At 31.8% G+C, this 138357-nt stretch overlaps 22 protein-coding genes across 30 annotated transcripts; 13 read left to right on the top strand and 9 right to left on the bottom strand.

Annotated features, from left to right (window-relative positions):
• The first annotated feature begins 5487 nt into the window (after window positions 1–5487).
• LOC114188015 (G-type lectin S-receptor-like serine/threonine-protein kinase B120) lies at window positions 5488–9474 on the top strand. 2 transcript variants are annotated; one of them, XM_028076492.1, is made up of 7 exons: window positions 5488–7068; window positions 7394–7501; window positions 7629–7858; window positions 7949–8159; window positions 8259–8496; window positions 8590–8737; window positions 8905–9474. In XM_028076492.1, exons 1-7 carry the CDS (start codon window positions 5760–5762, stop codon window positions 9205–9207), a joined length of 2547 nt encoding a protein of 848 aa, XP_027932293.1. In that variant the 5' UTR covers window positions 5488–5759; the 3' UTR covers window positions 9208–9474. The 2 variants fall into 2 exon arrangements, with proteins under 2 accessions (XP_027932293.1, XP_027932292.1); XM_028076491.1 differs by having other exon boundaries at window positions 5489–7068; window positions 7617–7858.
• Window positions 9475–12565: 3091 nt separating this feature from the next.
• LOC114187945 (receptor-like serine/threonine-protein kinase SD1-8) lies at window positions 12566–17835 on the top strand. The gene is made up of 7 exons (XM_028076381.1): window positions 12566–14213; window positions 15926–16078; window positions 16169–16356; window positions 16436–16646; window positions 16763–17000; window positions 17089–17239; window positions 17330–17835. The coding sequence occupies exons 1-7, from the start codon at window positions 12950–12952 to the stop codon at window positions 17639–17641; spliced, it is 2517 nt and encodes an 838-aa protein (XP_027932182.1). The 5' UTR covers window positions 12566–12949; the 3' UTR covers window positions 17642–17835.
• Window positions 16762–22263, bottom strand: LOC114187943 (G-type lectin S-receptor-like serine/threonine-protein kinase At4g27290). 3 transcript variants are annotated; one of them, XM_028076380.1, is made up of 8 exons: window positions 21879–22260; window positions 20785–21756; window positions 20333–20464; window positions 19817–19953; window positions 19536–19746; window positions 19164–19401; window positions 18898–19054; window positions 17756–18780 (listed from the first exon to the last, which is right to left on the bottom strand). In XM_028076380.1, the coding sequence occupies exons 2-8, from the start codon at window positions 21671–21673 to the stop codon at window positions 18475–18477; spliced, it is 2070 nt and encodes a 689-aa protein (XP_027932181.1). In that variant the 5' UTR covers window positions 21674–21756; window positions 21879–22260; the 3' UTR covers window positions 17756–18474. The 3 variants fall into 3 exon arrangements, with proteins under 3 accessions (XP_027932180.1, XP_027932181.1, XP_027932179.1); XM_028076379.1 differs by lacking the exon at window positions 17756–18780 and adding an exon at window positions 16762–17180 and having other exon boundaries at window positions 20785–22263; XM_028076378.1 differs by having other exon boundaries at window positions 20785–22262.
• Window positions 22264–29746: 7483 nt separating this feature from the next.
• LOC114187967 (G-type lectin S-receptor-like serine/threonine-protein kinase At4g27290) lies at window positions 29747–33602 on the top strand. Of its 2 annotated transcripts, none has more exons than XM_028076421.1 (7): window positions 29747–31312; window positions 31529–31651; window positions 31758–31915; window positions 32084–32294; window positions 32409–32646; window positions 32737–32887; window positions 33044–33602. In XM_028076421.1, the coding sequence occupies exons 1-7, from the start codon at window positions 30025–30027 to the stop codon at window positions 33350–33352; spliced, it is 2478 nt and encodes an 825-aa protein (XP_027932222.1). In that variant the 5' UTR covers window positions 29747–30024; the 3' UTR covers window positions 33353–33602. The 2 variants fall into 2 exon arrangements, with proteins under 2 accessions (XP_027932222.1, XP_027932221.1); XM_028076420.1 differs by having other exon boundaries at window positions 29750–31312; window positions 31755–31915.
• Window positions 33603–33755: 153 nt separating this feature from the next.
• On the top strand, window positions 33756–35584 carry LOC114187968 (U-box domain-containing protein 8-like). The gene is made up of 2 exons (XM_028076422.1): window positions 33756–35110; window positions 35354–35584. Exon 1 carries the CDS (start codon window positions 33790–33792, stop codon window positions 34924–34926), a length of 1137 nt encoding a protein of 378 aa, XP_027932223.1. The 5' UTR covers window positions 33756–33789; the 3' UTR covers window positions 34927–35110; window positions 35354–35584.
• Window positions 35585–37449: 1865 nt separating this feature from the next.
• LOC114189080 (NAD(P)H dehydrogenase (quinone) FQR1-like) lies at window positions 37450–39923 on the top strand. Its single transcript, XM_028077788.1, has 4 exons — window positions 37450–37710; window positions 38916–39009; window positions 39123–39385; window positions 39478–39923. Exons 1-4 carry the CDS (start codon window positions 37688–37690, stop codon window positions 39707–39709), a joined length of 612 nt encoding a protein of 203 aa, XP_027933589.1. The 5' UTR covers window positions 37450–37687; the 3' UTR covers window positions 39710–39923.
• Window positions 39924–41661: 1738 nt separating this feature from the next.
• LOC114188841 (NAD(P)H dehydrogenase (quinone) FQR1-like) lies at window positions 41662–42882 on the top strand. The gene is made up of 4 exons (XM_028077498.1): window positions 41662–41785; window positions 42028–42121; window positions 42279–42541; window positions 42627–42882. Exons 1-4 carry the CDS (start codon window positions 41703–41705, stop codon window positions 42865–42867), a joined length of 681 nt encoding a protein of 226 aa, XP_027933299.1. The 5' UTR covers window positions 41662–41702; the 3' UTR covers window positions 42868–42882.
• Window positions 42883–48616: 5734 nt separating this feature from the next.
• LOC114189217 (transcription factor bHLH112-like) lies at window positions 48617–51846 on the bottom strand. Of its 2 annotated transcripts, none has more exons than XM_028077932.1 (7): window positions 51254–51846; window positions 50480–51074; window positions 50256–50366; window positions 50045–50110; window positions 49841–49900; window positions 49622–49672; window positions 48617–49230 (listed from the first exon to the last, which is right to left on the bottom strand). In XM_028077932.1, the coding sequence occupies exons 1-7, from the start codon at window positions 51604–51606 to the stop codon at window positions 49075–49077; spliced, it is 1392 nt and encodes a 463-aa protein (XP_027933733.1). In that variant the 5' UTR covers window positions 51607–51846; the 3' UTR covers window positions 48617–49074. The 2 variants fall into 2 exon arrangements, with proteins under 2 accessions (XP_027933733.1, XP_027933732.1); XM_028077931.1 differs by having other exon boundaries at window positions 49835–49900; window positions 51254–51845.
• A 10427-nt stretch (window positions 51847–62273) lies between these two features.
• On the top strand, window positions 62274–64026 carry LOC114186760 (multiple organellar RNA editing factor 9, chloroplastic). The gene is made up of 5 exons (XM_028074763.1): window positions 62274–62683; window positions 62863–62960; window positions 63048–63113; window positions 63218–63391; window positions 63632–64026. The coding sequence occupies exons 1-4, from the start codon at window positions 62343–62345 to the stop codon at window positions 63388–63390; spliced, it is 678 nt and encodes a 225-aa protein (XP_027930564.1). The 5' UTR covers window positions 62274–62342; the 3' UTR covers window position 63391; window positions 63632–64026.
• A 2680-nt stretch (window positions 64027–66706) lies between these two features.
• Window positions 66707–68111, top strand: LOC114186555 (uncharacterized protein At5g39570). The gene has a single exon (XM_028074490.1). It carries the CDS (start codon window positions 66985–66987, stop codon window positions 68005–68007), a length of 1023 nt encoding a protein of 340 aa, XP_027930291.1. The 5' UTR covers window positions 66707–66984; the 3' UTR covers window positions 68008–68111.
• Window positions 68112–70577: 2466 nt separating this feature from the next.
• On the top strand, window positions 70578–71742 carry LOC114186875. The gene is made up of 2 exons (XM_028074931.1): window positions 70578–71155; window positions 71405–71742. Exons 1-2 carry the CDS (start codon window positions 70711–70713, stop codon window positions 71458–71460), a joined length of 501 nt encoding a protein of 166 aa, XP_027930732.1. The 5' UTR covers window positions 70578–70710; the 3' UTR covers window positions 71461–71742.
• A 357-nt stretch (window positions 71743–72099) lies between these two features.
• LOC114186874 (transcription factor ABORTED MICROSPORES) lies at window positions 72100–76698 on the bottom strand. Its single transcript, XM_028074930.1, has 6 exons — window positions 76350–76698; window positions 76061–76234; window positions 75808–75984; window positions 73350–73523; window positions 73083–73259; window positions 72100–72904 (listed from the first exon to the last, which is right to left on the bottom strand). Exons 1-6 carry the CDS (start codon window positions 76635–76637, stop codon window positions 72833–72835), a joined length of 1062 nt encoding a protein of 353 aa, XP_027930731.1. The 5' UTR covers window positions 76638–76698; the 3' UTR covers window positions 72100–72832.
• A 4920-nt stretch (window positions 76699–81618) lies between these two features.
• Window positions 81619–85092, bottom strand: LOC114187267 ((3S,6E)-nerolidol synthase 1-like). The gene is made up of 7 exons (XM_028075468.1): window positions 84993–85092; window positions 84625–84901; window positions 84129–84507; window positions 83831–84049; window positions 82586–82724; window positions 82239–82487; window positions 81619–82156 (listed from the first exon to the last, which is right to left on the bottom strand). Exons 1-7 carry the CDS (start codon window positions 85002–85004, stop codon window positions 81860–81862), a joined length of 1572 nt encoding a protein of 523 aa, XP_027931269.1. The 5' UTR covers window positions 85005–85092; the 3' UTR covers window positions 81619–81859.
• A 15075-nt stretch (window positions 85093–100167) lies between these two features.
• On the bottom strand, window positions 100168–102259 carry LOC114188902 (BTB/POZ domain-containing protein At3g22104-like). Of its 2 annotated transcripts, none has more exons than XM_028077568.1 (2): window positions 100924–102255; window positions 100168–100751 (listed from the first exon to the last, which is right to left on the bottom strand). In XM_028077568.1, exons 1-2 carry the CDS (start codon window positions 101884–101886, stop codon window positions 100374–100376), a joined length of 1341 nt encoding a protein of 446 aa, XP_027933369.1. In that variant the 5' UTR covers window positions 101887–102255; the 3' UTR covers window positions 100168–100373. The 2 variants fall into 2 exon arrangements, with proteins under 2 accessions (XP_027933369.1, XP_027933370.1); XM_028077569.1 differs by having other exon boundaries at window positions 100602–100741; window positions 100924–102259.
• Window positions 102260–106875: 4616 nt separating this feature from the next.
• On the bottom strand, window positions 106876–108768 carry LOC114188789. The gene is made up of 2 exons (XM_028077434.1): window positions 108548–108768; window positions 106876–107397 (listed from the first exon to the last, which is right to left on the bottom strand). The coding sequence occupies exon 2, from the start codon at window positions 107362–107364 to the stop codon at window positions 107080–107082; it is 285 nt and encodes a 94-aa protein (XP_027933235.1). The 5' UTR covers window positions 107365–107397; window positions 108548–108768; the 3' UTR covers window positions 106876–107079.
• A 1345-nt stretch (window positions 108769–110113) lies between these two features.
• On the bottom strand, window positions 110114–111900 carry LOC114188783. The gene is made up of 2 exons (XM_028077422.1): window positions 111114–111900; window positions 110114–110897 (listed from the first exon to the last, which is right to left on the bottom strand). The coding sequence occupies exons 1-2, from the start codon at window positions 111613–111615 to the stop codon at window positions 110215–110217; spliced, it is 1185 nt and encodes a 394-aa protein (XP_027933223.1). The 5' UTR covers window positions 111616–111900; the 3' UTR covers window positions 110114–110214.
• A 1080-nt stretch (window positions 111901–112980) lies between these two features.
• LOC114189095 lies at window positions 112981–114124 on the top strand. Of its 2 annotated transcripts, XM_028077805.1 has the most exons (4): window positions 112981–113029; window positions 113317–113333; window positions 113429–113634; window positions 113709–114124. In XM_028077805.1, the coding sequence occupies exons 1-4, from the start codon at window positions 112993–112995 to the stop codon at window positions 113932–113934; spliced, it is 486 nt and encodes a 161-aa protein (XP_027933606.1). In that variant the 5' UTR covers window positions 112981–112992; the 3' UTR covers window positions 113935–114124. The 2 variants fall into 2 exon arrangements, with proteins under 2 accessions (XP_027933606.1, XP_027933605.1); XM_028077804.1 differs by lacking the exon at window positions 112981–113029 and having other exon boundaries at window positions 113075–113333.
• A 5431-nt stretch (window positions 114125–119555) lies between these two features.
• On the top strand, window positions 119556–121104 carry LOC114187181 (putative 4-hydroxy-4-methyl-2-oxoglutarate aldolase 3). The gene is made up of 2 exons (XM_028075345.1): window positions 119556–119822; window positions 120307–121104. Exons 1-2 carry the CDS (start codon window positions 119603–119605, stop codon window positions 120819–120821), a joined length of 735 nt encoding a protein of 244 aa, XP_027931146.1. The 5' UTR covers window positions 119556–119602; the 3' UTR covers window positions 120822–121104.
• A 1584-nt stretch (window positions 121105–122688) lies between these two features.
• Window positions 122689–124266, bottom strand: LOC114187180 (GLABROUS1 enhancer-binding protein-like). Its single transcript, XM_028075344.1, has one exon. It carries the CDS (start codon window positions 124188–124190, stop codon window positions 122913–122915), a length of 1278 nt encoding a protein of 425 aa, XP_027931145.1. The 5' UTR covers window positions 124191–124266; the 3' UTR covers window positions 122689–122912.
• Window positions 124267–128279: 4013 nt separating this feature from the next.
• On the top strand, window positions 128280–130812 carry LOC114188729 (thioredoxin-like protein CXXS1). The gene is made up of 3 exons (XM_028077358.1): window positions 128280–128560; window positions 128821–128943; window positions 130373–130812. Exons 1-3 carry the CDS (start codon window positions 128462–128464, stop codon window positions 130523–130525), a joined length of 375 nt encoding a protein of 124 aa, XP_027933159.1. The 5' UTR covers window positions 128280–128461; the 3' UTR covers window positions 130526–130812.
• Window positions 130813–131312: 500 nt separating this feature from the next.
• On the top strand, window positions 131313–133796 carry LOC114188728 (transcription factor ILR3-like). Of its 2 annotated transcripts, none has more exons than XM_028077357.1 (5): window positions 131313–131347; window positions 131843–131905; window positions 132826–132888; window positions 133005–133167; window positions 133410–133796. In XM_028077357.1, exons 1-5 carry the CDS (start codon window positions 131328–131330, stop codon window positions 133653–133655), a joined length of 555 nt encoding a protein of 184 aa, XP_027933158.1. In that variant the 5' UTR covers window positions 131313–131327; the 3' UTR covers window positions 133656–133796. The 2 variants fall into 2 exon arrangements, with proteins under 2 accessions (XP_027933158.1, XP_027933157.1); XM_028077356.1 differs by having other exon boundaries at window positions 131319–131577.
• A 341-nt stretch (window positions 133797–134137) lies between these two features.
• LOC114187344 (sulfite exporter TauE/SafE family protein 5-like) lies at window positions 134138–136796 on the bottom strand. The gene is made up of 4 exons (XM_028075577.1): window positions 135873–136796; window positions 135017–135151; window positions 134766–134927; window positions 134138–134681 (listed from the first exon to the last, which is right to left on the bottom strand). The coding sequence occupies exons 1-4, from the start codon at window positions 136671–136673 to the stop codon at window positions 134373–134375; spliced, it is 1407 nt and encodes a 468-aa protein (XP_027931378.1). The 5' UTR covers window positions 136674–136796; the 3' UTR covers window positions 134138–134372.
• Between the last annotated feature and the right edge of the window lie 1561 nt (window positions 136797–138357).

Raw genomic sequence — 138357 nt, forward strand, 5'->3', positions numbered from 1 at the left:
ACATGTCTACAAATCTAAAATCTAACTTTTAAAAAACAACGTTGTTTTCATCTTGTTTTATTTTTTTTATAACTCGTTATTATTCCATTATAAATTTAATAAATCAAACAAGTAAAGTAATATTTTCATAAAATTAGGAAATAATAAAATGTTGAGTTGAAGAAAAAAACAAATTCATATACGACAAGCAAAATAAGTGAATCGTGGGGCGTGTCAGTTAGTTTAGTTGCTACCGCCCACTTGCAGAATATTTGGACCCATATTTCTTATTTGACTTCTCCAAAGTCAAAGTCAACTTCTCATTCACATTTTAAGATTTCAAGTATATGCTATGGTAATTTTCATCCAATAGAAAACATTCAAGAGTTATACAAACCAAATTCTACTTTGATTCTAATTCTCTGAGTATTGATGTTTGAGGATAATACATATCATAAATGATTTTTTATTTAAATTAAAATATTTTTAATGCAATATGTCATTATTATACATTACTATTGTAATGGTAGGCGTAAAAGATCGAATGAAAAACATCCATTTCTTTTTAAAATTTTGAAAAAAGAAAAAAAAAACATTAAAATATCAATATATGAAGTGGGGGTAATGATAATTAAGTGGAGGATTATGTGTCATTAGTAAGCTTTAAAGTTACATTAGCTTTTTCTTTTCAAAACAAAAAAAGAGAAAGAAACTTGCAAAACTTTATAAGAGGAAGAATAAGTCACTTTATAAGTGTAAATAAATATCCTAAAAGTTTATCCAAATTTTTCTCATCAATTTTTCTTTCATATATATTGTAATAAATTTGTTGGTGTGGATGAGTTTGACCGAAATAGGGATGGAGCATATCTTTGGATGGATGGATATATATATTTCTAAAGCCATAATTTAATCTGTAGACAAAGTGTTTTTTTATTATTTGTTTAAACGTCTTAAATCATTATAATATTAATCAAAATTAATTTTTATTATAAACATAAATTTTAAATTATGATAGAAAATAACCATAAAGAATAATCGACAACATAAAAAATAAATTATTAAAAAAACATTGATTCTAATGGGTTTCTTTTCTTTTTATAATAATTATAGTGTTTAATACTTATTCCAATAGGCAGTATATGTTGACAATCCAATAAATTTATAGTCATATGTATGAGGACTATTATCATATATTTCTTTTATTTTATAATTACAAAAAAAAAAGTCAAAACAAGTTCTCAACTAGTTATATATTATACGATTGCGAAAACAATGTTTTCCTCACGAAATTTAGAATAGTAAAATTAGTTGGATAGGCAAGCCAACTACTAATTTGATAGACTAAACAAACAACTTAATTTGATTTGACCAGTTCATTTATTTATATATAAAATTAATAAAAAAAAACTAAGTTAACGTTGTCCCAGTGATATAAATATAAGATAATATTAAATTTTAAATTATTCATATTTATAAAAGAAATTTAATATGATTAATTATAGTAAAATAATTTTAAATATAAAAGTAATATAATTTTCTTAATTTATCTAATTATATTATTAATTAATTGATTATATATTTTAAATATTTATACAATTACACATATGTGTAATATCTCAAACTTATAATATGATTGTTTTTCCACATAAATTTTTATTTCATTATTATTATTATTTATAATAATTATTATTTATTATTATTACTTATTATTATTATTACTATTGTTGTTGGATAATGTAAATATTTTAATATATTACATTTTTTAATATACTTGTGGTTTAGGTTATGCTAAATCAAACAAAACAAAATTTAGAATGAGTAGTAGGGAATGTTGTGCTTTAAAGTTGATGTCACTTTTTGTTAGAAAATTTAAGTATTTAAGCATTTGGGATTATCTTTCCATTTGTAACTATCATGGTCATATAAGGAGTATCATTTTATATCTCTATCACTCTTAAAAAATATTAAATGTTACAAATATGATAAAAGATATCAGCAACTTACTTTTCTTCACAATATCCTCTAAATTATAAAAAAAAATTAACTTAACTTTTACTAAGCTGACATTTTTAGTTAAAATAAATTTCATGTTTTAATGAGTTTTGTTGGTTTTCAAGTGAGTATTCATCAAAGTCCCACATTGAATAATTTGAAGAAAAGATTAACATAAAAGTATTATAAAAGTAAAGTGTTGATTTTAGAGTTGTCACTCAAACTCAATAAGTTCTTGGGTGTATAAGAGATTTAGGTAGTTGTATATCATTGGAAGTTTTGCAATTTTGGTCCATAAAAAGATGTATTTGCTCTTATTTGTGGATGTGCTTCCACTTGAAGAGATTATTTTCTTAGTGTGTGATTTTCCAACACAGGTATCAGATTTGAGGTTCTAATCAAGGGAGGAAAATGAGCATTTTGGCATACTGACCATAATCAAAATCCTTTGAAGAGAGTGGAGTTAATGTGGAGCTTTCAAATGGTGCTCATGTGGCCTAATGAGTGATGTACGATGGAGATCTGATATGTATGAATCCTGGTTTGCGACATGTGTGTGGAGGAAGTGTTATGCGGCTTACAGATGCTCTGGTTGTTGCATATGGTGGACTGCGATGTTTGGTAACGTTGGATCGTCTGCTCTGGTTGTTGCATTTGGTGGACTACGATGTTTGGTAACGTTGGATCTGCATGGTGAGGGTGGAGCTTGAGATCTCCAATGGTGGTGTTTTGCATGGCTCATGCGATGCTTCGTCAAGAGTGGGTGTTGCGTCGTTGTGTTGTGACATTGTCGTTGCTTGACCAAGGTGGCGTTATGATGGATTCCCCTTGAGTATTAGTGAATTGTTAATGACAATGATATGAAAGTTGCCGACAAGTATGATATGAAAGTTGCCGATGATGGAGGAAAGATTGTCATCATCAGTGAGTCCGTGTAGATCACCAGACAAGAGTAGTTCAAGCAGACATGTTGGATCACTAGTAGCAAGAGTTGTTCAAGCATATCTGTTGGTTGTGTCAAATGTTTGTTCCACGTGAGACTTTTGGTAAAGGGAGGATATGTTGGTTCTCAAGTGAGTATTCACCAAAGTCTCACATTAAGTAATGTGAAGAAGAGAGCAACATAAAAGTATTATAAAAGTAAAGTGTTGGTTTTGGAGTTGTCACTACAACTCAATAGGTTTTTTAGGTATACGAGAGGCTTGGGTAATTATGTATTGTTGGAAGGTTTGTAATATTTGTCAGAAAAATTGCATTATGAAAAGGGTTTGCAATTTTGATCTAAAAAAAATTGTACTATAAAGAGTTTACAATTTTGTGGACGTGCTTTTCGAAGAAATTATTTTGTTAGTGCGTGATATTTATTTATAGAAATTTTTATTTGTCGCTAAACTCTGGTCGTAGGTGCTCAACTGCAGAGTTTTTCTTTTTTATAAAAGTTTTCTTCTTTATTTATCGTTTTAAGCATTCAACTCCACTCTCTTGCTGATTCAGCTGAGTATCGTCTTTAAACTTTTTTTAGTCATCTTTGAGTTTTCCTCTTTGCTGTCTTTAGTGCTTAGTACCACTTTTGGCTCAGTTGAAAAAAATCATATTTTAGATATCTCTAAAATTGTTTTTCAATACCAGGCTTTTAGCACTCACATGGGCTAGTTTATATTTTCATGTAAACAAATTGCATTTTTTTTTTCATAATTTCATTAAATTCACAAATATCTAATTATCATTATCACATTTTATATTTTTAAGTTAAAAGAGTTTGATTTACTCAACAATATATCAACCGGATGAATTTGAGTGTAAAAAATGATATGTCAAATTAAAGAACCTAGACACTTATAAATAGTCAATGAAATAATTTATTCTTTTATAAATTTTAATTAAAAATAATTAAATTCATAATATATTTTAAACTGAATTAAATTATTATTTTTGAATTACCTGTGTTTATTTTGTTTTATATTGAAATAACACAAATTAAAAATTAAAATGTATATTAATAATATTGTTTAGTAAGATGACAAATATTTTTAATAATGGATTCAAAATTGACAAATAAATTCATAGATTTATTAACAATAAAAGCACATCAGTTATGCAATGAATAATAATTAATTTGGTATAATAGTTTATATACAATCTATTGAAAAGTAATTTTATAATTTTTTAAAAGTTTTCAAAATGAAGGTAGAATTGTGACTTTCTTTTAAATAATTATTGATAAAATGAAGATCAAAATTCTGCAAAGTATGTTATGTGAATAATATGCTATTTACAAATTTTTTCGTTCGAACATTCCTACTATGAAAAAATTTGTATAAAGAATGGAGCCTGACTTACGATGTGGAATATGAAGCGAGTGTGATGTGAAGAGAAGAGACCATAAGAATCACATTAAATCCGTGCCTCTTACTATACATAACGCGCAAAACCGGCCATAATAATAATAATGTGACCAAAGCTGAAATAAACAAGAAAGAAATACAAATAAATAACTTTTTTAGTTTTAATAGATAAAATATAAATTCGATAAAAGTAAGTAAATTAAAGCTGAAATAAAGAAGAAAGAAATACAAATAAATAAATTTTTTAGTTTTAATAGATAAAATATAAATTCGATAAAAGTAAGTAAATTATGTGTACATTTTATATTAATTAAAATTAAAATTTCACTGAAAATTTAATATCTGCTCTATTACTTGTAATATGAAATCATTCATTATTTTTTTATGCTATCAAAAATATTTAACTTCTAAGAAAATACAACAAACCTTCTTCATCATTAATTTTATTCTATTTGAAGGAAGAATCTTTTTTTCTGTTCAATCTTACCTAAAAGATTTTTTTTTTCCTTCATTCTTCTTCTAAGTAAAAACAAAAATTTGGTAGTTTTATTTTTTATCCTTCATTCACATTCAAACCACCAAACTGCTGATTTTAAGTAGAAGAGAAGAAAGTGTCAGAGATGGCGACTGTTTATTGTTAAATGAAGAGCTGATTTATTTGCAAGTTATTGAATTTCATTGATGGTGTGTCGTATAGGTTAACTTAGGTTTAAAAATTAAAAATTGACTTAATTATTTAAAGGAGTCGCGTTTAATTTTTATTTTATTTTTGGTAGGCACCAAATGTGAGATGATGTTCTAAATCACTCGGCTGAGGAAAAACTAGTAAAACAGGTAATTATTTCATTAAATTCTATCTCCATTTTATGAAAATTTTCTACATATCTATCAATTTCTCTTAGTATAGATTTTTTCGCCATTGTTTTCATTTTTTTTATATGATCAGTTACTATTATTTTTGTGCTAAGCTGAACTGTGAGAAAGAAAGTGCGGTAATGGAAAGTGAACCTAATCTCTCTCTGAAGTGGAAGCCATTAAAGTCAATTATTAATACGAGTTACTGCATCACTGTTGTTCAGTGCAGTACCTTTGATTTGTTTATTTATTATTCATAATTCACTTGAGAAAAAAAAAACAAAAACAAATGAAGTTATTAATAACCAAGACACAGAGGGTGACGTTGGGTTCCCTTTTCAACCCCTTCTCCAATCTCGGAGCCGTGTCTTCAACAACCACAACACAAACGTGTCTTCTTCTCAAAATCAAATCGGCTCTTATTCTCTCCGGTCAAATAAATACGTTTCGTCTTCTCTATTTTTCTTTTTTTTTTCATGTCACCACAGTCACACCCACTATCTCTTCACCCCAGAGCTAAAAACACAATCATATCCTTTATGCTTTCACCACTCCCATTCCGTCACCGCAACATATTATAGCACTATGGCGGCGATGTCCATCTCCGTCGTCTTTCTCTTCTCTTTCATCTCTCTCCACCATCTGTCTTCCTTGGCGGCAAGTTCAAAGATCAGTATCACGCAGGATGTCGTCATCAGGGACAGGGACCGTGAGACATTGGTGTCTGAAGAGCTCAACTTCACCATGGGTTTCTTCAATTTAGACAACTCCTCTTCCCGCTACGTCGGAATTTGGTACCACAACATTCCCGCGACACCTGTTATATGGGTCGCAAACGGCGACAACCCCATCAACGGCACAGGAGGATCCATAACTATTGCGAATGACGGGAACCTCGTGGTCCTCGATGGAGCCAGGAACCTTGTGTGGTCCACCCAAGTTTCCATCGATAGCAGCAGCAAAAACTGCTCAGCGATGCTTCGTGAAACTGGTAACCTCGTTCTCTCGTGCGACAGGAAAGACATGTGGCAAAGCTTTGAGAATCCAACGGATACATTCATGCCTGGTATGAGGGTTCCAGTGGGGGCTTCAACTGGGAAGAGTAGTGGCTATGTGTTCACTTCATGGAAATCATCAACGGATCCTTCGAAGGGAAACTACACTATGGGGGTGGATCCTAAAGGGTTACCTCAGATAGTGGTTTGGGAAGGAGACAAAAGAAGGTGGAGAACGGGGTATTGGGATGGTATAATGTTTGAAGGGGTGTCTATGGCAGGATATTATCTTTACGGTTTTACGCTGAATGGGGATGGTAAAGGAGGTAGGTATTTCATATATAACCCGTTAAACGGCACTGATATGGTGAGGTTTCAAATGGGGTGGGATGGCTATGAGAGAGAGTTCAGGTGGAATGAGGATGAGAAACGTTGGGATGTGGTTCAGAGAGGGCCTTCACATGAGTGTGAGGTTTACAACAAGTGTGGGAGTTTCGCGGCGTGTGATATGTCCCCTTCGAATTTACCTGTTTGTACTTGCATACGAGGTTTTGAACCGAAGAACAGGGATCAGTGGGATAAGGGGAACTGGTCGGGTGGGTGTACGAGGATGACTCCACTCAAGGCTCAGAGGACGAATGTTACATCCGCTGGCACTACTCAGGTTAGTGTCGGAGAGGATAAGTTCTTGGAGCGTACTTCTATGAGGTTGCCGGATTTCGCAAGTGTGGTTGGCACGAATGATTGTCAGAAAGTGTGTTTGAACGATGATTCTTGTACGGCGTATGCCAATGTTAATGGAATAGGGTGCATGGTGTGGAATGTGGATTTGGTTGACATTCAAGATTATGACAGTGGAGGAAATACACTGCATATCCGTCTCGCTCATTCTGAATTAGGTAAGGTAATTAATCCATTATTTTGTTTTCAAAATTAGCATTTCAAATTTAATTTGCATCTATCAGTACAAATGTTTCATGTGTGGTCTCACATGAAGAAAGCTTGACTGTATTCATCCTGTTTCTATCTTGTTTCCAACATATAAACAAATATACAGTGCGAAAAGGAACTGGTATATCTCAAGTTCTCGATCACTAAGATACGTTGAGTTTTATTGTCTATGAAGATGATGAGAAGCAAATAATATTTTTAAATTTCTGACAAGCTTCTATGACCGCCAAGTTCTAATAACTTGTATGACTTTTGTATCTTCAAATTATACAGATGGAGGTAAAAAAAACATGATTGCGATAATATCTGCTGTTGTGGCGGGGTTAATCTGCCTAGGAATCTTTGTATGGCTGGTGTATAGATTCAAGGGAAAACTTAAAGGTTAAAAATTCATAATTCATCTCCCCAGACTATTTTTTTTTATCAGATATTTGACGGCATAGCTGTCCGATGCAATTTTTGGTATTGATTTGCGTGTTTTTGGTGTTATTTCTAGTTCTCCCCACAGTTTCCTCAGCTTCTTGTTGCAAGAATAGTGATGTGCTGCCAGTTTATGATGGAAGCAAGAGCAGAGACATGTCAGCGGAATTTTCAGGATCAGCTGACCATAGTTTGGAGGGGAGCCAACTAAGCGGGCCAGAATTTCCCCTTTTCAATTTCAGTTGCATTTCAATAGCCACAAACAATTTCTCAGAAGAAAATAAGCTTGGAAAAGGGGGCTTTGGCCCTGTCTACAAGGTAAATATGCTGCTATTAAGCTCATCTTTTTAGTAATAAAATTAGGTTTTTCTAAAATGTAATGGAGAAAACGATTGCTCCATTCACCAGGGAAAGCTTCCAGGCGGAGAACAAATAGCTGTTAAGAGGCTTTCAAGACGATCTGGTCAAGGCTTAGAGGAGTTCAAGAATGAAATGATGCTGATAGCAAAACTACAGCACCGAAATCTGGTTAGACTAATGGGTTGTTCTATTCAAGGGGAAGAGAAGTTGCTGGTATATGAATACATGCCAAACAAAAGCTTGGATTGTTTTTTATTTGGTATGTTTCTTCAACATTAACCCTGTCCATTTCCTTACGCATCATAAATTAACAAGAAAAGAGATTATTTAGTGCACTTTCTGGTAAATATCATGACAGATCCATTCAAACAAACACAACTAGATTGGACAAGACGGTTTGAAATCATTGAAGGCATTGCAAGAGGATTGCTCTACCTGCACCGAGATTCAAGACTTAGAATAATTCATCGAGATTTAAAAGCGAGTAACATTTTGTTGGATGAAAACATGAACCCAAAGATATCAGACTTTGGATTGGCTAGGATATTTGGTGGGAACCAGAATGAAGCCAATACAAACAGAGTAGTTGGTACATAGTAAGTATGCTTTGATTTTACTTGTACGTTAAGTCATCCACTTGTTGATTCTTGTTTGGACCTGGCTAATCTTAATGCATAACTCTGCTGCAGTGGTTATATGGCCCCTGAATATGCAATGGAAGGTCTGTTTTCAGTCAAATCGGATGTATATAGTTTTGGTGTGTTACTACTAGAAATTTTGAGTGGCCGCAGAAACACCAGTTTTCGTCACTCCGATGACTCCAGCCTCATAGGCTATGTGAGTATCTATCTCCTATTCAACTTTTTTAGTTATCAACGTGAATTCTTTGTTTTGCTGAAATATCTGACATGTCCAGAAAAACAAATTTGAAAAATGTGAGAGTTGCAATGCAACATTTTTATCACTAAGTTTATTGAAATGCTGATGTTTTTATGATGATGTAGGCGTGGCATCTTTGGAATGAACAGAGAGCAATGGAGCTAATCGATCCCTGCATTCGTGATTGTAGTCCTAAAAACAGAGCTTTGAGATGCATACACATAGGGATGTTATGTGTGCAAGATTCAGCAGCTCAGAGACCAAACATGTCTGCTGTGGTGTTGATGCTGGAAAGTGAAGCAACAACTCTCCCCACGCCAACGCAACCTTTGATTACTTCCATGAGGAGATCTGATGACAGACAGTTTTACATGGATGGCCTTGATGTTTCAAATGATTTGACAGTCACAATGGTGGTAGGGAGATAGAAATTGAATCCTTCCCTTTCCGTGCCAGTTTTGTTCCCAATTCTCTGTCACACTTAAAACGTAAATATGCCTCGTTTTTCTTCTTTTTTTTCCCCCTTTTTAGCCCTATTTGAATACTCTGTATATGTCACGAAAAAACAAGACACAAATATGCTCTATTAATGTTTATAGAAGTACTTAGGAATGATTGATCATTGAGATTCTCATTTCCACAGAAAGATTCATGTCCAGATCCTTGTGAAATATAAGGCCAAAGTTGATCACCTACATCAATCATTGTTTGCAGGTTAGGCAAGTGTGGCATAGAAAAACTAGTTTCACATTATAAAAAGTGGTGAATTTGGTTAGGGACTTCTGGTGCTAGGTATCTATCATGTGTGTGTTGTGTGCAGGTATAGGTACAATAATCATGATTCTTGTTCGTGTTCCACATGCATAAAATAAATCCGGAATTTGAAAGTAAACGCATGTTGCGTATAATTAATTCATTAAACTTCAAGAAATGCAAGTGGAAATGATTTTAATTTTAATATTAAAATTCTTATCCATTAAATGTCATTTTTGTTTCTATCAAAATCTGAACACTTTAAAAAAAATAAGGTACTGGAATATATATGTTTGAGTCTTGTATGATTATCCACGATTTCTCTAATGGTGATTGATTAGGACATAGCAGCAAAGTGTTTGAAAGGAATGAGTTTATGAATTTTCCCTCGCCATACAACATTATTGAACTTGCTATCACTTTCTTCAAACAAAAACTTCATTGCATAGAACCTTCCTGTGTTCAAGTTTCCTACCCCATCGTGGTCAAGTTTCAATCACTTCTCGTCACGACGATCTAGAACCAAAATTTGTCTACACAAAAGAAATTATTTACTGCATTTCAATTACGTAATCATCGAAATACAAAATATTTTGTCCACACTCGAGAGCTATTTAATGAATTTGAATGACGCAAACTTTACATGTGGTCAAAACAAAAACATAACTTCACTCAACTTTTAACGTTTGAAACTTGCCAGCCTAACTAAAGACGAAGTAAAGAAAATTACACTTGCATCTTTACCAATTCTAAACAAGACTTATATTGAGTAATAATCATTTTAAAACTTTTAAATAAATATTCACGATTTTATACTTTAATAAACTCGCAATAATATCATTTATAATCACTATAAGGTTGACTCAATAGTAAAAAGTAAAAAAAAAAAAATGTAAGATAAAGTATGGGTCCAACTCCACTCACTAAAAAACAATTATATTGTTTATAAATTTTAAATCAATATATACTTTGATTATATTTATAATAAATAACATTCATCTTTCTTGTATTTTTGGTGATATGACATTTAATTCTATTACTTTTTTTCTATTTATAGCAATTAATGTATTTGTTGGATTTAATAATATAATGATGAAGCATGTATAATAGCCCTGTAAATTTTTAATAAAATTATGTATTCAAATATTTTAATTAAAATTAAATATGCGTTGATACAATACATAATAATTACAATCGTGATTTATTACATGATTTCTATTTATCTAATTTAAATTCCTCTTGTAATTATATATAATTTATATATTTGGATTGTGAAAAAAAAAATATAGCACAAAATTATAGTTATAAGTTCAATTTCAATTTCAATGAGAGTGATAACGAAAATATGAAGATATATTTGACTATACAAATATTATATATATTTAACACATTTAAATTTGAAAGTTAAGCGAATTCCACCCAAACAGCAAGTATGATTAGACTAAGTCAAAATTTGTTTATTTCATAAAAAATATTCCTGAATTAACGAAAAATAATAGTAAGAATTAGCGTATTTAAAAAATAAAAAAATGAATACCAAGTTTTTTAACTTACTTTATAAATGAATAATAAAATAAAAGCATACATTTCTAATATTAATTTTAATATTTTTACAAAAGCTTATATATAGTCATTAATTCTTCGAATAATTTAAAAACTAACCAGGTAAACCAACTCGTTACAGTATGATGCATAATATGAAATCTAAATAAATATTATTATTGGTTTAAATTTTTTTGATATTTAAAAAAAAAAAGTATTTCAAATTATATGGAGACCATGGATGAATTTGCTAATCAATAATTCACCTATATACACCTGCGCTCATACAAAAGTAAGTTGTATGAAAGTTAGTTTGGAAACCCTTTTTAAGTATTGTAAGTTATTTTAATCATTAAAAATGGAAAAGATGCCAACTAATGTAAGAAAATAGAAACATGAAACTTAAAGAAAAAAACTAGATGATGGAAAAAGACACAAAAAAGAAGAAGATGATGAGAGACTTATAAAGTTAAAAATAAAGAAAGTAAATAACAACCAAACCATGGTCCAATAGAATCAAATACGAATAAAAAATGTCGACACAGCTTATACGTAATTGACTAATTTATACGTTTAACTTAGTTTGGAATTTCAAGTTGTATTATAGCTTAGATTTAAAAATTTGTTCCAATTCTTTTATACATGATATAGAATTATTTGATTATACTATTTCCTTTCCTTTTTACATAGAAATCTATTAACCCCAATAAATTGATTCCATTATCTTTATTAATTTAGATGGTATTATAATTTTAGTTACAAAATGATAAAAATATAGTTATTGAAAAAATAGAATATAGTTATGATGTTATTACACGGCATAATTCATGTAAAAAATTGTAAATATTAGTAGATAAATTTTAAATGTTTATGCTATCAGGTTAGTTACATTGAAATCAACCATTATGTATTCAATTCGATTATTTTCACTTAAATAACAACAATGTCATGTCAAGTTTAAATTATTTTACTTAGTTGCACATATCATTTTTAGATTATCAAATATTTTATTTTATTCCTATACATTTAAAACTTTACAAGAGGAGCGTATTTTTATGACTTATAAATTTTTTAATTTAATTTAATTTTATTATAGAATTTTAAAAAATTAAATTAAATACCACTACGTTTAAGAAAAAAAAAATTAAGGCTTAATAGTAGTATTAGCTTGCTTTTGTTGGAATCCGCTGTCAGTTTTTCGTGCTATCAAAGAAGTAACACAGATTTGGTGACCTAATTGGGCCGTCACTAGTTTCACATTTGGAAGAATAAAACGTCATCGTCCAACCCAAAACTAAACCATAGTTACCTTTCTGTATTAATTATTATACTCTATCATCCACCCACCCTCTTTTTACACATAAAAGAACGTATAAAGTGAATATGATTAATTCATAACAAATATTAACCAGTATTCTAAAAATAACAGTGTTTCAAAAAAGAAAAAAGTCATTACTTGAGGCAAAAAAAGAATCAAATAATTAATGTGTGATTGTTTTTCATAAATGAAACTCTTACTGGAGTTTGTGGTGATTGATGAAGTGAAAAAGGAAAAACGTACGCAAGAAGCGGAAGTTGTGAGATGAGTCTTTGGATGGCTAAACCATATTCAGACTGTTGACTGAAAGAAAACAGAGTGATTCTGGTAAGACAACAACAGCGACTGCTTCTCTTTTCAAATTTGGGAAAGCAAAAACCTCATTCAAAGGAGAAACAACGTAGACCAACAAGAAACGAATGCCAATGAAAATGCCAATGCCGGGTTCAATTTGCTTTTCTTAATTTCCTCACTACCCCACACAATACCAAAACTATGAAACTTGTATTTCTCTTCCTTACCAAACACTTCATCAACTCTTCCTCTGCAAACATAACATGCCAGGTTTAGTATTCTATCTCTTTTGGTTCTTCGCATCACACATCACAATTTCATTCTCCTCAGACACCCTAACACCAACACAAACTCTTCTAACCAACCAAACCCTGGTATCATCAAACCAAGTTTTCGCCCTGGGCTTCTTCTCCGGGACCAATTCCTCTTGCTACTTAGGCATATGGTACCACAACATCACTAACGGACCCGTAGTATGGGTTGCCAACAGAGACAACCCTCTCCACAACTCCACAGGATTTCTAACCATCGGAGAAAACAAAAACATGGTGCTCACAACTCCATCAGGGGAACCCGTTTGGTCCTCCAATATTACCAAAGCCAACAACCCCATTCTTCAGCTCTTGGACACGGGAAATCTAGTTCTCAGAGAGGAAAACGTAACCGACCCCACAAACTATCTCTGGCAAAGCTTCGATTACCCAACAGATACACTCTTACCTGGGATGAAAATGGGGTGGAACCTAGACACTGGCGTGGAGAAACACTTAACCTCGTGGAAGAGCGGAGGAAAAGACCCTTCAAGTGGAAATTACTCTTTTAAGATAGATCCTCGAGGGATACCGGAAATTTTCTTGAGGCGTGACGATAATATAATATATAGAAGTGGGCCTTGGAACGGTGAGAGATTCAGTGGGGTACCGGAGATGCAACCTGACACTGATTCCATTACGTTTAGTTTTTCCTACGATAAGCATGGTGTGTACTATTCCTTCTCCATTGAGGACCGTTCTATTTTGTCGAGGCTAGTTGTGACTTCGGGTGGTGCACTTGAGCGTCTTACTTGGGTGCCGAGCAGCAACACATGGACCAAGTTTTGGTTTGCACCTAAGGATCAGTGTGATAATTTCAAAGAGTGCGGTTCCTATGGTTTGTGTGACACCGACGCCTCGCCGGTTTGCACTTGTATGAGAGGGTTCAGTCCGAGGAACCAGCAGGCGTGGAATTTGAGAGACGGGTCTGATGGGTGTGTGAGGAACACGAATTTGGATTGTGGGAGTGACAGGTTTTTGCATGTGAAGGACGTGAAGTTGCCAGAGACAAGTATTGTGTTTGCGAACAGGAGCATGAACCTAGAAGAGTGTAAAGATTTGTGTCGCAGGAATTGTTCTTGCACTGCTTATGCCAACATTGAGGTCACAAACGGAGGAACCGGGTGTGTTACGTGGAGTGGTGAACTCATAGACATGAGGCAGTACGCACAGGGTGGACAAGATCTCTTTGTCAGAATAGCAGCTTCTGATGCAGGTACACCTACATACTAAACATTATTTAACATTTTCAACGCTATTTTTTGCTTTTATTATTTTAAACACGGGTTAGGAAAAGCAAACTATACTTAATAATGACAAAAAATTGATGCTTACTTACTAATCTCTTTTATTAAAAATTGTTTCTGTTCTGTCTTCCAATCTTCCATATTCTGTTTTACACCAGTGTGTTTTGTTTTGTCGGTTATTAGAAATTAGGTCAAGGTGTTTGAGTATTTGGCCGAGAATTCGAATGCGATTGAATGTTGAAACATTTTGAAAGGTGATTATGACATCAAAAAACTTTATGAGATTGACATTACTAAAATAGAATTAGAGAATTGTTGATCTTCAATTAGTAAGATACCATACAATACAATGATTTCGTATAACAAAATTAAGCACGAAGATGATTGAACGAAAATAAATTATCTGGAGAAATCTTCTGGTATTTAATTTTAGGAAGATTTTTTGTTCAATTTCTTGGTGCCGCCCTAAACTTGTTTCACGTGTGACATGGCTTCTAACGAAGGAAAAAAAAAAAAGTATTTGTCTACAGGGGGAAATATGAACGGCATTGCATTTCTTCACTCACCTTTTTCATTCCATTGGTTGGGTGACCTAACTGAATGAATTCAAATTCTCTATTTTTTTTCTCAGATATTTTTGGCGCACGCCACTTCATTAAAGTACTTTTTTTCTAGAATTTGCTGGGCCCACTCACTTTTCTCATGTGGGCCCTTCGGAAATGGTGCGTTGTGGGCCGACGTTTTTGACTCGTTACGTTTTGTGTTCTTTTCTCGGTCAATGCCTATATTCACATTTATCACATCCACTTTTCGACAATAATAAAACATTTATGATTTCTTTTTCCGAAATTTGCATTTTTGTGTACGAAATTAAGCACGAGATGAATAAAGAGAATAATACTGTTGATATAGCTTACAAGCATGGAATAATTTTTAACTACATTAAATTTGGCCGCACTGATATTCTTAGTTTAAAACTCTGTACCAAGAAATGTCATTGATTGAATTTATTTCAAAGCTAGATAACTATTCTGCCTATTATTTTATTCATGCTTGAATATGGGAAGCGAAATGGAGAGATTAATATGAATAGGCAATGGGAAAAGAGGGTCCTGGACCATGCTAAATTCATAGGTTGGTAGGTCTTGGAAAGTGTGAGCTGTGAAAATTCAAAAAAGATAAGGATCTGCTTAATTAATGAGTATCATCTGCACTATGGTGGCACTCAGAAAAACATATTTTTGTACAATTTTGGTGGGAGTAGGCGGCATTCCAAAGCTGCATGTCTACATCAAAGCAAGCAAAATTCTCTTACTTACTTTTCTTCAACTTTTTGTGCATTTGCTTTTAATGTTTCATTTTGTAAGGGAAATAAAAAATGTACAATAGAAAGCTAAGCTAATTTCATCGGTTTCCTTGAGCTGAATTTCTATAGCTAATCTGACAAGTTACATTTCTGCATAAGTTTAATTCAGACACACTATTGTTCCCTTGCACATAGTAAATAATGGTGGCACATTTTTTTTCTACGAGCTTGTAGGTTCTTCCAAATTGGTTAAGTGAAAGTGTTACATATAATTTTCTGTTCTTGAATATTTTAGTTATGTAGTAATCATCTAATTTTTAATTTTGCTAGTATCTATTTTCTACGAATGTACTAAAAGAAACCTATGTTTCACAGAGGACACTGCAGATGGGTCTGAAAAGTCAAACCATATCGGCGAGATTGTAGGAATTACAATTTCTGCAGCTGTAGTAATTGTGGGACTGGTTGTGATTTACCGAAAGAAGAGCAAAGTGTTAAGTATATCGAATGTGAAGACTAACCCCAGAGGTAATGTTCTTCTCCACGTCAACTTAAGTAAATGGTATACACGCTGTTGTAGTAGATGGTAACATATTCTGGTTCTTGCCACAAAACCAGGTTCTTTACAAAGTAGAGAATTGCTAACAAGTGACGGGGTATTTTCAACTAATAGAGAAACCTCTGGAGAAAGGAACATGGATGACATAGAGTTGCCAATGTTTGATTTTAATACCTTAGCAATGGCTACAAACAACTTCTCCGAAGCAAATAAACTTGGACAAGGAGGGTTTGGTATTGTTTACAGGGTAGGTTTGTTTGTTATAGCTCCCATAATAACCCATATAGAAAACCATATACTAATACGAGTTCTTGTGTGGCTAGCAGGGAAGGTTGATGGAGGGCCGTGATATTGCTGTGAAGAGGTTATCAAAAAACTCCACGCAAGGAGTTGAAGAATTTAAGAATGAGGTAAAGTTAATTGTCAGACTTCAACATCGAAATCTTGTTCGGCTCTTTGGATGCTGCGTTGAGATGGATGAGAAGTTGCTAGTGTATGAGTATATGGAAAACAGAAGCCTTTATTCCGTTTTGTTTGGTAAGTGTTTTTAACATTCTACACCTGATATCTTTTGTTTTTTCAATGCATGCATGTTTTGCTTAATCTGGTATTGTTTTTATATCTAAGTGCTTTCATGATAAATAACGTTCCAGACGAAGCCAAAAAAGCCATGTTGGACTGGAACATACGCTTCAACATTATATGTGGCATTGCTAGAGGGCTACTTTATCTGCACCATGATTCCAGACTCAGGATTATCCATAGGGATCTCAAGGCAAGCAATGTTCTACTTGACAGTGAATTGAACCCAAAGATATCAGATTTTGGGATGGCCAGACTTTTTGGCGCGAATCAGACAGAAGGAAACACACTGAGAGTTGTTGGAACATAGTGAGTATCACTTCATTGCAAACATTACTCTCTACAAGACCAAATATACATGCTGACCTTATTATTTGTATATTTTTGTTATGTACAGTGGTTACATGTCTCCTGAATATGCTATGGACGGGACCTTCTCAGTGAAATCTGATGTTTTCAGCTTTGGAGTTCTAGCCCTGGAAATTATAACTGGGAAAAAAAATAGAGGATTCTATTACTCAAATGATGACATGAATCTTCTAGGGCATGTAAGTGAGAGTGTTCATTAATTAGAGTGATACTTAGTTGACAATATCATATTCTGTTAATAAACAATTGATGGTACTTTATTTTTGTAGGCATGGAGGCATTGGAGAGATGGCAGTGCATTGGAACTTGTTGATTCATCAATTGGTGATTCATATTCACCTTCTGAAGTTCTCAGATGCATACACGTTGGACTATTGTGTGTCCAAGAACGTGCAGAAGATAGGCCAACAATGTCTTCAGTGATGTTGATGCTGAGTAGTGAATCTTCATTAATGCCACAACCCAGAAACCCTGGATTTTCCTTAGGGAAGAATCCTGCGGAGATTGATTCTAGTTCAAGTAAGCAAGATGAATCATGGAGTGTGAACCAAGTCACAGTCACATTGCTAGATGCTAGGTAGTTAGAAGAAGCATGGCATCACCTAGCACATTTGTACATTCCTTAAATCATAAAGTTCATCCTGTAAATTTACCTTCCTCTGATAGTTGCGGCATCTTTGAGATCTACTTTGATCTTGTTTTGGTGTAATATGCAAGAGATACAGTGAAAACCACACTACTTAGTTTAAGAGCTCAAGTTACTTTTTGCAGTTAATTCCTAGTTCTAGCCTATATTTTGGCGCTTCTAACCTAATGGTCATTAGAAAAATAAACAGCCAATAACTTTAAATAAATTTACTGATGTTACAAACTATACAAGATTGATAGATTTTTTAATATATAATCAGACAATACAACAAAAATTGGATAAGACAATATCTTCAAACATCTCTACAGACGATGTATCTGACAGTATCTTTGAGAGGATGATGTATGGTATGATCAGATTTATATTCAACAAGAGTTAATAAAAGCTCATTCAATTGATTAGCAAGACATTATTGGAAAATGCAAAACCATTTTACTAAATATGAGGACTCGTGCAAACATCTCTGGATAATTCAGAATTCTTATTCTTTTTATATTCGGGGTAACAACATTGTGAAGTGGGAAAGGGTTTTCCTTTCATTAATGAACTGTTTAACTTGAGATTGGACACAGGTCCTTTAATAGGAGTATAAAAAAACACAAGAAAATAAAGTTATTCTGTTGGGACTTTATGTCATGCACCTAAAGACTACATTGGTTTTTCTTTGAATCAACAATGGTTCTATGTGACAAAATACTACCAATCAGCCAAAAACCTTTTTCTGACCAACAATGTTGCCAGGAAAATTGCAATACAAGTTAGCCACTAACTTCGAGCTTCTAATAGAGTTATAGTCATAGCATTGTTACTAAAACTCTCATTCTCGCTGTACGCATGATGATACTCTGACTCTTCTTCAAAGAAGCCAGTTTTCTTTGGTAGGGGAAGTGCAATGCTTTCATTGCTCAACATAAAAACCACAGAAGACATAGTTGGTCTATCTTCGGGTAACTTTTGAACACACAAGAGACCAACTTGCAGGCACCTTAGTAATTCTGATGGAACAACTGTAAGGTCTAAATTAACATCCATAAATCCCACAGCACGTCCATCTTTCCATAATGTCCATGCCTAGTTATTTTAAGAAAAGGTTAACACTGGTAAAGGTAAAGATTTTACAAAGAAAGATCAACGAATGGCTTCTATAGTAAAGTCAACGTAGCAGAGCATGCGGTGAGTTTTGGTTACCTGCCCCAACAGATTGTGATCATGATCTGGATGCTTGACTTTGTAGTGACTACTTCTGATCCCGCTTAGTATCTCTAACACTATAACTCCGAAGCTATATACATCAGACTTCAGGGAAAGAATCCCGTTTACTGCATACTCATGGGGCATATAACCACTGCATACATTATAGCAAACAACTGATTTTAAATTATTTTTAGATAAACTATTTTAGAAAAAAAATTATATTATCCTGAGTAAATCTCAGTATTCATCATAGAGCTTACATTGTCCCAGCAATCTCTTCTGTTGTAATTGAAGAATGATCTCCTTCAACGATTCGGGCCACACCAAAATCAGAAATTTTGGGGTTCAATTGGCTGTCTAGTAGAATGTTACTAGTTTTTAGATCCCTATGAATGATGGTTAGTTTTGAATCTTGGTGGAGATAAAGTAGTCCTCGAGCAATCCCAATGATAATTTCATATCGTTTCCTCCAGTTCAAAAATTTTCCTTGTATAGGATCTGAGAAAGATCAGAGAGAGCTCACTTAGTCATTAAAGAACAGGTTATTTAAAGCAAAAGAGTATATATATGCTAACAGAGCTTTTCAAAGTTGCAAATAACGGGAACCACATAGTCTTGCAGTTGTGTATTACCAAAAATGAAGTGGTCCAAGCTACTATTTGGCATGTATTCATAGATCAGCATTCTTTCCTCTCTTTGAGTGCACCCTCCTAAAACACTCACAAGATTACGGTGTTGGAGTTTGGCTACCAATCCAACTTCATTCATAAACTCTGAGATGCCTTGTTTTGAGGTTTTTGATAGCCTTTTCACCGCTATTTCTTGTCCGTTAGCCAGTTTACCCTGGTTTTAAGGTGACAGTAAGTTCAAGAAGCAAAATAAAACAAGCTTATTAACGGAAAAAGAAGATTACCCTGTATACTGGACCAAAACCACCTTCCCCGATCTTGTTCTCAATGGAAAAATTGTTTGTAGCAGCCAGAATAGTATCTATATCAAAAATAGGTGATGCTTGATCTTCGTTGTGATTTCTGTGACTTGTGATTGTGACTGTAAGAAACAATATGTAACTTATCATAGATATACATTACTCAACCATCATGCATGTGTGATATACTATTTAGTAAGAAAATAGTTTTGTTCTACCGCTCCAGTTAAACTTTGAAACACCAAAAAAATACTGAAAGTCACTAAGTTTTCTTGATTTGTTGATCATCTGAGCCCTAAGCTGAATATGTATTGAACCTTGAAATGATAATCATATCACAGTAAACTATAGCTATTATAGCAGTTTATTTTCTTTCTTCCTCTCAAATATAAATGTCCTTGTCCAACAAAGATACTAAATGAATGGTTCTTGGATGGAAGAATTAGAGGTGAGAACATTTCATGATGTAAATAAACAAGTTGAATTGCTTAAGAATCTTACCCAAACCAGTGCTTGTCCTCCGTTTTATATACTTCTTGAAAAGGTAGAAAATGATACAACAAAGCAGCAGTGCCACAGGTACCGAAATAATCACAGCAATGTTTCTCCTTTTACGTGCATTAGCAGTGGACTCTTCACAAGAATCAATCAAATGATTAAGTTTTAGAACATTTATTTCTTAAGAGAATGCACATGTAAACATAAAATAAAATTTAATCAAGAATACATTCTGTTAAAATGCTAATGAATGAATAATTTGTGTCTTCATTATATGTTGTTGCTGTTTTCCCAGAACGAGGCAACAAATAGTTCAGATGAAGCCTGCATGAAAAAAATATCAAAACAAGACCAAGCACAGACTTCTGAATTTTATTTTCCTCTTTCATACCAAGATAGAGAAATGTTGTGAAGCTAAACATTACATGCCATGTTAAAACAGAACCCTTGCATACCTATTTCTGAAGCGGCTAACCTTAAATAAAGATCAAGTTGTACACCCTCTTCATTTATAAGCTGCCGAATGTCAGTCAAGTCCCCAAACCAGAGCAAGCATCCATGAGGCCCTTCATTCAAGGCTGAATTTGCGTAGGCCGTGCAGGAACAGTTCTTCAAGCACTCCAACTTGCATTCTTCAAGATTCATGCTTTCATTAGTCCAAAATTGCAACAACATGGGTAGTTTAACCCAGCTTAGTTTCTGAAACCTATCACTTTGTGTGCAGTTTAAGGGTGTTCTCCTGATGCACCCACCAGACCAGTTAAACGAATCCCAATCTTCCGGAGAATTTGGTATAAACCCTTTCAGGCAATCGCAGTAAGCAGGAATATCCTTCATATTGCAAATACCGTTCACCCCACATGCTCCGTAGTTATCACAAAAGTCTTTTCTTCCCTCATGCATCAGAGTCCACTTCAAATTTTTGTTGTCCCAGATATATCTTTGAAGGAATCCATCATCCTTCATCACATATCTTGACAATCTATCTCCAGGTTCATCCCAATACACTGCCACAGTGCTGTTCACTGAAAGTTGTGGCTTGAAGGCTGTAATTCCAATAAATGACAACCAATCATCTGAATTAAAACGGATGCCATCCCAAATTCCACTTCTGAATGTGATGTTCATTCCCTGACGGATTACCAACTCAGGAAATTCTATCTGGTCAAATCTGAAGGTAAAGTTTCCAGGAGAGGGATCATTAGCACTCTTCCAAGAAGTCAAATATCTGTCGATACCTAAGTTCTTATCCCAACCCAACATCAACCCAGGTATCATTGTGTCCGTTGGATTATCAAAGCTCTGCCATATGTAACCTTTAGAATCACTCTTCTTGCCATCCATCAACACAAAGTTTCCAGAATCCAACAGCTTTGCAATTGGTTCTTGGATTGACCTTGATGAATTTGTAAACCATATTCTGTTACCTGCTCCATCAAAAAGTACAATATTACCATCAGCAGCAATGGTTAAATTTCCTCTCGAGTCATTAAGTGGGTTATCTCTGTTTGCTACCCAAACTATGGTTTGAGGCTTAATATTCTTGTACCATATCCCTATGTAGCGGCTCTTTGATGCTCCTGGAGTGAAGAATCCAAGAGAAAAATTCTGTCCAGCAGAAATGAGTTCTTGGCCATCTGCAATGGAAGATGTTGGAGTCAAGGCATCGTCTGCATAAGAAGTATTGTGAAGGATTGATATACAAGCATAAGCAAACATAATGATATCAAGTTTGTTCCATCTCACTCTCCTCTTGGTCATGTTTGGCAGCCAATTTGAAATGGCACAAAGCTGCACTTGCATCTCCAGCCATCTTTTAAAGCGAAGAGCTTTGACTTTTGAATAAACAAAAGTTCCAGTAGCTATATAAACAATTTCCTGGAATGGTCTTCTTAAAAATTCACTATGTTATGAATGGAAATGACACGGTTCAAACAGCGAGTAGTTTTGTTGGTGTTAGATGATTAATGGTTTTTATATTGAGAGTCGTTGAAGGCTTATTTACTTGGCGAAGAAGACCTTTGAAGAGTTTTAAAATGAAAACGGTCTTCCTTCAGATATTTCGTTGCGTAATAAATTAATGTTTTCAAATTGAAACTCTGAACTTTGAAGTCTGAATATCTAATATTTTTCTGCATTGTGAAGATCGAACAGAATAATTTTTATACATCTTGTTGAGAGGTCCTGTGAGAATAAGAGATCATTAGTCATTTGCTCAGAGGTCCTTGGTCTATGCTAAAAGATTCTGGTCACTAGCTAAGATGTCCATGATCACTTGCTCAGATGTCCCTAACCTTTGTTGAAAGGTCCTTAGTCTTTGCTCAAAGGTCCTGATAATTTGCCGAGAGGTTCCTAACTTGCTGGTAGGATCATAGTCTTTGTTGGGATATCCCTCGTCTTGTGTCTTGTTTGTTAAGATATGTCAAATATTGTATTAGTTATAATTTAGGCATTATTATCTCTGTGAGCAAATATGTGCACTCATTCCTTTTAATATATGAGGAATTATAGCACTCTTGTATATATATATATGGTACCTTATTCTTTGAAATAATACATCAGAATTATTCTTTAAATCTTTTCTATATGGTATCAAAGCCAGACACCGACATCCTCTACAATATAGGAAGCCGTGCTTCTTTATTTGAATATTTCTGATGGTTCATTCCGATAAAAATCAATCGAAGAAACTTGATTTTCGGACTTCTGCTGCTACCCAGATGCAACAAGCTATTTTCAAGAGTCATAGTTCTACTGTGGCCGGATTTGTGACCAAGTCAGGTATATCTAACTCTGCTCTTAATTTGTTGTTACTAGGGGTGGTGATTTGATAATTGATTCAGGTGTTACCGATCATATGACTTGTGATCTACATAAATTTATTAACTTTTCCCCTAATTGTTCTAAAATTGTTATTATTAATGCCAATGGGATCTCATCTCCTATTGAAGGTGTAGGTACTATATCCCTCTCTCCCTCCCTCTTTATCAATCTCTGATGTTTTATTTGTTCCTACATTGAATTGTAATCTTCTCTCTGTCAGCAAGTTAACCAAATCACATTCTTGTGTTCTTGTGTTGTCTTATTTTATCCAACCCATTTTTTTTAGAACATCCATTCCAAGGAGAAGATTGGTAGTCGTAGAGAGAGTAGGACTGTATTATCTTGAAAATATCTCACAACAAACCTATAAAGAAAGGTTGGCTTGTCTTGCGAATGAACACATACATGATAAAAACAAAAAAGAAATTTGGTTATGGCATAGAAGATTGGGTCATCCCTCTTTTAGTTATCTAAAAAAATTATTTCCATCACTATTTCATAAATACAATATTTCTGATTTTATTTGTGAAACTTGTGTAATTGTGTAATGGAAAAAAGTCATTGTGTTGTGTTTCCTTTAAGCAATAAAAAAATAGATTTTCCTTTTTCATTAATCCATACAAATGTTTCGGTGTGTAATGGCAAAAAGTCATCGTGTTGTGTTTCCTTTAAGCAATAAAAAAATAGATTTTTCTTTTTCATTAATCCACACAAATGTTTGGGGGCCTGCCCCACAATCTACACATAATGGGAAAAAATGGTTTATCAGTTTTGTTGATGATTGTACTCGGGTAACTTGGGTGTATTTGCTTAAACATAAAAGTGATGTGTGTAATGTGTTTCGTTCCTTTCATCGTATGATAGTTACTCAATTTAATACACACATTAAGGTCATTCGATCAGACAATGGAGGCAAATATTTTAAGACTGAGCTAATCGAGTTCATGAACTCCAAAGGCATCTTACATCAAACTACATGTCCTTATTCATCACAACAAATTGAGGTGGCTGAGAGAAAAATAGACATATATTAGAGGTGACAAGATCACTTTTGATAGATGGTAATGTCCCATCTCATTTATGGGGTGAGGCTGTGAGATATGTAGTTTATTTGATTAATCGAACACCTTTTAGTGTGCTTAACTTTCGAAGGCCTTTAGATGTGTTATCTGATCATTGTATCCTTCCTTCCATAGTCTCTTGACCGCCTCATATTTTTGGATGTGTTATATATGTTCACTTACACCCACATCAACGTACAAAACTTGAAACGAGCTTTAGAATGTGTTTTTGTTAGGTATGGATCAACTCAAAAAAGGCTATTGTGCTTACCATTCACCATCAAAGAAATTTTATATCTCTATGGATGTGACATTTAATAAGCATAGTTTTTTATGTTGATTCTACACGGGCGACAATGAAAGTGAAGTGCATAATCATGATGTTAGTATGTTTGATATCCCAGATATCAAAATTATACTATAAAGATAAATTATCGTGTGAGGATCATTCTGCAGGAAGTGAGCCAATCTTAAATATGGAAATTTCTCCTTTGGATAATACAGTGTCTTCTGATCCTAACCAATTGGCTCAATCTTCTCCACAGGTTCGGCTTGATTCTTCAGAGGTACCTTCTGATCCTATCTCTGATAATACTAATGTAGTTGAAACTAATGATGAAATTGTTTCTCTTGATCCTACCATTGATAATACTAATTTAGACGAAACCGATCATGAAATTGATTCTTGTCTGCATGAGATCACCAACACACCAAACATTGAGTCTACTACTCTCCAGTATAATCTTCCACCCCGTTCTAACTGTGGTCAAACTCCAGCTAAATATGAACCTGACCTCCAAGCGAAAGTTAAATATCCCATTAGTAAATATGTGTCATCTCATAGGTTATCCCAGTCATATGAATCATTTATATCTCAATTATCTTCAATTTCTATTCCTAGTAATATACAGGAAGCTTTGGCAGATCCTAGATGGACCAAAGCAATGGTTGATGAGATGGCAGCTTTAGAAAAAAATAACACTTGGGATCTTATGTCCTTACCAAGAGGGAAGAAGACTGTGGGCTGCAAATGAGTATTTACAATTAAGCATAGAGCTGGTGGAACTATTGAGAGGTATAAAGCATGACTTGTGGCTAAAGGTTACACTCAATCTTATGGTGTAGATTACCAAGAAACGTTTGCACCAGTAGCCAAGCTCAATACTGTGAGAATACTTTTGTCACTAGCAGCAAACCAAGATTGACCTCTTCTACAATTTGATGTGAAAAATGCTTTCCTACATGGAGAAATTTCAGAAAAAATTTATATGGATTCTCCACCAGGTATGACAAATTCAATTGGAATGAAGGTTTGCAAATTAAAGCAATGGTTGATGAGATGGTAGATTTAGAAAAAAATAACACTTGGGATCTTATGTCCTTACCAAGAGGGAAGAAGACTGTGGGCTGCAAATGAGTATTTACAATTAAGCATAGAGCTGATGGAACTATTGAGAGGTATAAAGCACGACTTGTGGCTAAAGGTTACACTCAATCTTATGGTGTAAATTACTAAGAAACGTTTGCACCAGTAGCCAAGCTCAATACTGTGAGAATACTTCTGTCACTAGCAGCAAACCAAGATTAACCTCTTCTACAATTTGATGTGAAAAATGCTTTCCTACATGGAGAAATTTCAGAAGAAATTTATATGGATTCTTCACCAGGTATGACAAATTCAATTGGAGTGAAGGTTTGCAAATTAAAGAAGGCTCTATATGGATTAAAACAATCCTCAAGAGCATGGTTTGGAAGGTTTACCAAGTCTATGAAGGCTTTTGGCTATAGAGCTAGTAACTCTGATCACACCTTATTTTTGATGAGAGGAAAAGGAAGAATTACAGCTTTGATTATATATGTAGATGACATGATTGTTACAAGAAATGATCAAGATGAGATTTCCAGTTCACAACAATACCTTGCATCTGAATTTGAGATGAAACAACTTGGAAACCTCAAATCTTTTTTGGGTATTGAAGTAGCTAGATCAAAACATGGTATTTTTCTATGCCAAAGAAAATATACTATTGATTTACTATCAGAAACTGGACTGCTTGGGAGTAAACCAGTTGATACACCAATTGAACAGAATCATAAACTCTTTCAATGCTCAAATTCAACAAACATAGACAAAGGGAGATACCAAAGGCTGGTAGGAAAATTAATTTATTTTCTCATTCACGTCCAGATATTACCTATGTAGTGAATGTTGAGAGGATTTTGAGATATTTAAAGTTCACTCTTGGAAAATGAATTTTGTTCTCAAATCATGGAAATTTAAAAGTAGAAGGGTACACTGATGCAGAGTGAGCAGGTTCAAAAGATGATAGAAGATCTACCTCTGGATACTTTACTTTTGTATGAAGGAATCTTGTAACTTGGAGGAGTAAAAGCAGCCTGTAGTAGCAAGATCTAGTGCTGAAGCAGAATTCAGAGACATGGCACTAGGTGTATGTGAACTTTTGTGGATTAAAAATGTACTATCAGATTTGGGCTTTAAACAAAATGAAACTATGAGTTTGTACTGTGATAATACATTGGCTATAGCAATTGTTCACAATCCGGTGCAACATGATAGAACAAAGCATGTGGAGATTGATAGACATTTCATCAAAGAGAAACTTGAAGCTGGAATAATTTTCTTTACTTTTGTAAGATCAGAATTGCAGTTGGCTGATATTCTCACTAAAGGAGTGTCAAGTAGAGTGTTTAATGAATCTCTATTCAAGTTGGGAATGGGTGATATCCATGCACCAACTTGTTGAGTGGGGGTGTTAAGATATGTCAAATATTGTATTAGCTATTATTTAGGCATTATTATCTTTGTGAGTAAATATGTGCACTCATTCCTTTAATATATGAGGAATTATAACTCTCTTGTATGATATATATGGTAGCCTATTCTTTGAAATAATACATCAGAATTATTTTTTAAATCTTTTCTATATTGTTGAGAGGTTCTGGTTATTTATTGAGAGGTCTCTGATGTCTGCTGAGAGATCTCTGGTATTTGCTGAGAGGTCATAGTCTATGTTGAGAGTCTATATTGAGAGGTCTCTGGTCTCTGATAGAAAATCTCTATTCTTTGTTGAAAAGTCTTACGTGTGAAAGGTCTTTGATCTCTATTGAGAGTTTCATGATTACTTATTAAAAGATTCCTGGTTTGAGCTTCCATTAAACATTCAAAATGGACAATTTTTAGTTTGTTAAGAGGCCCGGTCTTTATATTTATATTAAACTCAACTTTGTGGATTACATATGAAAGTGATAACAATGATTCAAAAGTAATGATTAACGTTCTCATTGGGTTTGGCCACACCAACCTTCCGTGGTTAATCTCCTGCATCAATTTTACTGTGTCGTTAAAATACAGATTGTACCATTTAAATGAAATTATATGTATCAAATTCTTTAGGTTACATAGTGAAACATCATATAATGAATAAGAAGATATAGTAGTTCTTAGGATAGAAATACGTTAAATCACTTAAAAAATTAATATAGTAATATTGATATATAAATAAATATTATCTTCATGTATTTAAACTAAAGTATTTAATGTATTAGATATTTCCAAAAATATATTTGTATGCAAAAAGTAAAAAAATCAGTGATTATTAAACGGGGTGCAATATAGCAACCCAAATCTTGTTCTCCTATTAAACCAAACCCAAAACAACTGATGTACGGGCCCAATAAAAAGTGATGAGCAATCCAAAAAGAGAAAAAAAAAAAGCAAGGAACATCAAAAGCCTGTTGACAAAAGAAAAACAAAGATTTAATTAAGTTTTAAATATTTTCTAATTTGATTATTGTTATCAAAGGGATGTTTAATTATTTTTTCCATCATTTTCATCTCCAACACAGTGGTAAGCTTGCTTTGTTTTTTTCTTTTCCACAAATAAATGTGTAAATTAAGAATTTTCTGCAGAATTTTTAGTATTTCCTTTCTACTCAAAATTTAAAATATACTTATATTAGTATATTAAAAAGTTTTTAATATAATCAGTGTACTTTAAAAGTTTAACAAAAGGACAACATCAGTAAAATGTCCAAATTTGCAAGTTAATCAGTAACTTATAAACATCCACACCATCTAGCTACAAAATCAATTGACAGAGTACTTATATAAACATTAAAATATTTGTTATTACTAATGATAAAATAAAAATATTTACTAAAGACTTAATTTATAAGTTTTTTAACTTTATTAACTGTGGACAATTGTTTAGTTCTGATCAATATATTTACTTTTTTACATATGTTCATAAAATATTTGATAAAGTACGTTAATAATGGAGATGTCAAGATCAGTTTTTATTAGAAATTCAAGTGTGAGTCTAAGTCTCACATTGATCAGAAATGAGAAAGTAGAGCATTATATAAGAATAATGACCTATAAACCCATTGTGGTTTTGAGTTGAGAATGGTGTCAGTGTCTCATATGATTGAGCTCGAGTCTCATTAGTTGGATGCATTGGTTGAATGCACTATGGTCCTTGAAGGGGAGATTGTTAGCATTGTTAGGACTCACCTAATCTATGGGTTGAAGGTGGATTAATCCATCAACATTTTTTTATAATTATAGTTTGAATTTTTAATCGAATTTGTTCATCGCGAATTAGGTGATATAATTCACTAACCCATTTTGAGAAAAGTCCAAATGTAAGTAAAGTTTCACATTATGTATAAAAGATTAAAGGTAAATACTATACAAGATAAAACGTCCATGACCCATTTTCTTAACATTTTGAGTTAAAAATGGTGTGAAATATCTACGATTAATGTTCCTGTAATAAGACGGAGACTTCCAGGTACTATTCTTCTGAATCAAGAGCATATAGTAGTATACCAAGAAACTCTGGTTCAATATTCCGAAGTTTCTGACGTTTTTGGGACAGCCTACACAATTGAATGGAAAATAGAGATTGTAGATGCAGAGAAAGGGGAATGCAGGAAAAGAAAAAGAAGAAGAAACAAACAAGTTTTCGAGACTTCCAACATTCCATTATTTAGAAAGCAGTGGGTTGTTATACATTTGTTTATTGGTAGAGTTTGGTAAAAAGTCTTTGCTGCTATCAACATCTTCCTGCACTCATTGACCAAGAGTCTCTGCAGTTCCTTTCACTCGACATGCCACGTTAAAATATTGTATTATTCAGTTATGGAGCATGATTAATTAAAGATCTGCAATGCGTCGAATAAGAAGGATTTTTGGTAACAAATTTCAAACCATGCCCCATCTTTCTTTCTTGTTCTTGCTGTACCTCCAATGCTGTCTCCACATTAAAGGTTGGTGTTGTTGAGTCTGATGACCTAAACTTGACGTTGCTCTCCAATATTTCGTACTAATTTTACATTTTCTTTGTCAAATGTGAAACATGTCCTATAGCAAAGAACTCAGATATTACATATCACTAATGTGCAAATCCTCTGCTCGAACCGGTGGTATTCAGTACCCAAAGTTCAGACTTTTCACTAATCTGTTTGTGATGTTCAATTACAAATTAGTATATAAAGACTTTAGATTAGAAGTTCATTAACATTGGATTGTGACACTCTTGAAAACAAGAGATCACACAAGATGAATTTCTTACACAGTTGCACGTTGGTTTAGAAAAACCAAACATTTCATGCAACCTTTCAAAAAGAAAACAGGACCCTCAAGGTATACCTGCTCCCAATTATAGAATTCTTTTGCTTAACCAATTAAATTCACAGAGGGGTCAATAATATGTTTATCGGGAACAGGGAGATTAAAGAACCAAAGTTTTCTTTTATAAGTAGTTACGTGAAAGGATCAAATTACTCATGGAGAAAACCAAGTTCACCCTTTTATTTCTTGTTACTTGTTGCCATTTTCTGTCCTTGTTTCCTACAGCTTTGGAAGCAGAGGATGAAATAACTCCTCCACAGACCATCAGTGGCAACCAGACACTAGTCTCACCTTCTCAAAATTTTGAACTGGGTTTCTTCAGTCCTGGCAATTCCACTCACATTTATCTTGGAATATGGTACAAGCGTATCCCAAACCAGACAGTTATTTGGATTGCAAATAGAGACAAACCACTAGTTAACTCTGGTGGCTCCTTGGCATTCAGTGATGATGGCAAGCTCGTTCTTCTAAGCCACACAGGAAGTGTTGCATGGTCCTCAAACTCATCAGGACCTGCAAAAAATCCAGTGGCCCAGCTACTAGATTCCGGAAACTTGGTGTTGAAAGACTATGGAAATGAGAGATTTTTGTGGGAGAGTTTTGATTACCCATCTGACACATTGATACCAGGAATGAAACTTGGTTGGAACTTCAAAACTGGCTTGAATCGACACTTGACTTCCTGGAAAACCACTTCTGATCCTTCTTCGGGAGAATACACCTACAGTGTGGATCCACGTGGCCTTCCTCAGCTTTTCCTTCACAAGGGAAACAAGCAGATCTTCAGAAGTGGACCATGGTATGGACAACAGTTCAAAGGTGACCCGGTTCTCAGTGCAAATCCTGTTTTCAAACCCATATTTGTGTTTGATTCTGATGAAGTCTCTTACTCCTATGAGACCAAAGACACCATCATCTCAAGATTTGTGCTGAGTCAGTCTGGTTTGATTCAGCATTTTTCATGGAATGATCATCATTCAAGTTGGTTTTCTGAATTTTCAGTTCAAGGGGACCGTTGTGATGATTATGGGCTTTGTGGTGCTTACGGTTCTTGTTACATCAATAGCTCCCCTGTTTGCAAGTGTTTGAAGGGTTTTGAACCTAAGCTTCCGCAGGAGTGGGAAAGGTCTGAGTGGTCAGATGGATGTGTTAGAAAAAACACACAGGTTTGCAGCAATGGAGATGCATTTCAGCAGTTTACAGGAATGAAGCTTCCAGATGCAGCCGAGTTTCGTACAAACTACAGCATCAGCATTGATCACTGTGAGAAAGAATGCTCTAAGAGCTGCTCTTGTGTTGCTTATGCAAAACTAGATATAAATGCAAGTGGCAAAGGTTGTATTGCATGGTTTGGGGATTTGTTGGATATAAGAGAGGTTTCTGTGAATGGACAAGATTTCTACCTGAGGGTTGCAGCTTCAGAAGTGGGTAAGAACATGGAAGGTATGTGCTACCAATCCATGTCATGTTTTAGTCAAATTTTAGCAGTCATCAGAAATTTAGCCCACTTGTTTTTTGAGTAAGCCAACAAATACTACTTTAGTACAATAGTATATTATCATATTAAAGTTTTTTTTTTTTCACAACAACGAAAGCAATTTCAATTTTCCTCAAAATATGTTTATATATTGTATGTTTTCTCTTTATATGTGGTGTCAGGTTCAAATGCTGATGGAAGTAAAAGGAAGAAAATCATACTGTTTCCTGTGGCTGCATCTGTAACTTCAACAATTATTGTATCAACATTGTGGTTGATAATTAAGAAATGCAGAAGAAATGGAGGTAAACATAACTAGTAGTTCTAGTTTGAGAAGATATATCTGTCGTACTTTTTAAACCGTTGTCCCTTTATACTGATTAATCCTTGGCTATTTGCTTCTGTCAGCAGCCAAACAGACCGGTACTCAGTTTAGTGTTGGCAGAGTCAGGAGTGAAAGGAATGAGTTTGAACTTCCAATGTTTGAGATTGCCATGATTGAAGCCGCCACCAGGAATTTCTCTAGTTGCAACAAGATTGGAGAAGGTGGATTTGGTCCTGTATACAAAGTAAACTACTCTCTCTTTGTGGTTAATTATTGAACAAAATTATATTTCAAACAGTGTCATATACTACTAGTCTCTAACAACTGTCATACATACTGCACGGTAGGAAAATGCACAGTTATTTAAACAATGATCTCTCTGATTTATTTAGTTTTCCTACGAGATTTGTAGGGTCAACTTCCATCAGGACAGGAAGTAGCTGTGAAAAGGCTGTCAGAGAATTCTGGACAAGGCCTGCAGGAGTTCAAGAATGAGGTCATTTTGATCTCCCAACTTCAGCATCGAAATCTTGTCAAGCTTCTGGGTTGTTGCATTGACGGTGAAGATAAAATATTGATCTATGAATACATGCCAAACAGAAGCTTGGACTCCTTATTATTTGGTTTGTCACTCAACTATTCCAAAATCACATCTACACATACAAACACGTACTATGAGCAAACACATTTCACTTGATCATAATATACTGTGTAACACAAACAATATTCTGAATCAGATGAAACCAAGCGTTCCGTGCTCAGTTGGAAAAAGAGGCTAGACATAATTATTGGCATTGCTCGTGGAATTCTCTACCTTCACAGAGATTCAAGACTGAGAATAGTCCATAGAGACCTGAAAGCAAGCAATGTTCTTTTAGATGGTGAAATGAATCCAAAAATTTCTGACTTTGGAATGGCAAGAATGTTTGGTGGAGATCAAACTGAAGCAAAGACCAAGAGAGTAGTGGGAACCTAGTAAGCACAACAACGACGCATGACTTAACTTTCCACAGTTTTTCTGAACTTACACTGCTAAAATCATTTTAACCTCTGCAATTGTTACAGTGGATGTATGGCCCCGGAGTATGCAATAGATGGACACTTCTCTTTCAAATCGGATGTTTATAGCTTCGGGGTTTTACTCTTGGAACTGTTGAGCGGCAAGAAAAACAAAGGATTTTTTCACCCAGATCACAAACTGAATCTCCTAGGCCATGTGAGTGAAGTGGTTAATGCGTGTCTTTTGTTATCTTCTTATTTTTATAGTGTGGGTAATTTAGTGTTATTTAAGAAAAGTTGAGTAAGTGTTAGTGTAATATTTCCTTAATTAGTATTATAATGTGATTGAATGAATAAGTTGAAAACGTGGTAGGCATGGAAGGTATGGAATGAAGAGAGGGCGTTGGAGCTGATGGATCCATTGCTTGAGGGTGAGTTTCCGACATGTGAAGCTCTTAGGTGTATTAAAGTGGGTCTGTCATGTGTCCAACAGCTTCCAGAAGACAGGCCAACAATGTCATCAGTGGTTTTGATGTTGGACAGTGAGAATGTGTTGATCCCCCAACCGGGAAGGCCAGGAATATATTCGGAGAGGTTTTTCTCTGAGACAAATTCATCATCACACGGTGGACTCAACTCTGCTTCCAACGACCCAACTGTTACTTCGCTTGAGGCTCGTTGATTCCTTAGGAACAACCCTTTGCAAGTTAAATATGCATCATATTTTCTTTCTCATTCAAAATTGAGCAGATAACGGGAATCATCATGGTTAGACTTGTTTTTGTTAGAGCCTCTCTCATCACAGTTACTATTATTTCTTCTTCTGACTAAGCTTATGATCACTCAAGTCCGGAAATTTGTTGGGCAATTTGGCTGTTTTCTAAGAATATCTTAGTTATTAAAAAAAGTTAATTTTTATATTGGTAAAGATTTATTGAATGTGAAACTAATAGTATCCTAATATTTTTGCTAAAATAGAAGTATAAAAAGGTATGTTTGATTTGTGGGAGGAAGAAGAAAAGTTTGTAGCAGTATGATAAATGATTGAGAAGAGCATAACATAAGATACTCTGGCCCATTGATTTTGGAAAGAAGGTAAAAGAAAGAGCACCACCACCTATGGCGTCTGAGGTAGACGTTCCCGACCACTTAAAGTGTCCCATTTCCCTCCAAATAATGTCCGACCCGGTCATTCTCTCTTCCGGACACACCTTCGACCGCTCCTCCATCCAACGCTGGCTCGACGCCGGCCACCGCACTTGCCCAATTACCAAACTACCCCTTTCACAACACTCTTCCCTCATCCCCAACCACGCTCTGCGAAGCTTAATTTCCAACTACGCCCCCATAAACCCTCTTAACCATTCTCACCCACACACCCTAATCTCCACCCTCACCTCTCTCTCTTCCTCTCCCATCTCCAAACTTGACGCGCTCCGCCTCCTCACGCGCCTATCCCACGCTGACTCCCTCTTTCGCCGCCGCCTCTCCGACTCCCCCGCCTTACTCCCCGCGCTTCTCTCATGCCTCCACGATGCCTCCTCCCCCGCCCTCCGCCACCGTGTCCTCTCCCTCCTCCTCCACCTCTCCCTCGACGACGACACCAAAGTCGGCCTCGTCGCCGAGGGCGTCCTCTCCCGCATCGTAGCCCTGCTCTCTGCCCCCTCCGACTGCCGCGCCGTCGCCGCCACCCTCCTCACCAGCCTCGCCGTCGCCGCCACCCTCCTCACCAGCCTCGCCGTCCTCCACGTCAACAAGGCCACCATCGGGGCCTTCCCCCGCGCCATCCACGCCCTCGTCTCCCTCATACGCGAAGGCAGGCCCAGGGAGAGTAAAGAAGCCGCCACCGCGCTCTTCGCTCTCTGCTCCTTCCCCGACAACCGCAGCCGGGCGGTCGAGTGCGGCGCCGTCCCCGCTCTCCTTCGGAGCGCCGATTCGGGGCTGGAGAGGAGCGTGGAGGTTATCGGGGTTTTGGCGAAGTGTAAGGAGGGGAGGGAGCAGATGGTACGGTTTGGCGAATGCGTGAAGATTCTTGCTCGTGTGTTGAGGAATGGAAGCTCCAGTGGAGTTCAGTATGCTCTTATGGCTCTATATTCTCTCTGTTATCATAGTGAGGAAAGTGTTCTTGAGTCCTTGAAAAATGGGGTTTTGGAAATTTGTGAAGGGTTGTTGCAGGATGATAATGCCAAGGTGAAGATGAATTCCTCATGTTTGATTCAGCTTCTCCGTCAACACCCATTGGCTGAGTTGAGATAATGAGTCTGTGAATGGATGTCAGCTGGATCATTCATCGTTAATATAATACTCATATTGCTTCTACGTTTATGCTCACCGGAAAGTGTACAACTTTGTTTCAAAGTGAACTAAAAAAGTTTCCAAACACACCCTTATGGGGTGGAATTGGAATGAAGAAGGATCAACTTTGATGTCCTCTGTGCGGGTGAGTTGATTCTTTCTTCTTCTTTTTTTCTTTTCTCTGAATTCTTATTGATGGTAGTTACCTCCTGTACAAAATGAAGGTTATTTTTTGTTGTACATTGAAAAAAAAAAAAGAGAGTAATGTACTAGTTATTTCTTGTTAGCAGTCATAGGAAGAAGACACTGGACTATAATTCTTTGATGTCTGAAAATTGTCTTAGAATCCAAGTAAATTTACAATACGTGGTTATCATGTCATTGTCAGGTTAATAAGTTTCCGCCATTCTATGCCAATCCAAGCTTTCATTTGAGGAGGGCCATCTCCTAATAACTTACACCAGAATTTGCTACCGGAGCATGTAAAGTACAGAATTTGCAACTGAAGTATGTAAAACTTTTCTCGCAGAGCTTTTGAAAACAAGCTTTTAGCAATCTATTTAATTAATGCATTGGCGAAATATTCCTAAATCCTAATGAATGACAAGTTGGGAATCAATTTGCATCTGTTGAATTGGTGAAGAATCTGTAAAGAACAAGCCAGATTTTACTGCAAAATAAAAGTTATAATGCAATAAATAAATAGTGATTTTACCTTGGAATCTTAACTAAGGATGGGTAACCGGATTTGAGTCCATGAACCAGTTCCTTGACTTGAGTTTACCAACTTGCTGATAAGGAAGTCGTTTTTTAGAGAGTTTTTAACCACAAAAGTTCTTGGCTCGGTTCATAAAATTCGAGAGCTTAACTCATTTAATCTATGACTCACCCACCACTGACTTCTCTAGTATCTATCCAGTATATAATATTAATGTCCTATACTAGACTCAATCAATTCAATACTTATTTAACATCTTCAATTTGGCTCTGATACTAGCCGTATTTTTAGAGAGGAGAAAGAGAAAATTTTAAGAGAAAAATAGTGAGAATGACTCTATTATTTTTTATTTACTTCTATTTATCTTTATCTTTTCTTATTAAATCAATCAATTTCAACATTTTAAAAACATTTTTTCTCTTTTTTTCACCTATTTCTACAGTACCAGAAAGAAAGAGTAAACATTTAATTTTATTTCTTAACCACGTTTCCTTTTTCAACTTTTATTTTTCCAATTTTCACCTCTCTTCTCTCCAAAAAAAGAAAGTTTCTAGATAAGAAACAATGTTTCCGTCGCAAAATAATTTGGAAATAGTATTTTATATAGAAGGATAATTTCGACAGAAGAATCTTTTGAACAACTATAAACAAAAATAATTGAAAATGTCAGTATTTTGTATAGCATCATTATTCTCTACTATTTATTTTGTCTTCCAGTTTTGTACTATGACTTGGAACTAAACATCGAGAATTGCAGGAGAGTTTTTTACTGTGTACTAGACTGTCATTGACTGTACTTCAAATGTGTAAAAACTGTCTCTTTGAATGCTTCTATCATTGGTTTGGTTCAGTTTTAATACGCTGCCATTGCCATTTTACATCAGTATACATACTTTTCTCCATTTCTGAAGGAAAAAACTGAAGTACAATATCTTATCTGTTGAGGTACTTTTTTTATTTTAATTGAACAACAGTATAAAAAAGTATTTAAAGTATCGTACATGAATCTTGTCTTTTTCTAAATTCATTCGCTACTGCGTATCATTGCTGCTTAATTTCTATTTGTGCATATTGGTGACTTGGCATTGTGGTTGCCACCATAGCAACTCATCTCCATCAAATTTTCTCAATATTTAATACAAAATGACTTATATATACATGATTTTTTTAATGGCCTCTCTACATAAATTTTAACTAGAAATTTATAAGTCACTATACTCATATTTTAATAATCAATTTGAATGTTCACTCAAAATTTATAAAAAATTAAAAACTTACAGGACTTATCTAACTTGACTAGTGAGATTATAGAAATGAAAATTAGGTGAAACCGATTAAATGGGTAACCCATCAACTTTGAAAACCAAATTATTATTCATTCATAGACAACCGAATTATAGTAGTTAAATTGAAGGGTTTGAAATCATTTCCGTTCCCACTTATTTAATATCCATTTTTAAAAAAAGTAGAGAAGTAAGAAGTTTCCTTGACACAACTACGGCTCATCCAAGTCGTAGAAGTATGTTAGTATAGTTTGCAATAATACGAATTATAAATGATGAGTGAACAAGGACGTGATTTCAACCACTCCATGTTCTTGTGATGTAAGTTTGAGTTTGACCCACCAATCATGCATCACCCACCATGTCTTGGATTAATTAAAAGATGTTACGCATAATAAAATACAAAATAATTGGCCAAAGACAATAATGATCAGATTAACAAGCTGTTGTACACTTAATTAATTAAGTACCAAGTTGAATAATTCGTTCTAATGGTGTGGATTAGAGTTTTTAATTTCTGGATGAAACATTTGTTTACCGATCTCTTGTTTTCTCTATGTACGCCGTTCCTGTAATAATAATAATAATAATAATAATAATAATAATAATAATAATAATAATACCGTAATAAGCTACACTATAAGACTAGGTACCTAGTTAAGGTTTCATTCAGCTACACCTTCTGGTTTCCATAGAGACAAGGAGACAAGACTTAGCAGTAATGGCTACCAAGGTTTATATCATGTAAGACATTCTAACTCTCATCTTTTTTGTCTTACTTTGATGGTTAAGTCGGGAGCAATACCCCAATTTCATGCCTTGTATTCTTAGTTTTGTCCTTATTAACCATTTTACTATCCATGTATTCTGGTTCTGCTTTATTTGATCCATTCGTAATTAATGATCGATGCCATGGTTTTATTTTCTTTTTCTACATTGTTGATATCTTTATCTTATTTTCCAGTTGTGGAGTTAATCTCCTATTTGCTGATCTTCACAGTTGTTTGTCAAAGTATTAGATTTAGTATTTTTATAGATTGATGAATTGGGAAGTGGTGTTGAATCTTCAGTAATAACAGTTGCTTTAAGCTCTAGACTTTTCAACGGTCTATGTCTTACCTGTGAAGAATTTTCACCACGAAATCAAAAGTCAACTATCGACGTTTACCTGGTCATTTCCTTACGGTATTTGAAGGAATCAAGGTTTTCGTATTGCTGTAGAATAGCTCCAGGATATCTGATGCTGTTTTTGCCGTTTTTATTCCTTAAAAATTTGGGAATTCTGCCGTTTCTGACCAGATCAGTATAGGAACGTGTTTCTTATTCTTGTTGCTGTTGAAATCGTTTGGAATCCAATTGAATCAAATTAGATTATAACGTAAATAGCATAATCCTGAAATCAAAGCTGTTTCAGCGTGAGAAGGGATTAATAGCTTTTCAATTCTTACAATTGCAGCAAAGGAGGAAAAACTTTTTGTTTAGATCCGTTTTCATTTCTTTACCCTGTTCTCCTATTTCAGCTTTTGGAAGAAATACAGGCAGGATATTGGAATTGGACAGGGAACGTTTACATTCTTGAACAGTGTATTCATTATAAAGTGATTTAACATCTCGGTTTTAATCATAACTTCAAAAACAAAGAAAACAAAAAGATATAGAATCTTGACTCTGAAATTTAGGGAGAAGAGGGGTTTCACAGTGGCAATCGGTGAACTCCAACCTCCATTATCCCAGAAATGAATAAGCTGTAAAGTGCAGTAGTCATTTCATGAAAGAACGGGTTAAGCCCCACCCATTTTGACTAACTAACTCCATCAGTTTCTAATAAAGTTTTATAATCAGTATCATAAGACCAATAACAGTGTATGTATCCTGTTCCAGAAGTTATAGTTATCATACAATATATTACTCTATCGCTGATCTGATTGGAATTTGCATTGCATGTTCAGTTATTATTCTACGTATGGACATGTTGAGAAGCTAGCCAGGGAGATAGAAAAAGGTGCTGCATCTGTGGAGGGAGTGGAAGCAAAACTGTGGCAGGTTTGTGAACCTTTTTCACCAGAGTGTTCAAATATTCAATAAGGCAATGTCTTGAAAATGATCTAGCCACGTAATTGGGAAGAAATAAGGAATTTCCGTATCTAAACATACAGGTACCTGAAACATTGCCTGAAGAAGTACTTCAGAAGTTGGGAGCACCTCCAAAGAGTGATGTTCCAATTATTACTCCCCATGAGCTTCCCGAAGCCGATGGCTTTTTGTTCGGTTTTCCTACAAGATTTGGATCAATGGCTGCTCAATTTAAAGCATTTTTTGATGCAACTGGAGGCCTATGGCGGTCACAGTCACTATCAGGAAAGCCTGCAGGCTTCTTCTACAGCACTGCTTCTCAAGGAGGTGGTCAAGAAACTACTCCGTGAGTCACCAAATTGTTCTTTCATTTTCTATATATTATAAGTTGGGATATGAAAGTTTGATAGAAAAAAAGTGATTTGATTGTACAAACAGGTTGACATCTATTACTCAACTTGTTCACCATGGAATGATTTATGTGCCGATTGGATACACATTTGGCGCTGGCATGTTTGAGTTGGAGAAGTTGAAAGGTGGATCCCCATATGGTGCAGGAACTTATGCTGGGGATGGCTCAAGGCAACCTAGTGAGTTAGAATTGGCTCAAGCTTTTCATCAGGGAAAGTACTTTGCAGGCATTGCAAAGAAGCTCAAGGGATCTCAATAACTCTGCATCCATTACCGTTTTCTCAGATGAAATAATATGTTTGAAATACAAGTGTGAGAATAAATCGATACTTCATGTTCAATACTGTTGTTGCCACTTTTCATACCGTATCCTGTATCCCGTAATGCACTGTTTATTGTCAATTCATGTAATATTTGTATCTTTCTCACTTCATCCAATGACAGATAAAAAACTACCAAGAAACTTCATTCCTCATGGTGTTCACTCAAGTATTATAGATTTTTCGCAATGGCGACAAACATATTTATATCTCCAATTCAGAAGAAAAAAGATACCTTTTGAAACATGATTTGGAAGGAAGCCTTTACCAATATATTTTGAAGTTTTTAAACTATGAGCTAACACGATAAAATTTCTCATTAGAATCGAAATGAGTTTAAATAATATTCACAAAATAAGATTTATTTTCCATCTACGGATAAAATTTCATTTAACTAAAAACAAAATAAGCGGGGGATCACATACAATTCCATATATAATGTTGTGTAGTTAATTAATTAATAGCAAAGTGTTGCGTGGATGAGATATTTCATTTCAAAATTTAAATATTTTATAAAATAAATAAACTCAAAAGAAATGATCCAAACTAGAGCTGTCAAAATGGGTTGGAACCCGCGAACTAATTCGGCTCACCACGGATTTGGGTTGAGTTGAAACTTTTTTACAAATTTTAATACGAGTTGACTTTTGATTCGGCTCACCTAGAACCCGGCTCACCCGGATTGAACCCTGGTGAGCCAACCCGCAAATAAAGTGTCATATAAATGTTTTTTGTTAAGTTGGACTTTGCATTTGAGTCATGTTAGGTTATTTTTTTTTTCAGCCAACACATAGATAATTTGTATTTTTGTGATTTTTGTTTGTATTTGGATTGTATTAAAGTTTATTTAGATTTTAATTAGAATAATAATTTAGTTTTGATTGAAAAACAAATTAAAAATTTATATTTTTTTTAATTAAGTCAACTCCAACTCGTTTAAGCCACTAATCCGTAGTGAGCCGAGTTGGATTTGAATTTTTTTGACTCGCTAATAAGTAAGCTGGGTTGAATTGACTCACTAAATAATCAACACATCATAAATCGAGTCAAGTCGAATGAGATTACCTGATTTAATAGCTTTAATCGAAACATGACAAATAGGACAACGATTAAAAGACAGAAAAATATTTGATAATGGAGCAACAACAAGAACTTTCTATAAATAATAGTGAAGTAGCGTTGAACATGGACGGGATTTCAATTACTCCACCGTTAATGGTCTATGCATGTTTCAAGATTCATGCACCAACAATGCCTATTAGCCACCACCTTCCACTAATAAAAATAAGAACTAATTTTTAATATTAATAATTCACAACAGACAATAATTGTAAAATAAATTATTGCATGATAACCAAGCATTGGACAAGAGTTAATTAACATTTTTTTCCAGCTCTTTAGATTTTCAGAATAAGTTATGGAGAAAGGCCGCTTCAGCATATGGCTGCTAATAATATTTACTCCTAAAAAAATTATTTAGTAATTAATAGTATTTATATAACAACCATCCAAGCGCAAGGCGGCTTAAACTGTATATTTAAATTAAAAATAAAAATTTAGTATTTTAGTGTATACATAGCTTTTATTATTAATGCGAATGTAGATAATTAAAGTGTATTTTTTTCTTAGTAAATAAAGTTCGACCCTATCAGAAAAATAAAACCACTCTTGTTTTTAGGGTTCCGTTATTTTTTTGCCACCTAAAAATCAGTCATTAATTATTAAATGGGTTGTTTTCTAATATATTAATTACCTCTAAAATTAGCTCATAAAACTCAAAAGGAAAATTTTCAATAAAATATTATCATTATTATTTTAATGAATATTATTTTTTTAAAATTGTTATAAATTCCAAGAAGATTTCAGGTGAAATTTGATTTTAAACTTAAAATATAGTGGATGTGGTGACACTATAAGAACAGGTAGTTGTGAATGTGTTATCATTCAGTAACACATTTTGGTTTCGAAGGTCAGCAGTACAAATTTTTAGCAATGGTTACCAAGGTTTACGTCGTGTAAGAAATATTCTATCTCTTTCCTGTCACTTTTATGGTTAAGTCTTCAACAATACTCCATTTTCATTGAATTATAATCACTTTAACACAACTTAAGTGGAGAGAACGAGTCCTTTTATTCAGATTGTAACAAATAGATTAAAATCGACCAACTAATCTAATTAAGATATTTTAAGATTTATTAAAATTTCAATTCACGGTATATTTGGTTAATGTGACTGCAATTTGCATGGCATGTTTAGTTACTATTCTACGTACGGACATGTTGAGAAGCTTGCTAAAGAGATAGAAAAAGGAGCAGCTTCCGTGGAGGGAGTAGAAGCGAAACTGTGGCAGGTTTGTAATCCTTTTTCATTTCTTAATTCCTCTTTCATTATTTGCCAAAATTTAGCAGAATTGTATCAGAAAATATGTGTGAGAAAGAGATATTCACAAAGAAAACAAGAGTACTAAAAGTTTTGTTGGAAATTTTGTTTCTGGTCTTGCGACATAGGTGCCTGAAACACTGTCCGAAGAAGTTCTAAGAAAGATAGGAGCACCAGAAAAAGGTGAGGCTCCTATTATTAAACCCCGTGAGCTTGCTGAGGCAGATGGTTTTTTGTTTGGTTTTCCCACAACATTTGGAGCCATGGCTGCTCAGTTTAAAACATTTTTGGATGGCACTGTAAGCTTATGGCGCAGACAGGCACTATCAGGGAAGCCTGCAGGCTTCTTCTACAGCACTAGTTCTCAAGGAGGTGGACAAGAAACTACTCCGTGAGTCACACAATTTTGTATTCTCAACTATCCATAACAATGTTTATTTGGTATCCACTGAACATGACATTGATTGTACAAACAGGTTGACATCTATTACTCAGCTTGTTCATCATGGGATGATTTTTGTGCCCATTGGATACTCATTTGGCGAAGGGATGTTTGAGATGGAGAAGCTCAAAGGAGGTTCTCCATATGGTGCTGGAACTTATGCTGGGGACGATGGTTCAAGACAACCAAGTGAGTTAGAATTGGCTCAAGCTTTTCATCAAGGAAAATACTTTGCAGCCATTGCAAAGAAGCTTAAGGGATCTCCTTCATTTTAATTTATCATATATATATATATATATATATATATATATATATATATATATATATATATATATATATATATATATATTTGTATGTGTGTGTCACCATGTTATGTGTTCAGTGCTGTCAAACAAATAAGATGTTGTAGTAGCAAAAATAAAAGAAAAGTAGGCGTCAGAGAAAGAGGAAAAATAATTGTTTTCACTTCTTATATATATATGTATCTGTGATGCGGTGTTTATTCTCGATAATAAAAATTTGGTGATTATTATAATAATAATAATTATTATTATTACTGGCGTAAACACATATACTATCGCAGGTGTGTATGTATTTTTTAAATACACGTGATATTATATTAGTAAGTGATAATATTATAGTATTATTAGATTAATATATAAATTAAAATTATATTTATTAAAAATAAAGTGAAATATATCAGAACATATGAAAGAATAACCATTAATAAACAAAGAAGAAAAAAAAAAGCAGAGATAGCCAATTTTATAAAAAATTTGTAAAAGTAACGGTCAATCTTTAAAAGTTTAATAAATTATTATATTTAAAAGGTAAAATTGGTATTTTGAAATGTAGATAAAAAAGGAAAATCCTTTTTATATATTGTTATAGATTATTATTAAATAGTGGCACAGAATCTCCGTTTCACTCATATTATTATATCTATGTTTCTATTATAAATTATAATTTTTTTAAATATGAAATTTCTATTGCTAATTCCTAATATTTATTTTAAGACTTATAAATAACAATTCTTACTATTGCTAAATAACAATTTTGAGACTTATGAGAAAAAAAATGGAATCTATTTTCTTAAATTATTACGTACATTGTATAAACTAGTAGCAGAGTCAATTGACCTTCCCTTAAACGTAATATTCCATAACAAAGTCATACGATAGTAGGGAGAAAAGAACAAATTTCAAATTTGAAAGATAAAAAAAAATACAAAACTATAGCAACTAGATTTGAAATTTGTTAATTTTTTTAACAAATTAATTGATAATATAAAATGATTTTATTAGAGCTGTCAAACGGGTAACTCAGCCCGACTCGGCTCGACCCACCACGGATTGATGATTTAGTGAGTCAACCCAATTCAGCTCACTTTTTAGCGAGTCAAAAAAGTTTGAACGCGACCCGGTCTACCACGGGTTGGCGGGTTAAATGGGTTGGTTCATGGGTTCACTTAATTAAAAAAATTAAAATCTAAATAAACTTTAATACAATCCAAATACAAACCAAAATAAAAAAATACAAATTATTTATCTGTTGGATAAAAAAACAACCTAATATCTCAAATGTAAAGTCCAACTTAATAAAAAAAACACTTGTGTAACCCTTTTATCTACAGGTTGGTGAGCTAATCCGGCTCACCACGGGTTCAACCCGGGTGAGCCAAGTTCTAGATAAGTCGAGCCAAAAATCAACCCGTATTAAAATTTGTAAAAAAAATTCAACCCAACCTAACTTAAATCCGTCGTGAATCAGATTAGCTCGTGGTTCAACCCATCTTGACATCTATAGATTTTATTATGCGTTGCGGCACTAAAGTCTAACAAATATTCTATTAAAGAAAGCAACACTACAAATAAAAAGATCCTCTTCTTTGGCAAGAATATCCTGTTGAAGAATGCACCAGCTCTGATATTTTTAATTTATTAATAATTAAGAAAGTGTCACATTGGATTATTCTCTGTTGTTTCTTTCGATTTATGCTATAACTTTATTTCCACCAAATTTCCGTAATTTCAAAGCTTTGAAATGGAGTTGTGATGTGATAGGTTGGAATAAAATAGATATGACGGGAGAAAATTGGCCAATATGATGGTCATACAAAGTGTTCGGAATGATTTAATTCTATGATAGATTTGAATGAAGATTACAGATTAATTTCATGCTACCTTTCTACTATTCCGCATATTATTAGATAAAATTTGAATGGAAACTAAATATAAATAACTGAAATTAGAAATTTTAAATCACTTTATCATCTCTCTTTGACCTTGAAGAAAGCTTTGCGCGCTTTGAAGCCCAGTCTACATGCTTTGCTGGGCCAGAATTGTAACCACGCTCAGCAGATCCTTGCGAGTGAAGCCCAAAAGCAAGTTCCGAGTGGCCCAAACCAATACATATCCCTAACTTAAAATTAGGTTATACGTAAATTAATTTTATAGAATATTTTTTCTCAAAAAAGTATATATAACTTAATTTTAATTTATAAAACATTGTATTTTGTTTGTTTAGAAATTTATATTAAGAGCACCACTCTCCTTTGATACTTGTTAGGTTTTTAAGGAGGGAGTTTGACTGGGAAGATACAACACTAATGAAACTCGAATCCAACTACATAAGGCATTGACACCACTTCTAACCCAAAACCTTAAGACAATGGATTTATGGATCTTTATTATTATATAATGTTATACTTTCTCATTTCTAGTCAATGTGAGATTTAAACTCACACTTGAATTTCTAACACAACTTTGGACGAAGAGTTAACGAGTGAGAACATAAGATTATGCTTAAGTCAGAATGTGTACTTATGATGGTTCCGTAAAATCATTTTTATCCTTTTGAAAAAGAGAGAACATTTGATTTAGGTGAAGTATGGTGTTGTTAGTGGTGAGAATACTAAGCCATGGAAGAATCAAAAAAGAAGAAGTTTTAGTGAAGGAGGAATCAACAACAACTTGCATTACAAGATTGAAGAGAAGGGCCTTGTAATTGATTAGCCAAAACAAGAAAAGAAAGATGTGTGAGGAGTCATAATACAAATGCTTTATTAAATCGCAATGATATGCTTTCTGTCTTTTTCTTTCCAACTTTATCAAATTCCTTTATGTGTGTATCTTCTTTTGTACTAAGTAACCACACCTTTATAAAGGGAAAAACATTTCATATTCACTCACACATGCACATACATATATATCATCTCTTAGATGCTTCAAGTATGGTGCAATATTTATGGTAAAAAAGTTATATACAATCCCATTGCATTTTGAATTGCTAAAGTGCTACTTTTTCATCATTACTCACTTCTCATTCACCCATTCTTCACCTTTAAGCTTATTCTTCTTCTCATTATTTTAATTCTCTTCCATACCAACTTTTAAATACATCATTCGTTTTTCTTCTCCCCATATGTCAATTCTTTTGCTAAACATGCTTGGAGGAATTAAACCAATTTATGACTCTCTAAAAGGTTTAATTGTGGAATATTAAAATTAAGATACTGTTTATCCACACTACTTTTCTTTTTAAATATTACACCAAGCACGTATTCTATACACCTGTCAAAAATTAAATATTTTATCACTTTATAGAAAAAAGAGAGAAAAAATAGTTTTTTTTTTTAAATGGATGAAATATTTTTCTAAAATAATTCGTTTTCATTTTTCTCTCTAATCACTTCATTTTTTGAAAGTAAGCTCGGCATGTACAGTTATGCTAAATTCTTGGAATAAGAATTGTTATCACAGTAACTCTATATAAATGGAATAAGACAAAAGAATGCACCGGAATAAAAGAGAACTCGCTTTGTTTTGCTTTTTTTTTTTCTCTTTTCTTCTACTACTCTCATGTTTGTCTTTACTGTACGATTTCTTAAATGTTCAAATTTAAAAAAAAAATCTAAATTATCAAATAAATATTTTTGTTTAAAATTGAAAATTTTAAAAACTTAGTGAAAAAAAATGATAAAATAAACATACCTTAAGAACATGTCAATAATAATAACAAGTAATGAGATCCATCGTCTCTTTATATTACATTTATAATAACTCATACACAAAATTTCATCTTTTAAGCTAGAATTGGAGAGAACTGAATCCTTAAAATTCATGAGAAAAAAAAAATTGTTTAGACCTCCATCAGTTCTATTTTGGACCATATTTATGATTGATATAAAATTAAAACAAACAATTGTTCGTTCTTAAGTGAGAAGTCCCACCTCGACAAAAAGAGAGCAGCACAAAAGTATTATAAGAATAAAAAAATAAAAAAATTGATTTTGGAATTATCACCACAATTCAATATGTAGGGTGTATGGGGCTTAAGTAGTTGTGTGTCATTGGAAGATTTGTAATTTTTTCTAGAAAAATTGCACTAAGAAGAGTTTTCAGTTTTAGTCCATAAAAAAAGTTTTGGTCATAAAAAAATTTACTTGAGTGATAATACTTCTTGTTGAGTATTTGTGGACGTAGACATTGAGGTGTTAAATCACGTTAAATTTTTTGTGTGTTTTTATTTATATTTTTTTGCTCTTATTTGTGGGTATGCTTCCGCTTGAAGATATTATTTACTTAGTGTGGAATGTGGAGTCTGGTTGTTGCATGCAGATGACTACGATGTTTGGTAAGGTTGGATCTGCGTGAGGAGGGAAGAGCTCTGCTACCAACAAGTATGAGGTGCAAGGTGGTGAGAATCGATGATGGAGAAAGATTGTCATCATCAGTGAGTTTGTGTAGATCACCAATAACAAGAGTGACTCAAACAGATCTATTGGATCACCAGTGACAAGAGTGGTTCAAGCATATATGTTAGTTTGCAGTTTTGGTCCATAAAAAATTGTACTTGAATGATATATTTCTAGTTGAGTATTTGTGGATGTAAGTCTTGAAGTGCTGAACAAGTTAAATTTTATGTGTGCTTTTATTGATATTGTTTTGTTCTTATTTGTGTGTTTGTTTCTGTCTGAAGATTTTATTTTTCTTAGTGCGTGATTTCCTAACACCTACCTTTATGCTTCCAACAAGTAAACGTTTAAACATGACAATTATATAAAGTAATATATATATATATATATATATATATATATATATATATATGTTGTATCTTAGGGTTTCAGGGTGTTTAATTTGAATTAAACCTAACCCAAATCCAAAAGTCAACGAGAAAGTTAAATTAAGCCTTTTAATCTTTATTTTTGTCCATGCTTATGATTGATGTGAAAATTACAATAAAATGAAATAAATAAAATATTTCAATTGTAAATAAATAGACAAAAAGTAAAACAACAATATTGATTTGTAAAATACTAAGAACATTGTTGGATAAATTTAACATACTAATTTAATGCACACAACTTGTTATTTTTAACTTCACTTCAGCTGGGAATCCATGAAAACCAACCACTGATAAACATACAAATAAACAAGGAACTCGTTGGCCGTAGGGCTAAAATTCGCGAACATAATATATTTTTAATATGCCAATTACCAAAGTAAAAAATTTAATTTTAATTGGGAAATAACGCAGGAAACATTTAACCAACCGTACCTAAAGGTTTTGTTATATATAAAGTTAAATATTAGACACATAAGAGATAGCCATCTACTATTTTAGACAGTACTAATAATGGTAAAGAAAAATAGGATTGAAATCCGGTTTAATAAATAAAATTAGATTTAAACAAATTTCAGAACCTCACATTGTTCTATTTGTAAAGACATATATAAGCATTGTGATGGGGAAGATAAGAATTTATAAGGATGGAACATAATGATTGAAAGACAAAGACAATGATTTGATTCGTGCTTGAAAAGCCATATGCCGCGTGCCCTCGCCTATAACTTATTCATAATTTATAATTAGCCACACTATTTAGATGAGTAGACAAAAATAAATAGCCCTAAAAACGGGAAAGTGGCTATGCATCATCACACTAGCACCTTTAATCAATTAACCCGAAAACATTGAACTTGAAAACCATCTATTGAAATAATAAAACTAGTGCAACACCCCTTTAAAGATTCAATATATATAGATATATAGATAGATATACATCGATCAGCAGGAACAAAAGGCGTTTATCTGGGTAGCCCCATCTGCTAAATTCAGGCATATAACAGTGACTCTAAGAACAGCAGCAACAAAAACTCTGTAATCTAAACATGTGAAATGCCTCTGAATTTAGCACTTGTTCCTGCCACTCATCGACTTTAATAATTAAAACACTATTTCTAGCTAATCTATTATTCTCTTCCAGTAGTCTCTAATCATTTACTAGCGTACATCAGTCTGCTTTACGTGTCCTCTTTGAATCAACACTCACATTCTTTTTCTTTCCTTTTTCTCTTTTCTTATCTTCACCTTTAATTTTCTCTTTAACAATCGTGTCTTCTTCTTCTTCTTCTTTCCTTTACTTTACACGCATAAAATATAGTTTTTATATGGTCACCACTTCTCCAATCCAATGCTCTCTACCTCCCAATCACTGCACCTCCGAATGTTGGCGTCCAGAAATCCACACTGCTCTCATTGGCCACTGGGAACGTGCTCGAAATCGGTACTAAACACAGCCCTCGGCTTCTCAGATCTTGTTTTCTCCCTTCTGACTCCTTCAGATTATCACAATCCTTCAAACACACCCATATACAAATATTTCAAAATCCACAACAAAAATCTTTACTTTCAGTGCATGGACCCATTCCTACACTCACTTTCACTACATTTACTCATCTTGTGTACATAACATAAACGGATTCAGTATTTTCATGTATTCATTATCTTAATCCATCTCTGTCTAATATATTCAAAAATTTATTTTGTATGACACAATTATTGATATTTGTTTACAGGTAATGTAGTTAGTGACAGTACAATAGTGTTGAACCATGCAATAATGCCTTAGATAAACCAGATGTGTTTCACACACATCATTCACTGTGGCGATTTTGACTCTAGATGTGCCAAGTGCATGTGTGTGTCGCTAGAAACTTGACATAAAATGAAAGTACTATCGTGTACCTGCTGGTGTTGAATGGGAGCTCCATTTTTAATATATGGAGTGCTTAACACCTGAAATTAAGAACGAAAACTATATTTAAACACTTATAAAAAGCCTTTTCGCTTAACTTTTCTCCTGAAGAACTTATATATTATATATGTATGAACCAAGAAAATATGTGTGTGTATAATTAGGGTTTTCTTTGAAAGAAAGTAAGAACAATGGAAACATACACTGACTTGGTCATGAAGGAACTTGATGTACTCGATGGCTTCGTGAAGAACGGATGCTGTGTCCGTCTATTAAAATCAACAAGAATATAATATCCGGTTAGTTTTTACCCTTCAGAGTCTAAAAAGGTGAAGGTTCAAATTCTACCATATCATTATCAAAGTTGCTGTGAAGGGGAAAAAGGGTGAAACTAAGAACATACATAAATTTACCTTTCCAAAAGGTGAAACCAATTGCTGAAGAGCAGTGATGCGGTCCCCTAGCTTTTCCTTCCTTACCTGTCCATATATGCATATCAGCTTCATCAATTCTAAAGAGTTATTATTATGAAGGTTTAGCAGTCTCGCATATATATAGAATAAAATGAAGAAAAAGCAAAATCTTTGATACTACATGAAAAATAAACATATAACATTACAGTACCTTAAAAGTTGGTAATGGAGATGGAGTCTCAATTCTTTGCCTCTTGAATGCAGGCTCAGAAGAACTTTTCTTAGCAGATGAGGTTGCGTCTGGCGATTCTTCTCTCTTGAGCTGCAGTTTAACCGATATTATCACTTTTAACACACAAAAAATAAAAAACCTAGAGCTGGCTATCCAGCGGTGGATATATTTATAAACTTGGAAAGCATTAATTAATTAGTTACCTTGTTTAATAGAGTATTGGGGCTGTTGGATTTCTCTTCAAATTTTGGCGTTTGATATTGTGCCTGTGAGGAAGCAAAAACACCTGCTCTTATGTCATGAAGTGCTTCGGCTGAACCATTCCAGAAAGAAGTGTTGTTGGAAAAGTGCAATCCACTAAGCTGCTGTTTTGGCGTTGAGGGCTTGAGAAGTGAAGAGATTTTGGACCAAGTTGGTGACAGTTCATTGGAACATGTCCCATAGTTTGCGGTAGATGAAGAATAGGACATGGGGGGGTTGGTGAAAAGTGAGTTCTGTGGTTGTGGTTGAGGCTCAGGGTCGTATAAGCCTTGTATCAAGGTTGAAGGGTAACCATAGGAGGCTGAAACAACTGGAAAACCACCAGATAATGATCCGGTGCTTGTGACAACGGAATTCAGACTTTGCTGATCCAAGGAAAATTCTTGGTTCATTGACTTGAAAGCATCAACGGTGGAACCTTGGCCACCAGCAGATGAGAAATTCTTTGGATTCCAATCCTTCTGGATTTGTGAATCATGGGAAGAACCGCCATCCATGCCTGTTTCTCCTTGAAGCACAGAATGAAAATCGCTCCCTCTGCAGAGAAAGAAATTCAAAAAGATAAGGATATGCTTGATAAGATGAAGTTCCTTTTTCGAAAGAAACAAGTAGAAAAAGCTAAAGAAAAACAACTTTTGCTTCCTTGGTGGAAGTTTTGGACCGTACTAATAGCAACATATATTTGTTTTGGTAGATACCCTACTCTGAAAACTTACAATAAAGATTGATTCCAATTCGATGAAGTTGAAGATGACATGCCAAAACCTATCATTTGTAAGGTGGAATCGGTGAGGATGCTACCAGTTTCACCAGCCGAGTCCCTCTGCTGGGGCTTCTCAACATCAAGAAAACTCAGAGAATTATCAGAAGAAATGAAGTTATTAATGTCCTCAGCGCAAGACCTCGTTCCTTTCAAATCCACGAAATCAGTGCTTTGCCAAGTGCTGTAGTTTCCTGCATCAGCTGCTGCCACGGAACATGTTGATGACATGAGAGGGAACACACTTCTTGTTGAATTAATATTCCACCAACTTTCACCACAAATAGCAGCTTGAAACTCCTCAGCCATGGCAAGACTTGACGCTATACGTGTTTATATGCTGAATCTGTGTCCTTAACAATTTGCAGATTTGCTTGTATATATATCTTTGAGATCTTCTACCACAGTCACACACACACACTCAGAAGCTTATTGGGATATATGAAAGGTCAGGGAGCTTGCGACATTTTATATATGGAACGGTTGAAAGGGTACGGCTAAGGAGATTACCGGAACGCGGTTGACATTACAAGGGATGATTTGACAAATGAAAAAAAGAGAAATAGAGAATTTTGAATCCAATTCTAATTCTCTTTTTCAAATATAAATAATTGGTGTTTGTTTATTTGTCCTGGATTTGTTTTCTCTGTCTTACTTTTTCTTAATAAAAAAATGTGTAATAGTAGTATCTTACGAAGAATGATAATTAATACATGACTTGTGGACAATTGTGTTCCTTATGTGTAAAGTTTCGTGAGTATGATGGTATTGACTATGATCGTGACAGTGGTTGGATCTGTATGCTTTGGATGAATAAGATCGTATGGTTGAAATTCCCTGATTTCTAAACTGTGGTTGAAAATATCATTTTATATTTTATGTTTTAATGGAACTGAGTTTGAAACTTTTAATTTAACTAGGATATCAAATCTAAGTGTTGTCAATAAAAAGTACAGTTAGAAGGAAAACTGTCATAGAAAACCAGATTGAGTAAAACCAAAATACTATAAAGTTTACCACAAATTAATAACCAATAATTTTTCAAATAATACAGTACTTAAGTAGATATATATTAGTCATACAAAGTATTTATCGATTTCCTACTTTTGGTTGAGTCCTCCGGTTTTGTCTCAGAAGTTGTGGATGTGATACATGATTATAATAATTCAAAAGGTTGTGCTCCGTGATAAACTTGAGGACCATTTATTGGTCCAAATGTTTATCATTGAAGACATTGTAGTACCACAATAGCAAGGTGAATAAAAAAAAAAACCCAGTAGGTGAGAAAAATCACTAATATTTGAATTTTGAAATGAACATTGGGTGGGCATGACGCTGTAAGAAGGCGCGTGTGCGTCACGTGGGTTGGTGAAACTAAAACACAAGTATGCAACTAATGCTTGACCTAACATAACTGTAGCAGGAGAAGATTGTATGTCAACAATGGCAGTGTTCCCTTAGATATTAGCTGAGATACAAAATATTCCACGCAGAATGAAAGCATATCTGGCTTAAGGTAGTTAATACATATTAGTTTAGATAGTTTCAACTGCTGCAGAATACTTGTGTTTGATGTCAAATACTTGTTAAATGAAGAAAATGGATAACCCCTACGTAATTAAACCAATGTCAACCCTACTCTTTGGCGTTCAGCTTTTGTTCTATGTCTTTCAGATTAGATTGTCATACATAATCTCATCATCTTGACTAACACCTTAGCGTATATTTTATTTACGCAATTATTTCGATTAGGTAAATTAACAAATCGTACAATATCTCTTCTTTTAATGTAACATCATTATCATGAGACCCAAAAAGCTTTATTTAATGTTTAAGACGTAGATATATTTTTCACTCTTATGAAGTTAACAATTTTCTATTTCACTCTTTAAACACATCTTCGGTTTTCATTTCTCAAAATATTGAAGTATTTTTTTTTATTCTATATTGTTATCACATTAATTAATTACTTATATATTTAGTAAAATATTTGATGATCATTTTAGGTGACATCAATTACTTTGTACAATATAACATTAGCATGTAATGACTCCAAAACATGAAATATGATGGGTATTTATGTCCTCTGCATTGTATTAAATTTTATTGGAGATAAATGATTTGGATTAGAAAGCTAATCATGTGAAAAATATGACAAATCATTCTTATGATAAATTATTCTGAAACAAAAACAAACCAATCTTAAAGGGAGAATACAAAATCACAGGAAGGAAGTATGTCCTTATATAACAATTGAATCTTATCAAGAATTAGACTGAAATATGAGTGGTGGCATGAAGATATCAACGAATTTTATTGGACTAACAATATAGTATTAGATATAGGGTGATGCTTATAGCTAAGTACGTACACAACGAACCCATCACATCTTATTCACTTTAAATTAATTGTTGTATTGTGGTGTCTCTATCTTTCTGTTGAAGTCACAAACAGGAAATCAAATGCTTGATCCAAATTATTTGAAATTTTCACATACACAAACATTTGTAAAAGCAGTTATCGAGATAGAAAACAAGGAAGGACACAATAATAGGATGTAAAAATTAGTTCTTAGTAGAATATCAATACAGTAGAGATAAAGAGTTTCAGAAACGATATACATAAATTGTGTTGTGTATAAGGGTTAGAGTATACCAAGTGCTCCTATTTAAAAACATATTTATATTTGTCAATAAAAAAAATTAAGTTTTTCTCCTACTATATTAATTTACATTATAAAATAATTACTTGATATTTATTGAAAAATGACATTTACTTTATTTTTAAATTAACAATTTAGTTATTAAGTGTCGCAAAATATTTGTATAAGTAACATTTTTACAATATTTCCTCTATTAAAAAATATCAGTGGAGATTTTGATTAATATTTCAATTATGCTACTTTTTTATGAAAAAAAGATATTTTTAAAAAAAATTTGTAATATTTTTCTCTTTCTATTGTAAAAAAGGTTACTAAACATTTGTAGTAATATTTTTTATTGGAAAAATGAAAATAAATACAGTAAATAAATTATCCAAATTAATCTAAGTGGTTTTAGTTGAGTGTAATATCAATTCAATTAATTAGATTTACTTAAATCCAACCGTGATGTTTTTGCTTTTGTTAACTCTAAAAATTACTTGAAAAGGAATCACAACTCATGAAAACACATGAACATCATAACTTATGGAAATTACATGGTGGATAAGAAAAAAAAAAGTGATTATTGTTCTATCCTACACAATTTAATAAACCAAAATTTCTGTAAAATTTCTCAATAGAGTTTGACACAATGATGTATTAATATTCTCTTGGTCGCCATAAGATATATGGGCCCTAAACAAATAAACAAAATCTACACGAACAGATATATATAACTTATTAGTTAAGCATGGTAATTATATCTGACGAATTGATAATTAAGATTTGCTATCATTTAAGTGGTTAGGAGAAAAAGCAAAAGATATATACATTATATTGAAAATGAAGTAAACGATTTGTATTTCGACTTCTATATTTAATTATTTGTATAACGAAACTGAACATGTATTTGCTTTTAATAGACACATATTACTATAATAACCCTTCTCAAAAAAATATATTTTTTATGTTATTGTTGAGAGAAAACGTATTGACTAGAAATACCAATTAATTAGTGCAAACCAAAGTCAGTTCCGAGTAATTCTTAGCAGCTATGATTACAACAAAATTGTCAACATAATATAATATATATTTGGAAAGAAGAAGAAAAAGAATTTTCTTCGAGAAAAAGTCCAAGTTGATTATTCTGGCAGTAACAGAAGTTAGGTCAGATCCATAGTAAGTTTGTGAGTCCTTTGAAATTGAGAGGAAATTGACTTATATGAAACTTGTTGATTTTTGACATAACCTAAATGTTCTTCTTTAAGATGGTTCATAGCCTCCACCCCTCGCTTCAAGTATTTAACTTTAGAATTTTAATTTGTCAGGGAGTGACTTGCGGAATTTATTGGTTTACGTACTAATCATGCAATATATATTCCTGAATCGTATGTGTGTTATGGACCACTGCCTAAAATATCAAAGCTTCAAAAATTTGGCAAATCATCTCATATTTGGACTCTCAATTTCCCTAAACTTTAATCTTTGTGCATATTAGAGTTGTAAAAATGGTTAGAATATATGAACCAATCTGGCTCACCACGAGTTTGAGTCCGGTTGGGTTGAAATTTTTTTACAAATATTGAGTTAATTTTTAACCCGACTCATCTAGAACTCGGCTCACTCAGGTTGAACCCGTGGTGAACCAGGTTGGTGCAGATAAAAAAAGGTCATACAAGTGTTTTTTTATTAGATTGAACTTTATATTTGGATCGTGTTAGGTTATTTTTTTTAGCCAATACATAAATAATTTATATATTTTTTTATTTTGGTTTATATTTGGATTGTATTAAAGTTTATTTATATTTTAATCAGAATTATAATTTAGTTTTGACTAAAAAAAAATAAAAGAATTATATCTTTTTTAATTAAGTGAATCCGTGAGCCAACCTGTTTAACCGTCAACCCGTGGTGGGTCGAGTCTGATTCCAATTTTTTTGACTCGTTAAAAAGTGAGTCGAGTTAGGTTAGCTGATGGGTCGAGCTAGATTGGACCGAAATACCCATTTTCACTGTACAAAACATCCATTATAATTAGTATAAAATAATATTATGATTTATGTAAAGTAATAAAGAATTTGTATTAAAAACACGTTAAATAAGCAACTTCTTTGAATAGGTGGACTTAAAGTCTAACCACCGTATGCATGTACAATAATAAAGATTAGGGAAAAGAACAAAAGGAAATATAAGAAATTAAGTGAAAATATTTATTAATAAATTCGAGTGGGTAAAGTATTCTTGAAATGAGGAAAGCGGACGTCATGCTTATGACCTGGTTGTCATTTAAGGCGGCAAGAGTCAACAAGGGACCCACCAAGCATGCGCGCGTGCAACAGGCACGTGGGGCCTCTTGTTACCACCATGAGTCAAACCCTCAAAGCTTTGACTCTTAAGTCTTCACACTTACCCGTTTATCTTGCATTCTATTTATTTTATTTACATTTTTCTCAAACAAAATATTATAAAATATGCAAGGGAAAGTTAACTGTTTCAAATTTAATAATACACGTTGCTTTGTTGTAGTGAATTAGGACCACTTAACCAGATGCCACAACTACTTCAGTTTTATTTCAATATCTTTTTAGAAATATCAAATTAAATTATTAATCAATAAGAAACAGTTAAATTTAAAATGAAAAATATAATTTTTCTCTCATCCATTACGTCACTCTAACAAAACTTTTTATTTATTGATATCTAAGGACATTCGTTAACGAAACTCTTAAAATCATAAAATTTTTAAGGAAGTAAACTTAGAGCGAAAAATAAATTAAAATAAATTAACGAAAAATGTAAATATACTCAACTCCTTAAAACAATTTAACCCTATCTTATAGATAATTTATGCATAATATTTTATTTAAAAAGTCACGTTCTTCTAGATCTTTTAATCAAGAGCACAATTTTGAATATAAGTTTCTGGGTCGTGTTCAAATCACATCGTTTATTATTTCTACAATTTAAGGAGAGAGAAAACGCGTGACATACAATTATCAGTTAAGACTAACTAAAATATACGTAAACTAACTAAAATATGTTAAGACTGTCTTACATTGTCCTATATATTATCAAAGAGATCATAGTTTAGTGTTTTTTGTCTGCATCGTAATTAATAGAAAGACAAAGACTTACAACATTAATCAGCCATGTCATGTCTGTCTTTTATTCCTATATTTTTCTGACATCTACACCACATAGATGTGGAATAATATTTAGGGTTGTAAGAGAAAATGTAGAGAAAGGTGAGATCACATAATTTTTAGATTAAATTGCATCCACAGTTTGGTCTAAAGACGTATTGACCCCGTTACCAACAAACGTAACAAGGGTATCATTGTTTTGGTCATGACCGTCCAAACCCTTTTTTGGAGTTTCTCTGTTGTCTTCTTTTCTTCTCAAAACATTCCCTTCCTTTACAGAATACAAAATCACCATCTGGACCCACTGTTCTTCAGCCTTTACAACTCAATATAAAACACATTTATTAACCATTTTTAATCACTTATATAACAGTAAAAAAAAAGAAAAAAATCATAATAGTAGCTTTTACATTTGAGCAATTCATTATAATAGCACTACAATCATGTAAGAGGCATCTCATTGATGGCTGGTATGTTTTAAACGAGTATGAATTTTCGCGTAAGCTATTGTTGACGCTATGCTTATGTAATACTGACGTCGGCAATTTCACATTCTTTTATTCCATTTATTCATCTTCTATTATATATTAGTACCAAAGTAAATCTTACAATCATATTAATTCATTTTTTCTACTATTAAGACATTCATTAACTTTTATATTTAATTACTTTATAATTTGAGTTTCGAAATTTGCACATTATCTTTGGTCTATTATAAGTTGATAGGTGTACTGAGTTAAAAATGCATGTAATATGGCCAATGCTGATTGATCATTAGAAATTTGGATTATACAATCACCCATGAATAATGAATATTCAAATTTAATTAATGGTCACATGATCATTAAAAAAATTACCCATATTTTCTTTTAATTTTAATGACTCAAATATAATCTAATAATTTTCTTAACATTTCTTAGCTCTAGTGTACACAAAGGCGTAATTTTGATGAAAGTTTTAAATGTGGAGGCATGTTCTAATTATAGAAATTCTTAGAAGAAAATCTAGTGCCAAAAATATTTTTGATACTGTATAAAGTTTAAGTTATAGTGCTGGTAAAGTTTAAATACAACATTCCATTCTCCTTCTACCTCTACAGGTGCCACACCGAACAACATTTTTGAACTAACATTTTAAAAATATAAATTTAGTTTGAAAAAATTTGAAAGAAGATGAAAAAGATCGTGAGTTTAACTCTCTTACTAACAACTAATATTTATTAATAAAAAATATATGTTTTGAGAAAAAAAAACTATAATGTAATTTTTTTAAGATAGAATGCAATAGTACAAATGAATATTAGATTGTAACATTAAAGCATGTGATTCCTATGTTGTAATTTTTTATTTTGAGACATCTTATGAGTCTAAGTCAATATATTCCTAAATAAAATTTACCTTTTGCTTTTTCAGGAAATTTTATCCGCCAAAATTGTCTCGATCAAGATCTCACTTTTATTATCCAACATTATTTCACCGAGCTTAATCTTCCTCACTGCTCGTCACCAACTATACGTATATACACATTGAAAATATGAAAATATTATATTAAAGGGAGAAAAGCTAGTGCAATGATAGAGAAAAGAGAAAAGAAAAAAGAAAAAAAGAAAAAAGAGAAAAGAGAAGAAGATTTGTGGCCACGAGTTTGGAGCTAAGTGGGTATGTGAGTATAAATTATATAGAATTGGTATGTATGTGGCTATGTTTTGTTGAGAGTTATTTTTCCACAAAAACACATGTTTGATTTGTAGGTTTAGTGTTGTTGGTAAGTTTCGTGAGTCAACCCTAACAAGGCTAAAGTTTTTTGTTCTTACAATAGCCGCCCACTAGTTACATCCTAGTACTTTGTCTTGCTAGTTGATAATTCAAAATCTTAAAATATGGAGCCATTTGTATGTGAATTCATTTGCACCAATACCCAATACTTTTAAAACAACTCTGCGTTTTGGACACGTCTATTAATAGGGTGTCTTTATCTCAATAATCTATATCAAAGGTACATATGATTTCTTTACCAACTTTTATAGGTTGGATTCAGAATCATATACGTAATATGTAAAACGTAGAGCCTGAGGTTAGGTCTCCACAATGATTTAAAATAATTAAATTTCTTTGTAAACTTTATATTTATTTATACATTTTTTGTTTTAATTAATGCTGTGTTTTCATATTTTTCTCACATTAGCATCGACCAAACATATGCATGAAGGCACTATGAAGCATATGTCCGTGTTTATGTTGTTTTATATACGTTGAGAACTGGCTTACATAACAAGTGAAATGATTATACGTATAATTAGTGAGTTCTCAAAATAATTTTTTTTTTTACATAACTAATTGATGGAATAATTATTATGAACGGATTATGGTGGTTGGAATAATGAAATGTGAGAATAGGTTTTCCCTTGTGCTCAAAAGCTGTAAAATATTATTTAGATTATGATAATTTAGGGTTTGTTTCCACTGGCAGCCATCCCTATCAGGATTGACTTACTTAATATGAAAAGTCTGTGATGTGTTCACATTTGGCATTCCAAAGAGTGATAAGTCTTCTTTTAATCATTGATTTATGGACGAAACAAAATCTCACAACATTAATCTTCGTCTTCGGTTGTCGATACAAACATTCCCATCTCAACATTTGGTCCCACACTTTCATATTATATACCTTTTCTATACATTTTAATATTCTTTTCAAAGTATATGGACATTTTATAGATTATAATGTTCCCATAAATATTATTCATTCAAAATTTTAAAGCATAATTTATTGTTAAAATTTATTTTTCGAATACCAATTATTTATATCTCAAGTTATGGTTATTTTTATTATTAAAAAATTGTACTATTTTATTGATTTAAATATATTTTTAATCTCTCAATTTGATATTTTTGTATTCCATAGAAAAAGGTATGTAGAAATTACTTTTCCAAAAAATCATAATTGTGTTTTTTAATTGTTTAAAAAATATGCAAAAAAAATAATCCTTATAACATTACCGTTGATATTTTTATGTCTATTGTTAGTCAATATTGGGATTACCTTTTTTTTTTATTAGTATGTGATCTATAAATATAAACTTGTAACTATTTATGAGTTTGAGCCTTTTACAAAATTTTGTAATTGACAGTAAAATATAACTTTTCATTAGTTGAGTAGAAAAAGTTTTTTTTAAAATGTTATAAGACTTATATATTAAAATTAAATTAAAAAACTTTAAAGCTAATAAATAGTATTCTGTGTATCGAAATAAAGTCATTGAAGTGAACAGTGCATCTCATTTTTTGTTTTCACATTGAGTTCAATTTTGAGATGATTATTGCATCGAAGATGACTTTTTTCTTCTTTTTTTTTTTTCTGTTTTTCATTTACAGGTTTCACTTTGAACTTTTGATTGTGAGTCAATTATAGCGTAATGGATGAAAGGACTTTGAAAAATGCAAAGTGGTAAAATAGAGTTGAGTGATGTGTTGAATATAATCTACGCATTCTCCTTTATCACTTTCTCATTATTGCTCAACACAGAACCACACCACCTACTTTTACCCTTTCTCTCATCACCAATCTCATTCCACTCCTGCCATCTCTATAACACTTATTTTCTAAATTCACTTTAAACTACCATTTTAATCCCTATAATCTAAGCTTGAAAACAAAGGATATCGCAAATTCGTGGCCAAAGAATATAATCTATAATACGTTATAACGGTTATAGATATTATGATACCGTTACTCATCAGTATTTATTTATAATATTTATTTTGTAATATGAATTTTATTTGAATATTCATAAAAACAAAATTTTTAAAACATCCTAATGGCACTAGAATGCTCTTTTTTTTAATTATATAATTGTTATCAATATTTATCAGAAATGTATTTAGAAATTGATCTAAGAAACCGTATTTTATATCAAGAGTAAGAAAAGAAGTTAATAACGTTCCTCACAAAAATATTACCAATAATTAATTAAACTAATTATTTCAAATTATCAAATGTTTATCTCACCTTAAAAAAAATTAGAAAGTTAGTTAAAATAATACTATATAACTTTTGATATGCATATTATTATATATTGTAATTTTTTATTATTATTAAACCAGTGAGTTTCGTTGCTCTTAATTTTTGAAAAAAAAATATAAATAACGGTAATACGTAAAAATAGTAGTGTTTGATATATAGTATGTGATTATTTTAACATATACTAGTATATACATTTTTTATAATTTTAAAAAGCAATGATAAAATAAAATTTTAAATATGTATTAAGATGGAAAATTCCATTGTATATTGTTACAAATATTAATATTATATAAATTTTTAATATATATATATATATATAAGTGAATACATAATTTAAAATATTTTTTAAAATTTAAGTATATTTTTAATTTATTTTATACACTTGACATTCAAAACAAATTTTGTATGTTTATATAAAAATTTAGACGCTTTCAAAATATTTATCGAAGATAAATTACCAGGAATAATAAAAGATCAAAATTATATATTTATTTTACAAAACATTTATGTATAGTAATATAATTTTTTAACTTAATTTATTTAGTTTTAATTTAACTTTACGTGTTTGAAGTGTAGTAGATCTAATTTATACATCTCAAATATAAAATTATAGAGATGCACAACTAGTTTGTTGAAAATTTTCAATTTTGATTACTTGTACTGTCTTGTAGAATTTTCAGTTTTATTTAATAATAATATAGAAAAGTCAATAAGAAAATCTTGAATGACCAAAATAATTTGTTAACAAAAAGTCCTAAGTCAATATTTTATTTCAATTGTCGTCTTCTATCATATATTTCCCTTTGAAATTTCCATGAAAGATACTTATGAAGTCAATTTTCTGATTTTTTTGGTTATGGCACCGTCTTAATATTTTGTGAGATCTCAGTCGTTTTCCTCACCCAACATATACGACCAAAGTAGCTTTGAAATTAGTTTAATCTTTAAATTCATAGAAAACAATTAAGTTATTCATATATTTTGTGATATTCCCTTTAAAGTATTTTGAGGTGTTACTTCTGATCTTCTTATGAAATAAATCTATTGAGGCCCATTTGTTGTGAAATTGGACCGAACTATGACCCAATTAAGTTCAGTCCAGCATCTTCTTACGCTTACCACCAGTAGATTATTTGTCATGACGACGCCGTATTAAATAAAATATCTCCTGCAGCCTTATCGTTTATCTGCCATCCATTAACTTGAGTTCAGTTTCTGCGTTTAGTCACCAACCTACAATGACGACGGTAACGTTTTCCTTTTCCGCTAAAACCCTAACCCTAACCCTACCCTATAAACCCAAAACCCAAATCTCCAACTTCTACAAGGTAACCAATGTTCGCCTCCGTTCTTCTATTGTCACCCAAACCCGAATTGGTAACCGGATTAGGGCGTCGCTGGATGGGGATTTCTCAGCGAAAAGGAGCAGCAGCAACAGCGACCAGAGAGAGACGATAATGTTACCCGGTTGTGATTACAACCATTGGCTGATTGTGATGGAGTTTCCTAAGGACCCTGCACCCACTCGTGAACAAATGATTGACACTTACCTCGACACTCTTGCTACTGTATTGGGAAGGTTCCTTCCTTTTCCTCTTCTCTTTTTCTACCCTAATGTTTCAAAATTGGAATGGACGCGGTATTCGTATGTACCTTGTAGCTCATAACAGTCTAAGATAAACGCCAATTTAAGTGGAGGACTTTGTTATCATCGGTTTATAATCAAGTTTTCATTATGTGCTTCTGCTTGTGTATTAGCATGGAGGAAGCAAAAAAGAACATGTATGCATTTAGCACCACTACCTACACTGGATTTCAGTGCACTGTTGATGAAGCAACCTCGGAGAAATTCAAGGGTAATGCTTCAATTCCCAATTTGTGTCGATACCCTTGTTGCGTTGCTTAATGAGTTCTGGTTCTTCACTTCTTGTTTATGCTTGCAGGTTTACCCGGGGTTCTCTGGGTACTGCCAGACTCGTATATAGATGTTAAAAACAAAGACTACGGAGGTTATACTTATATTTTTTTAGAGATTTGGACGGAAATAAATTGTGTTTTAAGTGCTATAGATTGATAATGTTTTTGCTGAATGCGTGATGTTCTTTGATTTTAGGTGACAAGTACGTAAATGGGGAGATTATTCCTTGCAAGTACCCTACCTACCAACCAAAACGGAGCGCACCTAAGAATGAGAGTAGAAGGTATGAGAGACGGAGAGATGGCCCTCCCCCTGACCGAAGAAGGCCAAGACAAGAGGCGGCTGCCTCGGATTCATCCTCTACATGAGGTATTGGGATGCATTATTTATTCCAATTATTTTACTTCTTCCATGATTTTGGTCTCCCCTTGCCTAATGTATCTAAAATTTGATACCTGAATGAATCAAGTAGCACAGATCATCTTCCTTTTAAACTCACACTGAATGTCATGGAAGGGTCTTTAGCTTCCCCCTCCCCCATGTATGCAATTCATTGAATCTCGTCAGGCTCTGAAGATACATGATTACGCTATTACTGCGGTCTTGCAGGTTATTTATAGTTTTACTGAGAGAAACTAGTGCCAAAAGGAAGCTGCTCCTTATCACAGTTCTATCATGCTCATGGTCACTTTAACAAATAGAAGATTGAGCTTGTGTTGGATTCTCATCAAGATGCATGCAACGTTTCTTGCAAACTCAAACGGGTATTTTCACGATTCATCTTGAGGAATATGTTCTTTTGGACTGTATGAGTATGACATGTGAGACAAGTGCTATAATTGTTTATCTGTGTAATTTGGAGAGCTACTTATCATGCAACCAGTTTATGTTTTAGTGATAATTTTTGTCTGCTAGTTTCATGGCAACTGCGGTATTAACACTTAAAGTTACTGATATGAACTGATCAAGTTTAGATAGTATGCATATATAGCCTTCTGTCCTTATTTGAAGCAGCCCATTAGCAATCCTTAACTTAGTCATGCTACAACATCCCAGTTTTGCTGCGCTTCATCCCGGCCACTCCTTGTGAGAGTAGTTGGCGAAGGTGAATTTCTTGGAACTTCGAAATGGGTGCATTCATAAACCATCCTTGATTGCCGTGTAAAATGTAGATGTTTTGTTGTGCATAGTTGTTTTAACTCCAGCAACGAGGGAAACAGAACACATTTATATTTGGAAGGGATGCAAAAAAGAAAATACAGGAAAAGAAAGAAAACAAGGACAGTAATAAACAGGGGATTGTCTTTTTTTTTTTTATAGTTTATATTGATTTAATGAAAGGTGATAAAAGAAAAAAAAATGATTAGTTCCTCTTCCTTTGGTTGAAAAGAAGAGGGAGGTAAGATAAAATATAATTATGCCAAGATGATTAGGTTTGTCACTAGAATTATTTCCCTTTCGTTATTCTCTTGAGAGAGAATTTTTGTGGATTTTGAATAATTTACTGGTTAGTTTTTTTCCCCTTTCAACCAAATTGTTGAATAGTTAAGGATTTATTTATTTTGGTATATTTTTATTTTCTTTTTAAATTTAAAATCATCATAATTTTTTTTTATTTTGATTTGTTTTCTAAGGTTTGTATGTGATATAAGTGAAGATAAGTTTTTATTTTATATATTTTATCAACATTTAAAATCCGAATTTTAAAGTAAGTATTTTATGCTCTGTTTCCTGTTGTGAAATAAAGTTTTATATTTTAAGGAGCTTGGCCCTTCACTACATTTATATATTTGTTTATAATTTTCAAAACTTAATAAACTTTACATGAGAAAGTAATTTGTTGATTTAAAGTAGAGTGTTCTGAAAATCATGGGTGTGGGAATTAATGGTGTTCTAAACATGTAGGCACTTTCTAGTAGTCTAATAAGCAACGGCCCTTTATATTTTTGGTTCTCATCGTGAAGGCCCGAAACAAATTATACATGGTCATTTGTTCCGGCACCTCCATAATTTCAACCTTAATCACCGTAAAGTTATACATTTAAAATATAAAATAAAAATTGTATTTTATATGGTATAATTTAAAATATAATGTGTTATAAATTATATTTCGGAATACAAAATAAAAAATATATTTTAGGCTCTATCCAAAATACAAAATTCATATTCTAGATTGCATAATTTAAAATATAAAATTTTGTGGGATGTAGGAAAATAATTTATGGAGATGCAGGAAAGAAAAGGCACCACCGAGGTGTAAGAAGAAAACCGTTGATAAATGATTCTCTTTGGTTTTTGTCAACATTTTTTTTTATTTTTAAATAATTGTTTTTTAAATTAAAATAATTATCATAATACTTTTATCTTTTAACGGATTGTTTATATTAATTTAATTACTTTTTAAATGAAAATAATAATCCTATCATTTTATCTTTTAAGTTACTATTTATTTAAATTTAACCATTTTTTTGAATTATCTAAAATTTAAGAAATAAACATATTTTTAGTTCTTCAATTTTGACAAATTAAAATTATAAAAATGAATGAATATATTTATTTTAATTCAATAACATTAATTTTTAATTTTGTGTGTCAAAAGATGTGTCATGATTCATGTTGACATTTAAATTAAAATATGAAAATATGTCAAACATATGAGATATAGTTAAAAAAAGTTTATATATTGCGTTAAAAGTTTGAAATACAAATTGAATTTAGTTTTACGTTTAGAAATTAAAAACATTTTTTTTAAAATTTAAATTATGTGTTTCCAATGTAGTTATAATACACATTATGAACTTTTTTTTTTTAATCACTGTTACTCTGTTAATCCAATCAGAGAAGAACTAGACTCTATTTAAAAATTCATTGAAATCTCATTTATTTCTTAACAAATTAATTAATTTAGTTAAATAGTTCATAGAAGGAATGAATTAAAATAGTAGTTCCATGAAATATTGACAAATCATGAGTTATTCTTTTAATGTCACTCTCACACACCACTTTGGCTACATTGGCCACTCACCAGCCAGTAGCCATCCTATTGATGTCAGCATTTGTTATAACATATATTAAACGCTCAAATGGCTGTCTTAATCTCAATTTCAAAACAAAACAAAACCAATCACCTTGTTTTGGTCCCTGCTTTGCTGGTTACAATTCATATCTCTCTCGTTAGTCCCACAACTACTTCACACATTTTTTTTATTTTGTAATAAGGCTATTCCAATTTTCTATTACAAACATTGTGGGCCTATAATATTCTCACGCATTATTATAAAAGATACTCGTTTAAATCATTTTATTATAATTTGTATTTAGTTAGAACCATTAAAAATTTTCCTTATTTGTTTCCCATTCCTGATTTTTATTTCATTACGTTTTTTCCGTCCTTTATGTGAGAAGAAAGAAAGAAAAGCTTTGGCATGCTTAGGCCCACCCACTACCCGTTTAGGGGTTGGTAAAGCGTTGACACTCCTCACATGCTTACATTAAGTGTTCGCCCATGTCTTAATTATTTAGGTTTAAGAAACGTAATTTTCACAATAACTTTATAACAATTTTTAAAAACGAGATAGATAACAAGAAAGAAAAAGAGAAATTTACAAAATAAGGTGAATGATGTAATATTAAAGTGAAAAGTTATTTTATCTATAAATAATATCTCTCGGTAGAGTAAAATGGCCTCTTTCCTTGCATAATTGCACGTGGACATTTGTGCATAGATAAGGATTCTGCGGTCGGTGAGAGAGTTATGGTGCACTTGAAATACTTTTCTTATTGTACTGTTCGACCCAAATACTTTAAAGATGAAAGAAAAAGCTTTCTTTTTTAACCACCGATCAATCAGATAACGTAGGAGATTGCAGACTTTCATATGTTCCTTCTGTTTCACAAGAAACTTGATCCTGAACTGCTGTCATAACTCTTTCGAAGGTTCAATCTTCAATTTCTGATGAAGCATGTCCTTCTACGGCGGTTCTTCCTATTCTGCTTCTGATTATGGTGAGTACAATTTCAACTCTTATTCTCTCAATTACGATTATGCTCAAATTTCATCCCCTACGGCTTATTCGGGCTATGAGTACAATCAACCATATTATGGATATGATCCAAGTTTATATTATGCTCCTAATTACCCTGCTCAGACTTACCCAACCATATCATACTCAGCCACAACCTATAGTGATCCAAAATCAGTTGTGTACGATCCCAATTATGGTATGACCCATCTTGTCATTTCTTACTCTAATGCGGAATTCAATGTGCCCGAATTTGAGGAGTATGACTCAACACCTTATGATGGTGGGTATGACATTGATCAGACCTATGGTAAACCTCTACCACCTTCAGATAAAATTTGCTATCCTCGTTCTGGCTCGAGTCCAATTAGTAACCCCATTCCTATGGCCATAGTTCCACTGCCTACTATAGAAGAGGGAACTGATGAGAAAGCAATCACACCCCAGAATGGAACTGCAGCCCAAATAGCTGAAGAAAAACCTCAATCACAAGACAGTGGCAGAGATCAGCAAAGCAAAGTTGAAGACAATAGCCATGAAGATGAAGGGAATGAGAGTGAGGGAAGTGACCATGGAGATGATTACCATGTTGAGTCTGGTGTTGGTGAAGGGTACAGTGGAGGACAGGGTTATGAGAATGAGAAGCAAGTGGGTTCTCAATATCCTAGTGGATATGGGTTGGAAGCTGTGGACATTTGTGAAAGCTTATTTGGGTATTGGCCTTGTTTGGAACGTATGAAGAAGAGAGAAGAATGTTATTGCAAGGAAGTTGCTTACAGAGGAAACCAGTGTCAGGAAAACATGTGGCAAGGTACTGCAGATTATCTATTTGGCAGTCCATATCCTTATGGAAATGCGGAAGATGGAAGTGGCTATGGAGGAGAAGCTGTGTATGGCTATCAAAGGCACTATCCAATGCAAGCACAGTACAAACAGATTGATTATAATGCCGAGTTTTGGTGACACTCCAAAACAATTTATTTATTCTGTGATGTAACATAAAAGTTGAAGGTGTAAAGCTTGTTTCTGTGGAAATAAATGTGAAATTTGGATGTGAAAACAAGAAATCTCTTTGCTTCCCAATCATATATTTTATAATGGCAACAACTAAAATTCAGCATTTACAGGTTAAACAGGCTTTTCGTAATCTGATTTTGTTATTCATGATTCCTTGTACGCAAGACCGATCTTGTTAAAACTCCTTTGAACTGGTGAAAGGGTCACGCCATGAATGTTTAAAAACTGTCTGCACTTATGAAATAATCGTAATGATCATAAATCCATGTCTATTTATACTTGAATATTAATGTTAAACTGATTATTTTTGTGAAAACGGAACGTGAAGTTATATTCTCTTCATCAAGAATAAGTGAAATAGTTTAAAATTCTTATGGAAACAGCGTACTTAAAGGTCTAAGCTTTTGTCTGAAAACTATTACTGGACATAATCCTATCCCTTCAAAATTTTGGAAGCGAAACATCATTCAATAAGATGGAGAGTTGTGTAAAGGTGGTGTTATCAGGGTGAAAAACATCAAACATCTGTTCTTCGAATGCCTCTCTTTTGTTTTGAAAGTGTGATATGACTGTCTTAGGTGGTGGCAAATAATATCTGTGTTGCACAATGAGATCTAAGCTCACTTTACATATTATATATATATATTTTAAATTTACCTTATTTCTAATTTTTACTATTTCAAAAGCTAGTAATGGTTGGGTTTTTGTAATCTGAGGTTGTTTCAGTGATCGGTTATAAACTCATTCTCAATTTTTCTGTCAGATGGTTTGGGTCGTGCATCAAACAGATGATGTGCATGTGTATTGGTAGGTTGTGCATTAGATTACGGTGAGATTAAGGTTCAAGAAATCGGGGATTAGGTCATACTTAAAGGTTAATCACCATTGTGTCTGTAGGTATGGCGTTTCCATGCCAAGCCTTCCCCAGGTTAAATTCTTTATTTTTTCTTTATTCACCCTATTATTAATATGGCTGGGCATATTAATTAAAAACTCAAATTCAACATCAGTCTTTTTTAGTCTCTGTCTTCTTGCAAGCTTTTTATCCCACGCATATATCAAAATTTTTTAACATAAATAGTTTGAAATCTGTGAAAGCTATGCTATTTGAAACTCCACGTTAATGATGAATCGTTTTATGATGAAACCTTAAAAAAATAAACCAAACGTGTTAGATTAATGGTGTGTCTCCATCAAAATTTACCAGTCACTTTCCGTCCATTGGAAGTGAAATCATTGTTCAATTTCAACAAATACTCCTTTCTAATTTTTAATTTTTTAACATTTTTTTTTCATTTTACTTATACTTTTTAAAATTTTAAGATAATATTTTCTTTTTCTAATTATACTCTTAATTTACATAATATGAGAGAAACAAATTAGTTATAATTAATTTAAACTTAATTATACTCTTTTAGGTTATGGTACTAAAATATTGATTTTCTGTGGAATTTTTTTTGTGTTTCCAACTTTATCAAAGTCTGAGACCCAAGTATTCTGATGCACGGAGGTCCAGCAACTTGAATTTCACAAGACACTCTCATGCTTTTTAAGCTAAAACTATAGTTTTCGAAAGCTTTTCTAAGCAAATTGAATGTTGGTGATAAATAGAATTTAAAAGCATACTATACTACGTTGTGACTTATAAATTGGTTAATGATATATCCAAAGTCAATTTTGAGACCAAGTTTTCAAACAATATTTGTTTCAAAAATAACATTTATAATATTCATCATCTAAACAACTAAAGTTTCTCTCCTCAGAAATTTGACAGTAATTAGAAAATTTGAAATTTGGGAACAGTGATAGTGACGAATGAACTAACAACTGCTGAGAGCTTCTGTTTTCAAAATTGGAGAGAGGAATAAGCAATCTCATAAATTGTAAATTAGTTAACTAAACTATAAATGAAACCAAAATTTTGGTGCTAAAATCCTTTTAATAAATGCGTGTGCGCGCATTCCCGCACGCATGTTTTATAATGAATCCTGATACATCCCCACTTGTTAAAGTACTGTGACCTAAACTAAACTAGTAGAAGGAAGAAAAGAGGATGAAAATAATTGCTGTCTAGATCATAGGACATGGCATGGGTTTATAGTAAAAAGAGGAAGAAGAAAACAGAAGAAAAATGAGTAAAAGAGTGTAAAAAAAGACAGTGATGGCCCCTCGTAACCGCAGATTAAGGCCAAAGCGCCAAACACAACATTCAAATCCCAATCTTATGTTTACCACTTACGTACAAACATGTCATTATCCAAATAAAGCATCACAAATCGTAAAGCCAAAGTTGTTTTCAACACAACAGAATCATTATTTATTTTTTATTAATATACACCAGTACTAATCACATATCATATATTGTATTTTTATACTAGTAATTATTTGGTTAAAATAATTGTTATCTTTATCCCATTTTGGTGGATCCTAGATTGTAACGCAAGGGTAGTTTGTTCATTTCACAAACATGTAATGCCAACCAAGAACATAGAAATTCTATCCACTGTCCTCTCTGGCTCCCACTTCCAATCATAGTGTTGAGACACTATGTTTGTGTGGTGAAGCCTTAAAAACCCTGTTAAAACCTCAAGCACCAAACTTCTCTCACTCAAAACCTTCCTCCTTCCTTCCCCACTCATTCTCCTCAACATGTCTCTGCCACACAGATCTTTAGAGGCCACTTTTCTTGCTTTTCTTCTTCTTTCTTTCTCACTGGCTGCTGCAACAGCAACAGCATATTCTTCTATTCATGAGCTTCTCCGAACCCATGGCCTACCAGCAGGGCTCTTCCCAGAGACTGTAAAGTCCTACAATTTGGACCAAATGGGTCGTTTGGAGGTGAACCTCGATGCTCCTTGCCTCGCCAAGTATGAAACAAGAGTGCTCTTTGAAACCGTGGTTCGAGCTAACCTTAGTTTTGGTCAGCTCAAGGGGTTGGAGGGTCTTTCTCAGGAAGAGCTTTTCCTATGGTTACCTGTGAAAGACATCATCGTCAACGATCCATCTTCTGGTCTCATTCTCATTGATATTGGTCTTGCACATAAACAGCTCTCTCTTTCTCTCTTTGAAGATCCCCCAGTTTGTAGATCCCAAGGTACCGTTTCTCTCATTTTCAACAGCTGTTACTTCTTAATCATGATCTGTCTTCATTTCCTTTCAACTCTGAACCTTTCAATTATGGGGTTTGAATAGGAATCGTAGTGGAAAAGCACATGCATGCCATTTTCCATTTTCTTCTCACTCATTATTACTTTCCAGCCTGTCAAATGATGACTGGGTGTATTTCAATCCTCATTATTTTTGTCTTCTAGATTTGATTTCAAAATTTGAATGTGGGGTGCAGGTCTTTCACAGAATATTGGGGGAAGGAAGAGCATTGGATTTCAAGATCAGAGATGAAGGATTGCTTGTTTATCTGAAAAAGATGGTTTCTTCTTTCCTCTTTACAATTTTGTTTTGTTTTTTCCCTTCTTTTTTTTTTTTCCTTTACAAATAAGTATTTGGTGCAATGTGCATAGATCCAATGAGAGTTGTGATTATTAAATTAGAAATCAGTCAAGGGAAAAAAGAGAAACTGATAGGCGGTGTTTATTGTAAAAAGTCTTTATGCAATTTTGTTTGCCGCAATTTTTCTTCTTCTAATGTGCAAGAAAAGTATTTTGATATTGTCCTACCATATCATTTCATTTCTTCCTTTCTTTTTCTTTTACCTTTTACTTTGCTGAAAGGGGTGTTATTCTTTCAAAGAAAAGACTTCCTGATCCTATGTTGAAGATACCCAGAGAATCTGCTAACATTGAATGTTGTTTACCAAATTTGATTCTCAAATTTTGAGTAAAAATGACACCTTGTTTCTTAAAGACAGAATTGAAGGCTAAGGTGATGTTTACATGACCATTACATAACGATCATAAATCATCTGAGACAGCAAAGGAAGAAAATTGAGGTTTAGTTTGCTTCATTGGTCTGACAATATGGTCATTAAATCTGGTCAAGAGTGAATTTATTTAGTGCATCTTTTTTAATTGTGTTATAATGCCTGAGAAATAATAAGAACTTGTTTGGTCAGAATTAGATATGTTATATAATGTTCCCCTCTCCTCTTCTCTTCAGCCTTGGAAATCTATCTCCATTTTGAAGTACAACAAAAATATATGAGCAGAAAATGGACAATGTTAATTTTACTTTATAGCTGTCTTTTATTTTACTTTATGGTTTAAGCAGACTCAGCCTTTCAGGTTCTTGTCTCTGTGTATATCCTCATGTAATAACAGTACAAGGATTGTTCGTAAGGAATATTCTTTTTCTTTAGTCATTTATTCTTTAGAACATTTGCTTCTTCAAGTAGAACAAAGTAAAACTAAAAACATAAAAGAACATGTAAGAAGAAATTATAGGAGTAAGATTGATTTCACTAAAAAAATAGGAGCTGAGACTATGTTCCCATTCAAATTTACTGATTTAATTTTATTGTAACAGTCTTTTAGTAAAAAAAAAACATTACATATAGTTGGAGAGGAGTAAGATTGATTTCACTAAAAAAATAGGAGCTGAGACTATGTTCCCATTCAAATTTACTGATTTAATTTTATTGTAACAGTCTTTTAGTAAAAAAAAAAAACATTACATATAGTTGGAGAGGTGGGATGGAGGTTCATTATTCATTCATACTTTTATACATATTAGTTAACATAAACTAGTCATCTGTTAGGTCAATAACATTGTAATCAATATTTAATCATTTAATCGATAAAAGTCCATTGCAACTTCTCTACATGTCATTGATAATGTCTTGCAACAAATCCTTGATTTGATTAATTTCAAGTCTTTCTCCATTTTTTCCCTGAACAATGATCAAAGTGAATGTAATATTATCACATTTTTAAGTTTGTGAAGTAAGCATGAAAACCTACATATTCATAGTAGTGAAAATATGAATCACATTTCTTCTTCATGTCTGTCATGAAATTTATAAATAACTAGTTAAAAACAGTCTTGATTATTATCATTCTCAGAATCACCTGCATACAGCTTGTAATCAGAAATGCTCCTTTTGTGGTAGTGAGATTAGTGTCCATGAGCTCAATGCCAAAGTAATTGAGTGTCTCCATCAACTTGCTGAAACCTCCCCTTTTTTTCTCAATGATGATCTTGGCCCAGAACTTATTCTTATCTATTTGTGCCACTGTGATATCTTCCTGCAGAAAGTAAGATTGCTGAAGAAAGTAAGATTGTTAAGTAATTAAGCTATTCAATTCTTCTGAAGAACTATCTTTGCTATAACTGACCTGTATCCCCCAATTCTTCATATATTCCACAGCTTCAATTTCATCTATTTTTGTCTCTGTTGTTTCTTCTGAGGTTGCTTCCATTTGATGGAGTTGCTGGCTAAGATTCTGGACTTCGTCTTGCAGCTTCTCAATGTAGGTGATAGCATCTACAATAATTGTTCCTCTATTCATCTAAAACAAAATAAATTTAGAGTCTATAATGAAGCTTAATCCAGCAATTTGTAAACTAAACAATAAAATTAGGTATCATGAAATAAGAAAATGAGAGTTTAGGTAGTTGCATTTGTGATAATAGGATTTATAGACCGCAGCATCAAAAGTCTCCTACTGAGTTTCTCCCTCCTCCTCCTTTCAACCTCAAGGTTTTTTGATTTGAACTCCTTTGTGTTATCATCATAGTTCCTCTTCCTACTCAATTTTTGTCTGCTACAGTCATTCTCTTCCATAGTAATACACAACCAATCTTCATCTTCATGCTCCATTTTTTGAGAAGTTAGGTCTTAAAGAATGGAGCAGAGACAGGTATTGAAGAGATTTGTTCCAAAGGTTTTGTAGATTAAGATTTTGTTTGTGGCTATATAAGTGCTTCCCACAGAGGCATCATGCCAGATAGAGAAAGTACATTAATGCTTGTTTTGAGGGTCTTTTCTGTGGTCCCTACTTAATTGATGTATGTTTCTTATGACAAGAGAGAAATACATTTGTGTTTGGCCGGTTAAATGTGTCTTCGGCTTGTTGGAATCTTAACAGAATGAGACTATAAACTCTAGATATTTTGTTATAATAAAAATCACATTGAAGTCCTACCTAACTTCTTTCTTTGATTTATAACATGATAAAAGGATTTCAAAAATAAATTACACTCATTTTTTTAAATTTTCCTCTCACAACATTTACGTTTCTTTAATTTTTTAATAGGGATTCATTTATGCACTTTTAATAAAATGAAACTTAAACCCCTTATTTTACTTAACAAAGTGATAGCATCTTATCTTAGTCATTCTCTCTTTATAAGAATTTAGTTTTTAAACATTTTTTATTTTAATGTATTTATTGTTTTTGAAATTTAAAATAAATTTAATTAATTTTTTATTAATATCCTTGTTTCTTACCTATATGGTTCATCCATCTATATATTTATCATATATGTGAAGATAATACTATAAAAAAGAAAGTGCCAATTGTTAACAGCTAAAATGTGAATGTCAGAGAATTAAGTGTATTGAAAAAAAAAAAAAAAACAACCATAAACTGTCTCTACAATTTCTTAGTGATTACCTATTTGTACTTGTGGGCTTGGTGGAGACAGAACATATTAAAAGGAAAAAAAAAATCATATTATACTCCTCTGTTCTAGTGATTAAGGCTTTAGTAGGTAACCTTGTTATTTGACTGAGAATGCCATAACACAGTTTAGTGTGCTGGTTTCTTAGAGCCAATCTTAAGTAATATATGACATATTAACTAATATGCGAAATTGTAGATCTTTTTGTTTCGATCGAAATATATTTAGTCTCTTGAAATATAATGATTTTTTATATTAGTTTTTATTTAAATTTTGTTTATTTTAATCCTTAAAACTTTAAAAAAACCTGTATACATCTAGGTTTTAATAGAAATTTATCATTTTTTTATTAAATGTTAAATATAAAGACTAAAATAAATAAACTACAAAAAATCTGTATTTTTAAATACAACACATATAATAAAATCATTTTATAGGAATTAGAAATGGATAAGATTTATAGTCTTCAGTAACTAATGACTTCTGGACACAGTTAGCATCTTCTATTGAGAATTGACAATGCCATTTAACACACTGATTCATGCGTGGTTTAGTATCATTTGGTTTTGACAGAAAATATGGCTGGCTATACTACACTCTTACTAATAATACAATCATGGATGTAATGGATTTTAATGTAATGAAGAAAAAAAAAGTTATGTAGAGATTTTCACTGCTGACAGTGATTACAGAGATATCATTAATGTTTAAAATAAAAACTAAATTGTTATTAAATATAGTTTATTTAGTTTTTAATGGTTAAAATAATTTTTTTACTTCAAATTGATATTCTAAATCAGAGAGAGTAAGAGAACAACAAGTAATTTTATAATCTGATGGAATGTTTCATGCATGTTACTTAATACAGATGTTGGTGAATTATTGAATCCTTCCAACCAACAAATTAAACTAGTCCTATATGCCATTTATAATATCTTGCAACAAATCCTTGGTTTGTTGAATTTCAAGTTTTTCACCATCTCTGTCCTGAACAATATAGAAATCACAGTTAAATAATTGAAGTGAATATTATATCATTGTCAAGATTTGGAAGGTACATGTGAAATATTTACAGATGAACCAAAGTTCATCTTCAAGTATCTTATTCTACCTATGATGAAATCATATTCATTGAGAATCAAAATAGAAGTTTGAGTCATATCTTATCACCTGTATACAACTTGTAATAAGAAAGGCTCCTTTTGTGGTTGTGAGATTGGTGTCTATGAGTTCAATGCTGAAATTATTGAGAGCTTCCATCAATTTTCTGAATCTTCCTTTTCTCTTCTCAATGATGATCTTAACCCACAGTTTATTACCGTCTATCTGTGCTACTCTAACTTCTTCCTGCAGAAACCAACAAAACATTAGTAATTAATAGTTGTAGAGCTTTTTTTTTTTTTTCAATCAAATCATATATGACCTGTATCCCCAAATCCTTCATATCTTGTGCAGCATCAATTTCATCTATTTTTGTCTCTGCTGTTTCCTCTGAAGTTGCTTCTATTTGGTGAAGCTCTTGGCTGAGACTCTGGACTTTGTCTTGAAGCTTCTCAATGTAAGTGATAGCATCTTCAATGATTGTGGCTTTGTTCATCTAAAACCAAAATTAGAGTCTATAATCAGGTTACATTGCATCCCTAAAATTGAATGAACAATGAGATCAAGAAGAAGGATCATGATATAAGAAAGTGAAGAGTTTAGGTAGTTGCATTTGTGATGATAGGCACTATAGCACGCAGCATCAAGAGTCTGCTACTGAGCTTCTCCCTCCTCCTCCTTTCAGTCTCAAGATTCTTTGATTTGAACTCTCTGGTCTCATCATCATAGTTCCTCTTCCTACCCATCCCTTGCTTGCTAGAACCATTTTCAGTAGCAAGAGAAAACTCTTCCAAAGTAACACATAACCAATCCTCATCTTCATACTCCATTTGTGGGGGTGGAGGGTGGGTTTTGATCTGAGGAAAGGGATGTGTTTGAAGGCTTTGTAAAGTGAGCATTTGTTTGTGGCTATATAAGTGGTTCTCATAGAGGCATCATGTCAGAGGAACAGAAGAGAAAGAAAGTACATTGATGCATGTTTTGAGGGTATTCTTTGGGTGTGGTCCCAAGTTAGTTCTGGTATGTTTCTTATCACACATATTTGTGTTAGGCTGTTTAAATGTTTTTTCTGCTTTTTAGAATCTTTCTAACTGATTTTCTTTTTCTACAATCTTCCTAACAGAGTGTGAAAATGCCACTACAAATGACATAGAAGGTCTTCCTCATTTTTTTTTCGTTGATTTTCACTTCTTATTTATACTGTGGTGGAATCCAAAATGCTTAAATTGGTTAAAAATAATAATTTAAGCATGTTCTGCCAAATAACAAATAAATTGTAAGACCTTTTGAAGTTGGGCTTTTTGACAGTGGGTATCGAACACATGACCTTTAATACCCTCTCATCCTCTGGTCCACCCTAATGCCATGTCAGAGAATTTGCAGCCCAATACATCTCAATCCTCGCCCCAGGGAATATTATATATTATATCTTTTTTTTTATATGTTGTTCAATTCACTCCTCTTTATTAGAGAACTTTACTCCGCACTTAATAATTTTTTCACCGTAGATAAGGGTGATATAAAAATTTACCTCAATAGTTTTGTCTCGTTCTTCTTTAATTGAAGTGATAGTTAATGACTAAAGTAAATTCTGCCCATTCGATAAGAATTTTTTGTACAGAAATAAAAAAAATAATCCTAGAAACTAAAATAGAATAAATTGAGTATTACGATCTTTTTAAGGTATCTATTGGGTAATCAATGTCTTTTATAGACCTTTTCGGCAAAATTATTGGTGATGTTGAAAAGAACACTTAGACATGAAATGAGAGAAACCAATTATTTACAATAGCATAAAAATGGAATGTCACAAGAATGGTACATACTAAAATCTAGCAGCTTATCCACTAAAACCTTTTTGCTGTTATATCTTTCTCGACAAATTTCTCGATAAAATTATTAGTATGATAGAAGAAAATAAAGAGATGAAATAAAATATTTTTTTCTTACATGTTAAAATAAATGAGGTTTATAATTGGTTCTGAATTATTAAAACAGACCGACTATTTTTTACTAATATTGTGAAGAATATACAAAGAATTAATAAAGAAAGTTATATATGAAAATAATGATAAAAGAAAAATAAGACGATTCAGAAAAACACATATAAATTAGTTAGGTAGATAGAGAGAGTGTTAAATATACTTGTAGAAAATATTACAAATATCTTATTGAACTGTCAATCTCGGCATCTGTGTATATTTTTTAGTCGACTATTGTCAAAAATTGTGTCTATTTTTGTAAAGTTTATTTTTAAGACTGAAATAAAAATATTTTTTTATTATTTTTCATAAATTGATTATTAAGAAAACTAAGTTAACAAATTTTAATCATTTATAATTATTCTAAATAAATTAAATTATAATGCATTGAGAAAGTCACTATTATAAATATACGATCCTTTTACATTACATAACAATATTAATTCTCCAATAACATAAGTCAAAAAATGAGGTGGGAAATCAGGGATTAAATAGGCAAGAGCCCTCTTTTTGTTGGTTTATGGTTTATGAAAATTTAGGTTACGTTTTTTCTTCATTGATGTAAATACAAATCCCAATCTCATAATAGTAGTCAATATTCCACCTTTAATATGTTCTTTTATCCACAACCAAAACTAAAGGCATGTCGTACACAAAAACTGTGACAAAAAAGCAATTATTGACGAAAAGAATATATGGACACAACTACTAAACAATTGAGATAAAAGAAAGAAGAAGAGAGTAGCCAATATCAAAACATGAGATTCATAATTTTGGTGTCTTCTTTATCATTTTTATATCCTTTTTAAGTTTTGCTATATATTGAGCCATAGACATTTCAGTTTGTCATGCAACAATGATTTTTTATTTTTTTAATAAAATGGTATAGTGTAGGGGAAATATTATGGAAATGGGTCGTCTTACTCGAAGTGGTGCTTTCGTAACACGTTCTTTACTTCTTTTTTTCTTGAAATCATGCAATCTAGCACGTTTTTTTTTTTTGTTATTTATTTCTTTTGGAGATTTTTTTTTAAGAATGAAATAAGGGTTTATGTGTTTTTTATTTTTTTATAAATTTAGATTGTGACAGAGCATAGTAAGAGCTGGGCCATGGTCCCCCAAAGATTTTTGATTTTTTTTAAAAATATCTACATTTTGAAAATTTTGAAATTTTTTGAAATTTTTTAAATTATAGGTAGTATATTTTATAAACGGATGAAAATTAAATTATTTGTCTTTTTATTTCTTTTATAAAATACAACCAATTAATGTTAATAGATAATAAAACATAAAATTGAATATATAAAGAATAAAAATATTTAGGTTTAATTAATATTTTAGTCACTATTTTCATCTAAAAATATCAAATTGATTCTCAAGTTTTTTATAGTCTCAATTTGGTTCATACTTTTAAAAAATTGATACAATTTAGTCATTTTTTTTAAATTTATTAGAGCGGATCAAGGATTTTCATCAAAATTGATATTGAGATTATGTTAATTACACAAAAAAAAAAAACTATCTTTATTTACAACTTTAAGTTTAATGAAAAAACATTTATGTGTTTCAAGAAATTTAATGAATATAACCAAATTGTATCAGTTTTCCAAAATTCAGAACCAAATTGAAACTAAACAAAATTGGAGGACCAACATAACATTTTTGAACTAAAACAATAATCAAAAGAATAATTAAACCAAATATTTATTATGATATTTTTTATGTCATTTCTTGTTGTCTTGTTAGTTTTACAAAAATTGTACATCATTTCTCACTCTCATATATTTTTTTTAAGAAAAAAGGTAATTATTTTTTCTTTTATTTCTCATTTGTCTTATTTCTTTTTTGAAGAAAAGAAAATTAATTCTCTTTTATCTTACTTAATAATGAAATATTAATTTAATAGTTAATATTGTTTTTTTTATCAGCCTTTGGTATATTCATTTTTTTTATGAATATAGAAGAAAAAATAATGTATTATGTGTTTTTTCATAATCAATTTTTAATTGTGACTTAACTATACTTTTTTTTTCTTTAATATTTATGCTTCTCAATTTTTTTAGTAAGGTATGATAAATTATTTTTAATATTATTTTTAAAATAGGTATATTGATGAAGAATAAAAGAATAGATTCATTATTCAAAAATGATAAAAGTGAAGTTATTCGTGAAGATGGAAACAAGATAGATTATATTTTTTACAACATTAAACTAAATATCAAATTATTCAGTTAGAGGAACCAATTTTTAAAACATTATAGTAATGATCCAACAATTTAATGATCAAAGAATTATACTATTTGACCCCTCCAAAACTTGTGGTTAAGATCTGCCACTAATTGTGAGATTCCAAATTAATGGAGATATCTACTAATTTAAGGCATTATATAAATTGATATTAAACATAAAACTACATAAGAAGAATGATCAAATTATATTACACTATTCCTCTAAAGTATGTTTTGAAAGTATTTTCTAAATATAATCTTTATCAAAATCAAGATACGAAGAATCATATGTAATTTAAAACAAGTTATAAAAGCTAGTTGTCTACACCTACTATATTCCTGACCATGTCTCTGTTAGGTTCCTCACCTGCCGTATTCTCTGTTTCTGTGTACACACACAATCATAGCAAAAGAAACACATTAACAAACAAGAGCAAACTAATGTATTTAAAAAGAAGCAATGTAATTAAATTCAATAGTTAAAATAAATAAGTAATGTATAACAAATTCATTAATCCAATCCCATAAAAATATTAAAACATAATTACTAACTCTGAAAATTTCTATGTATAGAGTCAAACCCAAAGATTTTGCCATGTCATAAGGATACCAATAGCATTTTAGTTTACCAAGCCATGGCTCTACCAAGCTTCCTAACGAGAGAGTTGGTTCACCTATGTCAATCAAAAATGTTTTCAAAACAATTTTCGTTATAGGAATCTCCATTAACTCCCATTAACCAGATATATTACACAAGTAGACTACTTTCACTCTTGAAAGCATTTCCACTATCATCATACCACGCCCATATCATCATATATTCTCATATCAAATTACAACAACCAACACATCTCTATATCCGTGTAATTTATCTTAAAAAAAAATTCATAATTCATATAATTAAATAACCTAAATAATCTATTTTCTTGTCGAATGACATTATGGCTCGTCCAGCGAGCAAACACCGAACTAACTACTTCAAATATTCGCTTAGGAAGGGGTTGGTTGGCTCAGCGAATAAGACCATGGGAAGGAATTCACATAAATTTGTCTAGTAAATCCTATCGCTCAACGAATAATGTTCTTCATGTTCTCCTGTATTTCTAACTTTCAGAGAAATATCTCTCGCATAGTGATGAGTCACTCGCGCAATGACCCATGTCATTAAAATGCATTAGAAGATCATAAATGAATGGACGAGCATAAAAAAACTAGGGTACATGAATAATTTTATATATGGTATAATTTGTTTTTCTCACCATTTATCACCATTTTATATATGTAAATATCATTTACTTTTGTTTCTGTGTGAACAGTAAATAGTGCAAAACAAACATAAGTAAAAAAATCGCAAAATACAAGTTTTGATACACAAAATTGATTTATTTTTGGGAATTATTTTTCTTACTTATTATTCCGAAATACTGTTTATTTGTTATAATTATGGTATATATATATATATATATATATATATATATATATATATATTTTTTTTTTTTTTTTTTTCTAGTAATGTTGTGAAGAGTGTATAAAAAGACATTCTTATTCATTTTTACAGGCATGTTATAATGGAATAATTAACAGTGTCTTAAAATCAATTCCTTTTCAATTATTGGTGGGAAGAATGAAAGTAAAAAATAATGTAAGAATGCCTATTGGGATGGATCACATAGTAGATAGTCTATCATTTAACAATTAAATCAAACAGTTTATAAGGAGGAAGAATTGATAAAGTTGGAATTGACATGACCCGAGATATACCTAGCGATGAGAAACAAAATGACATTCAATGTAATTAAACTTTTCTAACAACAATACATTTAACAAACTTATGTAGTTTCTTCCTAACCAACCACAAACAACAGTTATGGCATCTCTAATTATTGGTGAAGCAAAGGATGACCATAGATATTACATATGGCCAGAATCCACATTATGCACCATTTTTATTTGTTCCCTTAGTACGGAGAGACATGGATTATTGGTGGTGTAATGATACATCAAAGGTACCATTCTAGCTGCATTTAGACAGAAATTGGTAAATGATGATGGCAATTCATTTTGGGTCAGAACTTGTTCATTGAGACGTTTCCATTCAGATGAAATCAAGTGGCAAACATGGCTTTGTACATCTTCAGCAGAAACGTGTTGGTGCTCATTCATGTAGCAATCAAGGTATGATCCATCAACTCCCTTCTGATCTTGTTTCTACATTTTTTTTCAAATCTTTAGTTAGGATGTCACATGTTTAGAATATAAAATAAATACAAACACTTTCTTGCGTCTTTACCTTGAATCCTTCCAAATCATCAGATAGACGAAGAATTTTCGCCACTGAGTGAACAATCTGCGGAAAGTTATCCATGACAGCAACAGTTTCCAGATTTATAGAGTGATCGAAGAGGAAGAATGCATGGAGAAGAACCACAGGCACTCCTGTGCTCACGATTCCGATGTTCAAGTACTCCTCTGACCTTGGCAAATCACCACTCCTCAACCAATGTGCCTCTTCCGTGAACGCGTTCAACAACCGCACCCACTGTTTCATACATATAAATGTTTCATTTTTACATTTACTGCTACTTTAAGCAAAAAACTTGATGCGACATGTCTTTTGCAGAATAAATTGATTATTACCGATCTTTTTAGGGTATCTATTGGGTTTAATCCATGTCTTTTGTAGACCTTTTCGGCGAAATCATTGGTGCTGTCGAAAAGAACACGTAGACACATTTTCATGAAATCTGGAAGCTGCTCTGTATCAGCCAATTCCCATCTGAAATGAGAGAAACTAATTATTTTCAAGCATAAGAATGAAATATCAAAAGAATGGGACATGCTAAAATCTAACCTCTCATCCACTAAAACCTTTTTTTTGTTATATCTCTCCATAAAATTATCAATATAATAGGAGAGAATAGAGAGATAAAATAAAATATTTTTTCTCTTACAAGTTAAAGTAAATGAGGTTCATAAATTGATTTTGAATTATTAAAAAAAAAATCTGATTACTTTTTACTAATATTTGTATACACATAAGTCGTATCATTAAACGAGAACAAAAGGAATAGAGTGAAAATTAATATAGATTAAGAAATTTTTATGTGGGAATAATGATAAAAGAAATAAGATGATGCAGAAAAAACAAATGAGTGAGGTAAATAGTTTGTGAAATATATTTCTAGATAATATTAAAAGGAATATTATTTTTTGACAAATTTGATAATATTAATAATATAGTATCTCATTGGATAAAAGAAATGTTTCTTGTGATTTAAAAGGATGTAACTTGAAAAAAAATAAAATAAAATTTGTCAACTTTTTTTTTTATAAAAATATCATACTCCATACTAAAAATATCTCATTGAAATATATGACCGTCAATGTCAGCATCAAAATTTTGTGTATTTTTTTGTCAACTATAGTCAATTGTAGCATAAAAGTAGATTCCTTCTCTTGCTGGTTTTATTGTGCAGAACCTCACTAGTTATAGTTTATGTGGGCAGAGAGATCATTGCAAAAATAATTTAATTTGATCAAATTTTTAAAATATAAAATTATAAGAAAGGTACGCATCACTAATTAAAAATAAGTAATAAAAATAGTAGTCAAGAGTTATGGGGAGAAGATTAAATTTAAAAAGAAATATACTCATGTTGTAGCTGATTAAGATTTGAAATAAAAATATATAAATAACCTAAAAATTAGCCAAGTAAAAGTTATAATTTAAGATGAAAAATATTTATAATATACAAAATGAATTTTTAGAAATATTTATTGGTTTGATATTTTAAAAAATATAAATAAAAAAAAGTAATTTAAGAAAAGTCATCATGACTTTCTTTGTAAAGGAAGTTTTGGTCCTATACGAAATTAGAATACCTGTTGACAGCATCTCTAAATAAAGTAAGTTGGTCTAATGTCCCATAAACGTCGAAGATGTCATCGATAATGTAGATTAGAGAGATGGATTTGGTGAGTTCTATCCTTTGATCTGAAAAGCTTGGATCTGTGAAGCATGCCATTGGCCAAATGTACCATTTCAGGGGTTGATACTTTGCGAACTTCTCCTCCTTCACCATTCCAAGATCTTTCCACCATCTGTTAATGCAAAATGCTGATTACTATATATTGCTAAAATGAACATTCAAAGTGTGGGATTATAAGTTATAACACTCACTTGTAAACTTGAACGATTTCATTCTGGTTCATCATCCTAACTATGCAGGAATTTATCTCAGCAAGTTTCTCTAAGCATGTCCATTCTTTCTTGGTCTTGTAATAATCACTTAGAACTACACTTGCGTCCCTGAATCTTGATAAGCCATAGTGAAGTGGATCCTCAAGAGTGCTAGCAACATGTATAGCTTCATGATGTTCTCTATGTCTTTTCAACCATGCATGAAGAAGTTGGCAGCTGAGGTACCCTGCATCATCAAGACTATCTTCTCCTTCAATACTTAGCTGGGTTGCCTCATGCAGGGCAATAAGACTCTTCACATCTTCACCATATTTAGCTATGAACTCTCTTTTATTACTCTTCAAACACTCAAATACATCTGCACAGTTAAGATGTACACAGTGAGGATAAAAATAGATACTTTATGATAACAAAAGAAGATAAAGATGAATAAAGAATGTGAATTAAATATGTACAGAGTGAAGATAATTTGAACCTGGTGGAACGTGATGACCTCTTTGTCTGAGTAAACGGAATGTAAGTGCAAGTTCATAAAGTTTATGGCCATTCACAAAATCACTTAGATGACTGCTAAATACGGAGTGTTGCTTCCGAAGAAGGGCTTCAATTTCGTGTTCAAAATGGTGTTCGATGCCAAGCCTCTGGATAATGTCAGTGACATATAAACTCTCCATGGAATCTTCACCGACAAGTTTCTGGAATGCATGCTTAACTTCCTTCAACACCAGAGCTTGTTCGATATAAATATCATCCTGAAAATGTCAATGAAAGTGTCAATTTCTAAAAAACCTTGGTGGGATGAGAAGATGATTAAGAGAATTAGAATTTTAGATGTGTACGTACAGAAAAATCCATTTTTACAGTGGATTTGCCTAAGAGTCTTGGTTTGGCTTCTATCTGTAAATGTGAAGAAAGGAATAAAGAAGAGTGTATTTATACCCCCAACAAGAGTCTTGCTTTGGTTTGTTCTCTATAATGGCTTACGCGAAGTCAAAGATGGCAGGTGACGAGGTAGCGTGTTTCACGATTTTTTCATTGTCTAATAAGCCTTTAAAAAAATGTTTGCTTCACAATCCTTGTAAAACAACATTCATTTCAGAACATTCTGTTTTGCAAAATATCACTGCTTGCGTTGAGAACAAAAGTATGAAGGTTAGTATTTGTAACCGTATCTACCATAAGAATGTGAAAATGGAGTTCAGATTTTCTATTAATTTTTTGGTAATGTTCTTTCTTTAGCATTCAAAATATACTGTATTGTATTGATATTTTAAATATTTTTTTAATATATTTTAAAATATCAAAATTAATGATAATTGATGTATTATAATACAATACGAAAAAAAAAATCCTAAAGAGAATATAAATTCGAGAAAATGCCAAGTAGAGATTCCACACATCATGTTCTTCTCCACATGGCTTACCGTGTGACCACTTCCAGGTACAGTTCTAAAATCTTTCTACTCACAATTATCAAAAACTCTAATCTCTAATCTTAGCTGGTAGAGTAATCTAATAGCAACTAAAAATATAAATAAATAAATAAATTTATAAAAACTGAAACAAAAGAATTTTTTCATTATTTCTCGTAAACTGAGAATTATGAAAAATAAATTAACAATTTTTAATCATCTATAGTTGTGCTAAATAAATTAATTAGAATGCATTGAAAAAATCACTGTTATATAGTCCGTTTACATTGCATAAACAATATTAGTTCTCTAAGTCAAAGAAATGAAGTGTGAATAAGGGATTAAATAGACAACAACCATCTTTTTGTTGGTTTGTGGTTTATGAAAAGTTAAAGCTGAAATTTTTTCTTCATCATATGTACTAATCTCAATCTCGTAGTCAAAATTTCCACCTTTAGTAGGAATCTCCCAACATATATTTTGAACCACAAATATTTTATCATGCAATACTAGAATATCTTGGGTTTTTTATTCACAACTAAAGCAATTATTGACGAAAATAATATACGGAGACATCTACCAAATAATTCTTATAAAAGAAAAAATAGGAAGAAGAGAGTAGCGAATATCAAAACATGAGATTGATAATTTTTGTGTCTATTTAGTTTTTAAGTGTTGCTATATTTTGAGCCTTAAATAGTTTGTCATGCCACACTGGTCTTTTTATTTTTTTTAATAAAATTGTATAGTTTATGAGAGATATTGTGGAAATGATTGCCTTACTTGAAGTAGTGCTTTCTGATAGGTTATATTTTTTCATATATGGTTTATAGTCATGGTCATGGCATAGTTATGGTCATTGAGAGATTGTGGTTCTATATGGTTATATAACATTAGTCTTACACATATAAGACCTTAGACACCACTTTTACACCAAAACCTTAAGGCAATGTTGTTATGGGTCTTTATTCTTATATAGTGTTTAATTTTGTCTTTTCTATCCAATGTGGGACTTTTTGACTCACACTTGGACTATTCCCAACATCTCCCCTCAAGGGTGAGTCCCTTGTTTTTTTTCTTTTTTTTTTTCATATGGTATATTTCCCTTTAGATGTATGAGTGACCCCTTTGGTTATGGTTATGCGGTCAGTCACTCCGAACCATCGGCTCTGATACCACTGATAAGTTATATATATTTCTCCGAACCATCGGCTCTGATACCACTGATAAGTTATATATATTTCTCATATACGGTTATGGGCATGGTTATGGCATATGGTTATTGGGAGATTATGGTTCTATATGGTTATATAACATTAGTCTTACACATATAAGACCTTAGACACCACTTTTACACCAAAACCTTAAGGCAATGTTGTTATGGGTCTTTATTCTTATATAGTGTTTAATTTTGTCTTTTCTATCCAATGTGGGACTTTTTGACTCACACTTGGACTATTCCCAACACTTTCCAACCACATTTTTAACTTTTTCTTCTTATTATTTTTCTCTTGAAATGCTTAGAAATGCTTTGAAGAGTAGTTTTCCATTGTTTTTTTTGGATTTGACAGATATGTGTTTAGTTATGGTATGATACCAAACTAATACATCAATGTATACAGGACAACTTTCTGTATAAGGATTAGAACATCTCTTAAATGTTTTTTTAATTTTAATTCATTTTTGGCCGATAAAAAATAAATTTCTCGAAATCGTGCTTGATAATATGATTTAGGTTTTTTTTTCTGTTTGTTTTTTGAAATCGTGGTATCTACAACTTTTTCTGTCTTTTTAATTTTTTTTATTTCTATTGGTGATTTTTTTAAGAATGAAACAAGGATTTTGTGTTTTTTATGTTTTTATGAATTTAGACAATTTAATAAATATTTATTTATTCGTTAGTTGAATAATTTAAAATACTAATGTATAAAATATATTTAATTGAATTTATTTAAAAAGTAGTTAAATATATAACTCTATTAGAAGGCAAGGAGCAATTACATCAAGGGAACAGGCCCCCACCTTTTCTGGTTTGCAAACTAACTGCAGATATTCTAAAACAATTTGTGGGCAGCATCTTCCATTTGAGTATTTTTTAAAATAAAATATTATTTTATTGTAAATTATATATATATATATATATATATATATATATATATATATATTATGCAAAAATATAAATAATACTCTTCAACTAAAAAATCATGTTTACAGAATTCATATTAAAATAGTATTTTTATTAGTAATAGTCATTTTATAAAAAATATGATGATTGTTAACATATACACGTAAACTGGTGTACGGAAGGTGAAGAGGGATATCTAGAATTGTGTGGTTTATACTGACTATGTTTTTCACATACCACTGTGGCCACAGAAGATAATGGAATATCTCAACTAGGCTAGAGATGAAAAACAAAATTATCCCCCAATAATATTAATTTATATTTAGATCGATAAAATTATTATTTTTAAGGGTTAAATATATTTTTCATATTAATTTATATTTAGATCGATAAAATTATTATTTTTAAGGGTTAAATATATTTTTGATCTCTCAAATTTCAGTGAATTTTGGAATTAGTCCCTCTTCGAAACTTGATATCAATTTAATCATTCATCTTTAGAAATGTGTGGATTTAGTCCTTCTTACCAAATTTTGTTAATTTCATTTGACATTTTAAATGCATTTTATGATAATATTTAAATTAAAATTGAAACGAAAAGTGTGTCAAATGGTATAAACAATTCAAATACCATCATGAAATGCGCTTGAAACGTCAGATAAACTTAACAAAATTTGGTGAGAATGACTAAATCCGTGCATTTCTAAAGATGAAAGACTAAATTTGTATCAAGTTTCAAAAAGGGACTAAAGCTTGAGAGACCAAAAACATATTTAACCTTATTTTTAAATATTTATTGTTTTATTACAATACAACTTATCTAAGTTTAACTTTAGGAAGATTTTATTACAGTAATGTTTTATTATAAAATTTTATTTAAATTAAACTTTAAAATTATTTTTATTTAAAAATAAAAAAGAAAAAGATAATAGGTGTCTACAATCTATGATGTATCAATTATAAATCTCAGAAATGAGACAGGTGAAGATTTTTTTAGACAAAGAATATGTTACTAATAGACACTTCTCATCCTTACATAAGTTTTTATTCAAAAGTCATTTTTACTTAATATTTAAATAAAATTTACTTGTTATTGTTTTAAAATATAAAATATTAAAATTATTTTATAAATTATACTAAAAATTAATATAAAATAGCTTTCCTAAATTAGTTTGAGTATACATTAACTTTAGCGTATAAAATTACTAATTTATTTTAACTGATTATTTATGAAAAAATTAATTATATCTATAATAATTTAAAAGGTAATAATATTTAGTTGAATATATTAGGTTTCTTTTTCAAAATAGTTTTCTTTAAAGAGGAAGATCTTATCCATATACCATTAAAACCACATCCATGAATGCCAATTATTTGGAAAATTAGGAAAAAGTTGGAATAGTTGTGTTTAATTATGACAAGGGAATTATATATTGTTTGTATGATTCAACCGAATTTGGATTAATATTAAAAATGATCTAATTTTATAATAATAAACTTAAAATAAATGATTGGTATGAATTGGTATGAAATGAGATTAAATAAAGAGAATTTAAAATATGTTAATATTAAATACAATATTTTTGAAATAAGAAAATTAGACTTTACTTCTTGTTTCATTAAATTTTTTCTTTTATTTATCGTCATAGATTTTTATAATTTGAAAAATTATATTATATCATATTGACATGGAACTTAATAGGATAAACTAGTATTAAGTTTAAGATTTTAAAATTGTTATAACTTAAATAGATTTTTCATTCTTCTATTAATTTATCGTTGATTAAGTCATAAGAAACAATCAACATAAAAAGTTAATCAGTTATGGAGAAAAGAAATACACAACTATAAATAAATCAAAATCTATGATTTTGGTGATTTCATCTAATTGAGGAGTTATAAAACAATTATTAATGTAGAATATTTTAAAGTTCATAGGAATATTTTTAAATTGATATGTATAGTGTCTTGTTCACCATAAAAAAAAATCATATTTTTTGTCCTATTTACATACATTAGTTATTCAACGTTTATGCGGAGTGTTGTATATTTACGTTGAGGAATGTTTTTTTTTATCGGTAGAGAATTAAATTAAATTAATAATAGAGTACTTGAGAGGTGCTCTAACCCATTTATAAAAAGATGAGAGAAAGATGCACTAGTGCATCTCTAAAACTATGCTTCTACAATAATCTGGCAGAACAATTAAACTGGACTTTCAATGCTAGAGCTATGCCTTCCCAATGTCAAGCTGGGTAGGAATCTTAAAATTAGCCACCCATATCGCACCTTTCCCGACCAGTCTACAAGATTACACAGAAAGTGAATACAAAACCAGGTATGCATGGTTCGTTGCGCTCCCGAGACTATGTTCTCTTAGTTGTTACGGAGTAACCAAAGAAATGTGCAAAATCACTGATGAAGAGCTCATTGCTTTAGACATGGGAATCCTTTTCATGCTCACCTGACAACTTAAACACAGAAAGCATCATATCATAGAGATTTTAAACACACAATAGGAACGAAGTACCAGTCACTATATGAAAACTTTACCGAAGGAATTTTATGTTTCAACCAAGTCCAAGCGTTAACTTGAGCAAGACTATAAATCTCTTCAGTAACTCACGTAAATTTATGTTGGACCTTATAATACTTGACATAAATTTTTATTTTTTTTTATAAAATAATTGGTTTGATCATAAAAGTTGAACTTGAAATGAAAAAAAATAATAATTGTAATGATTTTGTTAAACACAAAGGACAATAATAGACAAAGAGATAATTACAAAAGAGTCGGTCATGCATTCTCATTATTAAGATTTTAAAAACAATTAGGAAGATTTAGAACACATACATCAATAATGCACATGACTTACAAAACTCCAATGTAATTGGAGCAACAACCACAAAACACTCACAACACCATGATGAGAAACACATCAACAATAAAAGGAAACATCATTGAGTTCTCCAAAAATAATCATGATTTCAATGTAAGCAAAGAAGATATTTAAAGAACTAAGATCGATACAGAATACAATGCAGTCAAACATAACCATTCCCCACAAAAAATTATACATAAAGATGAAGAAATGGAGTTTTTACCATATCCATGGTCGCCATTAGAGAAGAGAGAAATTGCATGCTTTAATTTTTGGAAAGAAGAAATGAGAAAAAAAAATTACACACAAGCTTGATCTCTTTGTGATTAGACGTAAATTTAGAGTGAACTCTTGTAGTCAAACATAAATAAGACTTTTTAAATGTGACCTATAGTTGAACGAAAAATGTTGTTCTTTTTCTGATCACAAATACATTATGGAGTAATATATATAAATTTTTATGTCACGATATATTTATTTTTTCATCTATTGTTTCAAAATATTTCTTAAGATGATAACTAATAAAATAATTTTTTAAAATTTTCTTGATATTCCAAATTTTCCGAGTGTTAAGGATTATTCTTGTGAAATTAACCATATATCACGTCATTTGAGACTAATATAAACACATAAAGTCGTTTACTACATATGTAGGAATCACAAATATGTACTGATTTATTTCATTTATATTATTTAATTTGTCTCACTGTAATATTTTACATTATTACTATCTACTAAATTTTATTAATTAGTTTTTTTATATTATTAGACGAATTACTTCTACATCAAACTAAAATATTGTTGGGAATAGTACAAGTGTGAGTCAAAGTTTCACATTAGATAGAAAAGACAAAAATAAACACCATATAAGAATAAAGGCCCATAACACCATTATCTTTAAGGTTTTTGTGTAAAAGTGGTGTCAAATGTCTTATATATATAAGGCTAATATAATATATTTATATAGAACCACAATCTCTCAATGACCATAAACCATATATATGTGAAAATATATAACTCATCAGTGGTGTCAAATGCCTTATATATGTAAGACTATTATAATATAACTATATAGAACCACAATCTTTCAATGACCATAAACTATGTAAAAAAATATAACCCAACAAATATGTCATCTTTGAGTACGTGTGATAGTGAAATAATGTATACTTTTAGTTACGAAAATATGTCAACTAAATATCATAAAGAAAAAAGTAAATTTTTATATTTAAAAAAAAAATAAGTTCCAAAATACCATTTTAGTTCATATACATGAAGAATTTGAAAGTAAAAATAAAAATTAACTGTGATCTGTCATATCTCAGCACGAACATTATGAAGCAGTGTCTTGGCCTGTTCCTGCATTATGGAGAGGCATGCATTATTGGTGGTGTAATGATACATGAAAGGTACCATTGTAGCTGCATTCAAACAGAAAATGATGATGGCAAATCATTTTGGGTTAGAATTTGTCCTCTGACCTTGGCAAATCACATGCACTCAACCAATGTGCCTCCTCCATGAAAGCATTCAGCAATCGCACCCACTGTTTCATATATTTAAATACTTCGTTTTTACATTTACTGCTACGTACTTTCACAAACTTTCTGCTACTTATTGAACTAAAAAAGGAGATGCGACATGCAAGATGAAATCCACCAAATAGAATAAATTGAGTAGTACCGATCTTTTTAGAGTATCTATAGGGTTTATATAATTGATGTCGAAAAGAACACTCAGACACATTTTCATGAAGTCTGGAAGCTGCTCTGTACCACTCAATTCCCATCTAAAACGGCAGAAATCAATTCGTTGTGAGAATATATATATATATATATATATATATATATATATATATATATATATATATATATATATATATATATATATATATAAATTGAATTATAAATCAAATAATTGTAAAAAGCCAATTTTTGAAGCAGTAGAAGTTGAAGTTTGAGGGAAAAAATCTTGATAGAAAAGAAAATTTAAAATTTGAGGCTGTTTAAAATTATATAAAATATGTTACAAACGATTATAAAGTCAATTGCATGGAAAAAGAGAAAGATATCTTACACCGTTTCCACATTTTTAAATGTTTCCAAAACATTAATTGTTTTAAAGGAAAAGAAAAGCTGAAATTTCTAAAGATATATAATGAAGAAGTAGTATCACAAAAAATGGCATTGTAAGTAAGGAAGATTTAAATTTATAATATATAAAAATACCTAATAATAGCATCTGTAAATAAGGTAAGTTGGTCTAATGTCCCATAAACATCGAAAATGTCATCAACAATCCTTTGTTCTGAAAGGCATGGATTTGTGAATCCTTAAATGTAGTGAAAGATGGTATTTTTAAAGTAAACAAAATTCATTAAAAAGTTTAAACTTATCAAAAAGTGGGGTGAAAGAACTAAAATAACTAGATGTTATAATTGGGGGAAACTGAATATAAAAGTAGAAATGAAACTGAGAAGAGGACCTTGCATCTTTGACAAATAAAAAGACGAAGAGAATGTGAAAGGTAGATCCTCTCCCACTTGTTTCTGTTACCTTCCGTTTTGGATGATAGTTTAAAATCCTTCATCTATGTTCACAAAAGCACTCCCATCATCGGCACCGACAAATTATAGGACAACAACGTTTGAATTTCGCTAAAGTGTCATTGTCACTTTAGTCTTGTTTCCTTCGACGGAGTAGTAAAAATCTAAGACTTGGTATCAGAAGTTAGGTACAAACACCACAACTTTATACATTGGGACAAGTGCTGATTCTTCATTTTAGGATATCATCGTTGCCACATTCATACAACTGAAAACCTCCTTCAGTGCCAGCCTTTTCTTTAATTTTATCACTGCCTAGTCAACACTTCCGGTAACTTACAAAATAGTTCACGATCCTTTTTTTCATACCCTACAAACTGAAAATAAGAAACGTGTACGTATATACTCCCTATTTATCAATCTTTCCATTTTTTTCCTAGAAAATAATGTTAAGAATTCAAGTGTGAGTCTAAGTTCCACGTCAACTAGAAATGAGAAAGTAGAACTATATAAAAATAAAGACCCATAAACTCATTACCTTATTAAAATTTTGAGTTGAGAGTGATATCAATCTTTAATGTGATTGAGCTGAAGTCTAATTGATGTTTGTTCTCTCCGTTAAATTCCCTTTATAAACTGAACAAACAAAAATATTTAATACCTTTATTAATTATGTACAAGTGGTCCAAACTGATGTAAACCTAACCTAACCTTCTAAGACTTTATTTTGAGTCCTAGGTCCTTGGAAGTTAGGTGTTAATGCTACAAATTAGGATGGTATTCAATCTATTGAAAGTGTCTCTACCTAAAGCCAAGAAATCAATAAGTGTAAAGTCTAAAGTGGATATATTAAACACCTTAAATTTATTATAAACAATTTCTTGAAATTGTGCCTTGAATCGAAATAATACGAATTTAGGTTTCTATTACCAATTTGGAAGAATGGATCGAGTATCAACTAAGTGAATGTAAACTTTGTCTTCTTATATGAAACTAATGAAAAAAAAAAATATATATATATATATATATATATATATATATATATATATATATATCACAATTCCTAGATTTTAACTTCAAAGTTAAGAAGTCAAAGTATTTAAACTGAAGAATGCTCATTATTTAATTGTAGATCTTTTTTTCTTATATATTACTTAATTTTTTTCTTTTATTTTCCTATTAACAATTATATTTTTATGTAAAATAAGATGATTTTACCTTATTATTGAATATGATTACTATTTTTTTTCATTTCTATTAAAAATTTAATTAAATATGATAATTTAATATTTCACTATTAAAAAAAGTTGTTATTTAATTATTTAAAAAATGTTTTCAATATATATATATATAATTTTATTTATTTTTATATACATTATTGGTATTTGATTATATATATACGAGTTTATTTATTCTAACTTCAACATTTACATATTTTAATTATAAGTTAAAAATGAATAAAAACGTTTCAAAAATGCAAAGGGTCGATCCAGTAGACTCTAAACTCAAACCAACATAATTTTAGTTTAGCAATGGTTTCATCGAAGTACATAGTACATTAACCTCTGATAAACCTCTGATAAAAATAATTCAATGATCGAACAGTGATCAAAGCGATGAGATAAAAATAAGTAAAAAAATAATTTAATAATCCAAAAATTATTAGAATAATAGATTAAAAGTGAGTAAAAAAAATGAGTTAAAATATAATTATTCATTACTAAGTATGCTTATAAACAGTAAATTCACTTGACATTTCTTCCCTCCAAAGATAGCAAAAATAACGTTTTAGTTTGTCAAAGTTGATGATATTATTGAAGACAGGGACTTCCGATTTGATTACTGATTAGTCTCACTACCATCATCATCTTTAGACGTTTCCATTCACATGAAATAGTTAATGCAAAACAAATGAAAGGATCATTATTTTTGAAGAACCAATTAACAAATCATTAAAAAGAGAATTTGGCTAAGAAAGTTAGGAGTTTCTGATTGCAATTATGGGATACCGAATTTACAGGCATGTACGCGTCGAGTATTTTTCCTTTTAGCATAAACTAGTTCATGTTCTCAACTTTTATCAGTATATACCTTTTTTTCCATTTCAGGATACATTTAATTGAAGGAATCTAAAACGTGTTCTTCGTGTTTGTTTCATTTCCTGTACATATATTAAAGGTGTTTTATTAGGGGCATTTCTGGACATTCATATGACTCAGCAGACAGTTATTATGGACCCTAGAATCGGTTCCAGATATTTATGACATGTAGGGTACCAACTATGAAAAACTCTCACAATTATTCAAGGAATTTCCGTGACCCATTTTACCCAAAATATTGAAACATTAATAAGAGGCTAAAACATTATCAGATGATTTAATAGCCCAAAACATAATTGAAGTCGTAAATTTTTAATAAGATTGATTGATTCATGTAATTTTTCCAAATATGTCTATTATAATAATTTCGTGGAATAATTGAACTAGGATGATAATTTTTTGTCCAATTCGACTCCCAGGGACCTTATAATAACACTCACTACTCGTTACTTTCTTCATTCTCATAATGTTTTTTGTTACGCTTACAGCTGTTGAGTACTATGTCCAGTTGTAGTGTTTCTGACACATTCAAAATAACAATGACTACTCTTTACTCCTTTTAAAATACTCAAATACTTTTCAAATTATATCTTTTGAATAGCTTTTGAAACCGTTTTTATATGAAATTATATTCTACATTTATTGTTTTGAAAAGTTAATAGTTATTGATTTGATGATAATTTATTAATTAGGAAATTTGTAGTTTTCTAAAAATTATATTTCATGTTAAATATTCTGTTATATTTTTAGACAATGACCTTTTAAATTAAATAAATTTAAAATAGAGTTGTACATTTTTATAATAAAAAATATTTTAAAATAGATAACTCGGAATAATAAGAAAAATATAAGATATTATAGTTTTTTATATTTTTATTTTATTGGATAGTAGAAAAAATATAAAAGTTCATTATATGAAACCATACACCGACAAAAAAGGAGTAGGTAGGGTCTGTTTACTTTTAATAAGATTGGTTTGTGAGAGTGAGTATCCGGGTTGGCAATTAGGGTCTGGCTTGTTGGACCGGTTCGCAGATCCGCAAAGAAAATGTAGGGGTGGTTAGTGTAGTGAGCCTGCAGGTCCGTATAGACCTGCGGCCGCGCGGGCTAGTTCGCAAGTCCGCATAAAATTAATAAAATAAAAATAAAAATTTGTATTTATGTATATTAATTACTTCTTTTATAGACTCTTGTATTAACGTTTCAAAGTCTTGTATATCTGAAAAAGACAAGTATTATATAATTTTAATGTGCTAAAATTTAAAGAATACATTGTGTATGTCATGGTATGGATATGATGAAAATGTTGAATTATCAATCTATCATCTAATTTTCCAAAGTCTTTAATTAATTTTGTGAACTTCTTAAAGTTTCCCAATTTTTAAACATTGAAAGTTTTATCATAAAATTTAAAAAAAAAACGGCCTGGCCCGCGAACTCGCGGGCTAAGTGGTATGCGCGGCGACCAGTGTTTTCGGCCCGCATAAAGTATGTGGGACGGGACGGGTCAGTCCACGTTATGCGGATCTTATGCGGGTCGGGCCGACCCGCATTGCCACCCCTAGTGAGTATATGAATTTGAGAGTAAATTATCTAATTTTTTTTTAAGAGAAGTAAATGTCCTATTGAGTAGATTTACAAATAAAGTTATTAATTGAATTGATGTGATAGATTAAAAACATATTTTAATATATATATAAAATGAAGATTACAAAATTGTTCTTTATGTAAAAGATAATAAAAAATAATATTTAAATAAGTTATATTTATTTTATAAAATTTATCTTAAATACTGAAATTAAAAAAATATGTATAATAAATAAATAATACAATATATTTTTGATAATGAATCATATTCATGCATTTAGAAAGATTTCACTTGTTGTAATCGATTATCAAATAAATATAATCGATTACATAAACTTAAGATTACAAAATATATATTAATAATCGTTTACACCACATTATAATGGACTAAAAAAAAAAGTCTCTCTCTACACAATTTTAGATCAAAAACGTGTAATCTACACGTTTTCTTCAATTAAACGTTTGACCATCCAAATTTAAGAAAAATGTCATAAAAGTATACAAACTTTTTATAAAAAAACGTGTGGAACTACACGATTTACCTACTAGTATAATTTTTTTAAAATGTGCCTGTCTTCTTAATAAAAGAAGTAGATTTGTATATTGTGGGAGAAAACCCAAATCCACCTGTATGAACATCCTATGAAGATCCACGTGTATGAACACAAATCTCACCCCTAATAAACCATCATCATATCCCACTCAATAATTACTCACTCGCAAGTGAACACGAGTCGTAGAATAATATGTTGTATGACACACAAATTTGTTTTCCCCTCCCAAATCATTGGCTTGACTTTTCTCTCCCAAACAAACAAAGTTGTTTGAATTTTCTGTAGTTCATTTTATAAAAACATAATCATAACATCTTTTAAATATTAAAATTGCATTTTTATTTTTAAATATTAGAAAAATAAGGACCCAAAAATAATATACAAAAATTAACATCGAGCATGTGAGTATCTGCTTGTGAGAATTTGACATTTAGTAAATATTTTTCTACCTTAAATATTTTATTAACATTTATTAATTTTGACTCTCTTCCTGTCATATTCTCTCTCTGTATAACTAAAATAGTTTATAAGGTCATATGAGTCTTTCAGCTAGTTTTCTACATATAATTAAATTTACGTTGTTTACACACATTACCGGCAAATAAAAAATAGTTGATAAATGTATGGCAGCTCTAAACTAAAATATGAGATTAATTATCTAAATTAAAATAGTAACTAACTAATTTGAATATTGTTTTCATATATTATGAATAATAAATTTATTTTACTAGTTTAATTAATTATTACTTTTTCACAAAACAATATTATTTAAATAAGGTAATTACATATATTTTTTATTTAATGTTCAAAATAAATTATATGTATTACTCATTTCATACTTAGATCTATATTTGTTTTCCATTAGTTACTCTTTAAACTTAATTTATTGTGAAAGTTGTTAATAGGACATTCGATCATTTTACATACAAGTCGATTTATTAATTGTTCTATCATTTAAAAAAATATATAATTAAAGATTTCATGAATTGCTTATCACAAAATAATATGCATTTATTCATGGATCATAACTTCTTTTTTAATAAAAAAAGTGTACAATCTTGTTAGTGAATGATTTAACGAGGTTAAATAAAAAAAAATTTAAATGTTTTTATCTATACAAATGTGGAATATTTTTTAGTGCCTATAAGATATTTAATTTAACTTTATTAGTATTTTAATTTTAAAATTAGTTGTTATATATATATATATATATATATATATATATATATATATATATATATATATATATATATAAACTAATGTAAGGGTGAAGTGATTGCACAGTGAAAGCCCATAAAGAGTGGGCTTATATTTGTTGCACCAAATACGATTAAAAAGACCAATTGCTTCCTGCACCTCACAAAAATAGGAAAAGACTTAAATTCTTTTTATCACCAGACCATATCACTGTTGTCACGGCTGCTACCTTTATCGCCTTTTTCAGAAAAAAAAATACCATGATAATTAAATTTTTACAATTTTTTCTTATAATTTGAATTGTCTATTTTTAAATGATTTTTTAATTTTTTTTTATATTCTAAATTTTCTTAAATTATATCAATTTAGATTATAAGAAAAAGTTATTAAAATTTAATTGTTATAATATTATTATCCTTTTCATAATCACCGCTTCCTTATAGAAAGAAGGGAAAAATATCAGAGGTAGAAGAATTAAGAAAATGCGAAACAAAAACTAGTTCTGAAAACCTTTTCTAGAACTTATTTCATGTATCGCAGAAAGACTATTTCAAAACATATTTTACGTAAGAGTATTTCGAAAAATCCATTATCTACGTTCAGAAAAGTTTATTCAGCAAATTCTTTTATGGAAAACCTGTTCTAAAATTCCAGAAATTTTATTTCGAGAATTGTGTTCTAGAAAATTTGTTTCAAAAATTTTATTTCATAAATTCTGAAAAACTTGTTCCAGAAAAACATGTAAAAAGAAAATCACTTTTACTTGAAAATTTGGGCGTACACAAAGAAATTATGAGGCTACAGGAAGTAAAAGCTTTAAAGAGAATTACTCTTCGGCCCAAATAAACAAACAAGTAAGTGGGTAAACTAATATAATTTAATTGTCTTAAATTTGAGATCCCATGAATAAAAAAAAAAAAAACTCAGGAAACACTTTATCACCTAATTTTTTTTTTTTGCCTTTTAAGGTTTACAAAGAAATTACACTATTATTTATCTGTAAATTATTTACTAGCCCTACCATTTTAATATATCTATGTAAAAGCTACCTAATTCCATAATTGGAAGGGTTAAAGTGTCACTCTGCCCTAAATGTCTGTCTCACCAATCAAATCCTTGATCCGACCAACCCAGTTTTTCGTGGTTGCATTGCATAACATCTCAAATCCTATACTCTATATTCATTAGTTATTTACAGAAAAAATCTATTTTTAATTTATTTTTTCAATCAAACAAATTCTTACTCTATATTTCATATTTTTTCTTATTTAAAAAAATCTTATTTACCTTCTCCTTCTCTTCGTTTTCTCTTAATGAAAGTATAAGAAAAATCTTATATTTTTAATAAGTACATGTATGTAGAACAGTACGTACAAGTATCTGGATTGGTTATAGAGATCACATTATAAACCTTTCAGAACACGCAAAAGAAATAGTCTATGGTAGATTTTGTTGCAACTTGCACTTTACAAGCTGTTAGTCTTATTAGTATTTGTTCTAAAGCGAATTCCAAGGATTGCTGCATGGAGAAATGACTAATTAGCACAAAAATTTGTTGTTAAGTTAAAAATGTAGCAAACAAGTGATGATGCTGAAGTGACAGTAGGAGTATTGTAGTTAGGTTGACACCACAATCATTCCTCGTAGCTGCACAAAGCAAACAACTGACATATTTTCTTGTATAAAATCATATGTGAAATCTGTTACATAGAATATCATATCTGTACATGATTTGCATAACTTTACTCCTTCAGTATTTGAAGACTACTACATACATACACAGAGATGAACACAAAATTCAGGGTCAAATGTGAAACAAAACATCATGAACAGAGTTTTGGCAGGTACATAGCATTGCTCATAATATGAGTCCCTGATCTCTTTAGTTGGGTCCCATTCTGAATTCCTTCTGAATCTCCTCTGAGCTCTTCGCCATCATAGCTTCTGTTTTCAACATCCTCTCTCACCTCTATGTTCTTGAAGCTTTTACGAAATACGGATTCAAAAAAGTTTTTCAAGTGATCATTTTCCTGGAGCAAGGTTTTCATTCGGCCTTGTTTAGTAACGTAAGCTCTGGGTTTTGCCTCTGAAGGAAACACCAAGTTTCGAGTAAGATTTCTCAAAAGTTCTGCTGACAGCTTCTCGTGGTTCAGTGTACGACAGATACTTATCTTCTCTTTCTCACTTAATCCTGCATGGACCTATGAATCTATATCAATGAATGAAACACACTACTACACATTGATAAAAAAAAAAAAGAAAAAAAATAGTTGCAGCAATGATCAATTAGAAGATGCAAGCTTTCTAAAGTGAAAAGTTGCATTCAACTATCATAGTCTTGCAATCATAGAACAATGCAAAGTGGTAGTTTACCTTGAGATACATGTCCATGGCTAGGTATAATTGATCATGAGATTCCCTTGCAGTATCTGGGAGCATGGTAATCAATGCTTCGAACTCAAAAGGTTTGAGATGGGGATCTGGAGCAACTTCCACAAGGAACAAATCCATCATTTTCGCAACTCTCTTCAGTCGATTTGAATTTACCTCAGAACTGTGTCCGAAGAAAAATATGTGTACGAGTCTAAGGACAAAACCAACATCATATGCTTGACCCCTCCCACGTGGAGATGGAAGAAGTAGATAATCAATTGTTGTTTGATCCAGAAGAGGACCTATAAGACTTTCTATCTTGTCTATGAAGCCTGTGCTCATTTTCAAACCTACAGCCATTCGATTTAGATTGAACAAATCCTTGCAAGAAATTGAGCTCAAATCTAGCAGCAAAAGAAGATTGATAACAACCTCTGTAGTCTCAATCTTCTCATCCTGTACAGCACCAAGACAAGTTGAGTTGTGATAGTAGAACAGGAATCTAGAGACCACACCATGATCAAAATCATAAGATAGCATTGTCCTTGTGACCTTGTCCAACAAATCAATCTTCAAGAACAGAAGATGTTCAAACCACCATGTGACCCCAGAGCAGTTATTTCTCAGGCTGTTATTGCTGCTTGTATCACAAGAAAACTGAAAGCTGGATCTGTTGGAGGAACATGTATTAGGACTTGTAATGCCTGGTGATGCTAGCCTCTCTATCAAATGATCCATTATTCTGTCCAGAATAGCCAAATAACCTCTGAAAGACAATAAGTCTTGACACTGTTTCAATGCTTCAACGAGCTCGGTCCAAGTCCAGAAACGAATTCCTTCGAGAAACTTTTCAATGTGGGGTTTCAAGTTGGGTGTTTCAGGACCATCATCACATTCCATCTCCATGAAATGAGCAGCAGAACACAGCAGGGACATGTTTGATGGAGATGGAGTTGCCTCCATACTGCTGTAGTGTAGCAAAGTCGTGCTATGAGCTAAAAAGCATGTGTACCCATGGAAAGTCGCAAAATAGAACTTTCACTCCCACATTTATGACCAAGAGTAACCAAAAAAGTTGCTAAATTCACGGGAGAAAGGTGAAAGAATATTCTGCAAAGTAGAAGCAGGAGTATTGAAAACTATTTGATTTCTTTACCAAAGAAAGTAAAATAGTGTGCAGTGTATGAAAGTCACAAAATAAGGCATACAATTTTCAGGAAAACAAACAGAATAAGATTTTTCAGAGAACATGTGTATGTTCTGTGCTATATTAGATTAGAAAAATGATTCTTTGTGTGACAAATTGACAATGATAATTTTTCTTTATTTTTCTCTTGGTGTGACATTCTGTGACTCGTAATAGGAAAGAGCAAATATACCCACAGAAGAATACATAAAAAAGGGTGAAACAGAAGATATTTTAAGAAAATATATGATGGGTGTCATGTTTGTAAGAAGGGAAAGACATAGGTGATGATGCAGTTCGTGCAGAGCATGATGACAGAAAGGGTGAAGCTAGCAGGTCCACATGTCTGCCACACTTTAAGGTGTAATTAAATGTTAAGTGTTTATTTCTCATGCTGTTGGGATTAAAGACCATGCGCATGCTACTTACTCACCAACCCTTTCACTCAAAATTACTTCAAAATATAGAATAAAATATAGAGTTTTTTCACCTTGTTCATCATCATGAAAGTTTTATCTCCATTGTGGTATTCACTTCAAGATCATAGCCACTGCAAGCTCCCATAAATGAGTGTGCATGCCAAAGATTCATTTGAGGATTATGAAGTTTGGGTGGCATGGCATGTCTGTAATGTAAATGACAAAAGACCAATCCGAACAGGGAACTTCATGGGAACAAAAGAATCATTAGTAACAAAAAAAAAAAAAAAACAGAGACCAATTATGTGAATAGAAAATGCTAAAAGGTTGTTTTTTTCTGATCATAGTCAACAAAGGAAGCGAGCATGTTGGTGTTTTCTGAAAAAGTAAAAATAAAGGGAAATATTGGTAACATTAGAGAAAAAAAAGTTGATGACACTGGACGAAAATAATAAAAGTCAACGCAATAAATAGTGTAAAGGTTTGATTAATTAATTTATTTAAATAATTAAAATAATAGTATAATAGCAAAGGAGAGATTTTACTACATTAAAATTGAATCTGCTAGCACCACTTTTCATACCAAAGAATCTAGTTTAGCGATTTGGGTGTAATAAGTTATTATAAACTTTTTTTGTTATCTAATTTCAGTATGTATGAATGGTTAAACAAAAGACTTTTAACAAGTTGTGTTTGGCCACCGAAAAAAAAATGGAGACATGTTTGGAAGAAACACAGAACACAGAAACAAAGAAGACATAATGGTAATTAAAGTGAGCCAGAATTCAAAGTGAAGAATGTGTTGTTAACGTGGCACTTTCCTTTTTCCGTTACTCATGCCACCAATTTTTAGGGTTGTAACTTCCTTTGACCAAAATGGATCCCACTCTTGAGGTTCAACAATGGCAAAATCAACGCAATTCACAGATCTATTGACTTGGTTCACTGTTTTGGAAAAATAAAATTATAACTTAACTGTCAATTTTGTAGTTACTTTTTTTTTTTTTAATTTCATCACAAATAATAATAATAATAATAACCTAACTTGTGCCTTAAATTACTTGATTTCGATGTCTATGGGGTATCATCATTTTCAACACCATTATTAGTACTAGGACGTGAATACCAACTCACGCCATTGATATGGATTATCTTACTGTTAATTTTTTTCTTTATTCTCAATCAATCCATGCATGATTTGGCATACCATAACAAATACAAGGAGTAGTACTCTGGATCTTGCTTTAAAATATGAATTGAAAGACGAATTTATTCTATTTTATGACATGTTAGGTCATCTTCAATCTATTGATCATTTCAAATTCTCAAATGGATCTTATATTATACATATCACTTGTTTTTTTTACTAATTAATAAGAACTACAAAGAAAGCAACAAACTACATCAGCACATTGGTAATCATGTGTATGCCTCATGTTTCTTGGATCAGAATAATGGTCCTCACTTTATGTTCATCAAGTTGAAAAGAAAAAAAAAAAGCTTTTTTCTTTTACTAACTTTCTTTGTGTTGAGATATTAATATTTTGTTATTGGAATAATATATGAAGAGCGAAAACCGAAGTAGACAAAAAGTTATTTAGTTTGAGAATAAAAATGGCTTGTGAAGTATCCCTCTACTAGGGAAGTCAAAAAAATTTGTACCCGTGGGTATCTGCTGATAAAACCCGCAATGGGTAGGAAATGAATATTAAAAATGGATAACCACTACCTGCGGGTACGGGTATTTTTGATACCCGCATATTAACGGGACAGGTACGGATAATATCCGTACCAGTGGATACTCGTACCCGCTAAACTTTAATTCACAAAAAGTACCTTTATTAGTAAAAAACATTTTAGCCTAATTTTTTCTAAGTTACACATCTTGTCTTTTGTCTTTATTCTTCAAACTTCAAGTATTGGTACGTTGTCTTCTTCCAAATACACCCATTGACATTCTTCTCTTTCCTTTATTTGAAATTGGGCATATACATCAAATCTTAGATAGATAATGACGTTTATGGTATACTTGTTGTCAGATGATAAAATCAAAATAAGAATACTTGGCACGTAGCAATTGAGGTTTATTATTTGTTTATTTTGTTTATTTTTTAGGAATCAATTGGAGAAAATGGACTTTTTGATCAAAACACTAATTAAAGAATTTTAATTGTGTTGAATGTCATTTTATATTTACTTTTATAATTATTTGGATTTGTGTGAACTTGAGTTTATTTGAACGTTATTTAAAATTTATGACAGTGGTGTATTTTATTTTATTTTATTTGAATTTATGATTAAATATTTATTTTTTAAATAATTTTGTAAATATCCGCGGTACCCGTGGATATGAAAAAAATAGGCGGGTACCCACATAATGGATACCCTGACAGATATGGGTACGGATACGGGACAGATATTTATCTAGCAGTTAGGGTCCTGGGCAGTTACTACCCGTACTTTACCCGCTCCGTTGACATTCCTACCCTCTACCTTTGAAAAGTGTTGTTGTTTGTCTAATGATGTACAGACAAATATATAATAAGAAATTATGTGAAACGCGTCGTTTCTAGTTAAAAATAAATAAAAGGGAAATGATGTTGGCTTACGAATCTTAGCCCTCCTCCCCAAAGCATTAAAAAATAACACATCAGAAAATTTTATCAATTTTATCTCAATATACCAAAACTTAGATTTCAGAAATACCATGTGATGCCTTTGATAACGTCAATGGGCTTACTTTATTATGAAATTACTCAAGTTCTTCAGGTTTTAGATTATGTTTAGATTAAAGTTGAAAAACCTTTTTAAAAATTGGAATGTTCAAAATAAAATAGAAAAAGAAAATGTTGCTTTGAATACAACAAGAAATATGTGTGAGGGTGGGAATAGAATGGAATAATTGAATCTTAGAAAAGAGATGATAGTTAATATCCCTTTATAATACTTTTCTAATAAAGTACGAGTGGTGACAAAAAATTAAGAACCGCTACACAGTACAATATATAACAATTTGTAATGTTATTTATTCTGAAGCTTCTTTCTTCTCTTTGTATTTTTTTTTTTTTTGTGGTTTAAAGCAAAAAGGTTATACAGATAATTCAGTCTAGTAAATATGGTGGAACTTGATTTTTTCTGTTAGAACAGAAGAGCGTGGGCATTAATGATGATGATGGGAGTGTTTAATTTGATTAATAGGTGGCTAAAGTATTCTCACTCATTTCCACAACAACATCACTTCCTATTTAATGATTCATCCATCACTTTCCTCTTAATCACACCGGCCACCACTCTTGTCGACCTACACTCACTACTAACTACAACCCCATAAATCATAACAGGCCCTAGTTTTTACCCTTTTTTTATATTTTTTATTTTTACCATAAATAGATTTCAATTGCAACTAAAGAAAAATCATTTTTTGGATAGACGCATGAACCAAGTTTCATTCACAATATCATAACAGTATGTAATTTGTTACTTTAATAGGATGCACTTCACCAGTGTAGTTCTTAACTTCCCCTCTAGTTTTTATATTCAGCGGTGATTCATTCCCACCATATTTCTTTCCTTCACTCTACCACCTTATAAAATAACATTTTATTAAAAATTATATTTTATTAAAAATGTAACTATATAATATATGTATTTAATGAATAGTGATGTCAAGATATATTTTTTCATTCAGCCTCAAGATTCAAAATCACGTATAAACTGTTCCAAATTTTTATTTTTCTTTAATGCTAGTCTTTGGAAATAGTAATGTATTGTGAATAATTTTCTGATACAATAATCTTGTGTCGATAACTGAAATTTCAATATTTCACCATTAAGAAAATAAAAGAAGACTTTATAACTAAATTTTAATTTGTTTGATACATCAACTGAAAATTAGCACATCTAGATTTCTTTCGGTAAAAAAACTTGTTTTCGTAAAACTAAAAATATGTACTCTGTAACTGTTAGTTTGTTTACTCAGAACCCCTAGTTCGATTCGAAAAACTAAATTTTTGTTACACATTAATATCTTAAAATCATTCCGCAAATTGAGCCAAACAAAAACTAATTAATTATTGAAACATATTCAGCACTTGTTCAAATCCACCCCCCTATCTTTATAATGTTAATAATAATAATATTCTGAACCTTTACCTTTTTGGCAATAGGTTAAATAAAATGCAGTTTCGGCGGTAATGATAAACAAATATGATATGACTAACAAAATTTAATATAAATTCAGTCAAATATAACAAATATGAGGGTTCGAGCCGGCCATAATTCACGCATACGCAGATTCAAACTTCATTTACCAACTACGATGCCCTAAAGTTTAGGTCAATAAAGCAATTACTAAAATCAACATATAACATATCTAAGAAATTGCTTTCTACATGTATTCTACATTTTGACTCACAAATACCAAGATAAATAGTATGTATACATATCAGTCACACTGATACTGCAGCCGGAGACCGTAATTGGATTTCATGTCACCTATACTCGGGAAAAAGTCAAGAAAAAAATATTCCATTATAATTATATTTTGAAATATCAAAGAATTTTCAGTTTACCCTTGGCCACAGAATCCTTAACAAGTTCCATATGGCAAGAAGCTTTCTGAGCTCCAGTCAAACCAGAACAGGTGCCGCTGGCCCCCAAAGTAACAGCAAAGTAAAGATAAACAGTACAGAGAAGAGTTAGCAGAACAAGAGCAGATAAGAGGAAGCGATGCCTCTGCACAAGTGTGGACCAACTACCCAGTTCATCCTTTGTAAACTGCCTCCTGAAAGAGGGAGACTTCAGTCGAGGAGAAGACAGTATGGAGTCAAGAACCATGGCTTCAATATCAACCTTTCCAAATCCCTGAAGCTGCACGTCATGCAAAAACACCAGTAAAATTGTTACTCCATGTAAGTGCAATGTAATATAAGGCTTAAAAAATGACATCAGTATAGCAATCCAGATCCCATCCTTCCCAGTGCGTTTTTTTTTCCCTGTTCTACACAATCACGCATACATGCTAACATATTTTTTGGCTTCTAGAAAATATTCGATGGGTTTTTAATATAAATTAACAGCTACAACGTGACTAGAAGAGAAAACTTCCTGAAATCATGGTCAAATATCAGTTCAGAGTCTTCCGTGAAACAAAATTTAGACCCTCACGCCTAATAATCCTTCAAAAGGAAAACGTGTCATAAAACAGCGCCCTCGCCAAATCAAGCCACGACCGCAAATTCAAAGATCCAAAAGGAAAAGCTACCTAGGTTTTAAATAACAATCCGCAAGCATGGTTTTGGCTACGGCATCTAAGGTTCTTGTACTATCTGCAAGAGCATCGCTAATTGCGGCCACATTTATCGCCAATTTTTAACAATATCCAAGATCGCAACAAACAGTGACTGTACTCGCCATTTAAAACCCTAAACACTGATAACCTCACAAACAAGGGCACGTTCATGATTTCGCTCTGACTACAGATGAAACGAAAAGAGAATAACAACCGTCGACAAAAACAGCAAAACTCCGAGAGCAGAACAAAACAAGATGAGCCCCTTTACTCCTATTTCAGCATGCAACCCCACTTAACAACTAAAAGAAACGTAGATCTTTCTTCTTTCCCAATTCTGACAACACAAAACTACTACACAAATATCTGTAAGAGTGACATCTACTCAGCAGCAAGGAAATCAGAGAGTATAATTGTCAATTTCAAGAAGGAATCATTGATAGGGTTGCATGATAGTTAAGTCTGTCCCAAATCGATCGAATCGTAAGAAAACCGAAGCAGATTCAAAAGAAAGAGTGACACGACAGCAATACGGCGAGGGAGGTGGTGAATCTGAATGGGTTAAGTTTCAATCAACAGCAGTAGCAATCAATAGACAGTTGAGTGGAATCGCGAAGTAACAAGAATTAATGATAGTACGCAATCAAAGGAATAAATTGATGTAGCGAAAGATGAAAGAAAACTCAGATCTAACGATATAGTAAAAGAAAAAGACAGAGCAATACATACCTTTCCCCTTCAGCTTAGAAGGGGTGCCTTGGATTTGAGAGAAGAGAGGAGATGAGATAAGACAGTTGCCGCAGAATTTGCAAAATAATGTGTGAATCGCACGCCATTTCCTCTTCTTATATATACAACTCCAGAACAACTATAAAGGTGCCTAAAATACGCGTATACAACTCACACTCTTCTTATCCTACTAATCTCTATTTTCTTTTCCAATAATTCTAATTTGTCCTTTGGATTTTCAAAAAGTCACACAAACATAGGTTTTTTACTTTTTATTTGTTAGGTTGAAATTAGCAGGTCCAGTTGCCGATTTTTTTGTTGAAAGACATTGATACATGTATTGATTTGGGAACACTTTTTGGGCACCGCCCATTCAAGTCTAACAACTACTCTCTTGTCATGGTCAACAAAACAAAGATACCGGGAGCTCCGTCTCATTAATTGAATCGATGGGCTTCACTACCTAACACTCCTTGAGCCCACTTACTCACCCCTCTAGCCCAATTTCATCCGTATACTGCCTCTAATTCAACTCTCAATGTGGGCCTTTCAATAACAATCACCTCTTAATGGACCCAAAAAAAACCTATAAACCATTTTCGGTAACAGATAACACCGACCACCTCGTATGTGAAGGGACCCGTTGGTACAGAATTTGGCACCCGTGCTTTGCGGGGATGTTTTCATGAAAAATACGAGAGATGAAAAAGAAGAAAATTAATATAATTGAAAATAGCTTAAGTAGGTTAAAATATTAATTGCTGAGGAAAGCTTTTACTATCGAAGATTATGATGAGTCGAGATTCAAAGTATAATAAAATTTGATAGGAACGGGTTCAAGAGTTAATACTAAATTTTCAAAATATAAATTTATGAAAAATTAAAGGTTTTTATGGAACGTGAAATGATGGACAATAAATTTTTTAATATGTTCAGAATTTTGTCCGTTTTTAGTATATAAAGTATGGATAACTTCTGTGAAGATAATATAGATTTTTTCATAATAGATTTTTTTTTACTATATTTGCCACGTAATTTTATCATGGTGTGATGTATTTTTCGTACTTTTTTTTCCTTTTTAATAAAATCTTCGTACAATATTTAATATGAGTTTATTTTGAGAAAAACAAATAATTTAAATTGGGTAGTAAATAAGTGAGAAATAAGGTAGTTTTGTTTATATTTTTTAGTAGTTTACTATTGTTATTATAAAATAATTATTTTAAAATATTTTCAATATAATTTATTATAGTGAAAAAAGATTCAAAGTGGGTTATTTTTCAGTAAAGCCTTTTAATTGATCATGTTTTATTAATACCTCTTATTTTTAAATCAATTAATCTCATATTATATATGTCTATATATATATATAATTAAAATAGTAAATGAAGTCATGCGAACTAAACCTAAACCCTAAAATTATACGAGTTTTTTTAATTAAATTTTCTGTAAAAAATAATATCTTACATTATAACAATATGAATATAAATTAATTACGTTTAAATACTATTACTCTTTTCTATATTTATGTTGATTTATATACAAAAGGAGAAAATAAATATGAAAGGTATAACTTCTAAAATAAGTGTGGTGACTACCCCTACCCTGACAGAGGTTGTTTTATATCTTAGAAGAATCACTAATGAAACAGGTGAAGCTTGTTAGTGTTAAAAGCTACCTATCCTTAAGCTTGGCCCAACCCTTCTAAACTTTGCTGTTTGCTGTTTGTAGATTACCACAAAGCAAGGTAGAAGGGCTCTGGGATTTAGCACGTACAGTTCCTCAACATCTGAATGCCCATTTATTTTTTCTGCCAACGAATCAAACTCTGAATCAGCCCTTTCTTCAATTCCTTCAAGAGGGCTACAAATTCTCCCAGCTATTACTCTGCACACTATGATGGATTTTCTCGAAAATGGTCTCTCATGGGATGTCATAATGGAAATGGATTCAAAGGCTTTCCCACTTGTGGAAGTTGTGTAAACCCCCAATGCACCTTTGAATTCCTTGTTGCTCGAGAACCCGTGTCTCAGAATTTGACATATACCACAATAGTCTAAAGTGCACAGCCTGTAACAGCTGTTTATGCCCAGAGAGCATGCAATGGTTGTGCCGTGGAACCTTAAAAGTTCGTTTCCATCAGCCACACAACGAGGGTGTTTCTTCTTTTGTTTCTCGGCCTTTTCCTTCACCTTTTCTCTGTACTCCTCAAAGCAAGCAAAGGTTTTTGGTATATTCACAACCTTTAAGATGCAGTCAATCTCACCCAACATGCTTTCGGAGTAAACCGAGCTTGTTCCACATATTGTTTCTATGATCTGTCTCGACGAATCTTCCTCAAGCTCAATCACTGCAAAAACAAAGTACATGTTCATAAACTATGTATGTTTTTAAGACTAAATTCATTGATCATTTTATTTAGCAAAGAAATGGCAAAAGAGTTTATGGCAACTAACTGAACCATAACATGAATAAAACAAAAACAAAAACACAAGATTTAGAAAGAAGCAGCTCCGTAAATTCTTGACCCTTCAATTCAATTTAGGAAATATTAGTCTGTTATTACCTGAATGATTGGAGACATTGTGTGCTTCTACAGCAACAGGGTTTTTTAATTTCTCGCCACATTTATCACATGTCAATGATGAAAAAACATCAGAATCCATCTGAACCAACGTTCTTGTGTTGGAGGGCACATTTGCTTCATTGTGATCTAGAGGATATGCTATCCTTGAAGATGTCTCTGACCTTCGTGTTCTGCGAGAAGCTTTATTGCTGCTATTGCTTTGAGGACAAGGAAAACGTCGACTAGTTTCATGGTTTGAGCTATCAAGAGTAATTTCGTCGATTATGGGACCAGTGATCTCAATGTCCCCTTTGAAACTTAGGGGATTTTTGGAGTGCCTCTTGCTTCCTTGGATGAAATCTTTGGTATTTGAATTCTCAAGATTGCCCAACTTTGTTCTCTGGTTACCTTTTTGCTGCCTAATAGTCTTTGGATCATGAACATGATTCGGGTGTGGTTTGCACTGAAGGGTCTTCTTGAGAGAAAGCCAAGCCTCAAACATTCTCTCTCTTTTTTCGTTATGCTCTTAAAGGATCAACATTCAAAAGGCTTTTGGAGAAGAAATGTGTAGAATATTTCCACGTACCAATAACCTCCGATTCCAAAAGAAAGAAAACAATCAAGGAATCTTGTCCCTCAACTACACAGTTCCTTCATATGCAAGCTGTTTTTTCCTTTTCAGTAGAACGTTAAAATATTCCATGTGCAACACAATACGCATTATAACGATTTCAGTAATTGAATTGCCATAAACATGGTAGTTTGATTTTGAAGCCTTATAATAACTTCAGAATCTCCATTTATTATTCATGATTCAAGCAATCTCCAACAAATTTATATCATTTAAGGTTATCTGATCTTTGAACAATCAACGGACGAGGAAGCACTAACAGGGATCACAACCATCCAATCATTTTTTATTTCAAATAAAATATTGCTCTGTGGAATTGAATTTATCAACAAGGAAATATATATAAGGAGGTGACAACGTCATATAATAAGATAAACAACTTTAAAAGGTGCTTTCAGAACTCTTAAGAAATTTATCAACAGTTTTATCTCAAAAGTCAGTAATGTGTACATGAGCTTCACGCAAACAGTTTGAATTCTTGGGACCATTTCCTTCTTTAATTAATTATTTGTGTCACAATGATTAGGACTGATTAATTTATTCTTTCAATAATTATAAACTTGTAGACCAACCACTGGAGCTCTTGGAGATGTCCATATTGTAGATTGTCTTTGGTTTCATCAGTATTCAGTGATTTCTAGCTGTGAAAACCCAAGGTAGTACGATTTGTAATATTGTTAATATATAATAACTATAATCACTCCAAGAGCCGTTACTCATCCTTGTGCAAGGTTTTTGAATTTAGATTTTTCATTTCTCTTTAATTACCTCTAACTTCGGATAAAAACCTACATACTTCAAATTAGGTATGTTGAGGTTTGCATACTCTATGTATAGAGACTCTAAGTATTCTAATATGTTAAAAAGAAAGTTTTAAGCTTAACTCAAGTCCTACAAACTGACTTGTCATAATAGGTTTTACTTTTACATATATACTCTAAACTTATCTTGTATCTAATCAATGTGGGACTTCCAACATAAAGTTTAAATGTATTTATATTAATTACCTTCTACCAAAACTATTGCCAAAGAATAAGTCATCGTAAGGAAGGAAATAGTTTTGAAGTAAAAGTAAAGAGATTGGTTTGGAATACTTGTTGGCTGCTTTCCTTGCCCCCAATGGAACGAATCATAGAAAGGAAAAGACAATTAAACGAAGAATAAAGTAAATTGTAATGAAAAATTTGCAGCTTTAATTCATTTCACGAATCACGATCACACTTAATATTACATAGTTCTTTTGCAGACATGTATCATTCACTAATGACAGTTACGTTAAAATCAGGTAAACTCCCAACATATAACGAATGTCCTCTAAGTGTTTAATGCAATTACATATTTACAACGTCAACTTAAAACTAGCGGTTAAACTTGTACAATTTTATATATGATCTCATATATGTCTATATATATATGTAGTGTAGTGCAATAAAACATGCATAGCCCTACTTCATCTTCTTCTTCTCTAGAGCTTCTACTGTATTAGAATCATGACCAAAAACTATGGCTTCCTTATCTGCATACTTGTGATGGTGTTGGATGTTGTTGCTGGCATACTTGGAATTGAGGCAGAAATAGCTCAAAACAAGGTACTCTAACTAGAAAGACCCTTCTGCTTCATAAAAGTTGAGAAAAACTGAAGGGTTTAACACGATTCTCTGATCCTTTTGGGATGAATTAACAGGAGAAGCACATGAAGGTGTGGATATTTGAGTGTAGGTACCCAAGCTATCATGCTTTCAAGCTAGGTTTGGCAGCTGCCACTCTCTTGACACTTGCCCATGTCATTGCTCACTTGCTTGGTGGCTGCATTTGTGTTTGGTCCAGAGAACAGTATCGATCAGCTTCAGCAAACAGACAATTAGCAGTGGCTTTTCTCATTTTCTCTTGGTAAACTCACTCTTTCACGCATCCTTCTTAATTTGTTTTTTTCTTTTACAGTTTCTCACTATTAACTTTTGCAGGATTGTGGTAGCTGTTGGGATGTCGATGCTGATCATAGGCACATTAGCAAACTCAAGGTCACGAAAATCTTGTGCCATGTTCAGCCATCGGTTTCTAACCATAGGAGGCATTATGTGTTTCATCCATGGATTGTTCACTGTTCCCTATTACGTTTCTGCCACGGCCACCAGAAAGGAGGAAGAAAAGATGAAAGAAAACGCCACCCAAAGCGTGAGACGCACTTGATCATCTTTTGTTACCAAAACCAGAAGCGATTACACCTAGTGTTTTACAAAGTGTACATTTTTTTTTGTGTGTCCTTTTGTGTTTCAATGCTTACACAAATTGCTTGATTTTCAACGGATGCATATATAAACAATTGTATGATTAACTGCAAATGCACAACAAAGTGTAGGAACTGCATAATTTGAGAGTGAGAGAGAAGTAATTTCTCTGATTTTACCTAAACTCTACAACTTAAGATACAGTACCTAATAAAACAGCGTATCTTTTTTTCCATGCTAAAATAAAAGCGACATTTACGAGCGAAATCATAAAATCAGATTTATTTATAAGAGTAAAAAAGGGATGCATAAAAAAAATCTACTGCGTGTCTGTTCGGCTTCGAAATTGATTATGGGAAGGTACCACTTTTTAAATATATTAAATGCTTAAACATTCGTCTATAAATAAAATCATGTTTTATCACATTACAGTATTTCATCATAGATAAAGATATACAGAACTTTTCTAAATGTATTCTTTTATGTTCAAAGAAAATGTGTTAATTTATGCTTTTAATAACTCTAATTTTTATGGTGAAAATAATAATAACATGATAGCAACAATTGTGTCTCAGAAAAAGTTCATAATTGATTTTCAGCTTATTATTACAAACAAATATTATACAAAACTTATTATTCCTCCGTAGCAAGTATATTTTATTAGGGTTTACCAAACCTTCTCGATGACCGAGGGGAGGCATGCCCCAGTTTATTTTTTAAATTTTATATATTAATAAGTTTTAGAGCTTTTTAAAAATTTTAAATTATATATACAACATATATTAAAAATTTATAAAAATTAAATTATGTATATTTTTTTATTTTATAAAACATAACATTCATAAATAATAAAATATAAAATTAAATATATTAAAGAATAAAAATATTTAATAATATTTTTTTTTCGTTGTTTTTTTTACTTTTTTTATCTATTGTACTCATATTTTACTTTTTCTCTTTTTTTTAAAAAAAAATTAGACACAAACTCACTATTTTTGTTCTTATTCTCATGTTTTCTTCTATTCTTGAAAATAAAATATCTTTCTTTTTTCTCACTTAATCGTGAAATATTAGTTTAATAATTAGTATTTTTTATTTCATGAGTTTTTGTATATTCATTTTTTATGAACATAAAAAAAATAATATATTTCATGTTTTTTTTCATAACTAGTTTTTAATTGTGCTTTGATTACTAGAGTTTTCTTTGTAATTATTTCTCTAAATTTTTATTAGATTATGATAATTTTTTTTTCAAACAATAGGTATTTTGATGGTGAACAAAAGAATGAATTTATTTTTTTTAAGTAATAAAAAGGAAGTTTCATATGAAAATAAAAACAAGCATATATTCAACTTTCTTACATCTTTCTAATCATGATACTAAAGTTCTAATTAAAAAAGTTAGAGGTGAAGAGTTTCATAAATTATTTGGAACCTGGTAGAGAAAACATTATATAAGAATATTCGATGAATGAAAATATCAAATTAGAAAAACTTATTTAAAATAGAGCATATATCAAATACAACTTAAAAATTATAAATATTGAGTGTATTATTTGATTCCCTTAAAATTATAGGTCAAGATCTTCCACCGGTAAAGTCTATGTTTGTTTCCCATATGGAAATTTCATAAGTAAAGAAATGCAATAATATTTCAAAATCCAATATAATATATTGCAACCAAAAAAGAAATAGACCTCCATCTTTGGTTGTTCCATGTGAAAAAAAGCACATAAATTTATTTTTTCTAATAGATTGAGATACACTAAGTAGTCCACTACTTATGTTCTATCCCTTGTGTTCTTCGCAGCTCGTAGACTTCATGGTATTATCTGGAGGCAAATACCTACAAAAAATATTATTATACTCAAGTTAGTGTTTACTTCGGACAGTTTCGGACAATAGCTTAATAGGATATATTGCAGAAAAACTCACCTTTTGTCACTACTATTACTTGTGTTCATAGGTCGGTCCAAGTATATTTTAATCCTGTTTTAGCACTAATTATCTCATGATGATTTTTTTCCATAATTATTCAATTTTACCCTTCTCCTTAAATATTCTTGTTTATAAATGTTTATAAATAGAGATGACAATAGATGAAAATAGTGTGAATTTGATTATGTCATCTTCATTTTCAAATTAAAGATTCATATTCATTTTTGTCTTGTCATCATATTTAATGGGTGTGAAATTTTTGTGTTGCATCATAAATCAGTAGTCCATGTTTGTAATTGTCTATTAATCTTTTTAGAAAAACAAAAATAATAAATGTCTTTAGTTTCAAATATCAATATAAAAATTAATTATATAAATACCAAATTATCAAAAGAATTATAAAAAAAAATTATTAGTATATTAAATATGTTTTGAAAGTTTAAAATAGAAACATAGAAAAAGACAAACTTATACGAAAAACCGGAGAAATGTCTACGTATTTTTTCTTAAATGAAGGCAATAAGGTGAGAGGGACTAATAAATAGTAACCGAGGGAGGAATAAATTTTGTCTCCTTACCCCAAGTGTTTTTGCATACATATTAACTAATAAATCACACTGACAATTTTCAAATTAAACAAAGATTTCTGTCTTTCTTTTTAATTCTACACAAATTTCTTCTTTATTTTTAAATATATATTATATTGGTATTCGTTTAGAGAAAAGGAGACATGACGGCCTTTATTTATACATTTTGAAAGATAAATGAAAAAAAAATGGAAACTAAATTATAAATAGTAAATAGTTTGTGGTATATTATTAAAAAAATATATATAATGGTGATTAAATAATAAAGGATGTGAAAATGTATAATTTTTCAGAGAACAAAATAAATGACGATGAATATAAGGAAGTAAAGAAATAGAAAACTAAAAACTAAATAGATAAGTGTATTTATTTGCAGGTAAGATCAATGAATAAATAATTTTTTTAAAAATGATCTTTTCCGACCAAATCTTCAAAAATCGACTTAGAATGTGAGGTTTGCAAGCACACATATATACTTTAAATTAGGTATATTGAGGTTTGCATATTCTAAAAAATATGTCAAAGGATGGATTTAAACTTAACTCAAGCCTCACAAATCGGCTTGTCATAGTAGGATTTGCTTTTACATATATACTCTAAACTTGTCTTGTATCTAATCGATGTGCGACTTCCAACCTAAAGTTTAAATGTATTTATATTAATTACCTTTTACCAAAACTATTGCTAAAGAATAAGTCATAGTAAGGAAGGAAATAGTTTTGAAGTAAAAGTAGAGAGATTGGTTTGGAATACTTGTTGGCCGCTTTCCTTGCCCCCAATGGAACGAACCATAGAGAGGGAAAGACAATTAAACGAAGAATAAAGTAAATTGTAACGAAAAATTTGCAGCTTTAATTCATCTCACGAATCACGATCACACTTAATATTACATAGTTCTTTTGCAGACATATGTATCATTCACTAATGACAGTTACGTTAAAATCAGGTAAACTCCCAACATATAACGAATGTCCTCTAAGTATTTAATGTAATTGCATATTTAGAACTTTAACTTAATACTACTGTTCCCTATTACGTTTCTGCCACGGCCACCAGAAATGAGAAGAAAAAATGAAAGAAAACGCCACCGAAAGCGTAAGACGCACTTGATCATCTTTTGTTATCAAAACCAGAAGCGATTACAACTAGTGTTTTATCAAATGTACAATTTATTTTATTTCATTTTTTTGCGTCCTTTTGTGTTTCACTGATTACACAAATTGCTTGATTTTCAATGGATGCATAAACAATTGTATGATCAATAGTATATCACTGAAAATGCACAACAAAGTAAAGGAACTGCATAATTTGAGAGTGAGAGAGAAGTAAATTTCTCTGATTTTACCTAAAGTCCACCTCTACAACGTAAGATAGAGGTGTTACCTAATAACATAATAGCAATAATTATGTCTCACAGAGAAAAAAAAAATTAATAATTGATTTTAAAATTACGAAAAATGTATTATACAAAACTAATTATTCCTCCTCAGCAACTATATTTTATTAGGGTTTACTATACGAACCTTCAATATATGTTTCCTTGTATGACACTTATTAAGCAAATAAATTTGATGATATTTCAAAAAACAAGGCAATAAATTGCGAAAAATTTAAAAAAGAAAAAGTACACCTCCATCTTTGGTTGTTTCATGTGAAGAAAAGCATAAAGTTCCTTATTCTAACTGTTTTCGATATATAGGAATAACAAAGAGACAAGACTAGTGTAAATTTGACTATGTCATTTTTATCATCAAAGTAAAAATGCATCTTTCATTTCATCTTGTCATCATATTTAATTTATTTAACGGGTATAAAATTCTTGTATCTCATCTCCATTCTCATTAAAAATCGGTTAAGTTATAGTCTACGTATGTAATCTTGTCTATTTTCTATTTCAAAAATTAATTAAATAATATTTTAGAAAAACAAAAAAATTAAATGTCTTTAGTTTCAAATGTCACCAAGAAAATTAATTATATAAATATTAAATAAAAATATCAAAAGAAAAGTAAAAATCAATAATAAAATTGGACTAATATATTGAATATATTTTGAAATTTTAAAGAGACATGGAGAAAGACATAAACTTATATGAAAAACTGGAAAAATATCTGCATATCTTTCTTAAATGAAGCTAATTTGGTGAGAGGGACAAATAAATAGTAACCGAGGGAGGAATAAATGCTGTCTCCTAACCTAAGTGTTTCTGAATACATATTAACTTATAAAATAAATCACATTAACATTCCTAGCCTTTCTCAAGTTAAACAAAGATTTCAGTTTTTCTTTTTTAAATTCTACACAATTTTTTTAAATATATAGTATATTGGTATTCGTTTAGAGAAAAGGAGATACCACAGCCTCTTGAAAGATGAAAAATGGAAATAAATAATTGGTTTGTGGAATAGAGGGAAAGAATAATATATGGGTGATTAAATAATCTATAGAAATATATAAATATATAAAGAAGTTCTCTTCTTTTTTATCGATATTTTATATTTTTATTTTTTTTTAATTATTATTTTAAAAATTAATTATTTTATAAATAATTTATTCTTAATTGTTATTTAAAAAAATCTTTTTAACCGTTATTTTAAAAAATTATTTTATCTTTAATAATTATTTTAAAAACATTTTATTTATATATTTTTTATTTTATTAATTAACATCTAATAATTATTTTAAAAATTAATTATATATTATTTATTAATTATTATAAAAATTAAAAAAATGCGAACACATGACAGTGTTATTCACTGGTAAATTATAAATAATATAGTTTGTGGTATATTATTAAAGAAGAAGAACATATGGGTGATTAAATAATGAAGGATGTGAAAAGGTTATAATTTTTCAGATAACAAAATAAGTGACTATGGATATAAGTAAAGAAATAGAAAATTAAAAACTAAATAGATAAGAGTATTTATTTACACGGAAGATCAATAATAATAATAAAAAAAAAATGAGAGGTGGTTGTGTCATGTGTTTGGGTTTGTGTGGTCTCATTTCGCAGAGGCTTCCCCAAGCGCTAAAAGTTGTGGCTATGAGTTTGTTTTGTTTAGTTTGTCGTACGAATTTTCCACGCAAGTCATTCAAACCCCAATGTTTCTTTCTCACCAGAGGCGCCACCAACATCAAGATAGAAACTTTGGACTTTTCTTGGTTTCAGAGGCCCTATTTATCACTCCTCCCTCTTCACTTCACCAATTCATTCTTTCTCTCTCGGTCCTCTCACTGCAATTCTTTTCTATCATTTCATCCCTTCTCAGTTACCACCTCATACGCACCAACCATCTTCAATTCAACGCTACTTTCCAATCGGGTTTGTTAAACTACTTCTTTTTTCTTTTCTAAAACTCCATTTATCACTGTAAAATTACAATTTATCCCTCTGAAACCGGGAGATCTTAAATTCTACTGCCTGCATGTCAGATTGTTTATTTGTCAGCGTCTTTTGGTTTATGAAATTGAATTTGTTACATATGAGGTTAGCATGTATGTAGGTCAGAGATTGAAAACTAGAACTGTTGAAGTATATTAATGTGGTGAGTTGCAATAGCATTTAAGAATGAAATTTGTTTTTAAGAAAGTGGAGAAATATTAGTGAAAGGATGTTTCTGAGCGTAAGTGGAAGAATAAGAAGGTAATAGAATGTGGTCTTTATTGTTGTCATGGTGTTCTACCAACATTTACAGCAGTTAACTTTTCTACGTAGTTGGTGTTTTGGTGATGGAGAAATCCAAATTAAGCTCGATTGAATTCCATTTTTGTCAGTAAGTAAAAGGTCTATGTTGGTGTTGGTGCAGGAGGAGTTCCTAACATGACTACTGTACCTACTGCTGATCTAACTGATGCAAATACAGCACATGTAGGAAATGGTGATTTGAGGGTGCTGCATCCAGTGTTCAGGGTTTATGGTCAGATCACGTCGTTCTCTGGTCCCATTGTAACTGTGAAGGTGTTTGAAGACAACGTGTTGGTGAGGGAAGTTCTTGAGACGAAAGGGGAAGGAAGAGTGTTGGTGGTTGATGGAGGGGGAAGCTTGAGGTGTGCTTTGGTGGGAGGGAATTTGGCACAGATAGCATATAGCAACGGGTGGGCTGGAATTGTGGTGAATGGATGCGTTAGAGATGTGGATGAGATCAATGCATGTGGCATTGGCGTCAGAGCCTTGGCTTCTAATCCACTCAAATCCAACAAAAAACGCACTGGCGAAAAGAATGTCCCTGTTTACGTTGGGGGAACATTTATTCGGGAAGGAGAATGGTTGTATGCAGACAATGACGGCATCCTCATATCAAGATTTGAGTTGTCAAACTAAAAACGAGGTTAAATATTGTTGCCATTGGGATGCTTTATCATGATAAGTTTGGTTTAATTTGTGATGGTAGGTGGAAATGCTGTGTGTGGATAGTATAAAACTTAATTTATTGCGTGAACTGTTTATCTCTTCATTGTTTGGAGTTATATTTCTTACTGAAGGGTGGAAAAAAAATATTACTTTGGGGCAGAATCATCCCTCGATATCTAAAGAGAGTGAGTTCAATAGTATGTGTAAATAATATCATTACTCTTAATGAAACAGCAACTGCTATTTCAAATTACAACGATTACAACATACAGCAATGACAGGTAGAACACTTAATCTAAACATTACGAGTCTTTCTGGTAGAACACTTAATCTAAACATTACGAATCTTTCTCCCTATTTTCTGGCAGATGTTGCTGATAAGGAGCATGCATGCCCTTCAAAGGCTTTTGCGTTATATCAACAATAAATTCTAACTGCTTTTTGGTTCATAAAAAGATCTTCGTCCTTTATTGGTGATTCCAGAATTTGAACAGATAAACTCAGTCCAACACTAAGGAGGCTACCAGTCGTTTTATAAAGGGTTCACAAGGAAGAGAGATAAGACCTGTGTAGCCACACAACCACCACTTCAAAATCTGATAGAAGTCATCCCTTTTCACCTTCAAGTGGTCTGTTCATCGCAGCATGCAACTCTCTATCCACAACCTTCTTGAAGGATTGCAATGAAATTTAAATCTTCATAAATCTATTCAAACCACTCACCCCTAGCCCAATCTTAGTGGGATTTAAGGCAGCCCTCTATACAATCAAACCCAGAATGCTAAATTCATGTAACTAAGGCGTTGAATTAAAAAAAATAATTAATATTTTCTTCATTTAATCTATGAAAGACAATACATAAATTCAGCAGCAGCTCAGTGCTAAAAAGAAAATTTCTCCAAGGACGGCAGTGACGATATTGAAATAAAATGCCTGTCCCCTTTCAACATGTTAAAACACCTATCCAAAAAGTTGTGCTTAAAGAGATAAAAGGGTTTTGAATTCTTGTTCTGGCTCCCCGATATTGAATAAGAAAGTTGGAAACAGAGAAATGTTAAAGAGAAATAATGCAGGAACCAAACTCAGACACCGATCAGTTCTGAAAGAGTACTTCATGCAAATTTCTAAAATCATACTGAAGATTTTCACAGCAAAGAATATAATGTTAGCAGGAAACAATCATATTACTGCACTCATTAAGGAAACAGCTCTGCACTTAGACAACTCTTCAACATCAATAGCCATTAAAAATTAGAAATTTATAAGTTAGACAAGTTTTCTGGGTTGATAGCTTTTCGATTGAAGATTGTAATTATTGATAATAGGATTGAAAATGATCAACTCAAAATAACGATGCTCGGCTGCTGTAATAAGATTTTCACTTTGATAAAAGCATTATCACAGAAGGAGGATTGTCCTTATCATCCAATGGAATTTAAAAAACAGACTTCATCACGACAGAGGACATAACTAATGAATCGATGATCAACATAGAAAATACATAACAAGTACAACAGCAAATCATTTAACTAACGTTATGAATATAAAACACATCATACCTTCCTGAACATACAGGTATTAAAAAAATGCCTTTGGGTGTTTGTTTAGCCGCTAACACGCGTTCCAAAGCCATGTTTATGTTGAAACAACACTATGTGCATGAGTGGCGTTGTAAGCTGTAACATCAGGGATAACAGTCTCCTAACGCAAAATGAACATCATGTCTTGAGCCACATTGGCACGTCACCAACAGGAATATAAAGATAATATCGTAGTCAATCTAGAATTACTTAAGAATTTAGAGTAGACTAAACTCCCAAAAGATCATGCTACAATAAAAGATCCGATTGAAAATAAACTTCGTTAAACAAGAGAATCGATTGTCACAAAATATGCAGAGAACTTAAGAAGAACACTTTCATATAGCCAAAATAACTAAACAACATACTATACTACCGAATCAAGACTATACCATAGTCACAAAATTATAATGCATAGCAGATAGATCCCCAAAACATGTGACAAAGTACCAAAAAAAGACAGCAAACAACATTGACAATCCTAATGGTTGGACGACCGAAGTGCCTCAACTATCAATTTAGTCTGCTCCCCAATCAGTTCAGAGCGATTAGCAAACAGTTCCAATTCAGTACGTTGTAATTTCTTCCACTTTGCCCTCAACTCTGTCCTCTTCGATTCACCAATCAATTCCAACCCCTTCTTCACATCCTCCTCGTCCAACCCACAAACACCCAGACCCTCTTTAAAGTGGGACAATGCATTCAAAAACATACTCACTTCACAATGAACAGGCTTTTGATCAATGTTCATCTTTTCAGATTCCTTCAACTCAATGCGCGTCGCTGGCACCGTCTCCTGTTTCGGTTCAGGTTTAGCTTTCTTGGCAGAAGCCACATTCCGGCTACCGGTTTCCTTCTTCTTCGGACTCTTAGCAGCATTCCCGTTAGCCTTGGGCTTTTCCACTGTCCCATTGGCCACTCCACCATCTTGCTCACTTCCCCAAACTTTTTTCGACAATTCAAACGTTTTCTGATCGTGCGGCTTTGCAAATGTAAGGCCATCAGCGCTATTCCCTCTCACTGCAGCGGTCTCATACTTCTTCTTCAGTCTCCGCGCCTTCTCCTTCAGCTGGTTGCTGGTAACTTCCACATGCAGCGACTTCTTCAAGAAATCATGGAAAGCATTGCCACCCGCAAACTTGAGAGGGTCGTGCCCTGTTTTTGAGGTGAACTCAGCCAAGCCCTTCAGAATGGCGAGTTCGTCCTCCTCGCTCCACAGCCTCTGAAACTTCTTCATTTGATCGCCGGACTTCTTCCCGTCCTCCATCTCTTCGTCGGAAGCGGCAGGGGAAGAAGAAGAATCGCCGGATTTCTTCTTTTTCTTCGCGACGTGGGCGTTGCTGTTCTCGGCGGGGCGTTTCAGAGCCGGTTTAGGCGGCGCCGGAGAAGGTAGCGCCTTGAGCTTTTGGGCCTGGTCCATGGGCTTGGTCGCGAGAGGCTTCACCGCCTTCGCAGGAGTGGATTCAGTTTCTGACTCGGTCTCTGATTCGGATTCTGTTTCGGAATCAGAAGATGAGGGTTGGGGGTGGGGGTTGGTGGGAGGGGGTGGAGGGTTGGTTTTGGTGATGGGTGGTGGAAGATCGTCATCTTCTGCCTCTTCTCCGGATGATTCATCTTCCTCTTCTCCCGACGAAGCTTCTTCCTCTTCTTTTCCATGCCGCAGAGAAGATGGTCCTTGTGTTTCTTCTTCCTCGGAATCTGAAGAAGAAGCCGTTGGTGGCTCATCGAGAGGGGAAGGACGCTTCTGCTTTTGCGCCATGGACGAGAAGAATTAGGGTTAGTGAATATTTGATTAGGGTTTTGAAAACAGGCAGTGAGAAATATAAAACTAAATAAAACTCGGTACAGAACTTAATATGAATATATAAATGACAAAAAGAAAGAAAGGGTAAAAAGGTATAAGTGAGAGGAAAAGGTCAACCGTTCAGCACACCAATGAAATTTGGCCATATTTACTTTATTCAAACCACCATTGATATCTTTCTCTCGCTACTTCTCAACATTTCAATTATTAAATTTATTTTTTCTCCATATTATATTATAATCAATATAATTCATGAAAAAAATACAATCATAGTTATCCTATGTGGAATAATAAGATTATTTTTAATTATTGAAAGTTTTAAAAATATATACATTTAAATATAAAAAGTGATAGAAGAAAAAAGACATAAGTAATTAAAAATTAAACATATGAGCAATAACCAAAAATAATTTAATAAGAATCCAGATTTATAATATAGTGCTAATAAATAAGTCTCTTATGTCGTATGTGGTGAGACCAGTAGTATATCCTAGTCTTAGAATGTATTAGACTCAAAGTGTGAGTAAAGATAATTAATTTTGTGTGTAATCGAGTTATAACTCTTTGAGACTAGACTCTAATGTGTGTTCTTTTGAGAGAAAGGATTAGAAAAAGAGTGAGAGAAAGAGATTGAAAATATTGAGGGTGAAGTTGATGTTATTTCTTTTAAGTGATTCAGAAGTAATTTTAGAATGGATTAGAGAGTGAAGTTTGTGAAAGTGTGTAATGTATTGACGTATGTGATATATTAAAAAAATTAACAAAAAAAGTTAGATTACCAAAATGATCATATTGTTATAGGTGATATGAAATTATATATAAATAATTTAAAATTATCTCATAAATTTTATTGAATGATTAAAAATATAAAAAAAAATATTTATAAAAAATGAATGATACAGTATATTTTGTATAAAAATAAATTTAATATATAAGATGGAAAATAATTAATGTATACGAATTTTTTTTTTCTTTTTAATAGTAATTGTAGAAGTAATAATTTTTTATTATAACCATAATAAATTATTATTATCTTTAACATAGAATTAAGAAAGTAAACTGATATCACGTATATTGATTTTAACTGCTAAATCATATGTAACAGAAATTAAATAATGAAAGGTAATTTGGTAAATCCAGTTGTGTCACCCTCTAATCTCACTATAAATGGTGAGATTGAATTTTCAGTCAATCTCTCGACTCATCTCCTCCCATCACCTTGTATCACCTCCAAAAGAACACGCTACTCACTTCTTAATCATCTCTTACCATTCATTGTTAATAGTACATCAATCCAAAAAAACATAGCCTAAGAGTTTAGGAACCATCATAGGTGCACACCTCTAGTGTACCTTATATTGTAGACATGTATCCTGATAATTGAGTCTAGTGTCAATTGTTTGTGTGATTATTTTGTGTGATTATAGACTTAAATATGTTTTATACAATGTTTTATATGTGAATATTTCTTTTGTATACTAACTTACCCTATATTGTGTTTTTTGGTTGTTCGTCTCTTTTTTTGCACAATGATCACCTATTTGATGGGAACAAATGAAGTTGTAGGTATAGAGACACCTCTAAAAAACAAGGAGTTATTATCAGTTAGAGTAGTAAAAAGTCTCAAAGAGATTTAGTAAGTGATTAGTTTTATATAGGATTTGTTAGTTTAACTTTGAGTGTATAGATGATAGTGATATTAGTTTAATAAATTTTTTTTATAATCTTATCCTTTACAAGATTGGATTAATATATTGTATACTTTGAATTAAATATTGAGCGTTTTGAATACTTTTTAAATATTATGATGAAACTTATTATTTTATTTAATTTTAAGATACTAAAATGAAGTGTTACATCATTTAATATACATGAATAGAAACTATGTTATGGATTTCTTCACGTATAAATTCTATTTATGGATTCAAACCTTCATCTATACATTGTATATATTTTGGAATATTCATGTTGTTAGACCTTCGAATCATGTATCTAATAATTTGAAAATATAATAGTAACTGTATGATTTTGTTCATCTTGTGTGTGTGTGTGTGTTGATTTTAGGTGTTACAAGATGTATTCTTATATGCACAAAACACATACATCATCAATCCGGAATACTGCATGGTAAAATACATACATCTTCCTGTACTTTCACTTCCTCAATAAATCTTTAAATGGAACCCTACCAAATATTTGTTTCATTGATCGAATCTACGTGACTCGTAAATATTTGTTTGTCATGGAATCCAAAGATATAGGGTCTCTTTACTTGAAGAGATAAATTTGAGGGAGATAGTAGATGGATGTGATAAGATATGCGAGTGAATTATGTATTTTATTTTAAAGATTTAAAGATAATTGTAACTGAATTTAAGAATAAAAATTTTAAGTAATTTGATTGATGTGATAGATAAAAAATATTTTAATAAATATAAAAGATAATTTTTCATGTAATTAATATTTATATAAGTTTATATTATTATTATTATTAAACTGTTTTCTACTAATTTTTTTTATATTTTGTAATTTTTTTTTCACTTCATGTTTTTCATGCTCTTTACATGTAATTTCAATATAATTTCAAATAATAACAAAGTATTTAAGTAAAATAAATTTTATAAATTATAAATATTATCCAATATTTATATTTGGACGATCGATTCATCGTATCCTCAATTTCTTAAATCTATTCTTTCAAGTTTTGACAAATTGACATAAATGAACAAAAAAAATTATCTTCCTGCGATCAACTAATTCATGAAAGTAAAGATACCCTTAAGATAAATTTAGCAAAACTTACGGTAGAAAACCCTTAACTAGCGAGGTTCATTCAAAGAGATAGAAAATATTCGTAATGTTTTTGAACCTTAGTTTTGTCCATTCATACACAGTAATAACGTCAGAAAGATAAGTAGTACAGTCCAGAACACACTTTTCTCCATTGAAAAATATGGTAGTAAACTTCAACGAGGGAACCTTTTTTCCTTAATTATATAACCAATAAGTAGACAAGGCAATACAATTGGTAGTCGATTAACATCATAAGTCTGACAAGACAGACAAGAGAATGCTCTGGAACTGTTTTTTTTTATAATGAAATAGAATAAAATTTTATACAAGTTAAGAAACTATAGTTCTTTTTATTTATTTACATTTCTCTCACTTTTTTTTTTTCTCTGGGAAAACAAGAAGAAGGAAAGAATCAGATTTTGTTGTTTGATGTATCAGCCGTCCAACCAAAAAAAGGGGACCCCATATGTTGATGAAATGATGAATTATCAATTGAATTTTCTATATAAAATAGATTCTCCAAATTTTTTCTTTAATCTCTTTTATTGCTTTTCTTGAAAGCATTTCTTTTCCATCTATATTTTTTATTTTGTACTTTTATGCTCTCAGTAAATAAAAATTATATTGATAAATAAAAAAACATAATGATTTTTCTTCATCTCTATCCCTGATAAAGGAACTGTATTAGAACCTTTTTTTTTCTATCTTTTTGCATGAAAATTTTTATGATACATTATATTAATTATTTTTAACCAAAATACTCTTTATTAATTTAGTTTACAAATAAAAAATCCTATAAATTATTTATTTTATAGAAGTTGAAAAAGATTAATCTTTTCTCATACATTATAAGAATAACTAAATAAATTACAAATACGCATGAATTCAATGTTATTAAATAACCCTTATTAATAAATATGAATTATTTATACATGTCATATATTCAGTCTGCAATTTTAAAAAAATATTTTAATTAAATAAATACTTTTTTTAATATGTCTGTTTGTATTATTTTTTTGTAAAAAAGTGTTTTTTTATAAAATAAATAGATTTATATTTTTAGAGTTAGTTTATAAACCTATTTTAACAAGAAAAATTAGTTTGAACATTGTTTAAAAACTACTTCTTTTAGTTCTAAACAAATTCTCATTGTTTAGACAAGAGGTGTGTCTTATGATAGAAGATTTTAGTTTGAATTAATCATATTAATATAATACTTTGTTTTGTCACCGAAGATCCTTGTCTTGTAAATCAAGTTGGGGTGAAAAGGGTACTTGGTGGGTCTTCCTAATCCATTGAAGATAAATTATTAAAAGCCAATCTTATCTTAAAATAACCCTTCTTGTACAGACAGATTAATATATTTATTCTTCAACTGAACCGAGGAATCTGCAAAGTTCCCTCCTTTGGAGCACAGTCAATTGGGTGAGAGAATGGAAGCCTCAGAGCAGAACAAACCAAGGGTGGTGGTGATTGATTCTTTGCAGTCATGGGATTTCTATGTCACCCAGGCCACTACTCAGAATTGTCCTGTAAGATACTCATTATTTTGCCAAAATTGGGATCTTTTGATTTTTTTTTTTATCGCCCTGGTCTGGGAAGAGTGAGCCAAAGGGGTATTTGGGGTTTAAGTTAATTAGAAAGTTCACTTTGGTTTTTCGATTTTGATTTTCTAGGTTTGTTTTAATTTGGGTTGCTGGCTTTCTTTATTGCTCACCCTGGTAGATAGAAAACTAGAATATAATAATTTACTTATGACTTTATATGTATTTTGTGGGATTGATCGACATAGGTTGTTGTTCACTTCACTGCTTCATGGTGCATACCCTCGGTGGCTATGGGTCCTGTTTTTGAAGAAGTGGCTTCAAGCTATCCGGAGCTTCTGTTTCTCACAGTTGATGTTGATGAAGTTAAGGTAAAACCCCCTCCCCCCTTTAACCTGATGCTTGTGGACCTTGGATTCCTCGTTAAATGTTTCTAGGTACATATTTTTGTAGATGCATACTCTCTTTCAGCTTACATATTTGACCACGTCAACATTGGTTCAATAACTAGACAACAGTTCATGCAAATAAGATAGGAAGAAAATGGAGAACAATCTGTTATAAGACGAGTTGTTATAAAAAGAAAAAGGTTAAATTGTATCTCTTAGTTAATTACTACTTTCTGTTTCTGGTACGTTTTTATGCCTGGATGAATGTGATGTGGGATGTAATCTCTTTTGAGATTGATATCAAGAATTTTCTTATCAGTGTGAATTGAAGTATTTATGAGCATTCCTCTCCATTCACACTCACTAAAGAAATGCAGAAATTGCATGACAACCACCACATCTAAGCCTTTCTTCATTTGGTAGGTCAGCATCAATGATGCCGTAATGTGGGGATTTTATTTTTCAATGTTATATTTTTAAATGGATAATCGTTGGTTGGGATAGGACAGTAAATGGAGGAACGTGTTCAAGGTTAGTATAACTTATGGACCGCCATGTGATTCTTGTAAAATGTTTATTGAATGGGGTTGTTCAACCTACTTCATGTAAAAATGGAGTCAAACAATCCTGTAGAAGATGATAGCTGCTATTTAAGAAAATTGTGCCATCATTAATAATAATGTACATAATTAATTGTACCAATAATCTTGTACGGGGTTGTTTAACCCCATTATTGGTTGGGGCAAGTTGACAACAACTTATTGAATAGTGTAATATATGCAATATGCATTAGGAATCCAAGTATGTTTAAAGTTCCTCGATGAGTAAAAATGAAAAAGTTGAATGACATACAAGAAAAAATAAAACTTACAATCATAGAGTCTTAAAGTTTTATGTGGCGGGTGGTATTAGGTTTTTTATGAGAAATTCATTTCTTTGGTAAAAAAGTTCCAACAATATGCATCCTAAAAAATTTATCTAGTGCCATATGGATCAGGAATATGGTTCAACAATTGGTTCTGTTAATGAGCATTGTGTGCTTTTAGCTTTTAGCTTCAGCTTCGAGTAAGATCAAAATGGTAGAATTCTTCCTGCCTTGTACGTTCTATTTGCTCTCGTAATCCTTAAGATAGATATTGATTACTGACATGAATTTGAAGCACTGTTTAACATTTGGGGTTTTGCTACTCAACAAACAACTGTATATATATTCTGCTGATCAAAATGTTAAGCCTATGTCATTCATGTTGGTAATTGACTGATTAGATATCATAGCATACTTTTGGCATTATCATATTGATGCTTGGAGAATTGAAACAAGAAGTGAAGTGTTGTGTGATTTTCTCTAATGGTTTTGTTATTGTTTGATTATGGTAATTAAAATACATTGAATTTGTTTGTGGGGGGTCAGGAAGTGGCCACCAAAATGGATGTAAAGGCAATGCCAACATTTTTGCTGCTGAAGAACGGTGATGTTGTGGACAAGTTGGTTGGTGCGAATCCAGAAGAGATAAAGAAAAGGATAGACGGGTTTGCTCAGTCCAATGGTGCCTCACTGGCATAGTTAACATCTGTGTGATATTCTATATTCTGCTGTTGCAAATTGCTAAATATGCACTTGTGGTCCTGCACTGCCACATGGAACCCGAGTCAAAGCCTTTTGTGATATTGTATTTTGAATACCAGTTCAAGTGTAATTTGGTTAATGCTTATATCCACAGCTTTTTGTATCAGCCAAATTTTACTTTCTGTACTTTCGGTTGTTGTGGTTTCATGCTGCTCTTCCCTTGTATGTTGTGAATTCACTGGTTCCTTTGCTAATGAAATATACATATTAATATTTTCAAGGTATTCTTTGTGTGAATTTGCGTCTTAATCGTTGAGTGGGTAGGATTATCTTTAAAACAGTTTAATCACAATCTTTAGTTTTTACACTAAAAAGTTATGTTTCTTAGTTTGTATTTGTATATTTTTTAACCCGTTTTTAGTCAATGTAATCTAAGATTGTAGACTAAACTCAATTAATATGTAAGTGTATGTGTAGTCACAGATTAAAGAGTGAGACTTATGTGAGACTAAAATATGCTGATTCTGTAATACAGGGATCAAAATATCATGAACCAGAACTTGTTTGCAAACGAGCCAATTTCTTTGCAAAATAAACTTACCTCCACCAAAACTGAACACTTGTTTCGAGTCATTGCTTGAATTTTATGTTTACAAAGGAAGTGTAAAGTTCGTAATTCCTGTGTTATGATGGGGCCAGTGAAATTGGAAGGCCCAATACATATTATTATGCATATTTTTGAGGGAAATATATATAAAATAAAAGAGAATGTGAGTTTGTGGTGGGAAGTGATAGTTGGATGGGTATTGATGTCGCAATGTGAGTCTCTCGTATCAAACACCACCTTCTTCCATATATTTTTGTTTTCTCTGTTTACCCAAAATCGCTCGTCACATCTTTATTTGTTCTTAACTCCGGCAACCCTTTTGGGCGGAGATGAGTAACAGTGATTGGGTGTTGGATTATGATTATCTAGACAACATTTCTTTCCCCACTCTTCACCCACCCAATTTCTCTTGGTCTTCTTCCTCTCCTCCTCCCACCTTCAGGTTACTCCATACTTCAACCATTTATGCTTCTCTTTTCTATCAACAACTTTTTTGCAAAGCCTGCACTTGCTTTTCACATTTACACCACTGCCTGCATTACAATTCTAACAGTCTTTTGGGGAAGCAACAACCATTTACTCATCCTAAAAAAACATAACCTTGTTTTCTCTCTGTTTTAAGATGATACATTTGCCTCTTACTTTTCTCATTGTCTTTAAAAATTTCCTTTCCAAAACAAGTGAGTTTTTTAATGGTCATTTTGCAGTGCGGAGGTAGATGACCCATTGGGAATTTCGGATGGTTTCAAGGAAAACGGGTCAAAGAAACGGTGTGCTATTTAAGATAAGAGTTTTTAGTGACTTTGATTTAAATCATTATTTTGGCTTTGCTCTGACTTCATCTTATCTGTTGAAGAATTTGTTTGTTTCCATAAGCTTTGGATAGTTGCTTTTATTTTCATATTATACTATTAACTTGTTTGGTTATTTCATGCTACAATTGTTCTCGGTTTTTATTTCATGCTTTCAGCTAGACCCTATTAGACATTTGGACATGTAAGTCAGAACTCAAGGTTTTACCCAAAACTTATATGAAAAATTTGTGTTTTTATATGCTTAAATTTTAAAGTTGCATGGCTTTTGAAATCGACCCTAGTTGACATGATTTTCTTAGTCAAAAATTGAAATATTAATATTTATATATTTTTTATTCTGATAATTTACAGTGCTTTCTTTTTAAGTGTTTACACAGTTAACATTTATGAAATTCTATAGTTACTAACAAATGTTTCGTGTATCATTATGTGAATATATTTAAATTTTAGATAAACTTTGAAAATATAAATAAAATAAAAACATACAAAGGAAAAATATCATCCTGATGAAAGCATTTTATTTTTATAAAATTGATTTTGAGTGTTTGTAAAATTGAAATCTTTTAAGTAACATGATTCATGTTTGGACAGTAAGTTTGTTCTAAAGTTTAGGTGTAAATTTTTCACATCATACTTAAAAGTTACCTTTTATCATTTGAGATTTTGGAGCAAAACCAATTTACATGGGTTAATAACCAAAAACATCTACATCTTTATAAAATCAAATTTACTTACTGTCAAAATCTATTCTGATTATTCTTAGCATCAAACCAAATACAATTTTCTGTTCCTTATATATGTATCTATCTTTCATTCATGAGAGATCATTTGTTTCTTCAATCATCTCATTAGTTTGTCTTTAAATCTTATTACAGTTTGAGGTCACCAGGTTCCAAAGCATGTAAAGAGAAAATGAGAAGGGATAGACTCAATGACAGGCATCTCTACTCTACTACATTTTTTCATTCATCCTCCTCTTATCTGCATTTTTCTTATGTATGTTTCTTATTTGATCTATAACTCTGAAGTGACTTGCTCTGAACACTGTTTAAAGGTTTTTGGAACTGGGGTCTATCCTGGACCCTGCAAGGCCTCTCAAAATGGAAAAGGCTGTTATATTAAGTGATGCAGTTCGAACGGTGTCTCAGTTACGAGAGGAAGCTCAGAAGCTACAAGAGTCCATTAAGAATCTACAAGGGAAAATCAATGAATTGAAGGTGAGTAAATGTAACTGCATAACATGGTACTTCATACTGGCCATGATGAACATTTACTTGATAAATGATAGCAACACTCTTTGTCTGATTCTATCACATTAATTTGAACACATTTTGTTTAACAAGTTTTCACTTATAATTTTTATATTTCGATAAAAGTTAACCAATGGTACCCGAGTGTTTTTCTGTATAACACGATGGTTAATCTTACCTATGACTATAAACTTTTGGTGTTTGTATAGGCTGAGAAGAATGAGCTTCGTGAGGAGAAGCAGCAACTAAAAACAGAAAAAGATAACCTTGAGCAGAAGATTGAGGCCTTTAACTCAAAACCTAGCTTTCTTTCTGCAGTTCCTGCACCAGGACAAGTTGTTGGTAGAAAGTTGGTGCCCTTCATGGGCTACCCAGGAGTTGCCATGTGGCAGTTTTTACCACCTTCTGCTGTTGACACCTCACAGGACCATGTACTCCGGCCACCGGTTGCATAACTTGTCAAGGGCACTGTTTTTTTGGAGAAATGGAATTTATCTTCACTTTTTGTGTATTGCTTTTGCATTTGTGAAATGTAGAAGAAAAAGTCTTACTGATTATAGAGGCAACTTTATGATAACTAATCAGCTTTCGGTGAATGCTCTGTTTAAATAAATTTCTCTTTAAAAGATGAACCTAAAGATTTAAAATGAATTAAATCTTATTAATCAACCTATGTACTCTAGCTACTATAAAAAAATCAACTTATTAATCATGAGAAAGTGTTCGATTAAAATACAAAGACCAGTAGCTATACAAATAAGGATCTATATATTCCCTTGATTTATAGTCTGAACAAAAACTTTATGCTCCAAAATTAGAACATTGCTTGCAAACATCACTAAAGTTAGACTTGAAGTTCATTTATAAGATTAGCCGTATCCACCAGTTACTTTACTTTTGTATTGTTTTTTGCTTTAATGAAATGGAGAAAAACGTGTTCTTGATTGTAAAGGCTATGATAATTTCGGTAACAAAAGTTCAAGCATGTCCCGAATTCCAACATTAGTTATGAATACCCTAGTGATAAGCATGTGGTCATACAAAATAAGGATTTGGATCCTCTCTGGTTACTTTGTTAAGTAGCACATTTGTCCAAGGTTATTCTCGATTCATGACTACCTATGATATTGATGACATGAAAGGATTCAGAAACCGGTCTAACAAAACTGTTTTCAACAGGGTAGTTTGAACCCCATATATTCCCCTGATTCATAGTCTGTCCAAACCTTTATGGCTCCAAAGCTAGTCATTAGAACATTGCTCACAAACATCACTGTACTAACCGAGAAAACTATTATAGAGGCTCTTCCATACTTCCGAATTGCTCTCTGTACCACTAATAACCCCAGAAGTGATGCAACAAAACACATTGTGGCCAAGATTAGTGCAGCTTCTACATGTTCCATTCCCAGCAGTAGATATTGCAATGCTGACATGGTAGCAGAAAAGAGAACCATGAAAGAACATGTTGCTGCTGTTACCTACACACAAAATTTGCTTGGTAAATACTAGTAACTACTTTACTTGACAGTGTAAATGACATTTAACAAAGCTTGTGAACTTACCTCAGGTTTTATTCCAACCTGAAGAAGAAGTGGACTAATCAGCATTCCACCACCAATTCCAAAGACACCACCCAATATCCCTGCTAATAGTGCCATTGATGGAAAAAGAAGTATATTTGATGGTCTATTTTTGGTGAGTGCTGGCACCTTCACATCAGTTATCTGTAAGAAGAATGAAGATGAAAGAGTGTGTAAGCAAGTGAAGATTAGTAAAGAAAAAACTACTTTTTCAAGCTATGGTGCTTAAGAACCTCTTGCATAAGAGTTCGGTCTCTAAGCCTTTCTTTTCTAAATACAATCCAAGCAGTGAAAACCACAGCAAGAGGTATTTGAACCGATGACAGAATCCAGTATCCCACACCGCATGGCTCCATTTGAATGATTCCCTGCATAGTTTGAACAACTATGAATTTTTATAATCATTGCTTTAAAATTATATCAAGTGTGCTTAATTTATTCTCAATGTAATTAGTGTATCAAAATTAAGCTCCATTTAAGAATTTACATAGATCTGAGGATATGTAGGTATCAAAAGTAGATGAAATGGAATCACTCTTAAGAGAATGAAGTCCAAGTTGATCTATGCTTGTCAGGAACTAAGAAAGAAAATAAAAAATAAAAAAGAAGTTTGAAATTTAAATTAAAAAAAAGTATTTACCTTTAGAACTCAATTTTTTCCCTTAATTGCTACGAGAAAAATTATCAGTGTTGCTCGTCTTATTATCTGATAAGTAAAACTACAGTTTCGACTCTTCCATCATGGAAGGGACGTTGAAACTAAAGAAAATACAAGAAAATAGCACATACGAAGACCAAACTTTGATTTGGTAAACTTGGTGAGATACTTCTTCTGTACCTAACCACACCTTTACAATAATCACTACTCCATATTAGTGCAAGTTTAAGAAATTTATTATTTTATTAAGAAAACAAGCAGTCTTCGAGCAACCCAATTTAGCATATAAATAAATAATCTCACTTTAATAGTTCTTACAATTTACAAATATATCAAAATATCATCAATTAATATGTTTTACTAATAACTAAAAATATTTATTTTACTATTGTAAACTTTAGAATCAGTGAAGAAAAAGAAAGACACTTCACCTGTCCATATCTGTTGCCACGGAGAAGATAGACAGAGAAAAAAGAGAACCAGATCAAAAGTAAGACCACCAATTTCAACCAAGGGATCCTCACTTTCCTATTTCCTTGAGGAGACAGAAGAGGCACAGCCACCTCAACATTTTTTGGCTCATTATTTTCTTTGTACACTTTTCTTTCTTCAACAGTCTCGTTTTCTAGCAGCCCCTTCTCAAGTTCGTCAACTCCAATTTTCTCTATCTCATCCGATTCAGCCTTCCAAAGCATTAACCCACTTCTGCAAGTTTTTGAGGTAGACCATGCAAGAAAGATGGCAAACAGAACTGTGATCAACCACTCTGGGAATACAAGGTTACAAATAACTCCAAGACTCACTCCCAACAACATGCATGGCTCTGATGAAAGAGCTATGTCATAGTCAATCAATGACTTGCCACCAAATTTAAGACTTGTGATGCACATATTGCACATAACGTTTGCGATTGACCCTCCTGTGACCATGAAAGCTGAGAGACTTGAAGCAGTTTTCAAGTCCAAACCTGCTACAATAGATAATATAGGTATGAAAAGACCACCCCCACCTATTCCACCAGCACTAGATATAGCTGAGGCTATGAAGCACAGAACTCCAGCCAGTACCAAAGGGCCTGAAATAAGGATCTGGGATTGTGCTTCAGTCCCCCACAGATAAATTTTGTCCAGAAAATTATCAATATTGATTGAAAAGGGTTGTTCTTGTTTTGCATTTGAAGGATCGAAGGCAATGAAGCTCAGAACTAGAAATATTAAACTTCGAGTATTCATTTGATGAGAGTTTGTTTCAGCTATGGTGATTACTGAGGGATATATCTGTGCTTAGCTGAATGACTTAATGACTTTATATAGAGACATGCATGAACTGTGTTAACAATGCTTATTGTTGGTGGAAAGCAAAATGCATGACATTTATTTTTTTTGTATACTAAAGCTATCATATATCATCTTACCTATTTTCTCATTCAAGAGAGAAAAGTATACAATAAAACGTGATTTATTGCTGAAGTGTAATAATAGTATTATATAAGTAACATTGTTAGTAACATCATGTTCGACAGTGAAACGCACAAAAAGGGTGTGAGGAAAGGACAAGATTTTAATTTAAAGTAGTGCTAATGCAAAACAAACAACAAAAAATTTAAATTGGATACTAAAGCTCTCATTTTTTATGCGAAAGACAAAGCTCTTTATATAGTTAGTCATACATGTAAATAATAAACTACTACACCTTTTAGTATAGTAGTTACAATTATTTTCTCCGTGAGAGTTCATATTGCGTGTAATCCATCTCCTATTTTTGGTTCCTACCAGCACTTTCTGTGGTCGTGCTTACAAGATTAAGAGATAATAATATAAGTTTTTCATATGAAGATTATTATATGAAATGTTTTTTAGGTTTAATTTGTGGTTTGTAGTAGTACTGCTCATCCCACAAAACAAGACACAACTTACAAAGAAGGTGGCTCATGGAAATTGAAACGTGGCACAAAGACAAAATTTCAGATGTTCGTTCTCACAGCTCATCATCTGTGTCGGGGATTCGGATGAAAACATGTAAGAGTTTTATGGTATTTCTCAGAAGCAGTTCTGCATCGCTGAATCTGACTGTTGAAAATAATTACTGAATCTGATACAAATGTTTGGCTTAATTTGGGAAAAATCAAGATCACGTTCTCTTTCCCAATAACTCTTCGTTTCCTGTTCCTGTCTTTGGTCTATTATATTCTCACGCATGCTACTTCTGCAGTCAACAGTGTTTCCCACTGCAAATGTTCATCTTATTAACACCCTAAATTAAACTCTGTCAGGGTTTCAAATCTATAAATCCTGTCTCAAATCTAAATGTCACTGTAAAATATAATATAATTATTGAAATCTATTTTAATAATTAATAATTAAAGCGAGGATTAAAAATGTATATTACTTAATTTTTTGGTACACTTTCTTTTGGGTATATACATATTGAAAGATAACACAACTCTGTTCTTTGTTTTTCATTGGCCTTTTGTAGACACACTAGATTCAAAGTTTTCTTTTTGAAAAGAATAAAGAAAGATGTGGATAAGATTTGAGCTGTTAGCTTCTTTCATTCTTCTGCTTATCCTAGACATCATGATTTAATCATCTGTTCGTTAAAAAATTATTAAATGAAAATTAGGGGTGACAAAACGGACCAGTTCGACTCGCCTGTGGTTTGCCAAAAACGGGTTGGATCGGACTAGTCCGCTACCAATAAACAAGTTGGATATTGTAATCCGTCCGTCTTAGAACAGATTGACGGCCAACAGGCTGGCTCGCCTCTTTTTTTTATATATATTTTTAATATTTTCTAATTTTTTGTTTATAAATATATTTTATATATAAATTTATTTATATAATATAAAAAATATTATTTTTTAATTATTTTTAATTTTAAACATAAAAAAATTAGAAAAAAAAACGGGTTGGCGAA

The sequence above is a fragment of the Vigna unguiculata genome, chromosome 6 (genome assembly GCF_004118075.2).
Source record: "Vigna unguiculata cultivar IT97K-499-35 chromosome 6, ASM411807v1, whole genome shotgun sequence".
NCBI lineage: Eukaryota > Viridiplantae > Streptophyta > Magnoliopsida > Fabales > Fabaceae > Vigna > Vigna unguiculata.

Excerpts from the sequence above, each read along its gene's own strand:
- LOC114188015 (XM_028076491.1), top strand. The coding sequence starts at position 5,760 with ATGGCGGCGATGTCCATCTCCGTCGTCTTTCTCTTCTCTTTCATCTCT. Across the intron at positions 7,502-7,616 it reads ATTCAAGGGAAAACTTAAAG|TTCTCCCCACAGTTTCCTCA; the intron begins GTTAAAAATTCA and ends TGTTATTTCTAG. Across the intron at positions 7,859-7,948 it reads GCTTTGGCCCTGTCTACAAG|GGAAAGCTTCCAGGCGGAGA; the intron begins GTAAATATGCTG and ends TCCATTCACCAG.
- LOC114187945 (XM_028076381.1), top strand. The coding sequence starts at position 12,950 with ATGCCAGGTTTAGTATTCTATCTCTTTTGGTTCTTCGCATCACACATC. Across the intron at positions 16,079-16,168 it reads TGTGAAGACTAACCCCAGAG|GTTCTTTACAAAGTAGAGAA; the intron begins GTAATGTTCTTC and ends CCACAAAACCAG. Across the intron at positions 16,357-16,435 it reads GGTTTGGTATTGTTTACAGG|GGAAGGTTGATGGAGGGCCG; the intron begins GTAGGTTTGTTT and ends TGTGGCTAGCAG.
- LOC114187943 (XM_028076378.1), bottom strand. The coding sequence starts at position 22,132 with ATGCAAGTGCAGCTTTGTGCCATTTCAAATTGGCTGCCAAACATGACC. Across the intron at positions 19,954-20,332 it reads GAGGACAAGCACTGGTTTGG|TCACAATCACAAGTCACAGA; the intron begins GTAAGATTCTTA and ends TGTTTCTTACAG. Across the intron at positions 19,055-19,163 it reads GAAGAGATTGCTGGGACAAT|TGGTTATATGCCCCATGAGT; the intron begins GTAAGCTCTATG and ends TAATGTATGCAG.
- LOC114187967 (XM_028076420.1), top strand. The coding sequence starts at position 30,025 with ATGGAGAAAACCAAGTTCACCCTTTTATTTCTTGTTACTTGTTGCCAT. Across the intron at positions 31,313-31,528 it reads AGTGGGTAAGAACATGGAAG|GTTCAAATGCTGATGGAAGT; the intron begins GTATGTGCTACC and ends ATGTGGTGTCAG. Across the intron at positions 31,916-32,083 it reads GATTTGGTCCTGTATACAAA|GGTCAACTTCCATCAGGACA; the intron begins GTAAACTACTCT and ends CGAGATTTGTAG.
- LOC114187968 (XM_028076422.1), top strand. The coding sequence starts at position 33,790 with ATGGCGTCTGAGGTAGACGTTCCCGACCACTTAAAGTGTCCCATTTCC.
- LOC114189080 (XM_028077788.1), top strand. The coding sequence starts at position 37,688 with ATGGCTACCAAGGTTTATATCAT. Across the intron at positions 37,711-38,915 it reads GCTACCAAGGTTTATATCAT|TTATTATTCTACGTATGGAC; the intron begins GTAAGACATTCT and ends TTGCATGTTCAG. Across the intron at positions 39,010-39,122 it reads TGGAAGCAAAACTGTGGCAG|GTACCTGAAACATTGCCTGA; the intron begins GTTTGTGAACCT and ends CTAAACATACAG.
- LOC114188841 (XM_028077498.1), top strand. The coding sequence starts at position 41,703 with ATGTGTTATCATTCAGTAACACATTTTGGTTTCGAAGGTCAGCAGTAC. Across the intron at positions 42,122-42,278 it reads TAGAAGCGAAACTGTGGCAG|GTGCCTGAAACACTGTCCGA; the intron begins GTTTGTAATCCT and ends CTTGCGACATAG. Across the intron at positions 42,542-42,626 it reads GGTGGACAAGAAACTACTCC|GTTGACATCTATTACTCAGC; the intron begins GTGAGTCACACA and ends TTGTACAAACAG.
- LOC114189217 (XM_028077931.1), bottom strand. The coding sequence starts at position 51,606 with ATGGCTGAGGAGTTTCAAGCTGCTATTTGTGGTGAAAGTTGGTGGAAT. Across the intron at positions 50,367-50,479 it reads CCAATACTCTATTAAACAAG|CTCAAGAGAGAAGAATCGCC; the intron begins GTAACTAATTAA and ends GTTAAACTGCAG. Across the intron at positions 49,901-50,044 it reads TGGTTTCACCTTTTGGAAAG|ACGGACACAGCATCCGTTCT; the intron begins GTAAATTTATGT and ends TGATTTTAATAG.
- LOC114186760 (XM_028074763.1), top strand. The coding sequence starts at position 62,343 with ATGACGACGGTAACGTTTTCCTTTTCCGCTAAAACCCTAACCCTAACC. Across the intron at positions 62,961-63,047 it reads AACCTCGGAGAAATTCAAGG|GTTTACCCGGGGTTCTCTGG; the intron begins GTAATGCTTCAA and ends TTATGCTTGCAG. Across the intron at positions 63,114-63,217 it reads TAAAAACAAAGACTACGGAG|GTGACAAGTACGTAAATGGG; the intron begins GTTATACTTATA and ends CTTTGATTTTAG.
- LOC114186555 (XM_028074490.1), top strand. The coding sequence starts at position 66,985 with ATGTCCTTCTACGGCGGTTCTTCCTATTCTGCTTCTGATTATGGTGAG.
- LOC114186875 (XM_028074931.1), top strand. The coding sequence starts at position 70,711 with ATGTCTCTGCCACACAGATCTTTAGAGGCCACTTTTCTTGCTTTTCTT. Across the intron at positions 71,156-71,404 it reads CCCAGTTTGTAGATCCCAAG|GTCTTTCACAGAATATTGGG; the intron begins GTACCGTTTCTC and ends TGTGGGGTGCAG.
- LOC114186874 (XM_028074930.1), bottom strand. The coding sequence starts at position 76,637 with ATGCTCACTTTACAAAGCCTTCAAACACATCCCTTTCCTCAGATCAAA. Across the intron at positions 76,235-76,349 it reads TAGTGCCTATCATCACAAAT|ATGAACAAAGCCACAATCAT; the intron begins GCAACTACCTAA and ends TTTTGGTTTTAG. Across the intron at positions 72,905-73,082 it reads TGATTACAAGCTGTATGCAG|GGAAAAAATGGAGAAAGACT; the intron begins GTGATTCTGAGA and ends ATCATTGTTCAG.
- LOC114187267 (XM_028075468.1), bottom strand. Across the intron at positions 84,508-84,624 it reads AGGTCATCACGTTCCACCAG|ATGTATTTGAGTGTTTGAAG; the intron begins GTTCAAATTATC and ends TTAACTGTGCAG. Across the intron at positions 82,157-82,238 it reads ATGATTTGGAAGGATTCAAG|AAACAAGATCAGAAGGGAGT; the intron begins GTAAAGACGCAA and ends AAAAAAATGTAG.
- LOC114188902 (XM_028077568.1), bottom strand. The coding sequence starts at position 101,886 with ATGGAGGCAACTCCATCTCCATCAAACATGTCCCTGCTGTGTTCTGCT. Across the intron at positions 100,752-100,923 it reads CCATGGACATGTATCTCAAG|GTCCATGCAGGATTAAGTGA; the intron begins GTAAACTACCAC and ends ATAGATTCATAG.
- LOC114188789 (XM_028077434.1), bottom strand. The coding sequence starts at position 107,364 with ATGGTTCTTGACTCCATACTGTCTTCTCCTCGACTGAAGTCTCCCTCT.
- LOC114188783 (XM_028077422.1), bottom strand. The coding sequence starts at position 111,615 with ATGTTTGAGGCTTGGCTTTCTCTCAAGAAGACCCTTCAGTGCAAACCA. Across the intron at positions 110,898-111,113 it reads CAATGTCTCCAATCATTCAG|TGATTGAGCTTGAGGAAGAT; the intron begins GTAATAACAGAC and ends TTGTTTTTGCAG.
- LOC114189095 (XM_028077804.1), top strand. The coding sequence starts at position 113,235 with ATGACCAAAAACTATGGCTTCCTTATCTGCATACTTGTGATGGTGTTG. Across the intron at positions 113,334-113,428 it reads CAGAAATAGCTCAAAACAAG|GAGAAGCACATGAAGGTGTG; the intron begins GTACTCTAACTA and ends ATGAATTAACAG. Across the intron at positions 113,635-113,708 it reads GCTTTTCTCATTTTCTCTTG|GATTGTGGTAGCTGTTGGGA; the intron begins GTAAACTCACTC and ends TAACTTTTGCAG.
- LOC114187181 (XM_028075345.1), top strand. The coding sequence starts at position 119,603 with ATGTTTCTTTCTCACCAGAGGCGCCACCAACATCAAGATAGAAACTTT. Across the intron at positions 119,823-120,306 it reads CAACGCTACTTTCCAATCGG|GAGGAGTTCCTAACATGACT; the intron begins GTTTGTTAAACT and ends GTGTTGGTGCAG.
- LOC114187180 (XM_028075344.1), bottom strand. The coding sequence starts at position 124,190 with ATGGCGCAAAAGCAGAAGCGTCCTTCCCCTCTCGATGAGCCACCAACG.
- LOC114188729 (XM_028077358.1), top strand. The coding sequence starts at position 128,462 with ATGGAAGCCTCAGAGCAGAACAAACCAAGGGTGGTGGTGATTGATTCT. Across the intron at positions 128,561-128,820 it reads CCACTACTCAGAATTGTCCT|GTTGTTGTTCACTTCACTGC; the intron begins GTAAGATACTCA and ends TGATCGACATAG. Across the intron at positions 128,944-130,372 it reads TTGATGTTGATGAAGTTAAG|GAAGTGGCCACCAAAATGGA; the intron begins GTAAAACCCCCT and ends GTGGGGGGTCAG.
- LOC114188728 (XM_028077356.1), top strand. The coding sequence starts at position 131,465 with ATGAGTAACAGTGATTGGGTGTTGGATTATGATTATCTAGACAACATT. Across the intron at positions 132,889-133,004 it reads AGGGATAGACTCAATGACAG|GTTTTTGGAACTGGGGTCTA; the intron begins GCATCTCTACTC and ends CACTGTTTAAAG. Across the intron at positions 133,168-133,409 it reads GGAAAATCAATGAATTGAAG|GCTGAGAAGAATGAGCTTCG; the intron begins GTGAGTAAATGT and ends GTGTTTGTATAG.
- LOC114187344 (XM_028075577.1), bottom strand. The coding sequence starts at position 136,673 with ATGAATACTCGAAGTTTAATATTTCTAGTTCTGAGCTTCATTGCCTTC. Across the intron at positions 135,152-135,872 it reads GTGGCAACAGATATGGACAG|GGAATCATTCAAATGGAGCC; the intron begins GTGAAGTGTCTT and ends CAAACTATGCAG. Across the intron at positions 134,928-135,016 it reads ACCGAACTCTTATGCAAGAG|ATAACTGATGTGAAGGTGCC; the intron begins GTTCTTAAGCAC and ends TTCTTCTTACAG.